At 41.0% G+C, this 116,173-nt stretch overlaps 2 protein-coding genes across 3 annotated transcripts; both read left to right on the forward strand.

Moving 5' to 3' along the window:
* Positions 1-4,680: 4,680 nt before the first annotated feature.
* SRSF4 (serine and arginine rich splicing factor 4) lies at positions 4,681-16,381 on the forward strand. Its single transcript, XM_070949261.1, has 6 exons — positions 4,681-4,986; positions 10,412-10,554; positions 11,403-11,515; positions 12,899-13,113; positions 14,502-14,591; positions 14,947-16,381. The coding sequence occupies exons 1-6, from the start codon at positions 4,880-4,882 to the stop codon at positions 15,761-15,763; spliced, it is 1,485 nt and encodes a 494-aa protein (XP_070805362.1). The 5' UTR covers positions 4,681-4,879; the 3' UTR covers positions 15,764-16,381.
* An 11,912-nt stretch (positions 16,382-28,293) lies between these two features.
* LOC139321471 (lethal(3)malignant brain tumor-like protein 4) lies at positions 28,294-84,566 on the forward strand. 2 transcript variants are annotated; one of them, XM_070950199.1, is made up of 20 exons: positions 28,294-28,349; positions 43,170-43,267; positions 45,403-45,550; positions 46,210-46,264; positions 47,702-47,790; positions 50,935-51,039; positions 51,966-52,107; positions 53,647-53,738; positions 54,501-54,652; positions 55,460-55,536; positions 59,615-59,700; positions 60,249-60,359; positions 62,191-62,305; positions 62,428-62,530; positions 64,488-64,652; positions 65,780-65,914; positions 66,716-66,780; positions 68,718-68,884; positions 72,685-72,747; positions 82,215-84,566. In XM_070950199.1, exons 2-20 carry the CDS (start codon positions 43,227-43,229, stop codon positions 82,341-82,343), a joined length of 2,040 nt encoding a protein of 679 aa, XP_070806300.1. In that variant the 5' UTR covers positions 28,294-28,349; positions 43,170-43,226; the 3' UTR covers positions 82,344-84,566. The 2 variants fall into 2 exon arrangements, with proteins under 2 accessions (XP_070806300.1, XP_070806301.1); XM_070950200.1 differs by having other exon boundaries at positions 51,966-52,101.
* Positions 84,567-116,173: the final 31,607 nt, after the last annotated feature.

The following is a 116,173-nucleotide window of genomic DNA, read 5'->3' on the forward strand; positions in this document are numbered from 1 at the left end:
TCTTAATTGGCCTCTTAACTCCTTTGGCCCATTAATCTCAATCTCGGAGCACAGGAGTTTGTCTTCATTTAACCAGAGACTTGGAGAGAGAAAGCAAGCACACACACACAAACACACACACTTTGCTTTTGCAGCCGAAGCAGCTGCCGTTTATCATACATGAGCCAGTGAGCACAAAACATGGCTGAGTTGGGAAACTGATTCCGTGTCCCTAATCAAGGGGGGAAAGCACTGACAACTAGAGCTAGGAAGCCAGTGTGTTCCCTCGTCACAGAATGGCATTGTTTACGAGCAAGCAATTAGGTTTTCTATAAACATTTCCCCCACCCCCCCAGCAATCTGGCAAGAGGAACTCGTAGCCCTTGGGAGGACAACCACCATGGTAGGTCTGTTTCCAGACCATTAGCACCAGCAGGCTGCAGATGGCGATGGCTGTCTTCACTGAAGTTGTATTGCAAGAGAAATGAGTACCGTTTTCCCGTTATCATTGCTGCCATGATGGGCAGAGAAGGAAGAATTGGCTCCACGTGGCAACAGGGATTAATGGGACAGAACAATGCTGTAGCTGAAGTGGGGGTGGGGAGGTGGCCCTCCCCCAAAGCCATTTTAAATCCATTTTAAACAACTTGTCTTAGCAATGTTTACATTTGCCTTAAAACTGTTCTGCCCCAGCTTCGGATTCCCAGAGAATGTGACACACACCAAGCTTCGCAAACACTGTTTAATTCCAAACAAACCCCTTTCAAGAATGCAGGCTTCCCGTGCAAAGGGTCCTTATCAAAGTTATTAAGAACAAAGTTCGACAAAGGTTGGCAACCAGCCCAGAAAACCAGATATGAGAAGTCGCTCGCTCTCCAAGATGCTCTGTAGTAATGAGACGTTGTTTCTAGCAAGAACGCACTAGCTGCGTGCCACTTAAATAGGCTAAGGGAGTGACCAATTATCCTCAAGCCCTACTCTCGAGTAGACCTCCTCCTGAGTTGCCACTCCTACCTTTTGGCAGCCCTGCGTGCCCGAGCATTGAGGAGAGGCTCCTCCACTTCGCTCTCTCCACCGGAAGGAGCCTCTGGAGGTTCTGAAGGCCCTGGCTGAGTCTCTGCCTCTGGCACCACATCCTCTTCGGCCTCCTCGCTGTCCAACACGAGCGCCGGCTGCGCAGGCTGCTGGCGCGACACCACACCAGCCTCCTCGTCATCGGGATCAGCCACGATCCACGCAGGCCGCTGGTGGGCCACAACAAAAACAGTTCCCACTTTCGATTTTCCTGAACCAAGGGAAAGATCGATGAAGACTGAGGGAAAATTAAAACATATAAGGTTGGAAAGGGCCAACCCCCTGCTCAGGCAGGAGACTCTATGCTGGCTGGGAAGTTCTGGGAGTTAGAAGTCCACAGGTCTTAAAATTGCCAACGTTGGACAATCCCTGCCCTATACCTGTGATGGCGAACCTATGGCACGTGTGCCAGAGGTGGCACACAGCGCCCTCTCTGATGGCACACGAGCTGTCACCCCACACACACACCTCCCGCCGCCAGCTGGTCTTCGGGCCTCTGCCGCACATGCGCAGGGGGTGGGGCGCACGGGGCCCATTTGCACATGCACGGGGCAGGACACATGTGCGGGAACCGTGCGTGCATTGCATTTTGGGGGTTCGGGCGCACACATGCGCATGGGGCACTCAGTCTGGAAAAGGTTAGCCATCACTGCTCTATATCATTCCAGGCAAATGGCTATCCAAACTCTTCTGGTAAACCTCCGGTGATGAAGCACCCACAATTTCCTGAGGTTGGCTGTCATCATTTGATAAAATGCATTAAAATGCACCAAGAGAGAAAGACCTGCTCTCTCACCAAGACAGCAGGGGACAAGGAGCTGATCCTATCATACAAACAGCCACTGTAAAATAACATAGGGCACCCTCTTATTAACCGAGCATGTGCTTAATTAATTTATTCTTTCTAAATGTTGTGTAGATATCAAGGATTTGATGAAAAATTTACTGTTGCAGAATAGAATAGAATAGAATAGAATAGAATAGAATAGAATAGAATAGAATAGAATAGAATAGAATAGAATAGAATAGAATAGAATAGAATTCTTTATTGGCCAAGAGTGATTGGACACGCAAGGAATTTGTCTTTGGTGTATATGCTCTCAGTGTACATAAGGAGAATACATTCATCAAAAATAAAAAGATACAACACTTAGTCAAGGTTACTAATAAGCTTATCAAATTGTACTAGGAAACAAAAACAATATAAATTGAAAGATAAAAGCAAATTAGTGGGAAGAGATAGATACTAGTAAGGAAGAATAATACAGCCTTTGTAAATTATTTGACAGCGTTGTGGGAATTAGTTGTTAAGCAGAGTGATGGCATTCAGGAAAAAACTGTCCTTGTGTCTAGTTGTTCTGGTGTGCAGTGCTCTATAGCATCATTTTGAGGGTAGAAGTTGAAACCATTTATGTCCAGGATGTGAGAGGTCTGTAAATATTCTGTAGATAAAAGACAGCCCTCTTTTTGACTCGTGCAGTATACAGATCCACAATGGAAGGCAGGTTGGTGGTCCTCAACTTACAACCATTCTTACAACCATTCATTTAGCAACTGTTCAAAGATACAGTGGCACTGAAAAGATTGGTATATAACCAGTACTTGCCCTTTGGATCGTTGCAGCATCCTCACCGACACACGAGCAAAATTTGGGTGCTTGGCATGTATTTACAAAAATTGTAGCATCCCGGAGTCATGTGATTACCATCTGTGACCTTCCCAGCCAGCTTCTGACAAGCAAAGTCAATGGGGGAAGATGGATTTGCTTAACAACCACATGAGTTGCTTAACCGTGGTGTATCTTGTAGTAGCATAAAACAACAGATAAACGGCCTATGATATAATTCCTATTGTGCCACCACCAAAGCGTACCTTAGAATGGGAATAAGATGCTCAACTGCCCTGGGCAATTGGAGAAAAACTACTTTTGAGAGGTGCAGGCAGCGGAGTCTGAATAACAACCATAATTCTTCTCAAAAAAATTATCTTAAATATTCTGTACTAAATGGTTCCCACCATGTACTCAGGATGCTCATGAAGAACTGAGGACAGCAACATTTGACAAATGATCACATGGAAATTAAAGCGGAAGGAAAACATCCCCAAAGTTTTAATGCATATTTTTTAAAATTTATATACAGATTAATGCCCAGCCCTGCAGACACATGTGCATTGCTCAGTGCACCTTATTTCTGTTTTTTATTTTTTGCCTAACAATAAAAGTAAGGCACGAAGGTCAAACTCGCCATATCACATTGCCATCACATGACGTTTCAGGACATCTCCATTCGCGGAGCTGGGGTGGGCGTGGCCTGTATGTGACCAATCCGGCCCTGCGGGCCAGCAGTTTAACACCCATGAAAGGGAAGAATGTGGGTTCTGACTGCCATTACTAAGGCAGAGAATTAAGCCACCTTGAGCAGGTTTTTTTTAGTTGTTTGAGAGGTTGAGTAGTCTCAGTCTTGTAATAGGAAACACATTATTGCCTGTTGGAATCAGCCTTGTTAATTTGTGATTAGAATCCCCTAGGGCAGGGGTCTCCAACCTTAGTAACTTTAAGGCTTGTGGACTTCAACTCTGGGAGTTGAAGTCAACTCTGGGAGTTGAACTCTGGGAGACTCCTGCTCTAGGGGAGATGAGATGGTTCAAAAATACATATGCAACCATCTCAATTTCAATATCCGAACTTAATATATATGTGTGTGATCTGGACAGAGCCTTGGTGGGACAGTGGTTAGAGTGCAGTACTGCAGGCTATTTCTGCTGACTGCCAGCTGCCTGCAATTTGGCAGTTCACATCCCACCAGACTCAAGGCTGACTCAGCTTTCCATCCTTTCCAGATGGGTAAAATGAGGACCCAAATTGTTAGGGGTACTATGCCAACTCTGTAACCGCTTAGAGAGGGCTGTAGAGCACTACAAAGCAATATATAACTCTGAGTGCTATTGCTATCAAAGGGCAACATACATATGACCCTTTTTCAGTTATGACCGATGTAACAACCCCATGGTCATGTGATCAAAATTCAGACGCTGGGCAACTGACTCATATCTATGACAGTCACAGTATCCCAGGGTCACATCATCCCCTTTTCCGACCTTCTGACAAGCAAAGTCAAGAGGGAAGCCAGATTCACCTGTTACTAACTTAACAACTGCAGTGATCCTTTTAACCACTCTGGCACAAAACGTCGTAAAATGAAGCAAAGTTCATTTTTGCTAAGTGAAATATTTACTAAGCGAAACGTTTCACTTAGCAACAGAAATGTTGGGCTCCAGTCTGGTCGTAAGTCGAGGAATACCAGTATAATGATGATACAGGAGTGGTGGGGACAATTCTGAATTATTAAATTACAAGGTCAATAAGTTATCATGCCCGTTGGAGTCCATTCCACCTACAAAGTACCATGACGGGAGGCTCGAAACGCCACACACACACACACACACACATCTCCTGATTAAATCCAACACTGGGCCGTGGTTAAAGGAGCGCGTCCCCTTTAAGAGCCGCCGCCGCGTGCTGGAAAAAAACAGCCCAGCTTCGAAAGCGCCGCCGCAAAAGCTGCCTGGGAAGCTACGGCGACTCGCGGCGTCACGTGACGTGCCTACGTCAGCGCGCACGCCTTTGCGTGCGTGTCCTACGCCAGCGAGAGGCAGCGAGAGGGAGGGGGGCGAAAAAAAAAAATCGCCGCCGCCGACGCCGCTTCCCCCCCCCTCACCCGGCCGCCCCCGCGTGGAGCCCAGCGCGTGCAACGCCGCCCCTCCGTCGTCGTCGTCGTCGTCCCCGGCGCGGGATCCCCGCGCTGGTTCTTCTTTGGCGAGGGAAATGCCTCGGGTCTATATCGGGCGCCTTAGCTACCAGGCCCGAGAGCGGGACGTGGAGCGCTTCTTTAAAGGCTACGGGAAAATCCTCGAAGTGGATCTCAAGAACGGGTGAGGCGGGTTTTAAATCTTCTCACTCCGCCTGCCCGTTTGCCGGGAGATCCTCTCTGGGCCTAAACACGGCCCGGGTTTTCATCCCGCGGTTTCTTCCTGTCAGAGCGGCCTTTTTTTTTTTTTCTTCCCTAAAGCGCATGCGCGCCCTTTCTCTGTCCTTTCCCGCGCGCGCCTCTCTCTCCCTTTCTTCCCCCCCCTCCGCCCCCCCCCAGCGATCCTCCTGCCTTTCTCCGAGATCCTCCTGGGGGGGGGTGCGTGGTGGGGAGGGGGAAGCCTTGAAGTCGCTCCTGGGCCAAGTTCCGTGTTTGACCCGTCTTGTGGTCCGTGCGGTGCTGTTGGGAGGAAGATTTGGGCGCTCGTCTCCGGGTCAAGGCAGGCTTGGAAACCTCTTTACGAAGGGGGGGGGGTGTTGTGTTGGGGTTACCCCACATCCAATCGATCTTCCCTGGATTTCTTAGCCCGCCTTTTTTATATGCAGGAGCATAAAAAGCTTTCATTCCCCCGAACTCTCTGGGCTGAGAAGTGGGCTTGACCGGCCCAAAGTCACCCTCTCTCTCGGAGTTTTCAGTGGCCGAGGATGGACTTTGAACCTGCATTTCTTCCCTCCTCCAGCACCTTCGCTACAGGTAGTCCTCGACTTACGGCCACAGCGGAGGCCCAACATTTCTGGGTGCTAAGCGAAACGTGCGTTAAGTGAGTTTTGGCCCCTCCCGTTGGATGACTTTCCTTTGTCATCGTTGTGAAGGCAGTTTCACGGGGCAGTTTGTTAAAGTTAGTAACACAGTTGTTTAATGAAATCTGGCTCTCCCTCTCCCCCCCTCCCCCAAATTGACTTTGCTGGTCAAAAGGGGGATGGTATGACTTCTGGGACACTACAACCGTCATAAATATGAGTCCGTTGCCAAGCCTCTGAATTTTGATCGAGCCACCATGTAAGTCGCTTTTTCAGTGCCGTTGTAAACTTCGGAACGGTCACTAAACGAATTGCTGTAAACTGAGGACTACCTGTATTTGGGGTTGTTGTGTTTTGGGGGAGGGGGTGCTTTCAAGTAAGCCTTTGACTCCTGGAGACTGACTGGACTTGTTCGGTCAGTTTTCCTGGTGAGGTTTTTCAGAAGTAGTTTGCCATCTAGGGCTGAGACAGAGGGACCCAGCCCATAATCATGCAGCTGGCTTCTTGCTAAAGGCTGGACTTAAAACAAATGATCTCCAAAGTTTCTAGCCTGATGCCTTAACCACTGCATCAGACTGGCTCTGCTTTCACTGTTACACCTGCCGAAAGCTTGGATGTTGCTATTATAATTTTTTATCCCACCTTTTAAAAAGATATATGTGTAACTGGCAGAGGCAAGCATAATAACTCTGCCTTCTGTTTTCCCCACAAAAGCCTTGTGAGGTGGGCTGGGCTGTGAGAGTGTGACTGGCCCAAAGTCACTCAGCCAACTTTCATGCCAAAGGGAGGCCTAGAACTCACAGGCTGTAGGTCAGCACCTTCACCAATACACCAAACTGGCTCTCTTGCTTTCATCTCGTGTTTAAAGTCTTACTGTAGGACAAAATGAAATGTCTTCTTTCCTGAAGGAAGACGAGAAGCTGGAAATGGGTCCTGGATGAAGCCCTTTTCTTAATGAACGAGCAGTACTGGAAGCTGCCGTGTACTGTCTGGGTTCATGCATTGTGTTGTGCTATGATTGACCATGGCTTATTGAATATCTAACAGCCAGATCCACAACAATATGGTAAGCCACAAACTATGGTTTACAAACCAGAGTGGTTCAATTCAGGCAACATGCCAAACCAAGACTAGGCAAACCAATTTTGATGTGGCATTTTGTACAATGGGTAAACAGCATCTTGCATGGACCATTAATCTAATTTCAGTGTTAAGTCTTTTTTGGTTTAACTGGAGATGTTAGATGTTAAAACTGGGATTTTTTAATAACGGATCCTCTATGTCTAATCAGCGGCCATTCTAATAAATAATTATATAGTGCTTGACATTTTGGACTTGGATCAGGAAAATAATGGTTGCTTAGAAAATATATGCTATGCTGTTTTTACTTATTGTTGAATTTAAACAAATCTCATGTAAAATCCATTTTTAGCACTTGTAAAACAGTACGGTGAAATATGTATGTGTTTAAAACCAATCCCATTGCATTTTGGGATATGTTTACAGAACATATTCTCTCATGAGAGGGCTTAAGTTTAAAGGGAGTAGGCTTCATTCCTTTCATCAAGAATTATTTCATGACAGAATTGTAACAGAGCAGCGCTAGGTGTGTTTATTTGAAATACTATTTAATTTACTCTAGGTATTCTCATGTAAATATGCATACACATTTTAAAGTATTTCTTTAAAAAATGACAAGTTTATAAAAATAATTATATAGTTGAAATATTTCTTCTGTAAAGGAGCACTGTGAAATAGATACAGTAGTAGTGGTGCAACAGTAGGCAGGCGTCCATAATCCTCTATAGTAGCTGATTGACCAGGAAATCATTGCCACATTAGGATAAATTTTCCAGGATATGTGAATTATACATGACTAAATCTTGCATGGGTTTCTTTAGTTGAGCAGGTTCTTTTTAGCACAAACACTTGTAACAGCTATCAGAAGATGAAAAAATGTTAGTTATTCCTTATAGTATATAAGATAAAACTTTAATTGTAAAGCCCCCTATTTAATAGTCTTTACTTGCAAGAATTAATATTTATATCTCATTATATTTGTGATATCATTTTTCAAATGATACAAATTATGTATTTTCCTTCAAATTCATGTCATGCATACTGTCATTATAGACATAATTATAGACATAATGCAGGCTGATGCAGACATTTGGTAATAGCATGCTAAAATGATGTTTTACTATACTGTATGAACAATTAGCAAACAAAAGTTCTTGCACTTAATAATAAACTAATGGTGATGCCATCTAGATTTATAAATGTCATAAACTAATAAAAAGAACCAAACAGGATCAGTTCTTGGTATTCAAGCAATGTTCAAGTTGACCTTAGTTTGAACATAGATTTCTGAAGGTGATTTCTATTCTTTGCCCATCTTCAGATATCCCACGATGCTTTGAAGAATAAGAAACTTCCTCTTTTACTTTTGATTAACTGAGGTCTTTGCTGTCTATTGCAACAAATTGAGTAAAGGTAACTGGCAAATTTTCAGAAAGCCAGGTTCAAAACTGATAGAAAATATATATATCGTATTTTTTGCTCCATAAGTTGCATCTGACAATAAGACGCACCTGGGTTTAGAGGAGGAAAACAAGAAAAAAAAATCAGGGGGCGCCTGAGAGGACCACAGATAGATGTCTTCTCATGTGTCAGCTCTGCCTATTGACTCCTGCACTGCAGAAAAGGGACAGAAGAGGTGGGCAATGACAAAGACAGAAGAGGGGGGATTCAGCACTGTAAAAGGACCCCGTTTTCGCGGCACGGCTGCTATTCACCAAAGGACCGGCACTGATGCACAGACATTGGTGCCGGTTCTTGGGGGAGAAAAGTGTTGTCTTATGGAGCGAAAAATACGGTAGTTTATTGAACTTCTAGACCTGGGGTCCCCAAGCCCTGGTCCAGGGTCCGGCATCAGGACACAGCATGCCAGAAACAGGGCTGCGCAAACAAGTGAATCCCCATCCGCAGGATGAAGGCAGCATGCGAAATCACTCCCCCTCCGGTCCACAGAAAAATCTCCATGGAACCGGTCCCTGTTGCACAAAAAGTTGGAGTTGCTACTTTAGACAGCATAGTAAAGTAAATAATTACTTAAAAATAGAAGTATAATTTTTCAAATTATTAACAGTAAAAGTTCATGGGGTATTCAAGAGATTTTGCATATTACACTAAATTATTTTGTTGTAATTTGAGCACACTCTTCTATTTTCAGTAAGTAGCCAAATTTAATTTTTCAGCTTAATTTTTCTAACTACTCAAATTTGAGGAGATGAATGCCATCAGAATCTTTCTCTAGTACAAGGAGTGGATTGCAACTAGAGAAATATAATTTCTGATAATTTGAAAGTTTGAAAAAGCACTTTTCTCCATTTGGTAGAAAAGTATTTTATTTTTTTGTTATCAACCCAAATATTTAATTCTTTAACTACATTAATTATTTCAGATAGCATGTACATTTTATACTATCTGGCTTTTTTTAGAAGCCTTTATGAATGAACCATCTCAAGATAATTTATAAAAAAAGAATCCTGCCTAGATATTTACTTGGATGTTATATTTATATGTACGTGTGTTAGTGAAGCTAACTCCCAGTAAAACATGCATAGGATTACAAACTCAACAGAATAAATGTTTTAACTTTTTGCAACCAAAATTACAGATTTTGGTAATCTGAATCATCTAATTCTAGAGAATGCTACAATCTGTTTCACCATATGCTACTCAAGCATATGTCTCTAGTAAACAGGAACATTATGGCATAACATTAAAGACTAAAAGCATATTTGGATATTATAAAATGTTCTAGAGTTAAAAAATAGTAATGAAATATTAATGCAAAAGGTTTCCTTCCATTAAACATTCTAATACTTTTTTAATGGGTGACTTACACAGTTGGAAAATATATCACTCATTTAAAAAGAGATTATGTTTCATAATAAGGCCCTTTTTAAGAATTCCTCTAATTTTTTGCTTCTGCTTTCGGGAAATAGAAGAAAGTAATTAGCAAAATGTGGAAGGCATAACGTTTTTTTCTGAAATTGCCTCAGTTTGCTTCTTTTGTTCTTCCCTTCCTTTCCTCATATTTGAAAACAGCAGCTCACTCTAGTCAGCCCTGTAAGAATTTCTTACTTATCAGATGGTCAGGTAAGTATTTCTATTCAGAAGCTGTTCACAACAGCCCAAAGGACATCCTTTGTTTCTTTGGTGACCACTAGCCTTTAAGCAATGCCAATTGCCCAGGGTCTCGTAAACGCAGGAAGATCCTGTACAGAATTTCCATATGGTCCATCTATATCAGAAATTTTCAAAAGAGCCAAATTGGCTTCTGTAAAGTTACCAGCCTCCTAACTGTGTTTTTATGTTGTGTGGTCTACTTCCTGTCTATAATGTGCTTTAAATAACTGATTTTTTTGTCTTTTTAAAAGAAAAAGTTATAAAAGCCTTAATGCCAGAGAGCTGTTTGTCTCTGTAATTTCTTAAGCTATTAGTACCTGCTGCCATAACCCACTTTATGCTTTGTACCTTTTTTAATAGTTACATCATGCTCTTCCTGTTAATGGCAACAAAGGAAAAGCCTTTGTTGCCATCATCAGGCTTAGTTTTTGTTTGGAGGAAGATGTTTTCTGAAATACGTATCTCCTACATTCCCTAAGTTTCAAAATAGTTCCTACTGCCAGCGGACTTGCTGGTGACATATTTGATTCTGGAGTAGTCTCTTCTCTTCTCCAGGTATGGCTTTGTTGAGTTTGATGATGTGCGTGATGCAGACGATGCTGTTTATGAACTAAATGGCAAAGATCTTTGTGGGGAGCGTGTAATTGTTGAGCATGCTCGAGGCCCTCGTCGTGACAGCAGTTATGGTTCTGGACGCAGTAAGCACTACATACCATTGTACCAGTGACTCTTCTTTCTATTAAAATAGAATATTTTTTTAAACGTAAACTTTGACTACTGTGGTTTCTATTAAAGTAATATCTGGATGTTAATTTGTATTAAACTTTTAAATTAAATAAATGAGATTTAATTTTTGTTATTTTACTTTTGTAAATATTTAAATGGTTTACTTGTAATGTAAATATTTGTTTAACATAGACTTAACTAAGACCTCAATGTTTCAATTAAGAGTCCTTTGAGGCTAAGATGACTGCCTGTTCCATTTGCTGACCCTGGGTTGCCTTTCCATGAGTGGCTCTTTGACCTTTGTGGCCCTTGGCTGACCAAAAGGAAGCCATGTGACGACCGCAACTTTTTCCCATTAGACCTGGGTGGTGAGGACCCCAAGGGTTAGAGAGAGATGTGATTAATCTGAAATAGGTGCCTGAAAACCATTATTCATGTCAGATATTCAGAAAACTTTAAATCAATGTAAGTAACATTAGTAACTGACTATAGTGATTTGGTTGTTTTGTTTTCAAAAAATGTTATTTTTTAAAAAAACGTAACTGTAGATGCATGTTCGATATTGGTAGTTAATGTAAAATATACAGTCTTATTGTAATATTCTAGACATACATACATAGATTTCTGGCTGGCTCTATTAATATAACATTTAAAGCAAGGAGATTGTAGTTTAGGCTGGGGTGGGGGTGGGAAATTGTTAACATAATTTTTGGCTAGACTAGTTCTTACATTGTTTGGAGGGGGGGCGGGGGGGATGTAGGCTTAATTCCTAACTCCACTATATTAGCTAAAGTACTGCATCTGCTTATCACATCTCAAGGTGGATATGGTTATAGAAGAAGTGGAAGAGATAAGTATGGGCCTCCGACCCGTACTGAATACAGATTGATCGTTGAAAATCTGTCAAGCCGTTGCAGTTGGCAGGATTTGAAGGTAAGTGGTGTCTGGGCTTCTGCCAGTTCTGATTTAGTGATAGATAGTGCAAACATAAATTGAAGTCTTAATTCTTGCTATATGATCCATACCAAAGGAAATAGATACTTGTTTCCCAAAGAAAGTCTTTACAGTTTTTATTTGAAATCTTAATGCAGTATACTAAGCACAATTGTGAGCTTGAGCATGAAGTGCTCACTGTCTATGCTCTTTTTATTACCTATATTACATTACCTATTAAGTACAGAGAAATGCTTCCAAATGAACAGAAGTCTCTCTATCAAATCTCACACATGGCCTCGATCTTTTAGAAACTATTCAGAAAAACTAAGAGCAACTGCTTCTTTGGGGCATTTGAATTGGCTAACCTACTTGTCATGGCTACATACAGGTCACTGGAAAAGTTCTTTATCTCTAGGGATTCAAACTGTTCTCAAGTAGTCCTTAACTTACAGCCACAATGGAGCCCAAATTTTCTGTTGCTGAGGCAGTTGTTAAGTTAATGTCTCATTTTACAACCATTTTTGCCACGGTTGTTAAATGAATCACTAGTTAAGTTAGTGACACGGTTGTTAAGTGGATTTAGCTTCCCTGAGTTCGCTTGTTAGAAGGTCAAAAAGGATGATCACATGGACCCAGAACATTGCAACCATCATAAATATGAGTCAGTTGTCAAGCATCTGAATTTCATGCAGCAATTCAGATGCTGCAACAGTCATAAGTATGAAAAATAGTCATATATCATTTTTTTCAGTGCCATTGTAACTTTGAACATCACTAAACAAACTTGTAAGTCAAGGATTATCTGTACTTTTCCTGGAGGAGATAAATATGTTTATTGCGGATGCAGAGTAGCCCTCAGACAAAGAAACACTAAAAAAAACTATGTGTATGCATGTGTGTACTTTTCTGCCTCTTCAAGTTATAAATCATGAGCTTTTTTGGATTGCTTACAATGCATTTCTCTTGCAGGGCTGTTGATTACACCTTTATTGTAAGGGTGTACCCAATGGTATTGTCTAGTCCTTGGGGTCTTGTTTCCACCTTGCAAACTCCAGCCTTTATAAGTACCTCCATTTTTGCCCTCCCCCAATTGATTTCTTATCCTGTTCCATCTCCTTTTAAAATTCTACAAAAATGATGCCCTGAAAAGCAAGGTATTTTAGGTAAAATTAGCAATTATTTATGATACCTAGAAGTTGAGAGGTAGATATATAGAAATGAGATCTTGATCAATAAATCAGTAATTAATTTTAGACATATAGATACTACATGTGCATATCAGGACATGACCAGGGGTGTATGTATATATGTGTTTCATTTTTTCATTTGTAGCAGTATCAGAGTTGGACAAAGATATTGAAACCCTGTATCTGTTTTTAGGATTATATGCGTCAGGCAGGTGAAGTGACATATGCTGACGCACACAAGGGGAAAAAAAACGAAGGTGTGATTGAATTCAAATCTTATTCAGACATGAAAAGAGCCCTTGAAAAACTGGATGGGACAGAAGTAAATGGTAGAAAGATAAGACTAGTGGAAGACAGACCTGGGTCCAGGCGCCGCCGTTCTTACTCCAGAAGTCGTACTCATTCAAGGTAAGTTTGTTCATAATATCATGCTTACTACGGCAATAGTTCAGAATAGTTAATGAAAAATAACAGGATATTCACTTGCAGGAAAAGCAGTGAAGTGTTAGAAGAACTGAAATTGTCATAATGAGTTGTGCTGGTGATAAAGAAAAAGAGGTGTGGTTCAAGTTATGACTTGGCATTATACTGTTGAGCAACCAGGACAGTTAACTTTACAGATACAGAATCTATATCTCCAGCCTCCATTTGCCATTGAGGCAAGCCATAGCCTTTTCATTTGAGGGAGCAGATAAATTACCTGTCTGAGGGAAGGGATGTATGATCCTTTCCCAGAGGCATTGCTGTAAAGCTGTTCTACAGAGAAGCAGATAATGGAATTTATATGGGAAAATTATATGAATTGAGGATCTCTGTATGAAAGCTGGAACCTGGTGAAACTGAACAACTTATGTTTTGAAGCCATCTTTTACTGTATTTAAAATGTTGTTACATTTTACTTTTTATTTACAAATACATAAATATAGTACAATCTTGCAAGCTAGAATCAGAAGCCAGATCCAACATAAGAATGGCAGTATCTCATTGGCAGAACATATATTTAGGTTGTAAAATGTCACAAAATCATTGCCTGGCATGTTTAGATAAAATTTTGAAAAATAGCCTGGAAAGTTATTATCAATTATTGCAGAGAATAATAGCTAAGGCTGATCAATGACTTGAGTTTTATTCAAGAGTTTCCTTCACATGTTCAGGTCAACACTTAAGTAGTACTGAACAGCTTTTAACTCTATAGAATATCAGTTGGAACCCTTATAGTGAAGGGTTCCGGGTCATGCAGAAATATTTGAATGTACAAAAAATGGTTTTCACTAAAAGCATGGAAACTGTCTATTAAATAATGCACAACTTTTCTTGAAGATAAAACAAATAAAATAACAAATTGGATCTTTCTCTGCAATGTAAAGCTATTGGAAAAGTCTTGTGTCTTTGTAGTTTGTTGTAACAAAATTATTATCTAAACAACTTACTTCCTCCTGCTTTCTTTTCTTATTCCAGTGAGCCCTCTGACCACAATTGCATTCTCTTTTATTTCATCTATTTACATCTTTGTCAAAGCTGCCTTTTGTTTTCCTCCATCACTTAATGAAACTAATCTTATCTCTGACATTAGAAGGCTTTATGGAGCCCCATTTGCAAAAAAAAACTTAGATTTCTACTTAGAAAACTTAGATATATAGACAGAACTATGCTGTCTCAGAAATGCTCTAGAGAGATAGTGCCTTCTGTTGTACTGTGCTATGCAGCTTGAAAGGGGATTTCTGTGCCCTGCTCAGCTGATTCTCTTGAACGCCCATGGTGACTTAACAACTGTGACACGATTGTATTACCTCCAGGTCTCGCTCTCGAAGCAGACATTCCCGTAAAAGCAGGAGTCGTAGTGGCAGTAGTAAAAGCAGCCATTCAAAGAGCAGATCACGATCCAGGTATAGTGACGTTTAATTAATAGTGGACATAATTTAAGCTTATGCTCCAGTAACATGCACTCTAAAAAAAGTTGTGGTGGTGTAATAATTGCTCTTCAGGAACAGTTTATATATTGTTATAATCAACAATTATATGCCTTACCCAGTGGGATGCAGGGGGTTATTAAGCATTTAGAATATCATTGAAATCCTAATTGTGAAAATTTAAACAGTGTTATTATTTAAGTAGTCGGCATATTTACAGTCTGAAATTTGAACTGTCTGAGACATCTGCTGTATTATAAGATAAAGATTTGGCACTACCAAATCATTGAATACCTGCAAAACTTTCTACTTTTTTCCTTTTGACTACCAGGTCTAGATCTCATTCCAGAAGCAAAAGCCGCAGTCGGAGCAAAAGTCATAGCAGAGGCCAAAAGGAAAAAAGCAGGAGTCCAAGTAAAGATGATAAAAGCAGGAGCCGCAGTAGAAGCGCCGAGAAATCTCGAAGTAAAAGTAAAGACAAATCACAGGATATAGTTGAAAATGATGGTGACCACCAAGCAAAAAGCAGAAGTCCCAGCAAGGAAAAGAGTAAGAGTAAAAGCCGCAGTAGGAGTGGCAGTAAAGAGAGGGTAGAAAGAGAGGAAAGGAGAAGCGTAAGGGGCAGTCGGAGTAAAGAGAGAGAGAAGAGTGTCAGCAAGGGAAGGAGCAGGAGTAAAGAAAGGAGCAGGAGTAGAAGCCGTAGCAAGAGCAAGGACAAAAGGAAAGGTAGGAAGAGGAGCAGGGAGGCCAGTAGGAGCAGGAGCAGGAGTCACAGCAGAAATGAGAGAAACAAGAGAAGGAATAAACATGACAGCAAGTCTAGTAGCAAGAAGAAAAAGAGAGAAGATCAAGAGCGGTCCAGGTCCAGGTCCAGGTCCAGGTCTCAGTCTCAGTCTCGGTCTCAATCCAAGGAAAAAGAGCGTATAAAAACAGAACCTGACCCGAAAGACGCCAAAGGTGAGGGTGAGGAAATGGACACCAGTTGTAGATCAAGATCAAGATCAAATTCCAAGTCTAAAAATGTCAAATCAGAATCTCGCTCCAGATCCAAATCAGTTTCAAAAACGAGATCCCAGTCGAAGTCTAGATCGAGATCTGCTTCTAGGTCACATTCTCGATCTAGGTCGCGATCTCGTTCCAGATCCTAAACTTGCTGCAACCCACATTTAGAGCTCTATGAGAAGTCTTTTGTACATGTTTGGTAGTTGTAGCACAAGTGATTGGAGTAGAACACATGTCACTGCTGTACATTTTTAATAACCCCCCCCTCCCCAATGGTGTGTTGTAAGTGTAAGTCCAGTGCTCCCTCTCTGTTGCACATTCTGGTACTAGAGACCAAGGGTTTTCTTCAGGTATGGTTCATCATCCTAGATTTCCAGAACAGCCATAGAGAAGGAGCATTGCATTGATGGGCTTCTAAGATTGGAATGATGACTTCTAGGTAGGTATGGTAATTTCAACAATTTGCCCTTAAATTGATGCCCCTTGATGTATGCCATTTAGTGAAAAGTGCAAAGTCTTAAATTTCATAATACTTTTTTTTTTTTTGTTTCATTTCATATTTTGGACTTGCAGAATATGTGAATAGCACAGTCAGGAAAATAGATACCTACAGTAAACTATAGGAAGGGAAGAAACAAAAGTAGAGCTCCACATTCTGGTATTGTGACAATATCCTTGTTTTATATTTTTTATTTTTCCCCATCTTGCAAAAGTACAGTGACCCCTGTTTCCATTAAATTTGAATAAAGACTATTTTTGCTTGACCGGTTGTTGTAATGCTTTTAAGTTACGCTGCTTTTTCCCCTAAAAAAAATGTACAAGAGTTTCAAGTCAATCATGCAGCCCATTATAGGCAGAATTTGCAGCAAAGACTTCTGACATTTAATGATTTAACCAAAAAACAATGATTGTCCTTTTCCTTCCCAAATTCCTCCGCCACTTGGAGGGAGAGAAAAATATAAACTTGTGGGGAAACAATCTGTGTAATAATTGTAGTTCTAATAAAGTTTCCCTCATATCCTCAATTTACGGATCTATCCATCTAGTCTTCTTAGCCATGGTATGGAAGTGATTTTTACACATTTTTCCCCTAATTGCAATCCTGACATTCCAACTACTAATTAAATTCATTTCGGTATAGCTTTTGCTGCCAGTTGTGACACTGAAAACAAACTCCTGGTCTGAGAGTGTTCTCAGAGGCATCTCATTTTTTTTAATTCAGTACAGGTAGTCTTCATTTAACTATCACAATTCTGTTAAGCAAAGTGATTGTTAAGTAAAACCACAACTATGTTTACAACCTTATTGCAGTTTTCCTTCATTTTACAAATCTGCAAAGTTTGTAAACTTTGGCTACAAAAGTTACTTTTTCATCATTGTCCTTCCTGGACAGTTGTCGTGCAAAGCAATTGGTAAACGAAAACTGTCACTTTCCTAAACCATTTGCACATGGTGAAAAGGGAAACAGTTCCAATTAAGTCTGAAATTGCCTATTCCTGTGACAATCAAATGATGAACTTCAAGATTAGATTTCTCCATAAGCGGAATACACTTATTTGGGCAAATGGTTATTGTGACATATATCTGGGAAGGAACTGCTTCTACATACAGACTTCTGCAGATGTTCAAAGCTGCAAACGGAATATTCAGAAGAACAGAGTTCCAACTGATACATCATGGGAGGATGGATGGGAATTCATCCTTCGCCAAGGATTGGCTACAGGTTCAGTGGTCATCAATACTTGCAGGCTTTATCAATTGTTAAAATATTATCTTCATCACCCAAAAGAGCAACAGTGTAAACATTTCTCTGTGTGCCAAGCCTGTGTATGAAATGAATCCCTCTTATTTTTTGCATTCACTTCGCTATCTTTGTAAAGAAACCAATAATGGCATTCTTGCAATTGTTGGGCTCAAACTCAGTTTCTCACACCTTAAGATTGCATAGCAAAGTCATCACATAAGTAAATCATACCCATATTTTAACATTTTTCTAGTTACATCATTACTTACATGCAGCCTTACCATTTTCAACATTCCTATAATCTGATAGGCCCCTAAATATTAACTTCCAATAACCAGGTTTTTCACATAATGATTTTAATAGAACAATAGATGTATACTAGATCCGTGATGGCGAACCTATGGCATGCATGCCGGAAATGGCATGCAAAACTGTCGCCCGTTGCACTTCCAGCAGCTCCTCCAGCATCCTGGGTGGAAGTGGCAGCACGAGAACTGCTGCTGCCCTCTCGCCGCCCAGCTGGAGCAGCAGGCAGGGCAGCCGGCCGGGTGGGGCAAGGGGGCAGCAGTGGTTCTTGCACTGCCGCTTCCAGCCGGGATGCTGGAGGAGGAGGTGCTGCCATTGGGGAGGCAAGCTGCACTAATAGGGCCGGAGGAGAGCCCAGCTCCTCTTGCATGGAGATGCCACCAAGGGCCTGGGTCACCAGTGGGGGAGCAGCTGCGGAGGTTGGCCTTGCCCCTCACCCTGTGGCTGCTGCTGCTGCTCTTCTGGGATGATGGGGTTGCACAGGAGCTGAGTCCGCGGTGGGAGGAACATCTGTCTGGCACCAGGGATAGAGGCACAGGCCAGGAAGTGGTTGCATTCCCTTAGCAGAAGTGGCGGGAGGGGCAGCTGCACTAGTTTGTTCTCGGGCTGTGGGGGGGGGCTTCATTGACACTTCCAGTTTCCGGTATGCGCACTGGGCAGATGGTCTTTCTGTGCGCATGTGCACCAGAAACCGGAAGACAGTGCGCCAGAAACTGGAAAATCGCAGCTGCTCTTCTGGTTTCCAGCACGCAGTATAACAATATAGTACTAATCAGTTTAGGTGTACTGTACTTTGGGCAGTGTGGCACAAGTATAATCACCTCCCAATTTTATCCTCAGCATGTTCATGTTATTCTATGCAAGCTAGAATCTTTAGAGGGTACTTTGCAATCCAAAACACATTTGCCTGCATCCCACCAACCAAGGAGAGAATACATTGTGCAGACACAGTTGTATTTTACCTGGATCAGGATGTTGTTTTGGAAACATTGGGATTTCATGGCTCAACCAAGAATATTACATACTGTAGAATGGCCTTCCTCAATCTGATTAGGAAACGCTGGCATACGTGAAGCAAAAATGCAGATCAAATAACCTAGCACAGCAAAGCAAAGGAAGAATTTGTGAATCGTTGCAAGAAAGATTGCATATCTTTCTTGCAACGAGAAACATCCAAAGATAAAATTAATGGTAGAAAATGTGAATTGAAAATGGATGTTAAATGTTAAGTACATCACAGTACTGTGTGAGAGGCTACGTTTGTTAAGATTAACTTTTTTAAAAAATAGTCGAGTTTTAATAGAAGCATCACAAAATGGATGCTTTGATAGAATAGAATAGAATAGAATAGAATAGAATAGAATAGAATAGAATAGAATAGAATAGAATAGAATAGAATAGAATAGAATAGTTGGAAGGGACCTTGGAGGTCTTCTAGTCCAACCCCCTGCTTAGGCAGAAAACCCTACACCACTTCAGACAAATGGTTATCCTACATCTTCTTAAAAACTTCCAGTGTTGAAGCATTCACAACTTCTGTAGGCAAGTTGTCCCACCGATTAATTGTTCTAACTGATGTTTCTGTGCTTATCCCCATGCTTTGTGCCCTTCACTTCCGTAAAAAAATAGAGTATAAAGAGGGTAAAAAGCATGGAACAAGGTCACACATCTGAAAAATCTCTTTCATTTCGTAGTAAAATTTATTTAATGGGTCCCAAGATTCCTAGCATTCAGGCTGTTGCTTTCTGTTTAAAAAGTCCACCTAGATTTTTTTTTTTTATTTTAAAGGAACAAACAAATCCCAAATCTATTTTCCTTTTCTTTGGTAATTTTTTTGTTGCATGTAGCAAAGCCATTTAAACTATACAAACACCTAACTGCTCTGCAGCAGCCTTGAGTCTCTAGCAGCTGTTATCTTCAATTCCATAGGTAACTTCATTCTGTTCTGGCAGCGCATTGAAATTATTTCGGAAGGCAAATAATCCTTTTGTTACATAAAAGCTTCCATTAGCAAGCTTAACTCCAACCATGTAAATTCATGCTCCATTATTCTATCGACTCGAGAGATTTCCCCCAAATGGTTCATTTATTCTCCAAGATTTTGCACTACCTTGGTGCCTGAATTCATATGATGTTTCTCTCCTTAGTTATACATTTTAATATATGACCTTGGGATATATAGTATAGCTGTCAAAAAAAAAAACCACACCTCTGCATTTCTCCCAAGACAAGTCTATTGGGCTCTTTTCAAAGACTACTTCCAAGAGATTTGGGGAAAAGCGAGTACCCAGATTATATTAAAAACTTCAAGCTACATCTTTACTAATTGGCAATTGGTCATGGTGGGTAAGGATTGTGGGAGTTGAAGTCAATGACATCTGAAGGACAAGTCTGGGGAAAACATTTCTTACATTTCTATCTCATCTTTTCTCTGAGAATTAAAGATGGCTTACATGGGATCTCCCTAATTTGCTCTCCAATACCACCCTGTGACATATTTTGGGCTAAGAAAAGAGTGGGGGGAGATACTGAGTTTCAGGACTAAACGTGAATCAGAGTTACTGTACTGAGTTTTCCTCTTATCTGTTTTCAGCAGACCTCAGTGGGATAACAAAAAAGACTTAGATTTAAGGGAAATTTGGTCTCTCCGATGTGTTCAAGAGAGGGGAAAAAATGGAAGACATTTACATTTGCCTATTTATATATGCCGAATATTGAGACTATAAACAATCTGTGATAAGAATTTAATGGTTTTTGTGAAGATAGATGTGAAATATAAAACCTTATCTCTCTTAGCTTCAAAAAACTCTCTTTGAAAAAATATTCTTTGAGAAAATATTTTTATAATTCAGGAAAGGACAGCAATGAAGCTATGGTTAAGTATTGAAAGATTTATTTTTCCCTCCTTGTGGCTAAGAAAATATGAAGAAGAGAAAGAGAAAATAATACTTTGGTCATATTTCCACCTAGTGGTGGAAATCAACATTTTAAAAACTACATGCCTATCTACTTTGTGCATCTTGAATATTCAAAAGCACCGGGTAAGATTGCTTTTAATGGTCTAAAAATTAAAGGATAATTTGATGTAATAGAGTTAAGATTCTGTCTGTGCTACTATTTTCAGTCAGGAGCAAGGCAATTTATCTGAGAAAATATCTTCAATAACTCAACACAACATTTGGATCTGGAGTTGTTTTGTACACTTGGTTAGTAGAAGATAAAAGTGCAGAAATTCAACTTGTTCAGCTTTAAAGCTCTAGTAGCAATACATAAGTTCAGAACTCTATAATCCAATTGTTCAGAAGTAGTTGAAGTCCAATAAACCTCAGCAGGCTGTTGACAAACCTGGTATGTTTCTCAGTATATCTCCAAGATAAGCAAATGCAAATAATATAAGCAAATAGAAACATGTACAAAATGCAAAAATTTCTTTCAGAGCATTTTGAGTCTCCTGAATGCCAGTGAAAGAACAGAAATGTCCCACTCACTTTGTGGTGTTTTTTTTCTTCTTTCTCTCACCACTAATGAAGGCCTGAGAGCAAACAAAGTCTTCCATACCAACTCCCAATTCGATAAGGCAAGGTTATAATATTTGGGAACATAAGGATCTAATCAAGGGACCCAGTGTCTCAATGGCTAAGATGCTGAGCTTGTCTATCAAAAGATTGGCAGTTCAGCGGTTCGAATCCCTAGTGCTGTGTAAGGGGGCGAGCTCCCGTTACTTCTCCCAGCTTCTGCCAAGCTAGCAGTTCGAAACCACGTAAAAAATGCAAGTAGAAAAATAGGGACCACCTTTGGTGGGAAGGTAACAGTGCTCCGTGTGCCTTTGGCATTTAGTCATGCCGGCCACATGACCACGGAGACGCCTTCGGACAACGCTGGCTCTTCGGCTTTGAAATGGAGATGAGCACCGCCCCCTAGAGTTGGGAACGACTAGCACATATGTGCGAGGGGAACCTTTACCTTTAAGGATCTCATCAATAAACAAATGCATATATGATAAAATGGAATGCCAGTAGCACAATAGATTGTCATTCACTAGAGCTTTATCCTCTACCAACGGTCCACCTACAATTTTCCGTCCAAATATTTAATGGTTCTTTTATGGTGCAGACTACAGGGTACTTGCAATATTAGGACAAAAATAATATTTTTCTGCATCGAAGCAGATATTCTGTATAGGCCAGTTAAAACCCAATTTTTTGGGCACCAGGGACTAGGTACATAGAGAGAGGTTTTTCAGCAGACCGGAGGTAGCATTGTTTCACATGCTCCTGCTTCCCGCTGATGGGGCTTCACTTGTTTGCAAGGCGAAGTTTCTGGCACACCACAGCCCTGTACCAGTCCATGGACCAGGGATTTAGGGACTTCAGGTATAAGATAACACACCCAGTCTTCTTGTAGTTGAGTTCGACCTTGTAGGACTTTGTGTGGTTTTCCTGGCCATTGTACAAAAGCAATTCAACATTGCTTTCTTCCAAATGTTTTTTTTTTTATTCCCCAATACAGCCCAAGAATTTCCTGATTGTTTTCCATCCACATGATAAGCAAGTCCAACTGTCCTTAGCTTTTTGACAGCAGCCAAGGTCAACCAGCTGCTGGTAGTTTCCAGTGAATTCAGTGGGACTTTTCTGTATATGGTCAAATCTAGATCCAACTAGTTCGGAATATATTTAAAAGGACAAATGTGTAATATATTTATTTATTTAAATGTGTGTACATGGGGAGAAATTTACCGGTATAAATATGTATCTAACAATTTGCAGAATCAGGATCTTATGTTCAAATCAGACTTGGAAATTAGGCAAAAAATGTTTTCTGTGAATGTTAATAGCAGTTTCAAAACTATCTGGCAATCAAGGATATTTTTTATTTATATCAATTGAACCTTTAACTTCTCACTAACTCCTCTGTAAATTCCATTTTCTTGAAATTGCCCCAGCTTCCTATCTCCCCAGGATTTTATTTTTCTCTGTTAAAATAGAGAAAAATAAAATAAAATAACTTTTTAAGGTTTAGAGATAGAGTAGGACAGCATTTAAGTGAGGGAGGGGAATTATATTGTTTTAACTGGGGAATAGAAGATTTCCAATATTGAAGGTAAACGTTTTGAACTAGTAGAAAAAGAGCAAAAATATGATGCTTCAAAAGTACAGGTAGTCCTAAATTTACGACCACAAACTGAGCCCAAAACTTATGTTGTTAAGTGAGAAATTTGTTAAGTGACTTTGCTCCATTTTATGACTTTTCTTGCCACATTTGTTAAGTGAATCACTGCAGTTCTTAAATTAATAACGTTTGTTAAGTGAATCTGGCTTCCCCATTGACTTTGCTTGTCAGAAGTTTGCAAAAGGGGATCCCATGACTCCGGGACACTGCAACCGCCATAAATGTGAGTCAGCTGACATGCATCCGAATGTATCTCACGTGACCATAGGGATGCTGCAATAGTCATAAGTGTGAAAAATGGTCCTAAGTCACTATTTTTCAGTGCCATTGTAACTTTGGTCACTAAATAAACTGTTCTAATTCAAGGACTACCTGTGGTAAGGTCTTGGTAAAATTAGATTTCCCAAGTTAGGTTTCCCAAGCAAAAACTATACACAAAAAAAGAATACAAGTAATCTTCAATTTATGACCACAATTGGGGCCAGAACATCTGTGACTAAGAGATGTTTTTATAAAGTGAGTTGCACCTGATGTTATGATCTTTTCTGCCACAGTCGTTAAGCGAATCGTGTAGTTGTTAAGTGAATCCAGCTTCCCCCATTGGCTTTGCTTGTTGGAAGCCATCTGGGAAAGTTACAAATGACAATTACATGACTCTGGAATGCTACAACTGTTGTAAATACATATTTGGTTGCCAATGCCTGAAGGTTAATCACGAGACTGTGGGGATTCTGTGATGGTTGTAATAGCAAGAACTGGACATAAATTCCTTTTTTTAGTGCCACTGAAATTTCAAATGGTCAGAACTCAAGGATAACAGCGAAACATTGTACTATAAAATCTGGACAACATTCTACGAATGGTTAGATAAAAGGAGGATAGCTGAGACAAATGTGTAGTGTTAGACTAGAAATATATACGTTATTATAGATAAATATGTATGTGAATTGTATGGATAGGTACATGTATATATAGATATGTATAATTATATAGAAATAAGGTATAAATTATTGTTATTATATTATGTTTAAATAACATATGAGGTTTAAGGAATATATTAATATATTATCATTAGTATATTACGTATTAGTTTAAAGTGTTGGAAGATGTTTGGGACCAGTGACGCCATATCTTTGTCCAATGTTTTTAATTTTGAATTATTAATAAAAAACTTTAAAAAAAAAAAATCAAATGGTCATTAAAACAAATGGTTGTAAGTCGAAGACACCCTATGTATAAATTGAATCAATCAATAAAAAAATTAAAATGTTTTGAAAGTTGCCCTTCTTTCAAAAATGGCTGTGAAAGATGAGAAGTGTAGACAAAGCAATCAAATGGAATACCAGCATATGAATTACAAGCATAGCCAGTTTGGTCTATTAGTTAAGATAGCAGGGTAGAAAGCAGAAGAGTTCATGTCCCACCATTGTGGCCTGTCGGCCACCGGCCCTCCAGCCGCAGAATCAGAGGAGGTGGCGGTATGGGAGTCAGGGTCAGCAGCAAGGCAACCTGAGAGCTCCGAGGGGGGAGCCTGCGACATCCGTCAGCCCTCAGATGGAGAGTCAACAGCCCCCAGGTCTGGAGGTGTCTGACGAGGAATAGGAGGAACAGCTGAGACCAGTGCCAGTGCCTGACACGCGGATGCGCAGAAGGTAGAGGAGAGGAGAGCAGTGGAAATCCGTGGGCCGATCCTTGGGAAGGAAGAACCACCACTGCTAGCGAAGCCCCACCCTAGCTCTGGGGATAAAAGGCAGAGGGTGGAGATGAATAGATGTAGCAACTATTCATCTTCCGGCTGGACACACTTGTTAGCCTGTGGTGAGAGAGAAACTTTTTGCCAGAGCTGCTGGCACTTTGAGTTCATTTCAGAGAGTTTGTCGTGTTTGGGGAGCTGGGACAAAATACCCACCTTAGCTGTGAAAGCCAGCTGAGTGACCTTGGGCCAGTCATTCTCACTCTCTAAGCCCAATTCAGCTCCCAGAATTATTGTTGTGGGGAAGATAGGAGGAGGAAAGTATGTTGGATATATGTTTTGTTGCCTTGAATTATTTGCAAAACTAGTAAAGGTGGGATATAAATAAATAAGTAAAGCATTTTTTCATACCTAAGGTAAAGGTAAAGGTTCCCCTCGCACATATGTGCTAGTCGTTCCTGACTCTAGGGGGCGATGCTCATCTCCGTTTCAAAGCTGAAGAGCCAGCGCTGTCCGAAGACGTCTCCGTGGTCATGTGGCTGGCATGACTAAACGCCAAAGGTGCATGGAATGCTGTTACCTTCCCACCAAAGGTGGTTCCTATTTTTCTACTTGCATTTTTTTACGTGCTTTCGAACTGCTAGGTTGGCAGAAACTGGGACAAATACTACTCAAAACATGTCACAGAACATTTTGACTTGTAACAAATATGATTAAGTGAGATTAAGGCTATGAAACCATCAGCCATGCATTCTAAATAGTCCCTTAGACCAGCGGTCCACAACCCCCAGGCCACAGGCCACTACTGGCCACAGCCTATTCGGAACCAGATTGCACGAGAGGCGGGCCGGTGCACACATACACACATGCAGCTCCACTCATGCAAACGGCAGGCCAGCGCACGTGCAGCTCCATTTGCACAAGAGCTGGATAGGTGTGCACATGCATGCATGCTGGCCCACCACAAGAGTGGTCCGGTTCCCTTCTCCCCCTTTGCCAGCTGGGCAGTCAAGCTGCAAAGATTCTGGACTGCTGCTTTACACATGAAGATCTTCTTTCTAGAATGTCTAAATGCAGAGGTGAATATTTAGCTTCATACAATATGCTAAGTAGGGCTATCAGATCTGGATTTAGGAATCCAGACACCACTGAGATGGCAGCAAAATTATGTAGGAAATGTTTGTTACTGCTTTTCTGGTGGTCGCCCCAAGTTTTACAAGCCAGTTCTGGTATGCCTAGCTAAGCCATACATCATGTCAACTACTGCCAAGTGTGATTTTTTTCAATACTAAATTAAGATTAACTATTTTCAAACCCACTCAAAAACTAATTTAGCCTAATAAATGTATTGAATCCCCACAATGATTCTTGCCTTTTTTTTCCTTTTCTTTTCAAAAGGGAGAGCAGAAAACAAAGCAAAACGAAGAGGAGACATCTGTGCCATTATAAAAGCTAGCAAAATTATGACATATAATTTTTTAAAAGTTCACTTGTAACCCAGGTTATTTAATATCTACATTAAACTGTTGAGATATATCATCGGGGAATTGTGGGGGGGAGGTCTTGTCACAGTATGAAATACAGCAATATTTCTTGTCCATCTGTTTCCAAAGCAATAATAATGATCTGAAACAGTAATAAGTTGGATAAGGAATATAGTGCTAGTCATTCTATCAAGGGAATATGGGTTAGTAAGGTTGATAGACTCAGGTGATTTTTATTGGTTCTGGATTTAGTTCTTAAACTAGACATGTTTCTGGATTAAATTTTATACCCAGTTTAATATCAGCTCAGGTAGATGCAAATTGTTTTATTCATACTGATGCACTGTTGGAAGAAATTTCCCGTTTTTCCGCAGCTGGGACACACCACAGACACTGAGAAGAAATGGATGCAGAAGCCAGCTTTCAGAAAGTGGAATTCTTTTAATGTAGGAAGGCAAGAAGCAAGAAGTGACACAGCTGGAGCATTCCAGGTTTGCAAGCAGCTTGGGAGTGTGAATCTGAGCCTTTTATGCTTAATTCCCCTTTGAAAGTCCTGCAGCTTGATGGGTTTTGATGTGTTTCTGATTGCCCTGGGTTTTGTTTTCCTGGGTAAATCTTGGTCCCTAGTCTTTTGTTTATCCTGTCCTTGGAGTTTAATCCTGTCAGGGGCAAAAAAAAGGGAGTTTGGTTTACATTTTTAGCCCAATTCCCCTTATCTTAATGGCTCTACTTAAGTGTTTCTGTTACTTTTGTAACAGCCATTAGAAGGCTGCTCTGAGTTTTCCTTTCAGCTGGTGCTTCTTGGTTTTCTTAAAGGGGAAGGGCTGGCTTGAGTCTCTTGGCACTGTTTTCTGAGGTTTCTGGTGCTGTGAGGTTTCTGGCACTATCCTGTTGGGGTGTACTTCCCACAGCACCACTCACCTTTTATAATGATGCACTGTTGAAGTCATTTTTGGCTATAGTGACAAGTCCCTTTGTTATACATAGATTGAGAGATAAAAGGCTACTTTTGAAGTGTCTTCAAAAACTATGTCCAGGATGCCGGAGCAATATATATATATTGATTTAGTATTAATATAGTAGTAATATAGTAGTAATATATATATTGGAATCCTTGTTACGGGCAGTCTTTTCAGAATTCAGATCTTATATTCATATAAAATGTAATTACATTTTATATAAATATAAGATCTGAATTCTGAAAAGACTGCCCGTAACAAGGATTCTAGGCATAATTAAATATCTTGAGGATAGCTTTTAAAGATCTGAAAGGCTTTGATCAAAGGTACCTTCAGACAATATGAAGTTTTTTTTTTGTAACTGTATTTTAGACTTGTTTCTGTTCTCTTTGTTGTCTTGGCTTCAGATGTTATATTGGTAGTGCTTGTTCCTAGTCATCTGTGGTATACCATATAATCATGGAGTCAAGAGTAGGATATTCTTTCTGATTTTTAAATATACCTAAGATAGTATAAATAGGGGCATCTTTAGCTGCCACATGACAAAGTTTCTGAACAGCAAATCAACTTGTGTTTAGCACTTAGAACCATTTTCACAGATCCAATCTGTTTATACAGTATTTTATACCACCAACTCCATAGTCTCAGGACAGTTGTCTATTATTTTGACTTTTTTTTTTTAGAAGCACTTTTAAAATTTTCTGTTACATTGCAAGTGTGGTTGATTTGTCAGTTTTATATGAAGACTTTTTCACTGTTCTCCCACAAACTGCTGTGGGGTCCTTTGTGAGAGAGAAAGAGAGGGCAGGCGATGTAGGCCTAGAAGGATGATGGTAATGATGAGGGGGAGGAATAATTTGTGAAAACAGCCCTGGTGATAGGGATTTTTGCCGCAAGCAACAGACGAGCGCAGTTCCTTTCCTGCAAGCCCGGAATCGATCAGCCTTTTATGTAATCTGTTTTTAGTCCGCTGGCAGGCTTCCCTGGACGGATTACATCGAAGCCCGAGGGCCCGCTCTGTGCCTAATTCCCGTGTCGAAGTGCAGCGTTTTTCCCCACCCGCGGCGCATCCCCACGACCGGCGCTCCAGGTGAGTCTTCTCCATCCCGAGCCGCGCCCGCCAAAAAAAAAAAACACAGAACTCCAGCCACGACGCGCATGCGCCGAGGCTCAGCTGGCGCGTGCGCCCCCCCCCCCCTTCCCTCCCTCCTCAGGCCTCTTCATCTTTTCGGTTCTTCTACAAGCCGGCCGGAACGGCCCGCGCCCCAGTTATTCCGCGCATGCGTCTTGGCTGTTCTGAGCTGCGCTCGTTTAAAAAAAAAAAAATTGTTGTGGGAGTTTAAAGGCGAAGAATCGAGCCGAGGGGAGGCGGAGGAGGTGAGTCAAAAGAAAGTGGGGACTGGCAGGGGAAAGTTAGAGCGTACCAAGTGGGGGAAGCAGAGGGGGGGCGCTCTTCTCCTTTCCCCCCCTTTTTGTCCCAGAACTTTTTGGAGTTTGAACTTCGGTATGGGATGGAGAAGGGAGTCCGGGCGAGGCGGGCGTCAAAGGACTTGCTTGGCCTTCTCTCCCCTTAAAAACCATTTTTGCCGTCTTCCACCCCACCCGCTGAGCGCCCCCCTCTCACCGTTAGGCTGCGCTTCCTCCCGCCATTTTGTGCCTGAAGGGGAGAAGCCCGCGGGGGGTGAGGGGGGGGCGACGGTGTCGTGTCCCCCCCCCCCCACCGCCTCAGGGCAAAGACAAGCCCGGTGGGGAAGGAGAAGAGGGAGGTTTTCCCTTCTGACGGCTCGGCGGGGGCTCTTTTGACGCTTCCCCAGTGGCCGGTTCGCGACCCTTTTGGGGGCTAAAATCGGCTGGGGAGTTTAGTTGGAGGAGCGTGGCAATTTCTCTCAGGACGAGCTGCTCTCCCGCCGTCCCGTCCCCGTCCCCCCCCAATGGCTATTATGACACAAACCAAACAAAGGTCAAGTAGAGGAAGCAGCCTCGCTCAACTGATGCTCTTTTTTTCCCCCTCAGCCTGGTTTGGGGTGGGGTAGGTGGTGTTAGGTGACAGCCCCGTCCGTCCCCAGCCTGAGGCCTTCCTGAACTGGATGGGCCCTCTGGGTTGGACGGGATTGGGCTACCAACCTCCCATCTTCATCGGAACGACTTGCTCCCCCCCACCCACCCCCCCACGAAGTTGTGGATGCTCTTCTTAAAAACACTGGGAGGTTTTTTAAAGAAGAGATTTTGTCTGAAATGGCCTAGGGCAGTGGTTCTCAACTTTGGTAGCTTGAAGATGGGTGGATTTCAACTCCCAGAATCCCCCAGCCAGCAGGGAGTTGAAGTCCACCCATCTTCAAGCTTCCAAGGTTGAGAAACTGGCCTAGGGGGTTTCCTGCTCGAAAGCTAAGGGGGTTGGACTAGAAGACCTCCAAGGTCCCTTCCAACTCTGTAAGCCTGTAGAGATTCTCAGTCATCCAGGAGAGCGCATTTTTTTTATTTTGCACTAAATACAATCTTTTTTTTTTTTTAAATCATATTAGTGGTTCCGGGATTTAAAATTATGAATGTAGTGGTCTCTGAGGTCCGAAAGGTTGGTGACCCCTGATCCAGGACATGGTTGTCCCAAAGGTGCTTTTTCAGGAGGCAACTGGACTTTTTTGTTTTTTCTTTACTTTTCTTTCTTTTTTTGAAGAAGTTGTGCTTCTCATCCAAGAAGCTTCTTTAGCGCTGACACTGCCCCCCCCATCCTGTCAGATCTGAAGAAGAAAATAGTGTAGGGTCTGCTTGGGGAGGATGGGGGAATTGGACTAGATGACCTACAAGGTTCCTTCCAGGTCTGTTAATCTGTATCTATCTAAACTTCTTGGATGAGAAACAAAACGTCTTCAAAAAAAAAAAAAAAAGAAAAAAACAAAGTCCAGTTGTCTCCTGAAAAAGCACCTTTGGGATTCCAACTCTGTTGTTATGTTATTTCCCCAACCATTGCACGGTTATTTGGAAAGGGTGAAAGTTGAGGGGGGGGGGCATCATGAATTTTGTGAGGATGGTTTTGCTCTTTTTGGTTGATAGGTGTTGGGCTTTACCCTGTATCTGGTCATTGAGCAAAACTAACTTTTTTAAAAAATCTGAGATAAGGTATCAGGAGCTGGGCTATAAAAATGTCAACCAACAGGGGGCAGAAAAATGGGGAAATCGTATCTCTTGGCTGCCATCCAGTGATTGCTTGGAGTTCTGCAGCCCAGGATCCCTGGTTTGAGGTCCTTGGAGACATGTCCCTGGATTTTAATTCTGAATAGAGAGGCATAACATTTTCTTGTTCCGTTCATAGAAAAGATGGCATGGATTAGCGCTTGCTTCTTCAAGCATTCCACTCACATTTGATCTGTCTCCTTGTTGGCATGCTAAAAAATTCACAGAAAGGGACAGATGGGTTATGAAATGTTTTATGGATATCTGTGTCTCTGTAATAAAGAACTCTCATAAACTATATTTCATGGCCTAATGACTTCACCATTTATAATTTTGTGTCTATATAATTGTTTTATAATCATCTATTCCGACAGGCATCAGCTATTCAGAGTTTCATCAAAATACTTTTTTTAAAACTTTTAGTAGGATGCCTGGAATTAAATTTTTGCATTTTTTTTATTGTCCCCTTCCTTGATGATAATTCAGAACTAACTGAACTCATTCCCATTTGCTGTAGCCAGGATTACTGATGTGAAATATACAAACTAATAGTACCTGGAAGGTAGATTGTGTATTTCTGTATCATAAACCACAAAAATAAACAGCAGAATTTTGTGTCCAAAATTAAAATGAGTATAAATTAAGTTTTACCTCTTGCATCTGCAGAATGTTCTTTACATGTGAGTGTGTACTTGAACGTCAAAAATATATGCAACTGATTCTGAAAAGTGACACCATTGTGATTTTTTGTGGGGTTCCTCTTGCCTCCCTCCCGCCTTTGAAAGGAAAGGAATTCTAGTAATAATATTCAGTAAATTGTTTGGGGCTTCCTATGTGCTTTTGTACACATAGAGCAATATTTGATACATTTAATGAAGTGAGGTATGTAAAAGTTTAAATCTTAATAAACTTTTTACCTTTAAAGTGTGTCAAGACTCACATTAACATCTGTATACACACATACATGTGCCTATACATATATATGTATGCATTAATCTTATATAAATGAGATATTTGAGATGTATATATTCTTTATTTAATTGCTTAACAAAACTATTATTTTAATTGAAATTGCTCTTTCAATGAAACTGTTCTAGCCTGGTATTAACTAACAAAGATCCAGATGAAAAACATCTTTAAATGTAGTTTTATTACTGTGTTCTTTGAGTAGTAAATAAGGGGAATTGTTAATGCTGGCCACAGTAATTGTCTGTGTGACATTTTCAGCAGAAATAATTGTATGTCTTTAAAGACATTTTTCTTTGCTGGAATTTCTGCCTTGAAATTATTCCCAGCCTTTAGTGTAGAGTAATAGTAATAATGCATAGAAAAAGCCATGTCTTCAGGCCTTTCCGTGCTGGCCTGAGACATGGCTTTTTCACAAATTCCCTGACCAACTATGAGGCTTTTAACTTTGGGGATTTTAAATTCAGATTGGTTTTTAGTATTTTGTTGTGGTTTTTATTGTGTGAGCCGCCCCGAGTCCTACAGGAGAAGGGCGGCATATACATTTTAATAATAAATAAATAAAATGGAAGTTATGGCTTGCATTTCTAACATAAGATTTGTCTAACCTTGTGTCAGGATCTCCAGGTTGCTAATACTGTAAGTAAAAGCTGTAGGAATATACAGTAAAATGATAGAAATTGGTACTGAATACAGTACTGGATATCTTTACAGAGGGAAGAGGTAGTTCACTTGTCATATTTTTCCCTTTCACAATCTTTTTCAAACTTGTTTATTAAGACTTTAAATACCAAAAATTGTTTCTAATTATACAACTAGGTAATTAATTCAATGTAAGGCTTGCAGGTCAGTGATACTCATCAATATGGGGGAGTTAGTTTACTCATGGAAATCAGAGTGTTTATCTCTTGATTGTAAAAGGCCTGTGTCAGATTTTGACATAACTAAACTGAGTAGTACTTCACTATGCAAATGTTCCACACTAAAATTAGTTTCTTGGGAAATGTGTTTAATGGTGCCAAAACAGATTCCTGAATTTGAAGGTATATGGAATTTCAGTGTAAAATAGGTGATGAAGATTTCTTCTCATTTGCTCTGATTAGCATAAACCTCTATCACTTTATGAATGAAATTATAGTTCATTGCAACAACAATCAGTAGCATTAATTTTAATGAAATGAATAGCAGAGCATTATAGTATGTAAATATCTTTCTCCCTTAAATGTGTTGCTTTTAGCATATTACATTACATTACCATTACTCTAATTTTTGGATATCTTACTGATTTCTTGATGTGGAAATAATTTAAACTCCACAGTTGGAAATTAGGCTGATAGCTTAATAGTTTCAATTAGGGTTTTTTTTAAAAAAGGGCTCACCATATACTGTAGCGAGCAACCTTAGATTAAAAATGATATTGAGTAAGGTAGAATCATGAGCTACTCTAGTAAAGGCTCAGATAGCATACCTGAGACCAAATCTGATTCAGTTTGCAAGCTGTTCCCAATGTCTGCTTTGAAACTTCGGATACTTTTCCAAATAGAGCTATGAAATCCCTGAATTTAAAATACAGGAACGTATTCAGACCCCCTTCACTTTTGTCAATTTTGTTATGCTACAGCCAGATTCTACAGTTGTTGAAATTCATTTTTTCTGATTAATCTATACTCAATACCCCATAATAACAAAGTGAAAACAGAATTTTAGAAATGTCTGTAAATTTATTAAGAAAACTGAATATGCGGTATCGTATTAGTATTACCCAGTCACAGTAATTACTTAAAGGTAGACTTTTCAGAAGTAAGCCAATTTTTATTCACTACTGTCACTTAAGCCCTATTCCATATGCTAAATGAGTAATAACTTAAGCCATATGAGGAAATTATTTTAAATGCAGTCATCCCCATCAATTGGTCTAACATTTTACATACTATTGTAAATTTTTGTAAATTTAAATGTTCATATATTGTGTGATATAATGAAGTAATGTATGATATCTTAATGATGAGTATGTCTGTTAGCAATTCTTCATAGCTGCTTCCTAACTGCACATAGTTTGTGTTTCTTACTCTGCACTGAGTCTCACATTGGGTGGGGGGGTCTTGATCTCTGAGCTTGGTTGTTTTCTTGCAGATGTTTAGAAATGTCTGCAGGAAAACAACCAAGTTCAGAGAGGACCAAGGACCCTCATGTCAACCTGAGCTACAAATATTTTCCTTCATTGGTCTCACATTGGCTTCTGACATAGTGCTACATAGTGACATGTGGTTGTGGGCACTCTATTGCATATATTAGCATTGGTTCTCTGTATTTGTGAGAACTTCAAAAAGTCTTAAATTTCACCTTGAACTAAAGGAGCCATTATTAGATCCTTCGAATCTAAACAGCTGCATCGTTAAACAGCTCTGTGACTTTGGAGGAAATTGATGCTTAAACAGGATCTAATAACCAGTTTGGGTTTGGCATATGCTGGAAAGTATTGGATGCTTTACTCCTGGTTGACCGCCTGAGGACTATATGGAAAGAATGCGAGTTATTTGATTCTTCTGGATTTTTCAATGCTAATTGAAACCACAGGATGTCTGTGGATATTCTCAATCATCCAGATCACCATTGTCCCAACAGTGCTTTTCCAAAAGGCAAGTGGACCTCCTTGTTTTTTTTTTCCTTGAAAACATTTCACTTCTTATCAAAGAAGCTTCTTCAGAACTAAAAAAGCTTCTTGGATAAAAAGCTAAATGTTGTCAAAAAAAACCCCCAAAACCCCTAGAATGTCCAGTTGCCTTTTGGAAAAGCACTTTTGGGACACAGGACTTAATATTGTATCACATCTGTCTGGATTTAGTCTTTGATAGTTGTTACTAAAAAGTAGTGCTAAATAATTTACGTTACAGTGTAATGACTGCAACAACCATTACATAGGACAAACAGGCAGAAAACTGGCAGACCACATCCATGAACACCAACTAGCAATCAGAAGACATGATGAAAACTCCTTAATTTCACAACATATGCACAGACTTAACCATAGCTTCAGTTGGGAAACTGACCATCCTAGACCGAGCCAAATCCAAAAATGCTAGGGAATTTCTAGGAGCTTGGCACTCTGACAAATTAGCCATCAATACACATTTTATTTTATTTATTTATTTAGTCAAGCATATATAAGATAACAGGTAAAAGTATAAACATAATTTGAATACATGAAAAAAGAGTAAAAAGGAATATTAGGGCAGGGACGGTAGGCATGCTGGTGCACTTATGCACGCCCCTTACAGACCTCTTAGGAATGGGGTGAGGTCAACAGTAGACAGTTTAAGGTTAAAGTTTTGGGGGTTTGGGGAAAAAACCATAGAGTCAGGTAATGCATTCCAGGCATTGACCACTCTTACTGAAGTCGTATTTTCTGCAGTCGAGTTTGGAGTGGTTTACCTTGAGTTGTATATTATTTGCTCGTGTATTGTGGTTGAAGCTGAAGTGGTCATTGTGGCAGATAATTTTATGTACTATGCTTAGGTCAGACTGAAGTCGGCGTAGTTCTAAATTGTCTAAGCCCAAAATTTGGAGTCTGATGGCATAAGGTCTTTTATTGCAGTTAGTGTAATGGAGGACTTTTCTTGTAAAATATCTCTGGACTCTCTCAATTGTATTTATGTCCGATATGCTGTGCGGGTTCCAGACAGATGAGCTGTATTCAAGAATTGGTCTAGCAAATGTTTTGTATGCTCTAGTTAGTAGTACAATATTACCAGAGAAGAAGCTATGCAAGATTAGGTTAACAACTCTTAGAGCCTTTTTGGCAATGTTTTTACAGTGGGTTCTGACACTTAGATTATTAGAGATGAGTGCTCCAAGGTCCTTGACAGAGTGAGGGTCATCTACAAGGTCATGTCCATCTAATTTGTATTTTATGTTTTGATTTTTTTTGCCAATGTGCAAGACAGAGCATTTGTTGGTTGAGATTTGAAGTTGCCACTTGTTAGACCAATCTGACACATAGTCAAGGTCTTTTTGAAGGGTAGTTGCATTGTCAGTGGTGTTGAATAGTTTAACATCATCAGCGAAGAGAACACAGTTGATTTTAATATGATTGCAAAGGTCATTTATGTAAAGTATGAAGAGTGTTGGACCTAAAACACTGCCTTGGTGTTATAATTATAATTATAATTATTATTATATTGGTAGATATAAGCAATATCTACAGACTGCAAAAGAGATAAAAAGGGAACCAAAAACACCTCCTCACCAGCAGTCAGCACCTAGAGGAGCATAGATTAACTCCAAGATTAACATCAGACCAACCATCAAGTAAACAATACTTCAATCAAGAAATTGCCAAAGAAGCCAAGATTATAAACAGCCCAATCAAAGAACATCTACCCCCACCAACATTGACAGGGCAAGCCACTAGAATATAAACAGCAAAACCCACTCCTTACTAGCACTTACCTAGTTTGTGTAATAAAATTAGAGTTTATGGATCTACTGTGTTAACCTTAAATTGTGCTTTGCTATCATTAAAGACAATAGTTCTTAAACGTTATTCACAAGCTAATTGGAGCAACTGTTTGATGTTAACTGCACAAAGTTGTTAAACAGATTGAGCCTCACTAATCACGTATGGTTCTTCAGACCAGAAGACCTTTACGTTTCAAAGGATGTCTTTTTAATTAAAGTGAGTGACATGATGTTCTTCAGACAATAACAGACATGGAACCCATACAAATGAAATGATAGTCTGATTTCCCTAAGATTTTTTTCTACCTAGCAGATGAAATGAATTGGCTAGTCATACCTCCACTCTTGATTAAGTGTAATACAGTTTGCAACCAAAAGATGATTAAGAATTTGTGCAAAGGCAGTCATTTTTTCATCAGTGTTATTTAAGATAAGACATGTTTTCCAATTCAGTTATTTTCTAGAAAATAGTTGTATAATTATTTGCACAATAATCTAATAATAGTCCCCATACTATGAGCATAAAACAGCTATTATACCATTAGCAAAGCTGAATAGAGAGAAAACTAGCTCCACACATTTAAGTCCATGAACTCTAAAATGAGTATTTTTGCAAGCTGGCTCAAGTTTTTATATTCATGCAGTAATGAAATAAAGGAAGGTGAGTTTGGAATTCTTTAGAACGGTATCTTATATTAATCATGCCCGTTCATGCTTGATCACATTCAGTTGGTTCCCCTTATGGGAATTGCTACAGAAATTAGAAAGTCTCCCATGGCTGGTTTAGCACGGCAACCATGATTTACTTACACTTATAGATTAACATAGGAAGATGTTTGGAGTAACCATAACAAATGACAAAGAAGCCCTTATGTGCACACCTTCCGAAGGAGAGACCACACAGGAGAAATTTAAACAAGCATGCTTGTCCATTATTGAAAAGTCAGAAATAATAATAATAATAATAAAAAACGACGCCTGAATTGTACCAGAAGAAAGTAGTGGGAAACATATACAACACTGGGAAGCACACTGCATGACAACAGCATTTGAAATAAAAGATGATGATGCCAAAATGACAACTCAAATACAGTGTCATTACACACCTGTTATCATTTACTCTTCCGCCCTCCCCTTGATTTCCCCTGCAGTCAAAGCTGCATGGAATTCCGCTCAAATTGAGTACATCTTCACCTTTAATCAAACTACAGATGGTTCTCAACTTATGACCTTGATTGAGACCATAATTACAATCATACGTTTTTTGTGGTCAGAAGTCGAGGCATTGTGTGAACAGATTCAAAGTTATGACCAGTTTTTACTATGGTTGTAAAGTGAAAGCCTCAGTCATTAAGATAATTCATATTCCCCAATGACCATTTTTTGCTGGAAGCTGGAAGAAATTGACAATGTTGCAAATTGCAGTCCTATGACTGTGGGATTCTGCAAATGAGCCGTAAAGGTGGGCCAGCTGCCAAGCACCCAAAATATGATCACATGATTGTGGGGCCATCAAAACTATGAAAATAGTAATTAGCTTTGGGAAGGTCCATCGTAAGGTTGAATGGTCATAAATCAAGGACTACCTGTAAGTCACTTGAATGTGCCTCTGCACTTCAAAGTAATATTTTCAGAGCCAAACTGATAAAGAAATTTTGTATTTTTCAAGTGGAAGAATTTGAGTGATTAATGTGTTGCCAGGAATGTGAAGTGACATCTTTCCAAAAACGCTGGAACAGAGATTATTCATAGTAGAGAGTATAGTGTCTGAGTTAGTGCTTTGAGTACAGATGAGCTTTCAAAGTATATCTTTAGAATTTCTGAAATGAATTTAACAACCGTTCTTAGCCAACTATCTATTTTATTTATCCTGTTTGATAGCAGTTCTCCAATAGTGTCAAGTCGTAGTATAGAAACAAGTTCCCTAATATTTTTTTGTCTAGATAGAGAAAATGCATTGCCCTCCTTCACAATTTGCAGACAAAAGGAAACAGATACCAGAGCTGGAATTTATGGATGTCTAGTGTTGGCTCACTGTGCAACAAATATGAAGTTTCTGGAGACAAGTTTTCTCTTAAGAAATGCATTCTGGTGTTTTTACCCTGAGATAAGTTGTTTCATACTATGTTTCCCCCGAAAATAAGACCCTGTCTTATTTTTTTGAACCCCGAAATAAGCGCTTGGCCTTATTTTCGGGGAGGTCTTATTATTTTGGGGCGTGTGAAGCAAGACGGGGCTCCTTTTGCCTTCTTACCTGATTTCCAGCTCTGTCTCCCTAACCCTAACCAGAGGAAATGGAGGGGACTGGCTGCGCATGCGGTTAAATATTTTTGGGGAGGGCTTATTTTCAGGGGACAGCTTATTTTAGCGCATGCACTCAAAAGCCCAATCGGGCTTATTATCAGGGGATGTCTCATTTTCGGGGAAACAGGGTACATTTCCAGTTCTTAAAGAATACTTAACTGAGAAGAAAAAAAATGTGTCCTAAAAACAATTTGTCAGGCCAAAAAACATCTCTGACCAATTGTCATTGGTCCTTCCATTGTGCCCATCTATGTAGTAAATGGGTTATAGCAGTGGTCCCCAACCTTTTTATCGCCGCGGCCTGCTGAGCGCGCGCAGGGGTGGGGGCACGGCCCAGGAGCTTTTGCGCACGGCCCATTGCGCACGGCCCAGGAGCCTTTGCGCTGCAGCGTTCATGTCCCCCGGCCGCTGCGTGGCCCGGTGCCAGGTACTCCACGGCCCGGCACCGGTCCGCGGACCGGGGGTTGGGGACCACTGGGTTATAGCATCCTTTGAACTTGCTGGCATACACGACCTTCCCCCACTGTGCTTTCTTCTGTATTGATATAGATCTGTGGAAACTTGAAACACAGTTTTTGGTTTTATGACATTCGTGGATATATGATATTGGGAATCATTGTGGAATAATCTGTAGCTCTGAGTAAATCAGAATCTGGTTTGAGAACTTCTTCCATATGTGTTACCTGTTGAGGAATGCACTCTTAACCCCACCTTTTGGGACTGTTGAAAGATGGTTTTCAAAAGACAACTGGACTGTTTTTTTCCTTGAGGAAGAACAAAATGTTTTTTTTTCTCACCCAAGAAACTTGGTTAGTTGTGATTTGGGGTGGGTGGGGGCAGGGTGGATTTGATTTAAATCGAGTTGATTTAAATCACGATTTAAATCATGATTTAAATCACTAGTAAAAAGGCTTGATTTTAACCAACTCGATTTAAATCATAATTTTTAAAGAGCAACTGTCATCTCTGCTACTCCTTTGACCCACTGTTGACTCACTGATAGTCCCAGTGTTGCAGAATATACAGCCTCATGCTACATAACTAAGCTCCATTTCATGCTGAATAAACTAAATTATTTATGTATCTTAAATAGAAAACTATATTACGATAGATTATTACCCCAAAAGTTTTTTTATTAAAATAAATTTGATAAAAATAAAAAAAATCCGATTTAAATTTAAAAAATCTGATTTTTTTGATTTTTAAAAAAAAATCATTGATTTTTATCCACCCTGGGTGGGGGTGGGAATGGAACGGGTGAAATCCAGCAGGTTCTGACAGGTTCTGGAGAACTGGTAATGGAAATTTTGAGTAGTTCGGAGAACCAGCAAATACCATCTCTGGCTGGCCCCAGAGTGGGGTGGGAATGGAGATTTTGCAATATTCTTCCCCAAGGAGTGGGGAGGGAATGGGGATTTTGCAACATCCTTCCCCTGGAGTGGGGTGGAAATGGAGATTTTGCAGTATCCTTCCCCTGCCATGCCCACCAAGCCACGCCCACAGAACCGGTAGTAAAAAAAATTGGATTTCACCACTGGAATGGAAGAATAGGTTCTGACCAGATGGTGGGGGTGGGGGGAGATGGAAGGATTGTGTTTCTTTCCCGTCACCTACTGCGGAGTTGTGCCTTCGTACAGGCAGATTTTATTAGACCCATAATAGTTTTTCATGTACTGCAACTTGCATTATATAATTTATTTAGTTTACTCTGATAAAGGCTTTTTTTCTTTATCAGCCTTTCTTAGTATCGTTAATTGCTAAGTAGCATTACAGGATTTTATCTGATGCAGAATTCATTTAGCTATTATGAAATACAAGTATCCAATAGAACAGAATACGTGTAGTTCAGAGTTGAACCGTGCAAGGTCCTTGCAAAGTACTCTGAGCTTTTTTGTTTGCTTACCGACCTTCCATTAACTCACTGTGTAACATTGTCAGTGAGACTGAGTGTGGTGTTTGCTCCCCTTTTTTCAACCCAGTAGCTTGTTCTGCCAGTGTTGGTGGAGATGGGATTTTCCTGGTAGTTCCTTGATTAGGTTATTGTTTTCTGCTTGATTGTTTGTTTGGGTCTTTTTTAATCCCTGCTTATCTAGGTGTTGATTGCTGGAGAAGATATGTTCTGGTCTTTTTGTTTCCTTCTTAGCTTTTTTATTCTCTTTTTGAATGGGATGTAAATGTGGTTTATCTCTTTGTTATCTATTGATGGCTGATTTCTGCAAGCAAAAGCAACCAAGCTCAGAGAGCACCAAGAATTCAACAATAGAAGTATCTAGAAAGTATTTTTTCTGACCTCATACTCAGAACTGAGGCTTGTAAACCACAGAGAATGATGTTTAAAGTTAGTTTAGGCACATTTTCTTAATCAATAACAGGGATATTTAATCAGTTGGTTAATTTAAAGAGTGGTTTTGTGATTAGCATAATCATAAAATAAACAAAATAATTTTGTAAGATTGTTCAATAATATGATCATCTCCTCCATGTAATTTTATTTTAACTTTATATATAATTGTGCTGAGGTCATGATTTTAACACCCCCTCCCCCGTGTGCATTCTCTTGTTGTTCCATTAATGAAAATCATTGGGTCAGTGTATATCTATTGACCAATAATTTCTCTGAGCTGCATTTTTTAGTAGGGCGCTGTTATATCGACCTGGGATAAATCAATTTAATTGTGGAACAAATTATATAATATTTAGTTGCTATCATCTAGTTAAAACAAGGTCTTCCCTTATTTTTCAGGGGTTTGCATACTTAGATTTCTATAATTTATTTTTGTATTTTAAAATATGATATTGTCCTTTAAACTTGCTAACATGTCTATTGCCAAAGTGGGGTAATGTCCAATCAAAACAGATCAACTTGGATTTAATGCACCTTCTTAAATCTCTCATACTGAAATCATTAGACCTTAATGTTTAACATTGATTAAAAATGACTTAGTAGACAATAGCAGATACTAATTAAGTATTAAAAGGAGCCTATGTAGAGATATAAATTATGCAGTAGAAATGTTATCTACACTCTTTAGGGATAGCTAAATAATGATAAATTATCTGATTAGTAGAAAAAACATTGTTTTTTTCTCTTTGGATTATTACTGTATATACTGAAACAGCTTCCCCCAACCTGGAAGATTTCCAAAGGTATGGATTTCTACTTTTAGAATTTCTCAGCTTCTATGTCTTTTCTTAAAATTTTGAGAGCTAAATCCCAGACATTTGGAAAGTCCAAGATGGTATTTTGAACAGTATGAATAAATATCAACATGATCTTGGAGCCCACTTCAATCTACCAGGTACTGGCAATCATTTTTCTCTTTCCAGATTTGGATTTCATACACATGGCCCTATAAATATAAATTAAATATAAATATATATTTGTAGGGCCATGTGTATGGAATTCTCTGTCATACCCGGGTTTTTGTAGTTTGCTTCATGTTATGGCAATATATATTTGCACCATGAACACTGAAGTAAATTAATACATAATATGTGTCTGTGACATAGTGGTAATACTTTAGAAATTGTTATCAAAATAACATTTGCCCTACATTTCTTTGATAGAAATGTCTTCTGTACTTCCTTCCAAAATTGTTGGGGATGAGCACAATGGAGGTATAACAAATAGAATAGAATAGAATAGAATAGAATAGAATAGAATAGAATAGAATAGAATAGAATAGAATAGAATAGAATAGAATAGAATAGAATAGAATAGAATAGAATAGAATAGAATAACAGAGTTGGAAGGGACCTTGGAGGTCTTCTAGTCCAACCCCCTGCTTAGGCAGGAAACCCTACACCACTTCAGACAAATGGTTATCCAACATCTTCTTAAACACTTCCAGTGTTGGAGCATTCGCAACTTCTGGGGGCAAGTTGTTCCACTGATAAATTGTTCTCACTGTCAGGAAATTTCTCCTTAGTTCTAAGTTGCTTCTCTCCTTGATTAGTTTCCACCCATTGCTTCTTGTCCTGCCCTCAGGTGCTTTGGAGAAGAGCTTGACTCCCTCTTCTTTGTGGCAGCCCCTGAGATATTGGAAGGTGGTTGATTGAGCAATAACAGATCCCATCTACCCCTCTCCCACTCCACCTCCACCCTCCTCCATGTGTTTTTGGTTTTAATATTTGTTTTTAACTTTTTATGTTTTAGATTTTATGTAACTGTGAGCTGCCCTGAGTTACCCTATGGTAACATGGGTGCCAATACATTTTATAAATAATAATACTAATAGAGGATCACCTTATCAGTGTCTGCAGCAAAATCTCACAGACTGATTATATACAACATTATATAACCGAGTTGCCAAAATCATATATTGGAAGGTTTACAACTTATTGACTATGACTGGGATTAACGTGGTTCTTTTTGGATACAGAAGATCATTCCTGACTTAATTTTTTCTTAGGGTATCTAGTTTTGGCTTCATCTTTGCCTTTGATTAATGAGACATCTCCCAGGGATGCTTTTACTGCTTAGTAATGAAATCTGATCTCAACTCTCATTTTTTTCCTGTATCCCCAAGTCTATGCATTCAATTTATATTCTTTTTCAACCTGGGTCTATACATTTACATAAATGAATGGTTCACTACACTCAAGTTGGAAACCTCTGTTTGGTTGAATGTAATTTACTCTTCTGTTCAGATATTATTATTATTGCATAAAAGACTAAAACCAACTTCTGTACATGTAAAAACAAAATCCCATATACAACTATAATACATTATTTGCAGGGTTACAATACATAGTTACAATATACTGTATCTCTCAATGTTAATAAACATTACTGGAGTTTAAAGGATTCATCTTGGTTAGAAAGAAGCTTTGAAATTCAATTAAGTCATCATACTTGGTTCAACCAGTCATTTCTTGACTGTGTCCTTAAAGGGCTTTTTTTTAATGAAATGTCTATAACAACTGTTAAAGTCGTTTGTTATTCTTTAAAGTACTACAACATTCTCCTGTTGTTGCAAAGAATACACATACGGTAGCTTTCTCCTCTGAAATTTTTCAATGTAAATGAGTGTCCAGAGGCATTTACACAAATTTCCAGACTTCTCATCTCAGAGGTTTCTTCCACAATTAAAATATCACCGGATATGTCAGCTGTTTGTGATTTGGGGCTTAGGTATGAGTGGCATAGTATTTTCATTAAAGTCCATGGTGATTAATTCAATTGCAGGAGATTGTGAGATTCAATTAATGAAAGGCTGAAAAAGCAAGAGAGAGGGAATTTGTTACGTAATAAATATTTGAAGTATTTTTTTCATTGCCGACTCTTGGATTTTGCAGAACCCAAAGACAGGAATCGTTCTAGACCAGAACTCAAGACTCATCTGTTCTGGACAAATGGAGACCTTTGAGAATTCTCATCAGGAGAGTAAAGAGAGGTGATACCGTTTGCTTGCTTTCTTCGTTTCATTAAAATACATCTTAACATGGATGTAGTCTTGGGGTACAATCTGCATTTACAGGTAGTCCTCAACTTATAACAGTTCATTTGCTGATCACTCAAAGTTACAATGGCACTGGAAAAAAGTGACTTATGATTGGGTTTTTTTTCAAACCTACGACCAAACCTTTTGTGACCTTCCGACAAGCCAGGTCAATGGGGAAGCCAGATTCACAACAACCTGGTTACTAACTTAACACCTGCAGTGATTCACTTAATAACTCTGGCAAGAAAAGTCATAAAACGGGGCGAAACTCACTTAACAAATGTCATAGCAATAGAAATGTTGGGCTCAGTTGTGGTCATAAGTCAAGGACTGGTTATATCTTTACGTATTAAAGATACAATATAGGTGCACATCTAGGTTGGAAAGGTCACTTTAGAACAGGAGTGTTTTTGGCAGCGACAGCCACCTGCAGCCCTCTGCCAGCGAAAATGGAGCTCGAGGAGGCTGTGCACAGCCTCCCCCCCCAGCTCCATTTTTGCGGGTAGAGGACTGCAGGAGGCTGTCGTGACTGAAAACGGAGCCTGGGAAGGCTGCGTGTGGCCCTCTCAAGCTCCACTTTTGCTAGCAGAGGCACCACGTACCTGTCCTTCACTATTTCCAGGGCGGTCCCACGGGCCAGATCTAAGCATCCCTGCTTTAAAAGAAATAAGAGGATAAAAGCTTCACATCCATAGTTTTTGAATTGTGTAAAATCATTTCTAAAAGGCTTCTGGAACCTCACGCCCAGGTTTTGGAAAGGATATTGAGAACCAACAGGAGGGCAAGAAATGGGACTGTGTAAATGACCCAATCATATCAGAATATCAATATCAGAATATCATTTGCAGAGGAATCTCAGTTTGCTTTAATTCGGTTTAATTTTTTTTAATTAAAAATTGAAGATGGGTATTGGTGATCATAGTTTCAGAGGGAAACAAAAAAAAAGGAATCCTAACTCTTATGGTGTTAATACAAAATGCAATTCTTTTTTTTTAACTTTGCAGTGCCCCTCCTGGATTTACTCCGTTGTAGGCTATTATATCATACATTCTGTGTGCAGTTACACAGTGTATGTATATGTTTATTTATTCCCATTTATATGATCACCCATCTCATCCATGCAACTCTGGGCCAATGCTTCAAGTGACATCGTCTTTGTCTGTGGTTTTCGTGTCCATAAAATCCATACATTCCTGGTTAGGGGGAATTAATATTGAACAAATTAACCACATTCATATATCATGTTAAGTCAGACTGATATGTCAATTCAGTGTTGGTTTGTTTAAGTTTCCTAGTTAGGTTAGGGTAAATGTAGCATGTGATTTCCAAATGGAGAATACCCACTCTTTCCTGAACAGACAACACAGCCTTAAAATATCAAATTGAAATGTAGAACTAAGAATGACAACTGTTTGCTAAGCAGTTCAATAAATGCTCTATATTAAACCATTCTTGTGGCTTACTATCCACATGCCTTAGTGTCTGTGCTGAATCAATTCAGAAGACTTTAATAAGTTGGCTTGTCAATAATATGAAAACAAAGAATTAAAGAGCAGTAATACAGCAGAATCAGCAGGAGTGGTGCGGTGGCCTAGCGGTGGAGCTTTCGCCTCACAATCAGGAGTCTGTGAGTTCGATCCTAGGTAAAAGCAGATATTTCTCTCTCTTTGCACACATTTGCTGAACAAAACTCCGCATTGGCGACAGGAAGGGCATCCGACCATTAAAACGCTTTGCTTGGTCCATTCAGTTGCCCAGATTCCACCCTGCAAGGGATTATGGGGTCGTTAAGTGAAGATGAATGCAGAAGAATCAGCAATGATAAATGGAGCACAACCCTAAATGCATGCCGAAGTACCAATGCTGATTATCTAACTTATGAATGAGAGTTTAACACAGGCAATACCAGATATAGACACAGATACACACCTCCATGCACATTACCTCTGATGAATGTAGAGCCCCACAATGTTATTTAAATTGTAGGTTTGTAGGGAAGAAAATGGTGCAGATTTAAAATATGTTAACCATTGGTGCCATCTTGGAGACAATGTTTTCTAAGTGCATGTAATTGCATTTTTTGGTAGACTGTCTAAGGACAATACCACCAACTGTGGGAAACAGACAAATAACAGTCAGATTCGTGAAACCGATAGACCCTCCAAGCGGCTTCGAAGGAAAAGGAAGCTGCTTTTAGATTCTGAAGAGGAAGAAGAAAATGGAGACGAGGAGGAGGTAATTAAATGTGATTTCTTTAATTGAAACAGTAGCCAGAAGGCTATAATGAAACTTGTAGTGATAAGAATTTACCACGTAAATTTAATTAACCCTTTTACATTTAAGTAATATTTTTAGAAATATTACTTATTGTGTCAAACAAACCAAACCAAACCATACACATTGTATACCTATAAGTCTGATAACATTGTGGTTTTACCTTAAAACAAAAGGGGGAAAAAAGAAGATTATTGGACACATTGTATCTATATAAATCTGATAACATTGTGATTTTACATTAAAACAAAAGGGGAAAAAAGATTATTGGAAATCTTGATGCTTTACCCTTTTATCAGGAAAAAAAAATTATTGCAGAATCAGATTTTGAAAAGCAACACATACCACCATTTCACTACTGGAAATTAGAAATTAGTTGACGTGTTGAAATTTAGCCAGCAGAGAACACTACTGCATTAGAAAGTTTAAAATTGTTATTTTGCTCTAAATGGCAGATAATGTATTTCAATGTATTTAGTTTATTTGTTTCATTTATATTCGATATTTCTGCTGGCAGTTTAAAATACTAAGCAAAAAATAAACATTGCAAAAGAGTGAAAATGACGTTCGATGATAAATGAAAAATGTCAGTGTTTTTTCATCTGGTTTGTATTATCTAGGAAAAGAATAAATTGAATCCGAAAAACCGCAAGAATGCAAAATCAATGAAGCAAGGTAAGGGTGCGAAACTGATCTTTAACTATTCCATGGCAAAATGCTGCTATAAATTGAGTACTTTGGCAACCTCTGTAATAATACCCAGAGTACTAATGTTACAAAGAGCATTCCATCAATTTTACACTTATCTTTATAGTCTGTGAAATGTATTACTTGTAATCCTTGACTTACAACCATTCATTTAGTGACCATTTGAAGTTACGACATTGAAAAAAGTGACTTATGACCATTTTTCACATTTATGACCGTTGCATGTTGCAGCATCCCCATGGTTATGTAATCAAAATTCAGACACTTGGCAACTGGCACATATTTACGACTGTTGCTGTGCCCCAAGATCATGTGATCCCCTTTTGTGACCTTCTGACAAGCAAAGTCAATGGGGAAGCCATACTCACTTAACAACCATGTTAATAACTGCAGTGATTCACTTAACAACTGTGGCCCGAAAGGTCCTAAATTGGGGCAAAACGCACTTAGCAACTATCTTGCTTAACAATGGAAATGTTGGACTCAATTGTGGTCATAAGTCGAGGACTGCCCATATTAGAAGGGCTACAATATTAAAACATTTCCCTTCATTCATCTGGCCGCAGTCTCTTCTGTGAACAGTAAACTATATATGCAGTCTTACGCTCTCTCCCCTCCAAATTTCCAAAATTGTTTATTTATGGTCTCAGACCAATAAAACACAAGTGCAAAATTTGAAATACAGAAAAAAACCCCCAAACCTGAGAGAAGAGGCTATCAGCTGGTTTCTGCAAGCCATAGCTATTGCTAGAAACTTGACAGATTTTACAATATTTGTCCAAGTTAAATCTTGTAAAGAAGGAAGGTTGTGAATTTGTTGACAGAAAAAGACAACTAAAATTTCCGATAATTGGGTTTTTGAGTGAGGTGTTACAAATGGGCAGTATAACAATATATATATATAAATTGTAGATATAGTATTATATTCCTACTTACTTGTAAATTCCATTCCAAAGAATTGAATCCTGAGTAAATATATAATACGAGTTTGTGTTGTAAATGTTATAAATGAGAAGATTCACGAATCCCCTAAAAAGAAGGGATCATCATGGCATTGGACTGTGATTTTTGAAATCTCCTATCCAGCTATTGTGATGAGAAGATTAAGTCTATCCAAACAAATATTCACATGATGAGTAGAATGAAATATATATATAATCCTCTGTTCAATACATAAGTGTTCACTTTTAAATGTGATAATGCCAAAATGGTAAAATACATTGTTGTATCACAATGCAAGCATTAACTATTCTGTACATTTTCATTGCACACAATTGCACAAGTATATTATGACAAGTGTGCTGTTGCTTGTCCCACGTTACTCTTTCCACAGATCTTTGTAGTTTCATACTCTTGTCTCCCAGAAGCAATTTCTTTTTTTTCATTCTATGTTTGATTTCTCAGCTATTCCTGCAAAGAAGAATGTTTGGAACTGGATGACATACTTAGAAGAAGAACGAATGCCAGCTGCTCCCTTGAAACTTTTCAAAGAGGTTTGCAATCTCCTAGGTGTTTTCTTGTGGATGAATATTGAACACAGGGAGTCCTCGACTTACAACCATTCGTTTAGTGACTGTTCAAAGTTACAACGGCACTGATAAAAGTTGATGTATGGCTGTTTTCACCCTTAAAACCGTTGCAGCATCCCCACAATCATGTGATTGAAATTGAGATGCTTGGCAATTGGCTCATATTGATGACAGTTGCAGTGTCCCAGGGTCATGTGATCACCTTTTGTGACCCTCTGACAAGCAAAGTCAGGGGAAGCCAGATTCAATTAACCGTATTACTAACATTAGAACTACAGTGCTTCACTTAACAGCTGCGACTAGAAAGGTTGTAAAATGGAGCAAAGGTTACTTAGCAACGGTCTTGCTTTGCAACAGAAATGTTGGACTCAATTGTGGTTGTAAGTCAAGGACTACCTGCATATGAATGTCTCCGCATTTGCCTTTGAACCAGAATTTTTTGTGGGTGGGAAAACTAAAGAACCAGATCCTGTAATGAGATGGAATGTGTTAAGGATATTGAAATCTTACACATCTACTCCCTTAAAGAGCTCTTTTCTTGGAAGCAATAAGACCAAGGTGACTTCTTCAGTGCTGCAGAGAAAGAAGCCTGAGTCCATCATAGTTCTAAGAAATCTACAGAAGCCCAAAACACCCTCGTCATTATTATTATTATTATTATTATTATTATTATTATTATTATTATATTATTATTATTATTATATGGGAGTTTCACACTGGTTTTGCATCTTTCCAAATAAGGTTTGTTGCAGTGGTGAAATTCATTTTTTTTTACTACCTGTTCTGTGGGTGTGTCTTGGTGGGCGTGGTGTGTCTTGGTGGGCATGGCATGTCTTGGTGGGCGTGGTAGGGGAAGGATACTGCAAAATCCCCATTCCTTCTCCACTCCTGGGGGAAGGAGATTGCAAAATCCCCATTTCCAGACGGAGATGGTATTTGCCGGTTCTCCGAACTACTCAAAATTTCCACTACCGGTTCTCCAGAACCTGCTGGACTTCACCCCTGGTCTGTTGATGTGGAGATGAGTATTCCTTTACCTCCTTCTTCATTCTCTCTCCTTCTCTTGCATAATTGCCTGTAGAAGAGAGATAGAATAGAATAAAAAATTTTATTGGCCAAGTGTGATTGGACACACAAGGAATTTGTCTTGATGCATATGCTCTCAGTGTACATAAAAGAAAAGATACGTTCATCAAGATACTAGTTTTCTCATGGCATCCAAGCAGGGAACACACATCTCTGCACTCCTTACGAGTGCTTGAACCATAAAGATTTATTAAATCTTCGCCCTGCATTTACTTTGAGTTCAGTAGAGAGAAGTTGCAACTAGGGTCAAGGTTTCTTGTTGGGAGGAAATGGTGGGCATCAGAAGGAAGGAACAAGACAAACCTCTTATCAGTTTTTGCCTGGAAAGGGATTGAGTGCAAGCTGGGGTGTGTGTGTGTGCTTTATTGTGCATCTTGCTTGTTAAAAGGATAGTATGTGAATTCACCATTGTAATCTTCACGTTTAATTTTTACCCACAACCCCTGTTTTAATTTGTGTCTATGAAATTGCTCAACACCAGGATCATATCTCAGCCAGCAACTGTGTAAAGCTAGTTTTCAGCTTTGCTAATTAGCATAGTGCTGACATTAATTGGTCCTTGACTTTTAGCATGTTGTAGATTATCTTATTAAAAAGTAATCATTACAAGTGAGGGTACAAGTAGCAGCCAATTGCCATATCTAACAATATGCGCAAAACCAAATCATAGAAAATGTGAACATAGCATCCTTCCCGTCCATGCTAAGTTATTTCAATTTCTTCAAATAAAATGGAAATAATAGAAAATGCAGCATTGGGAAGAATCTTGATTTGAACCATATTTCACTGCCAGTTTTTGTATGTAAAGCTCAGCTTCTTAGAGGAATTTTCAAAAACATTTTTTTATCTTTCTTATATTGCTATTTTATGACATCATAAGCCATCCAGAGTCACTTGATAGTGAGATGGGCAGCACATAAATTGAATGAATGAATGAATGAATGAACGAACGAACAAACAAACAAACAAACAAACAAACAAACAAACAAATGAGCAAGATTTTAAAAAGTCTTTCAGCTGTCAGCATTTTATTTAACGTTTGCCTGAGTCCAAATTTCAGAATAATACTGTCTCTTGCTCTGATGCTTCTCCAGGTCAGATTCAGTAATTTAGTTCAGATACTATATTATATCATGGTGTGAGCTAACTAAAATTTAGGATATGAAGCCATTGTTAGGGTATCCAAGTGTATAAGTGTCAAATTAAACATCACAGCAATTTGCCTCCATTTCCCTTTTTCTATTTAACTTCTTAGATTTATTTCCATCTCTAGAGTGTAGCAGTCTCAGAGTATAAGGTAGTCCTCGACTTACAACCATTCATTTAGCGACCATTTGAAGTTAACAACAGTACTGAAAAAAGGACTTATGAGCCTTTTTCGCACTTACTACCATTGCAGCATCCTTGTGGTCACATGATCAAAATTCAGACGATTGTGAACTGGTTCACATTTACGACCGTTGCTGTGTCCCAAAATCACGTGATCCCTTTTGCGGCCTTCTGACAAGCAAAGTCAATGAGGGAGCCAGATTCACTTAACAGCCGTGTTACTAACTTGACAGCTGCAGTGATTCACTTAAGAACTGTGGCAAGAAAGGTCATGAAATGGGGCAAAATTCATTTAACAACTGTCTTGCTCTGCAACAGAAAAGTTGGGCTCAGTTGTGGTTGTACGTCATAATTGTATCATAACAGCACTCTGTGTTTTTACCAGTTAAGAAATGAACATTCCATGGATTGTCATTAAGGCATCATTTTAGACTAGAAGCACAAGTCTGTCAATTCAAACACTGCACTAACTGATAATTAAACTTTAATAGTTCTTCATTTCTATAAACAGCTTACTCTCACATAAAAAAAACAAGAAAACATTTTTTAAAATGTCAGTTAAACCTTAATTATAGAAAAGGAATACTGTACACTTTTGATATTCCTGCTTCATTTTTTTTATTTTCCGCACATTTACCTGGCAACAAGAAGTTTGTTAAGTCTACAATAATATTTTATTTCTTTCTACCGTAGTCTCAATCCTTTCCACAAAACAAAAATGGATTTAAAGTTGGAATGAAGCTTGAAGGACTGGACCCTGAACATCCATCTTTATTTTGTGTTCTTTCTGTTGCTGAGGTACTGGTCTGACTTTTTAAAATAACAAAGAAAATCACTGGAAGACAGATGAAAAGCATGTCGGTGATCAGTTAATTAATTCTGGCTGAAGTTAATGCAATGCCTACTGGCTTAAGGAATGCTTTTTTAAAAAAATTAATATACTCTATTGGCAATGTTGCTATACATTGATAAATGAACTGAATATTTTTCATCCTCAAAAAAAAAGGTATTGGTAGCCTGAAAAGATATTGACAGATAAGACTAACAATCTGAACATCTTTAATTGGCTTTTTATACAGTTCTTGTGTATGTGTTTTAATATCAGCTTGTGCCAAGCAGAAACTTCTGTCAGCGTTCCAGAAAACCCCCTACAGAAAGTAAAACTCTGAAGCAAACATTTTTCAAAGTTCTATTTACTAGAATAGGTAAACTGGCACATCTGGGAAAACCCGAATCTGAGAGGTCCGGGTTTTCCCTCAGTAATTCAAAACCCCCAAAACCGTCCCCTCACTCCTCAGTCGATCACATGCTCCAATCACCATCCGTCCCATCTCGAGACATCACTCCGACCACTCCTTCTCCAGATGCAGGATCGGCCTGACCTTGACCGACAGGAAGAATGCTATTCTTCCCCTCTACTAAATCCCCCCTCCTACTTTCCCACACACGAGAAGGTGGCAGTATGGAAGCTTCCGGCCTAATATGGCTTCCAAAGCTGACAACTCCACTGCTACTTTCATTGTATATGCTTGAGTTCTACTAAGTAAAGGGTGTAAAAACGGTGTCTGTGAACTGTAGCACCACCAATAAATTAATACAATTAATGCATCCACTGTTAAAAGTTAATCGTGTTGAAAATGAAATAGGAGCATAATTTTTAAAAGCAGGCTTTTTTGTGTGTTTTGCAAAAGTGGTAACAATCTTACCTTTGTGGTCGGTTGTAGGTGCAGGGGTACCGAATGCGATTACATTTTGATGGTTATTCAGAGTTTTATGATTTCTGGGTTAATGCTGATTCAACAGATATCCATCCTGTTGGCTGGTGTGAAAAAACAGGTCACAAGCTGCTCCCTCCTAAAGGTAGAGGTGTGTGTATGTATATGCGTATATGTATGTATGTGTGTATGTATATGTATATATGTATATGTTTTCTGAGGTTTTCGCGGGTGTTTGTATGTAGATCTTTGGTTATTCAGGTTTTCTCCCGCGTGAAATTGGAAGTGTCTTGGCGACGTTTCGACGAAGTCTCATTCGTCATCTTCAGGCTGGTGTTTTCGGCTTCATGCTTCTTCGTGCTTCGTGATTCTGTGATCAGACATTGCTCCTAGAAGCACAAAGCCAAAAACACCAGCCTGAAGATGACGAATGAGACTTTGTCGAAACATCGCCAAGACACTTCCAATTTCACGCGGGAGAAAACCCAAATAACCAAAGACCTACATATATGTATATCTATCTACCTATCGGTATATCCGCCTGTCTGTCTGTCTGTCTGTCTGTCTGTCTGTCTGTCTGTCTGTCTGTCTACTTACCTACCTACCTACCTTTATAAGCATTCTAATCAGAGATGGGACTTTGGACTGTAGTATTTGGACTACAGAGCCTCTTGTAAGTGAAATCTTTCAGGAGAAACAGTTATTTCTAGGTTGATCATCTTGAGGTGCAACTTTATTTAGAGACCTTAAATTCTTCTCCTTCCCCCTCTTCTCCAAGTTGTGATGAAGGGAGTGGGCACGTCTGCTCCTTTTTCCCAAAGAACAGTGTATTCCCATTTTCTACAAACTGGGAGCTCTGCTCTTTTTGAACTACAATCTGATCAAGGCTTGTTTCTGAGAAACTTAGTTTAGACTAATAATGCTTGAACCAAGTCCTAGCTTTAATCAAAAGACTAATATCATCTTAAATCACTGACTTAGTTAAAAAGGAAAGAAGTGAGATTGATCCTGACACCCACTTTGCATAATAGCCACAAAGTATAGATTTTTCATGAAAAATTAACTACATTTTTCTACTACTATGTGTGTCTTTGAATCAGTGTTGACTGCTGGTGATTGCCTGAACTAGTCCCTACAGTTTTCTTGGCAGGATTTTGGGGAATGATTTGCCATTGCCTGCTCCTAGGGTTGAGAGAGAGGGACTGGCCCAAGGTCACTCAGCTGGATTTGTGCTATCATGAAAATAAACAATTAGGATCTTTTGTTTTGTTCTGAGGACTATATAATGGAGAATCTAATAGGGAAAAGCTTGCATGTATTCACATTGTTACTTAAGAAGTAATGCATGTTTTTCCATTAAAGTTGAGCATTAGAAATGTTAAATAATTGGAAATTCTTTCAGTGATACATAATTTAACAAATTAATTCAGTACCTATTTTGTTTCATACGGAGTTCCGAATTTTCAGATTAATGACTCACAACTGCACTATTGTATTTAAAACACAAGAAAAGAGAAAGGAGAAATATTTATAAAAGCCTAGAGACCTTAATTGTTCCACAAAAACAGCTATCACACAAATTTCAAATGCTTCCCATACTGTTTCTAATTCTGAGAACTCAGGCTGTGGTACGCCACAGGCTGTTTTTTTTAATCAAAAAATCATTTTTCTTTTTTCTTTCTTTGCCTAGGTTACAAAGATGGGGAATTTAACTGGGCTTCATATTTGAAGACTTGCAAATCTCAGGCTGCCCCCAAAAATCTTTTCAAGATCCTAAACACAGTGAGTAACAACACCAGTTTCTTAGTTGTCTCTTTCGAGTCCTTTCTACAGAAGGTATCAAGGTTCCTTTGGCTAATACTTAGAATTGGAACAAAACCGCTGAGAAAGAAGGAAGCAAAATAAAATAGGAACTATTATTTCTCATATATTTAGAATTCAGAGTTTATTGCCTGTATTTGTTTGTTTAGAATTCTGAGTTTATTGATTTGTATTTATCTGAGCAGAGGAATAAATTAGCTAAGCACAGCTGGCACAGAGTAGCTGGCTTTTTATCTCCTGTGTTAACCCTGTTCGCAGAACCTCCGGCATTTGTTCAGTGTTTGAGCTGAAAACATTTATTGATTCATGTTCCTGCTGCTCACCTGAGTATCTTTTTCTAGTTGCACATCCAGTGTTTTTCCAGGTATTTTGGTTCCTTTGGATTCTACTCTTGTCAAGTAAGCCACATTTGTTCACTCATATACCACCTGAGCCAATCCTTTAGATTTCAGTGAATAAAAAAGAGGTTTTTAAATTTTGCACTCAGAGTTTTACAGCTTTAGGGAAGACTTGCGATCAAGGTCGCACATCTCATGAAACCAATAGTTCAAATTATGATTTCTTAAAGAAAGCACAAGTCTCACAGCCTATTAAGCCAAAATCAAGCATGTCCTTTTTTGATTTAGAATCCCGCAGTAAGACCAGATTTTCTTCAACTCAATGCAGACTTAAATGCTTCTAATAGCAATGGTTTTTTTTCTCTCTCTCTGTTTTCTCCTATAGCCAGTCACACCTTCTGGTTTTCGGGTGGGCATGAAGTTAGAGGCAGTAGACAAAAAGAATCCTTCCCTCATGTGTGTGGCAACCATTGCAGACATGTTGGATAATCGACTGCTAGTTCATTTTGACAACTGGGGTGAAAGCTATGATTACTGGTAAGAACAAGAATTTGTTATGTTGTTGAGAGCAATCGGGTATTGTCCAGGAACTGCAGAATGTAAAATCATTTTGAGATAGGGAAACCTCTGGAGCCAGTTCTCTATTCAGTTGCATCCAGCATTATTCACCATTCGGTTTGTTGAAGTTCTGATTGTAAACCCATGTTGAAATATGTACAGCATTCTATCCAGATAACTATATTTTGGATCACGTAGCTTGTCTACAAATTGTAATGAATAAAGAATTAAAATCTAAATTTAGTTTGGTATAATGTAGAATTATAAATTCAAACCATATAGCTTACCATGTATGAGATAATATAGGAATATGCAATTAGAAGAGAATATTTGTAGCTCAAAGTTGAACTGTGAGGTCCTTGGTGCTCTCTGAGCTTGATGCTTTTCTTGCAGACATTTTATTACCAAACTAGGTTACATCATCAGTGCCCTGATGCATTGTAAGAAAACTACCAAGCTCAGAGAGCACCAAGAACCCCATATACAACTTAAATTGACTCAAGAGTCTGTTTGACAGATGTTTTGGACAATAAAGGGTAAAATGGGTGTTTTAACTTTCTGGAAGTCAAATTTTCAGTTAGAGCTTGTTGAAGCTCCCTTTATTTCATAAATACAAAAAAAAAAATCATTCTCATTCTGGATTACCTTTTACGGGTCTTGAAGGCTTACAAAAGAGATGCCATTGGCCTATCCTATTGCATCCTTGATATTAATGTTCAACATAGAAACATTAGGCAAGGTTTGCATAGATGTATTTCATCATGTATATATATACCTTTGGTGCAGGTGTGATGCAAGCAGTCCATATATTCGACCTGTTGGTTACTGCCAAGAAACTGGAACTCTCTTAACCACACCAGCCGGTAGGTTAAAAGCACATCATTTTCAGCTACTGGGATAGTATCTGCAAGGAATTTATCAGCTGCAACGGAATTACGTTATATTTCAGTCACTCTGCTTACACTGAGGAAGTCCTACTTACTTGTTGCACATGTTCTACAGATATTTTTAGAAACCATGTGTCCCAACCAAATTCTGAATCCTTGGAGTGCTAGACAAAATTTGGCTGAAAAAATTGTCTGGGAGTTTCAGCAGAAATTGATTAACAAAAGTATCATACAAGGAGAATGCAGGACCTGAATATTTTCTTCAAAAGAGCAGGACATTAATAAAAGAGAAAGATTGACTTCTTCCGTTGTTCTTCAGATTTACTGGCACAGTTTGGTTAGAACCTCAATTGATTCTTACTTTGTTGCTTGCCATATTTCTGTAGATATTCCATCAATTCCTGTAGTCATCTGGCTTGGTAATGACTGGAGTGCTAACCTCACTTCATCTTCTAGTAAGACTAGAATACTAGAATGATGCTAGGAATGGTTAGTGGATCTAGAAGAAAGGGTGAGCATAGAGCACGCTGGCTTGATACCATCAAAGCTGACACAATGATGAACGTCCAATAACTGAAAGAAGCTATGCTTGACAGGATAGGACGGAGAACACTTCCTATAAATTATAGGGTATAAATTAAATAAAGTCATCAAGAATCAGACATGTCTGAAGAATTAGTTTAAACAACTAATACAGGCTCTTGTAAATAGGGAATACCTTCCAAGATATCTTAGATGCTGCTATTTGATTGTATAGAATTTTGGTATGCTTCTTCCATCTTTGATCTTCTTTCAGTCAGTTACTATCAGTCCATTGGCAGCTTTGAACTTCACGCTTGCAACGTCTTCTTGAGTTCAGAAATCTTTTGGAACATTTTCCTTGATTTTCCATGTCTGTTTCCATCTTTCATATCTTTACAAATGTCATTATATTCTTCTAGTCTCTTCTAACAGCTCTTTGAAATTCTTTCAGTTCCTTCCTAAGATATTTCTCTTTCTTCTCTTTGGTTCTGAGTCTGCTTTTTTTTTTCTGTTTCTTGATCTCTTACTGTTTGATTTCATGCCACATTTGTTCTGGTTTCCACTCACTGAGTTCCTGTGGTTTTCTATAAAAGTAATTCCTGATGTTTTCCTTGAAAATGTTAATTCCAGATCATATTGTGGAAGCTAGCTTTCTTCTTCCACTTTAACTTGACTTAGAATTTGCAAATGAGCAGAGTGTGATCTGTTCCACAGTCAGCTCCTTTGTTAATTTTTTCCACCTGCTTGTATCTATATTGTAGTCAATTTTATTCTCTGTATTCTTTTGGTTGTTTGAAAGCTATTAGCAATGAATAAATCATTGGCTTGGCAGAAACGGGTAGATTCTCCTGTTTCATTTCCATTTCCCAGGCACATTCTCTAAATATATTTTTCTCCTTACTTTTTCTCAGTTTAGCATTCCAGCCTCCAACCACAAGTGATGCATCATAACAGGGCTGTTGTTATAAGGAAAATAGGAGGAGGGAGAAGTATTATATATGTTCAGCTCAAAGGTGGTATTCAGCAGGTTCTGACCAGTTCTGGAGAACCAGTAGTGGAAAAAGAGCTTTGGTAGTACAGTGGTTTAAGGCACCCTGTTATTAAGCTGGTTATTAAGACCAGCTGCCTGCAATTACTGCAAGTTTGAATCTCGCCAAGGCTCAAGGTTGACTCAGCCTTCCATCCTTTCTAAAGTAGGTAAACTGAGGACCCAGTTTGTGGGGGCAATAAGCTGACTTTGTATAAATATACAAAAAGTATGAAGGTTATTGCTTAGCGCATTGTAAGCCGCCCTGAGTCTCCGGAGAAGGGCGGCATATAAATCAAATTTAATATATATATATATATATATATATATATATATATATATATATATATATATATATATATATATATATATATATATATCTTTTTTCTTTTTTCATAGGCTTTTATGTGCATATTCTTTCTAGGTAAAACCTGGCTAGAAAGAATATGCATATATATATATATATATATATATATATATATATATATATATATATATATATATATATATTTGAGTAGTTTGGAGAACCGGTAGATACCACCTCTGACTGGCCCCGCCCCATCTATTCTCTGCCTCCCGAGTCCCAGCTGATCGGGAGGAAATGGAGATTTTAGTATATGGTACTGTATACCAAGAGTTACTAAAGTCTGTTTGCTTTGGTAAGGGAAGATACTTACTTTGGTAAGGGAGGATACTTACTGGACTGATATTACTGTTTATGACCTTGGACTGTTTTACCTACACCGAGACTGCTTCTTATCTTGTATATAAAGTATTTTTCTCACACGAGCTACACGTTTATCTCCTTCCCTGTGTGTTTCTGCTCTGCTCGTTGCACAAGCAACAAATACTTTTTACACACACCCTAACAATCTTTCCCCTGCCACGCCCACCAAGCCACGCCCACAGAACCGGTACTAAAAAATTTTGAATCCCACCACTGGTTTCAGCTCCTTGAGTTACCTATAAAGTAATAAACGCAGGATAAAATCAAATAAATATCTTGCATGTTCTGTCAATTTCAGATTGAACTTGATTATAAAACCTATCAACAAACTCTTCTGCTTCAGTGGGTGAAGCATAAACTTGGAAAATAATTGGATCAAAGATTCACTACCGTGAAGTCAGTGAGATATTATAGAAGCACTGAGGACACTGTACCCAAATAGTGTCCTTGAGATACCCTTCCTCTTTTGTTTTTCATGCCCTGAGTAGTAAATGATCTTTTTAATGGAGAGTGTCTGATTCCAGTCCATTTCAATTTGCTGATGTCTAAGAGTCAATATCCCATTGATTCATTTCATCTTTCACCGTATTGAACGTTGCTATGTTGATGCTGATTTATTGGTTGCTTGGTTGATTGATTGGTTGATGCAATTTAAAGGCCATCCGACTCCCATCGAATCTTACGTTTCTTACTACTTAAGAATCTTACGTTCCTACTACTAAAAAAAAAAAAAAGATTTTCCTGATTTTACTTCACTAGTCGTTGCCGACTCTAAGGCGTGGTGCTCATCTCCTTTTCAAGGCCATACTGAGTCAGCACTATCTGAAGACATTTCCATGATCATGTGGCCAGCATGTCATCGCGGAGTGCTGTTACTTTCCCACTGAAGTGGTACCTATTTATCAACTCGCATTCCCGTGCTTTCGAACTGCTAGGTTGGCAGGAGCTGGAGCGAGGACGGGAGCTCACTCTGACATGTGGCACTCGGGTGTCAAACCTGGACTGCCAGCTTTCAGCTGACAAGCCCAGCATCTTAACCGCTGAGCCCCCATGCCACCCCTGCCCCCATGCCACCCTATTGTTACTATAATTTGTTGTTTGTTTATTTACAAAATATATCAGCTGGGAGTCTCTGGGTGCATCTCAGGGGCAGGCCCATGTAGAGGGAATTGCAGTAATCCAAGCGGGAAGTAACCAGGGCATGAGTGACAGTGCGAAGGTCATCTCAGTCCAGGAAAGGGCGCAACTGGCACACCAGGCAAACCTGTGCGATGGCCTCTCCACATCAGAATTGGAATTGATTTGTGTTCTTATTTTCCCCTCTTACTCTCTTTTTTACCTCACACTCTATTTCTCTCCCGACAAATCATAATTTATAGCTTTGGTTGTAATTCCGATTTAGGAGGAAATATGAACGATCAGTCTCCGTTGCAGATGCAGTGACAAGCGAATGGTTTGCCAGAAAAAGAGAGGCATGGGAAAGCTTAGTGGGGGGGAGAGTATATTTGAACGCAAGGTTCATTTGGGTAGTTGCAAAGTGGAAGCTTACCATAATTACAGACAAGTGAACAATCGCATTATGAATGTGTTTTTATGACGTTATTTTTCTGCTTAAGTTGTTCTGCTCTACGGCCGCAATTCAATTAAGCTAACCCAAGCCACTCATAACCTAGGCATGTGATCTCAGAAGCTCAGTTCTTATCACAGCCATTCAATAATTAATTGGTCTTGCAAGGGTAGGTGTAAACTGAGGATCACCGTCTGAAATGTCTTTACAGAATACAAAGATTTCAAAAGCTTCTCATGGGAGAAATACCTGGAAGAAACTGGTTCTCAGGCAGCACCAGCAAGAGCATTTAAACTGGTTGGTCAAGAGCTTTTCTGTTTTTGTTTTGTTTTTACATTGAATGAACCATATCACCGAATGATGTAATTGCGTTTTTGTACTATCTCCTAACCCATGGTCGGGGCACATTTATTTTGATTAGGATTGTCATCATTGTTATCAATTTCCCCTATCGCATTCGAAAATATCTAGATAAATTAGGTGGCAATCTTGGCCTTAAGTGCCTGTTACTAATGTAACACACTTGCCAGAAGAGAAAGTTGGAAGCGCCGGTTTCCGCAATTGAACAAGCTAATTTGTTGTGACATACAAAAAAAATGAGAATTGAATCGCCGTATTCACAAATCGGTCCAGTTGCATGTAACCGCAAATTACAGTTAAATTAAAGCAAAAAAATAGACATTTTCAATCTTTTCTTAAGACGTGTGATGGGGAGGTGGGGCACTGCTCCCGTCTTGTCCCATTAATGCCAGGATATGATGTAATGGAGTCTTCAAATATGCCCTTTAAATGATATAGGTATCGTCCTTAGTTGCCTCTGACTTCATATATAATTTATTTTATAGCGTCCAGCTCATGGATTTCAGAGTAACATGAAACTAGAAGCGGTAGATCGAAGAAACCCCATGCTAATTAGAGTGGCAACCATAACTGAAAAGGATGACCATCGTGTCAAGGTATGTAAACAAATAGCAGCAGTGAATCTCATAAAAATCTCCTAATAATTGGAAAGTGAAACCTGGTTTTACTTTCATTCTTCAGGTGAAGGTGAGCTGCAAAGCCAAAGCCAGTCAGCCTCCTTTATTTGGGGAGTGGGGGGGGGGGCAGTGGTGAAATCCAAATTTTTTTACTACCAGTTCTGTGGGCGTGGCTTGGTGGGTGTGGCAGGGGAAGGATACTGCAAAATCTCCATTCCTACCCCATTCCAGGGGAAGGATACTGCAAAATCCCCATTCCCTCCCCACTCCTGGGGGAAGGATATTGCAAAATCTCCATTCCCACCCACTCTGGGGCCAGCCAGAGGTGGTATTTGCTGGTTCTCCGAACTACTCAAAATTTCCGCTACCGGTTCTCCAGAACCTGCTGGATTTCACCCCTGGTGGGGGGGCTGAGAACTGGAAAAGAAAGTAGAATTTGCTTTGGCTTTGTTCTCCAAGGAACTTAAAGTTGGGTTTATTTCTGTTGCTGAGCCAGAGTGGGGGCAGTAATCAAGCAGGGAATTAGTCTGGAATCATTACGTAGGCACATAAAGGCAAATCCAGTCCCCCTTGAATGCCATTGAACCTTATCTAGTCTGCCCCAGGTGCAAATTGCCAGTCTGGGAAGATTTCTGTGAAATAGGCATTGAGCAATAAAGTAGTTAATTGAACTCTTCACGTGAGCATCTTGTTTTTCATGCCTGACAATTTCTATGCCATGAGATTCAGTGCCAGGAAAAAAAAAACTTTCTACCATAGAATCTGGAGGCATGGAACTGTAGTGATCTAAAGGCTAAATCTCGTAATCTAAAGAGCTACTTCTGTTCTTTGATTGATTGTCAAAGTCATATATGGATCTTCCAGGTAGATTAGTCTGGAGCCAGCAGAGACAATACTGAGTTAGATGGACCTACAGTATAATAGGAATATCAGTCCTGGAAGCCATCTTTTACTTTGGATCTTCAGTGTTGCCACATTTAGTGCTGTGGGAAACTGGGAGGGGGGAAATTGTATAGAGTTAGGAGATATCTAGCCATAATAACATTATTTTCTCTGGGAGTCAAGGATATCCTGCCCTGCACCTGGAGTGGTGTGACTGGGAGGCATCTCCAATTGGGATGGTGCTTGATTGGACTATGTGATGGACTTGTGGGTGTTGGGCATGGACTTGGACTTTCTTTTGGGTGGGGAAAACCTGGAAGCTTTCAGATTCAGGTTTTCCCAGATGTGCCAATATGACATCTCTAATAAAATGGAACTTTGAGGAACTTCTAGCCTCGGAGTCTTCTTTCATTGGGGTTGTTGCTTAGAACCCTGACAAGGAATCTTCCTGTGTTACATAGTAGTTGGACTCTTTATTCAGCTGCCAGAAAACTGGATTAGGTTCAATTCCAAAAAAATCATGAGTATAAATGCGAGTTATAGGTAGTCCTCGGCTTACGACCGCAATTGAGCCCCAAATTTCTGTTGCTAAGTGAGACAGTTGTTAAATGAGCTTTGCCCCGTTTTACGACTTTTCTCGCCACAGTTAAGTCAGTAACACGGTTCTTAAATGAATCTGACTTCCCCATTGACTTTGCCAATCAGGAGTTCGCAAAAGGTCACTGCAACCGTCATAAATATGAGTTGGTGGCCAAGTGTCTGAATTTTGATCACGGGACCATAGGGATGCTGCAACGGCCCTAAGTGTGAAAATTTCTTCATAAATTTCTTTTTTTTTTTTTTTGGTGCCATTGTAACTTCAAACTGTCACTAAACAAATGGTTGTACTACCTGTAGTAGTGATCCCTTTTTAATCTTCTTTATTAAGGTGCACTTCGATGGTTGGGATCACGCCTTTGATTTCTGGGTTGATGCTGACAGTCCAGATATTCATCCCATGGGCTGGTGTGCCAAAACTGGACATGCCTTGCAACTCCCACCAGGTAAGAGGAAAAATAACATTATGGGGGGGGGTTTCCTTCCCTCCCACCCCACATCTCCAGATCTTGTAATTTGGAAAAAGATGGAAACAAGGTTTACTCCTGAACTGGCTTTGTTTTTCTAGGGACTTCCAATGCAGCATCAATGCCAGCAGGACAAGTATGCCCTACTCCTGGTTGTCAGGGATTGGGTCATGTCAGGGGACCCAGATACGGAACTCATTACACGTATGTATTTCCTGAGAGTTATGCAGCAGCTTTTTCCTGTATTTAAAAACCACACACCGCTTCAGTCAACTGTAAATACAAATGTGGATCTTAGTTCTAAAGTGTTGTGTTGTAGCTCCCTCTTGTGCTTTGTATTTGGCGTCCCTCGACTGCCAGGCAAATAACTAGCATGATAGAAAAGCAGTATCAACATCTGTTAGGGAGATTCACGTGATTATTTGTGAGCTCTAAACATTTAAAGTCCCAAAGTTGATCTTCTCATATTTATTCCAGGAGGTGGGGAAAAGCTGGAATGGCTCAAAACAATATCCTATGTTTTCCCTTGCTTTCCACATCTAGCCAAATTTAATAGAGAATTTGCTCCTTGCTTTAGAGAAGAAGTTGTGTGTCATGGATTCTTCTCTGATGATGATACATCAGAATAATAGGGGCAGAATCTATGTTCCAGATCTTGAAGTCTGTAGAGATTCTCAGTCATCCAAAGTCATGGTTGTCCCAAAGGTGCTTTTTCAGGAGGCAACTGGACTTTCTTGTTATTTTTTTCTTTGAAGACCTTTCGCTTCTCATCCAAGAATCTTCTATATTATATTCCTTCTGCAAGGAATATAAATCCTTCCATTCCCCACTATCCTGTCAGAGCTGAAGAAGCTTCTTGGATGAGAAGCGAAACGTCTTCAAAAACAACAACAACAAGAAAATCCAGTTGCCTCCTGAAAAAGCATCTTTGGGATTCCAGATCTTGTCTGTGTATGTAGTGTGTGTATGTGTGTGTGTAGAGAGAGAGAGAGAGAGAGCACACCAAGATCTGTGAAGCAATTTTTAAAAAAGGTCCAGTAGAAATCTGGTCGCATGGATGAGTATATAAATTGAGTGTTGGCAACCCGCAGCTCCGGAGCCACATGCGGCTCTTTGGGCCCTCTGCTGCGGCTCCCATCACTGGTTGGCCCCGCCCCTCAACCCTTTTATTTCTTTTTTGGATATTTTTGGAAATAAGGAACGATCGCCAGCCGCAGCGGAGACTTCCCTTTGGGCGACCCTCCTCTCGTGACCCTCTGGCTGGCTATGGCTGAGCCGGGAGCATGCACACGCTCGGGAAGACCCTCCTCAAGCGAGTGCCAAAGTGCAGGAAAGGCGTGAATGGGGCAGGCGGCCGCTCACTTGAGAAGGATAGGGGAGAGGGGGAGAGAGATAGAGGGTGAGAGAGAGGGGAATACAGGGAGAGGGGGAGAGGGAGGCATAGAGAGAATGGTTTTGTGGCTGGGTAGGTATGGCTGGGGGGTCATGTGACTGGGTGGGAGTGAGTGACATCGAGTTGGCCACACTCACCCAGGTTTTGTGACTCCTGGGGTGTGTGTGTGTGTGTGTGTGTGTTTCCTGCGGGAAAAGGGTCCAAATGGCTCTTTGAGTGTTTAAGGTTGCAGACCTCTGATATAAATGATAGAGATCTGCCTAGAGAAACTTGAATTATGTTAATTATGTTATTTTCAGCATGGAAAACTTTGCTGATGGCTATGAAGAAGAGAAAGCCAGAGTCTACTGTTTTATTCTCCTGCCCCTTCCTTCCTACATTTATTCAAAGCCTTTGGTTAAATCATTCTTCTCTTAACTCTTCCTGCATGCTGCCTCTAGCTAGACCTTTTGATGCTCTATTTCCGTGCAAGGTTTTGCTTTTATTTAACGTTGCTCTCAGCTCAGCCAGATTCTCAGCTTTCCTAAGGAGCATTTGTTTTGTTTTCTGCTCACTAGGTCTGAAATATCCTTCTCTCTATAGAATTTCTCATTTAGTAAACAATTCGATTTCCTTCCCAAGCTCCATTTGCTTACCAATCCCTACCATTATTTTACTCTTGCAGGGCTGATGTGTTATATCCTAGCTTGTTTATTTAAGGTAGCCTTCTGTTAAAAAAAAATGAATCATATTTTTTGCAATGGAAACATTGTTTTGCTTTTGATGTAGGTTAATTGGCTGCCCTTATTCCGAAACCAGTCGCACCCGAGAGGGCTTGTTACAGGATCGCCTTGGTGGAGAAAAACCATCACTTGGCAGCGGTGCTCTCAAACCCAAGAAATCTGACATTTCAGCACAACTTACAGATTTGCAAGAAGATTCTCCACAGTCCAGGTGAAGCTGTAGATTGCATCCTAAAACCTATTTTACCATTGGTCATGTTTTATTAAGGTTTTATTTGGTCTGACTACTGCAAAAGATTTTTTTTGCCATTTTGCTGGCTTTTATTCTCTCGTGTCTGTAAATTTGGTTCGTAAAGTTTGGCAAAACTTTGCATGCCTTTGAGCTAGATTTTTTGTTTGTTTGTTTGCAGCACTGTGCTTCTCTGGCATTTGGTAGGAAGTGTACAATACAAGTCTAGCTGGGTAAATTGAAATGGTGCAAAGCAATGGTTCTCAACCCCGCAGACCACTGGGGGGGGTGGGGCGTGTTGTCATCACAGAGGGTTCTTGAAGGCTTGAAGAAATGTTATGATTTAAATCTTGAGTTAAGCCTTGTGGATCCGTGGCCAAGGTCTGTGGCCATATTTAAAAGGGGTCCGGGGTGAGGAAAGGGTTAAGAACCATTGGTGTAAAGTCTGTAGAGTTCAGACTTTGTTGTATGGTGGAATGTTTATTCCAGTATAGTTACCGTATTTTTCGGAGTATAAGACGCTCCGGACTATAAGACACACCTACCTTTTTTGGTGAGGAAAACCAAAGAAAAAGAAATCTGCCTCTGCCTCCCAGCAATTTTGCCTCGTTGCAGCAAACAGCCTGCTTTACTTTCATTTTCGTTTTCAGCATAGCTTGATTTGCACAAGAAAAAAAAAATCTGCTCCAGCAATTTACCTCCTTGCAGCAAGCAGAAAAACAGCTGAGAGTCAGGTGGCTGATCCAATCAACTTGTGCTAATTCGGCTGTGCTGAAGCAAACTGTTTCTTCTTGCTGCTTGCTGCAAGGAGGTAAACTGCTGGGAGGCAGAGGCCAAAGGGTAGGGGCCAATGGGTGGGCGGGGCTACATTCGGTGTATAAGATGCACCTAAATTCCCCCCCCTTTAAAAAGGTATGTCTTATACTCCCAAATACAAGAGAACTGAATGAGGCAAAGAACTTAATGAGATGAGACTGACATCTGAGCCAGACCTTATCAATCTAGCCGTGTGCATGAAACTCTCCTGGGTCCAGTTCCCTAGATAGATAGATGGTTTGGAAGTGACAGATATGGATGGATCTATATAGAATGCATATTTTTCTTATCAGAAAGTCATCCACGCAAGAAGGAGAGAGGTCAGGGAGAAGCAGCGTTCATAGTTTTTCTGAACAGTCTGAGACCAGCCAAGAGAAAGACTGGGCCGAAGGGGAAACACCTACTATTACTAAAATCAAAGCAAAAGGGTAAGCAAAATGTTTCAGTTAGCCCAACCTGTCAAGCAGTTAAGTTTGAAGACGGTTTGGAAATAGGTGGGCTACAGATTGGAAGGGGACTTTATTTTTCAAATACATGGACTCATTCATTCAATGACACAAATGCATTCAATGGGTTTATAGCCAAACAATCTCGAAATAAATTCAGGTTGCTTCCATCAGTCCTGAAGCCTGTCAAAATGTCTATGCCTTTGTGTACTTGTTTTGATTTCAAATGCTGGTTAAAATAAGCCTTAATGCAGCTGCAGGCCACAATATCCCTGATAAGTCTTTTAAGTGCCATCTTCAGGAAATATTTTAATGGTTATACAGGTAGTCCTTTGATTTACGACCACAAATGAGCCCAACATTTCCATGGTTTTATTACAATTTTACAAACTTTCTTAAATGAACCACTTTTTAAGTTGTTAAGTGAATCTGCTTCCCTATTGATTTTGCTGGTCAGAAGCAAAACTGGGGCCTTCTGGGACCTAACCTGTTTCCCCCAAAATAAGACACTCCCTGATAATAAGACCAATCCGGCTTTTGAGCGCATGGCAATAAGGCCAAGCGCTTATTTCAGGGTTCAAAAAAATATAAGACAGGGTCTTATTTTCGGGGAAACACGGTACCCCGCAACCGTCATAAACACATGCCAATTGCCAAGCATCCAAATTGTAAGTCGAGGACGACCAGTACTACCTCCCTGGCTAAAAACTCACTCTCTCTCTTTTTTTTTTTTTTACAATCTGTAATACTTTCTTGTGTTAACACCAAAATTGGATTTTGTAGGATTGGCTGTTCGCATAGCTATATAAAGCTCCAGCTAGTGAAGCAAGAGACTGATGGGGAAAAAGGTTGGTGTTAATGCCTATTTGAAGCTATTGTGAATTCTTGTGCTGATGGATTCTAAATATTGAATAATGTCCATGATAACTAGAACCCCGTTATTTTGCTCCTTAGTTCACGTTTGCCTTGATGCTTCTTCCTTTCTTGAATTGTAAGGGCCACTGTTGTCTTGAAGATCTGTCCGAGAGGAAGTGCTCTGTTTCTGCCAGCAATCAGTAAAAACAAATTCTGTCCCCAGAGAATTTTGTCTTCCTTACAAAGGAATTGGAAATTTTTAAAAACTTGGTCTCGGGTAGGGAAGCAAAAAAGTGGGATCCATAATAAAATGTTGCTGGGTATTCGTAGCTCTTAACGCTGGGAGGTTCTTTTAGAGATTCCAATCGACTTCAAGCATCTTCCCAAAAAATTCCCAATTCTGGACTTGAGTGAAACACATCCCCTTTTTCCTTTTTTAAACCTCCACATCACGTCGCCCTTTGTAATCTCTTCACCTGATCTTTAAATTGTCCCAAATGTGCTTCTGATTGAGATAAGTTACCCAGGCCTAATTGTCAACCAGCATACAGGTAGTCCTCAACTTACAACTGGTTGCTTAATGAACATTCAAAATTATGAACATTTTATGAGCCAGGCCAGGTGTGAATCGCTTAAAAACAGCCCCCCCCCCTGTTTTAAAACACCTGAATTATTTTAAAACTATTGGTAGGAGTGAAGCTAAGAGGAGCGAAGGGGACGCGGTGGCTCAGTGGCTAAGGTGCTGAGCTTGTCGGTCGAAAGGTCGGCAGTTCAGCGGTTGAAATCCCTAGTGTCGCGTAACAGGGTGAGCTCCCATTACTTGTCTCAGCTTCTGCCAACCTAGAAGTTCGAAAGCACGTAAAAAAATGCAAGTAGAAAAATAGGGGACCACCCTTGGTGGGAAGGTAGCAGCATTCCGTGCGCCTTTGGCGTTTAGTCATGCCGGCCACATGACCATGGAGACGCCTTCAGACAGCGCTGGCTCTTCGGCTTTGAAATGGAGATGAGCACCGCCCCCTAGAGTCGGGAACGACTAGCACATATGTGCGAGGGGAACCTTTACCTTTACCGTTAAGAGGAGCGAAAGGGCAAGCAACAATCCTTTCCTGTTGCCAGTAGATGTCACCAGAGCTGTTTCCAATCAGCGCATCCTGGAAAAGAAAAAAAAAAGTCCCAGTGTTCAGTTATATTGGCTCCTTTTCATCTGTAAGCGGAGGAGGAGAAGCCAAAACCCTAATTAGCCAATATTGTCAATCAAGGAAGGGTTGCTATGCTGTGTTCATCAACACTTCCTCCTCTTCTTCTTTCTACCCAGAGTCAGGCCCCCTGGTTCTTACCGCAGTATGAGACAGCAAAAACCAAATGATCTCACGTACGTCACATCGGAGGGAAGGGGCAAGGAGGGGCAGAGGGAGAAAAGATCGAACTGCTTTCCATTCCTTAGCATCTCCGGTCCTTTCACCTATGGGGAGCGATGCTAACATCCGGATGAAGCTGCCAGGCTCCCTGACCATGGAGTCTTGTCTCCTGGGAGTCGGCCAGTGCCTTGTCATTATCTGGCATGCCGAGTGCTCTTAGCCGGCTGGGAACAGACCATAAACTGGAATGGTGCCATTAATTTCCAGCTGAAGATGCAGTCACCCAGCCGCCTCCTCTCTGGTAATAGATTGCTGGCAACTCCTCCGGTGTTAGCATCAGGACATCTCTAACAGCCGCCAGAACAGCACTGGGGTTCTGGTCTTCCCCCCTTTTTTTTGTGGGGTGGGTGGGGTGGGGAGAGGGATGTTCTGAAGAAAAGTGATTTCTTGATTTCCAAAGTGCACCTGAACCAGGATTAACAGATTTATTTTTCTTTCTTTCTTTCCTTCCTTCCTTCTCTTTCTCTCTCTCTCCCTTCCTCCCCCCCCCTTCATCCCTGATCTCCTACCAGACACCGCCTTTGCTCTGCAGCAGACCCTACACCAGTCTGTCTTCATGCCTTCCCTGTCTGCCAATCCGACCCACCGTCTCCATCTCTGCTGGGAGCAGCACTGCAAACTGCTGCCGGAGGTCTCGGGCCTCACCGCTAAGAATGTGGCCAAATGGAGCGTGGAAGAGGTAAGTTCTGCTTTTCTTTTCTCCCTTCTTCCCTCCCTCTCTCTCTCTCTCTCTCTCATCCTTAACCTCCTACAGCCAGCAATTTTGTTCCTTGCTCTGCTGTGCAGCTGTAGTTAAATTTGGGAGTGAGGGTTAACCCAGCCAGAACTTTTAACCAGCCAGGATCTGGAATCTATGGGTAGATATTGATCCTGGATGTTGCCGTGAACCCTCCTTGTTAAGCAGCTGCCCCTTTGGGGGCCTCTACTGACAATAGCTTTTTCTGTGCTTCTCTGGGCTGCTGACTCACTATCCCTTGCCATTGGCCCTGCGCATGCTTGCGTGGCTGCGTCACAAACCATCCCCACAGTGTAACAAGGATTGCTGACACACAGGCTTGTTCTGCCAAGGCTGTCATTTTATAGTGAAAGCTTAATTTGGGGGCCAGGCTACACATTGTGGTATTTTCCCTTCCAGCTGACTGGCTTTAGCTGTGCATTCTTACCTATGTCGCACAGTCCATTTCTTTTTCATTTTGGTGGGGATTAGAAATGGCTGAGTGAGGGATTAAACATGGTACTGAATGGTTCTGTTGGGGGAGCTATGCATAGCCACGTGGGTGGATGGAAATCCAACTTCAGCTGGGTATTAAATTGTGGGTAGTACCAAACTAGTACCCATTTGGGAGCTCTTTGCAATTGTGCTGGGGAAAGGAAGGTGAAGTTCAGGAACCCAAAGATCACTTTTTGACTTTATAGAAGCATAATGCAAACTTCTTGAAGGGAGGACCTGAGTCCAGCTGGCCCAACTTCATACCATGCAGATGTGCAGCACCCATCATCCCCAACCGGCACCACCAACGTTGCTGCTGATAGGGATTAGTGAGGGTGAACAGGCTCTGTTTACATAGAGACCATAAGGTTTTATTTTGAGAGGGTTTTTGGCAGTGTCTCCCAGCTTTGCTAACAGAGCTGCTTGGCCACTGTTAATAGAATAGATAATAGAATAGAATTCTATAATTCTTTATTGGCCAAGTATGATTGGACACACAAGGAATTTGTCTTTGGTGTATATGCTCTCAGTGTACATAAGGAGAATAAAATACATTCATTGAGAATAAAAAGATACAACACTTAGTGATAGTCAAGGTTACTAATAAGCTATCAAATCGTACTAGGAAACAAAAATAATATAAATTGAAAGATACAAGCAACATGACTATAGTAATAAGTGAGAAGAGATAGATACTAGTAAGGAAGAGAAGAATAATAGTAATACAGTCTTAGTAAATTATTTGACAGTGTTGTGGGAATTAGTTGTTAAGCAGAGTGAGGGCATTTGGGAAAAAACTGTCCTTTTGTCTAGTGTCTAATGTCAGCCTCTTCTGAGTATAGACAAAACCTGTTGCAAGTTTGGAATAGTTGCTTTGAGTTTTAAAGTAGATGTTCGCGGAGATCTAGGAGAGATAACTATAAGTGAAATTCGATTTATATCTTGAAACCCTTCTACATTTTACTCATCCTATTCACGTTTATTTATTCCCGTTGAGTTCAACAGATCTTACACGTACGTGAACAACAAAGCTGCATTTCTGGGCATACTTTTATTTAGATAAATGCAGGGATGAAATGCTACCGGTTCGGGCCGGTTCACCTGAACCGGTAGTAAAAAAATGTTTTGAAAAAGTTTCGACAATCAGCTGAGCGAGGCATAATCGTCGGAACTTTTTTTTTTTTACTTTTTAAGCATTTTTTTACTACTGGTTCAGGCAAATAGGTATTTTAAAAATGCTTTAAAAAAGTTTTAAAAAAGGTTCGGACAATCATCCGGCATAGCTGTAATCATCCGAGCCTTTTTTTTTTTTACTTTTTTAAAGCATTTTTTATTACCTATTCGCCCAAACCGATAGTAAAAAATGTTTTTAAAAAGTTTTTAAAAAGGTTACCAAGATTGTGCGCCACATCTGATCCCCCCACCCCCCCACTGTTCTACTTACCTTCCCAATCCTCCTTTTGGTGTGTACTGCGCATGCTTGGTGCGCATGTGCGGCCAGCAAACCGGTAGCAAACTGGTTCAGATTTCACCACTGGATAAATGCATCATAATGTTACTGTCTTGTCTTACCTATTAGGACTAAGCTAATCTCTTTATTTTCACAATGATAAATGTTCAGCCTGTTTCTTGTCCCCTGGGCAATCAACTTGTAAACCTACGTACAAATTCCCCTCTACTTCAAAGGAGATGGAAACATAGAGCATTGGCAGTGAAGAACATTTATTACATAAAAAGCTTTCTAAGACTTCTGTGCGGTCCTCCCAAGCTCCGTTTTCACCGGCAGAGGCACTGCAGGCCAGTCCTTCACTGTTTCCAGAGCAGCCCTGCGGGCCAGATCTAAACACCCCGCGGGCCGGATCCAGCCCCTGGGCCTTGAGTTGGGTCATACGTTTAAGCATCACTATTATCATCATGAATAAATCAGTGTTAAATTGCAGATCTTCCCCACTTCTTAGAATTAGATCTGCTTTCGGAGTGCCAAAAGAAATTTGAAATAACTTTTTAAAAAATGAGAAGAATCTTTTGCAAGGAAATTGAAAAGAACACTGCAAGTGGACATAATTAAGAATCTGTAATAGATAGATTTCTCAGAAGCCAGAAAATAGATAACCACCAAGAGCAGTGATAATGTTATCTAGTTTGGCAATGAAATGTCTGCAAGATAACCACCAAGTTCACAACCCCACAACCAAGAATTTGAAAGGAAAGAAATGTGGTGTGGTGTGGTGTTTTGACAATTAATGGCTCGCCTCATCCTATTTGTGGTAGGAATGTTGTGCCTGTCATAACTCAGGAGAATTTGGTTTAGGTCAGAATGATTCCTATAGGGCAAGGGTCAGTGGTGGGATTCAAACTTTTTACTACCGGTTCTGTGGGCGTGGCTTGGTGGGCATGACATGACTTGGTGGGCGTGGCAGGGGAAGGATACTGTAAAATCTCCGTTCCCACTCCACTCCAGGGGAAGGATACTGTAAAATCCCCATTTCCTCCCAATCAGCTGGGACTCGGGAGGCAGAGAATAGATGGGGGTGGGGCCAGTCAGAGGTGGCATTTACCCATTCTCCGAACTACTCAAAATTTCCGCTACCAGTTCTCCAGAACTGGTCAGAACCTGCTGAATACAACCTCTGGCAGGGGTGTCAAACTCAAGGGCCACGACCCAGATGTGGCCCGCGAGATGTTTAAATCTGACCCACGGGGCCAGCCTGGAAATAGCAAAGGACCTGTCTGTGGTGCCTCTGGCAGCCAAAACAGGGGGAGGGGGACCCCCACGTCCTATTTTGGCCAGCAGGGTACTGCAGGAGGCTGTCCATCCCGCCCCCCACCTCCAACTAGCCTGCAGAGGAGAACTACAATGCTAATCTGGCCCCCGAAGAAATCCAGTTTGACACCCCTGCTATAAGGGATAACATACCAAACCTGCTGGGGCCAATAGAATACTAGCTCCATTGCTGCTATCCGAAGTGTGTGGTCAGAATAGCTAAGCTATGCAGGCTGAGCCAGAAATACTGTACTTGGCTCACTGTCTAGGCTCTGTCTTTGGGCCCGTCTGCCTACCTGCCAGGGTTCTTGTGTCCCATGTAGCTAACCTTTACAAATTTCTGCCAACTTCATAGTAAGTATAATAACATTTTTTATTTATCAGCTACAGGATTCTCTCGACCAAGAAAACCCCTTACAATATTTTGCTCAAGCTAACGAAATGGACAAGTCGCTGGTTGTCCTTGTAACATTTTTTGTTTTTTATTTCTAACATTCTTTTCTAGGTGGCTGGCTTTGTTCAGCGTCTGCCCGGTTGCAAAGAACAGGCCGCACTTTTTCGACAAGAGGTAAGTTATCTTGCTTTAGGCTTCTGGAGAGTCGTAAAATCTTCGTGCCGAAGGAATGATCTCAAGAAGGGTATTGGAGACTAAAAATTGTACCAAATTACAGGATGGGCACAGTTCGAATTCTAGAGGCCATGCCAAAAGAACTAGAAAATGTTTTTGGGGGTTTCATTAGATCAGGTTCTATAAAAAGGAAAACCAGATGATCAAAATAAGAGGTGCAGGTAGCAATAGCAATAGCACTTAGACTTATATACCGCTTCACAGTGCTTTACAGCCCTCTCTAAGTGATTTACAGAGTCAGCCTATTGCCCCCCCAACAATCTGGGCCCTCATTTTACCCACCTCAGAAGGATGGAAGGCTAAGTCAACTTTGAGCCTGGTGAGATTCAAACTGCCAGATTGCAGGCAGTCAGCAGAAGTAGCCTGCAGTACTGCACTCTAACCACTGCGCCCCCGCGACTCATATCCACAGCTCATATCCACGGTAGGAGTTTATGTTTCAGAAAGGAGTCGTTTACTCAGACGTGGCTGTTGATGAAGAACAAGTTGCTTATCTTTGGAATTGGTTCTGAAGCCAAGACTTTACAAAGCCTAGTAAATAAAATCTGGCATCTGGGACAATAGGATTGGAATAAACAAAAGCACACAACTCCCTCTGATAGGCCTGTGGCTGACAAACAGCAGTAGAAGTGTAATAGCAGTGTAATCACTTAAGCATCCTTTGCTTTGTTGTATAGGCTTGTAGTAGAGCAGGGCTGTCAAACTGGATTTCTCCGAGGGCCAGATCAGCATTGGTCGGGCCGGCGGGGGGGGGGATGAGGAGTGGGAGAGAGAGACAGGACGGATGCCTCCTGCAGCACCCTGCCCCCCCCCCCCCGCCATGCCCTGTTTTGGCTGGCAAAGTGCTGCAAGAGGCCGTCCAGGCTGAAAACGGGGGGCAGGGGGCCGTGCACAGCCCTCCCCTTTGGCTGCCAGAGGTACCGCGAGCCGGTCCTTTGCTACTTCCAGCCCAGATTTAAGAACCTTGCGAGCCAGATCCAGCCTACTGGATTTGAGTTTGATACCCCTGTGGTAGAGCATTGCCGAAAACGTAACATTTCTAGCCAAGCAGGGCTGTTATCCATGATTATCACTCAGTAGTATAGAAAAATTGAGAAGACAGGCATTTACGGGATAAACAGCTATAATAACAAATCAAATGCTATTAGTACAAAGCTGGACTTAATCTGCAAACTATTTTGCTATTTGGAATTGAACCCATAGGGGGACTCAAACATAAATTAATAAAAGCAGGGAAGAATTTATAAGAAGGAAACAAGTGTTTGTATGTAAAAACCAGATCCTGAACATCAGGCTTCAGAAAGCAAAAATAGGGTTTGTAGTACACCTCATTGTACACCTTGTATGAAGTAGATGCCGTTCTCATCAGCCTATTAAAAATGTTGAACTGGAATGAAATCTATTTTAAGAAAGAGACTTGGCTTGGATTAAGATGTAAATGACAGAACTGCTGAACTCTGCTATAATAGCCCATTAGAAGCAATTGAGCTGCCCAAGCATATTACGTTTAAATAAATAACTTTAGGCACCGCAGGTAGGGGTGCTTTCAGTTTAATTTTAATTTTTATTTCCTAAATGACAACAGCGGAAGGAAAAAAAACAATTCGTGAAAATGATAAAAAGAATCCAAAGGGATTGGGCAAAATTGCTAGTGAGGCCTAGCCAGAGAATAAGTTTGGTTTTTTTTATATGAAGTCGTATTTTGAAGCAGTGTCTCTAAAATAGCAGGGCTTGATAGTCCATAGGTTGAAAAGAAATTGAAAGGTGGACTTTCTACAACATTAGCTCTGCATGATTAGAATTTGGGGGCCTATGTAGTACAAAAGGAGTGTACATAAAAGGAGAGGTCTGTTATGTCCTTTGGGCATGGCAGTGGGACAAAGAGAGCCTTAGTGAAGAGGTCACAGTCCCCACATTGCTTTCAACTTTTAAAAAAACCCTGCAGACCTTCTAGAACAGGGCTGTCAAACTCAAAACCCCTGGGCCGGATCTGGCCCGAGGGGTGCTTAGATCTGGCCCGCGGGTTCGGTCTGGAAATAGCAAAGGACCGGCTGCTAGCAAAAATGGGGTGGGGGGGGCGCACGTGCCCTCAGCGGCCTGTTTTGGTCACCAGAGTGCTGCAGAAGCCATCCGCGCCCAAAAGGGGGCCTCCGGAGTGCTGGGATCAAGGGGACGCGGTGGCTCAGTGGCTAAGATGCTGAGCTTGTCGATCGAAAGGTTGGGAGTTCGACTCCCTAGTGTTGCGTAACAGGGTGAGCTCCCATTACTTGTCCCACCTTCTGCCAACCTAGCAGTTCGAAAGCATGTAATAAATGCAAGTAGAAAAATAGGGACCACCTTTGGTGTGAAGGTGACAGCGTTCCGTGCGCCTTTCGCGTTGAGTCATGCCGGCCACATGACTACGGAGATGTCTTCAGACAGCGCTGGCTCTTCAGCTTTGAAATGGAGATGAGTACTGCCCTCTAGAGACAGGAATGACTAGCACATATATGTGAGGGGAACCTTTACCTAGGAGTTAGTGGGGCAGGTTAGTGCTTTTTCATGCATGTAGTAAGAGGAATCAGTTAGGAAAATACAGGAATATATGGAAGTTGTAAATTGCCTGTATAATAAAGACTGAGAATAGAAGAATTTTCTTAGCAGAGTAGGAAAGCTGATTGTTTGTATTACAGTATTTGCATTAAAAGGACCAGATTTGGGGAGAGGGGTGGGCAGGAGAGGAGCTGAAGTGAGCCAGGAGAAATAATGGAGGATTTAAGCTCAAGATGTCCAGACTTTTTCAGTTTACTCATGGGAACAATAAACTCTACATAAATTGAGACTGTAAATTGTTGATTTGACAGATTGGTGTCTGGACCATGTTTGCTGCATAGTCCTTTTATAAGAAATCATACTCAGGAGCCCGATACGCTCTTTGTGCACCTGGTTTTTTCCACTCCTCTCCAGTTCTATTATACAAGTGGTCCTCGGCTTACAACAGTTCATTTAGTGACCATTCAAAGTTACAACGTCACCGAAAAAGCAACTTAGGATGGTTTTTCACACTGATGACCATTGTGGCATCTTCTGATCATTTGGCAACTGACTCCTCATTTATGACAGCTGCAATGTCCTGGGATCATACAATCACCTTTTGTCACCAGATTAACCTTAACAACCGTGTGACTAACTTAACAACTGCAGTGATTCGCTTAACAATTGTGGCAAGAAAGGTCGTAAAATGGAGCAAAAGTTAGGTAACAAATATCTCACTTGGAAAAAAGAAACTTTGGATTCAATTGTGGGCGTGTGTCAAAGATTACCTGTAAATTACAAGTGGGTGGGTATTGTGTGGATATATGTGACCGGTTTTTTGGTGGGTTTTTTTGCACTCATGGTGACTGATGCATACCATTTAAATATACTGGTTTTCCACATTATTGCCCTCAAAGCAGAGGTGGTATTCAGCAGGTTCTGACCAGTTCTGGAGAATCGGTTGCAGAAATTTTGAGTAGTTTAGAGAACCGGTCAATACCACCTCTGACTGGCCCTGCCCCCATCTATTCTCTGCCTCCCGAGTCCCAGCTGATCGGGAGGAAATGGGGATTTTGCAGTAACCTTCCCCTGGAGTGGGGAGGGAATGGAGATTTTACAGTATCCTTCCCCTGCCACGCCCACCAAGCCACACCCACAGAACCGGTAGTAAAAAAATTTGAATCCCACTACTGCCTCAAAGCCCCAAAAATCACATCTTGCTGTGCAATTCCATCCGAAAAATGTTCTGGGGAATTGCACCCTTTACACTTTTAGAACCAAGAAGCAAGAACATGAAGTAGTTTTTGAAAAGATATAAATGCAGACATTCCAATGCGGATAAGGAAATTTGATATTTAACTACAGGTAGTCTCCCACTTACAACCACAATTGAACCCAAAATGTCTGTTGCTAAGGGAGACAGTTTTTAGGTGTGTTTTGCCCCATTTTACGACCTTCCTTGCCATAGTTGTTAAGTGAATCATGGCAGCTGTTAAGTTAGTAGCACAGTTGTAAAGTGAATCTGGCTTCCCCCATTGACTTTGCTTGTCAGAAGGTCGCAAAAGGGGATCACATGACCCTGGGACACTGCAACCGTCCTAAGTACATGCCAGTTGCAAAGCATCTGAATTTTGATCATGTGACCATGGGAATGCTACAACAGTGATAATGTGAAAAGCGGACATCAGTCGCTTTTTTCAGAGGTTTTGTAACTTCGAACATTTACTAAATGAATGGTTGTAAGTCAAGGAACACCTGTGTACCGTTTTATGGAATCTGTTTTATTTGTCTGGTTTTCCTTTTTTTTTTTTTTTTTTTTTTATTGAAAAAGTTTTCAAATACAATTTTTCCCCCCTTTTCCCCCCCCCTCTCCCTCCCCCTCCCTAACCCCCCCTCCCCACCCATCCCCCCCTGTGACTTCTTCGTAACAAAAAAAACCCCCTAATTCATAACAGATTACTTACTCCCTCCTCAAAATACTGACCTTTACTTACTAAAAATATTATAAATATCATAACATCCCCCTTTATCCATACATTTCAGAAAAGAAGAGAACAAAAAAAAAAAAAAAAAAAAACATTATACTATAATGGTTTTCCTTTTTTAACATACATTAGAACCAGAGCTTTGCAAAGGTTTGATCTTCTTTACATACATTTGCAGGATCTATTATTTTGGGTGTTTTAAATTTGCAGTCTTAAGCATATCCTGTAGCTTTATGAAACATTGTTCTTTTCTCTAATGAAAAGTGATTGTAATGCTGAGTGTTATTTATATATATATATATATATATATATTTAAAAATGACTACTCACATTTATTTGAAATTCCGTATCTAAGCTGAAAAGCATATTGCAATATACAGATGGGAGTCTTGAGTCAGATACTTAAAATATGTTTTTAGTTGAACCTGCTTTAAAAATTCAGTCACATATCATCAGTTTTAAATTTCCCGGTTTTGCTGCTATAATTACCAAAAAGTATGATAAGCAAAGAATGGGAAGGCAGTTTCTTCCTTCTCGTTCCCCTGTTTTGTCTGTATGGATACCAGATTTGCACACTGGTCTATATACATAATATTACAAAGTTTAGATTTTTAGTTGGAAGACCTGCCCATTTTGTACCAAGCATTGCAATAAGCCAAGATACCCATATATTCCCCCTCCCCTTCATATCCAAAAAAGGGAATAAAAAGACCAAAACTCTCCCCTCCAGCAATCACTACCCAGATGAGCATAGATTAACTCCAAGATTAACATCAGACCAACAGTCAAGGTTTTTTTTTTTAAATTTGATTTATAAGCTGCCCTTCTCCGGAGACTCAGGGCGGCTTACAATGCGTTAAGCAATAGCCTTCATACTTTTGTATATTTATACAAAGTCAGCTTATTGCCCCCACAAACTGGGTCCTCAATTTACCTACCTTAGAAAGGATGGAAGGCTGAGTCAACCTTGAGCCTGGTGAGATTCGAATTTACAGTAATTGCAGACAGCTGGTGTTAATCACAATGCTATCAGTCTGCTGAGCCACCAGGCCCCCTGGGGTAAGTAAACAATACCCCAATCAAGGACCCTCCAATCAAGTGAACAGTAAACAGCCCAAGAACCTCTAAGACCATCTCCACCAACACTGACAATGCAAGCCATTAGAATATAAACTGAGAACAAACCACTCCTTACTAGCACTGATGATGTTCCTACTTAGGGTAATGAAACGTCTGCAAGAAAACAAGCAAGCTCAGAGAACACCAAGGACCCCTCAGTTCAACCCTGAGCTACAAATATTCTCCTTTATGGATATATTTTTTCCAGTTTTCATCTAAATACCCCAGAAGTAGCTTCTTGTTCTTTCCCTCTAACGTGGTTGTAATTTGGTTTTCTGGAACGCCAGGTTCCAAATGAAATGTATTTCATTTATAACCAAGATCACCAGGTTTTCAGAGTACCAACAATTTACTTTTCCTATACTTTTTCAAAAGCCAGTCATCCTCTGGAGAGCTTTCTCCTCCACGCTCTTGATGTTTGAAGGGTTATGGCTTTCTATCTCCATTCTGCCGGTTCCTTTAATAAGAATCGGTGCTTATTCTGTTACTATTTGGGTCAAGGCAAATTACATAATTTCTCCTTAATATTTTGCTAAATGGGTCACAGCCCTTACTAGGTAGGCTATGTTATAACCTAATTAGGCAGTCATGCCTTGTGGGTAATCAGAGTCATTTGATAAAGACCATGACCTCTTCGTGGCCACGTTGAAAAATCTGTTGTCCTCAAGTCAACTGACTTTTCATCTGGCTGATCTCTCTGCTGCTCTTTCGTTTCAAATAAACAAACCTACACTGTGCCACAATGAAGATGTTGATATATCACAGTTCTTTCGGCCAGCCAACCATCCTCTGCTCTCCTTAAGCTCAATGATAATTTATCATGATTAGGATCTGCAGGACTGAGAGAAGTTTACATTTCAGCATTAAACAGTAGATCACGTGTGTTATGGATTGGAAGGGCTCTCACAAAAAAAATAATAATCGTAGTAAAATCTGGGGACATCCAAATAGCCTATTGCACTAGCACAGACCCCTTCTATATAAATTTCATGGCTAATCTAGTCCCTAGGGGACAATCATTTAAATATGAGCCAGCAGCTGCCCAAAAAGCCAACACAGTTCTAGGCTGCATAAACAGAGGGATAGAACCAAGATCACGTGAAGTGTTAATACCACTTTACAATTCCTTGGTAAGGCCACACTTGGAATCCTGCATCCAGTTTTGGTCGCCACAATGTAAAAAAGATGCGGAGACTCTAGAAAGAGTGCAGAGAAGAGCAACAAAGGTGATTAGGGGACTGGAGGCTATAACATATGAAGAACGGTTGCAGGAACTGGGTATGTCTAGTTTAATGAAAAGAAGGACCAGGGGATGATATGATAGCAGTGTTCCAACATCTCAGGGGCTGCCACAAAGAAGAGGGAGTCAAGCTATTCTCCAAAGCACCTGAAGGCAGGACAAGAAGCAACGGGTGGAAACTAATCAAGGAGAGAAGCAACCTAGAACTAAAGAGAAATTTTCTGACAGTTAGAACAATTAATAAGTGGAACAACTTGTTTCCAGAAGTTGTGAATGCTCCAACACTGGAAGTTTTAAGAAGATGTTGGATAACCATTTGTCTGAAGTGGTGTAGGGTTTCCTGCCTAAGTAGGAAGTTGGACTAGAAGACCTCCAAGGTCCCTTCCAATTCTGTTATTCTAAATTCTATTGAACCTGTTACAGCTAAAGAACCAGCTATTTCTCTACCGTCCTATTATTGCTAATTGCCTGCGTTAATTCAGCTCATTGCCACCAATATGGGTCATAATGTAACAGTTAGGATCATATTTAAAAAGATAAACATTTCCCTGTCGGTCATGTCCAACTCTAAGGCACGGTGCTCATGTCTAATTCTTGAACAAGGCAACCAGCATTATCTGAAGACATTTTCCACTGTTACTTCCCACTGAAGTGGTACCTATTAATCTACTTGCTCAGGTCTCAAACTGGGCTGCCAGCTCTCAAGCTGACAAACTCAGTGTCTTTAACCGCTGGATCAAATTATCCTTCATCAAAGTTATAATGTAATCTTGGGAACGTAAAAAAGCAAACTATAGAAAGGTATTCTGTAATCATTTCTGTGAGCAGCAGCCTTATCCTAACCAAGATAGTTCTAGAATTGACATTAATCTGCATAAATGGTACAATACAGTAGTAAGCCTATGGCTGAGTGGTTAGATGTTGGTGGTTAGGAAGTGAATTGTGAAGTTTTACATGGGAATATAAAGTAATGATAAAGAGTTCAGAGAGATATGGACGATGTTGAGGGTTTGAGGCACATGCAGGAAAAGGAAATGGGAAAGAAATGTAAATGTTGGTGAAATAGATTTGAAACTAACCAGAGGAGCCATAGTCATGGTGATTAAGAGCTTTCAGTACTTGGACTTCCTGGAGAAAGTGGCAGAGATCCAAGGCTCCCAATTGGTCAATCTAGAGCTACTTGGGGGTCTGCAGTTTTATTTTCTGATTATTGCCTTCACATTTTAGTGCTCTGTGTTTAATGTGTTTTATAGATTTATATTTTAAAGCTATAAACTGCAGGAAGTTCACGTAGTTTATAATGTACTTCATAATTATGGACTGTATTGTATTATTTATAATATAATTATAAGTACAACCAACCTTCCATAAACCAGTGGATTATGATAAATATTGAGCCTTCCCAAAATAGAACACACAGGCTGGCCGGACATATTCTGCCAAGCAAACAAATCAAATAACCATGAGGTGGCAGCAAAAAGCTAGCTTTCTGTGTCTCTTTGCTGCCCTTTAGTGGTCATTTTGATTTTGCAGCCTCGGATAGGAAGCTCCAGTAAAGCCATTAGCACAATGGTCATTATTTAATCAAGAATCAAAGCTTCATAAAACTTTGCTTCAAAGCCATGGCTCAACACCGATATGTGTACAACTACGAAGTATGAATAAGATTACTGTGTCTGATATTTTTTTAAAGGGCAGGAACTGAAGAAGAGAGATGAGATAGTTTATTGTGGTATGTTCCTATCCAGTCTTTTCCGAGACTAGTTTCCAAAACAGCAAAAAAACCTGATGAATTTGTCCATATAATTTAAGTAGAAGTTAGTCTAGCAGTTTTAGCCCCCCAAAAAGATCAGAGTAAAATTTTGCCCTTAAAGAAGGCATTACTTTTCTCCTACAGTAATGCTATATATCAGAACAAGAGAGACAAAATTAGTTAACATCACAGGAAGGAGATATAATCCAAGCAAGGTGTTCTGGAATTTTTAGAGACTGTACAAACATTGTCTGTTGTGATGACCTTAACCTAAAGCTTCTTGGCAATTATGCATAGATAATGCTAATCAACTTTGTAAGTGCTAATTGCGGTCCTTTGGGCAGCATGTGTAATATTATCAGAATGGTTTCTAAGTCCTTCGTCATGTGGATTGTTTCTTCCTAGAATTACTTTCCTACTTACTTAGAGAAAACAAATCAAATCAAAAGACTTCTATATTTTCTACCAAGAATCCTGCAATCCATTTATGCAAAGGGTTTATCATCAAAAGGGTTGAAGTACATTTGAGGATATTAATGTGGAAAAGGGAGATATTAAGGATGCAAGCAGCTTCGTGTGTCACTCCAAACATAGGATGTTTATGGTCCCCAGTGATTCAATTCATCTTTTAAAACATCTTCCCAAATTAGGGCTTATTGTAATATATGAACCAGTCAGTCATAACTACCAATTGTCGTTCTTGGTGCCCTTCGCTTGCTGTTAACTTTAAGGTTACAAGAGCTGGGTTCCCTCAGTCAACACACTAACTCCATTGTTCTTTTTTTCTGTTCTGCAGCAAATTGACGGCGAAGCTTTTCTTCTCCTCAATCAGTCAGACATCGTTAAAATCCTTAGCATCAAACTGGGGCCTGCACTGAAAATATATAATGCAATCCTCATGTTTAAGACAGCAGAAGAAGACTGATGGAGAGATTTTCCTCTGGGCCAGGGGCACAGAGCTGTGAAGGACCTCCAAGTGCAGCTCGACAGCAAAGCGCCCAATCTCCTGTTTGTTCCTAAAGACTGAGTTGATTGGAAGCTCGGAAAGAAAGCGGCCAGATCATATTTCACATGGTTGTGGATAGAGAATTCTGAAAGCATTCTGAAATTCAGTCCCGTCGGCAGCTTGGAACGGATGCGATGGCTTCCCTTCTAGGAAGAGATGTTTATTATTATTATTTTTCCTAATTGAATTTGGATATGGTTATATTGATCTTTTGTAAAGATCTTGATGATGCCTCTAGTTATAAGAGGAATCCTGAGTATTTCTATTGATGGGAAGCTAAGTTCAAGCAAACTCACTTACCTATTGTAGTGCCTAACAGAGAATCTGGCTCACCATTGGTGTGCTTCTAAACTTACAACTGGGTTTAAGAGAGAGTAAGGGAAAGAGTGAGATACTTTAAAGCAGTGCAGATGAATTACTCATCAAAGTCCTTTGTTGGTAGCCGGTTAGTTTTAAACCTTGTCCTTGTATCTTGTTTAGCTATTTAAATATTGGCAATTAATATTTGATGAATTGGAGAAATGAGGTCCATCTCCAAGTAGATTAATTTTTCGGGTTATTATGCCTGTTTTGCACACTGCACAATTTCAGAGTTCAAAATATTAAATTAAAACTGTTAAATAAAGACCACTGGATATGGTTCCACTGGAAGGTAGACCAACTATTTAAGTATAGGATCAGAGTAACAAAACTATGAGACTATGTGTTTTGTTTAGTTTTTTTTTTTTTTAAAGTTCCTATCTTCCTGCAGGTCAGTGCAAGGTAGAATGAGATATATAAAGAGGCACATCCAGTTTTGTCATGATATGTGTTTCTGGCAAGGTTTACGGGAGGTTTTGTAAAACAAGTACTGACAGTCCCTATTTCTTTGTTTTTGAAAGTACTGTTGTTTTATGAACAGGTATATTAGCTGGAGCATATTCTCATTTTAAGTCAGAAAAAGCTAAGCATACCGGCCACAGAGCATTGCCTGTCATTTCAGTTGGGCTTTTGTCAAGGGTTTCTCAGGTCTTGCTGAAATATAAAATATATTCCATCTGCATAGCAGTAGTGCCAGTTGTCAGAAGTCTCCAAATTTGTCCTTCCGATGACCTATGGATCTAAGGAAGCCTTTTTGTGCCACAGTACAAGGTGGGGGGGGGAGTGGAAATGTTTTATCCCAACATTGCTATCGCTTTCTCAGTCTTGAGAACAAAATCCAAATATTTTATATTCTGCAAGAGCAGGGTCTCCAAACTTGGCCAACTGGAAGACTTGTAGACTTCAACTCCCAGAATTCCCCAGCCATCCATGCTGGATGGAATACATTTTACATTTCATGCTGGCTTGAGGAATTCTGGGAATTGAAGTCCGTAAATTGCCAAGTTTGGAGATCCCTGTGCTAGAGGATACTCTGTGGGAGATTTTGATAGAGCAGAGCCATTTGGTTGGATGAGAAAATGAAAACTGTAATGTAAGGCAGCAACAGAACATGGAAATGGACCAATCTGTCAGAAGTCTTCTATGGTCTTCTAAAAGGACAGCACAATTTTGAAAAAAAAAAAAATGATTTGTTTGTCATGATATTACTCTTGTGCAAGTGATGACTGAGTAAGTATCCTTTACATCTAATACTATTCAGATTTTTTTTTTCACTAACCACCTATGCATAACTTGGAACAAGGCATTCTTTCTTAATGGCACATAACCTGCTCTTCCTAGGACACGTACATTGATTGACCTGATGTTTTTCAAGCAGGAATTCTTGAACTAATCAAATGAGGGCTTGTATTTATTTTGTGTGATGCCACTTGTTGGCTGGGTGAACATCAGTCTCAAAAAAGCTTTTGGGTACCATAGAAATGATGGCGTCCTACTGTGTCATTCATCCCTTTCTAAAGCATGAGCTAACAAGGGATGTATGTTTTCCGGTGTGTTGGCGGCAGTGCACTTTTGGTAATTTGTCGTTGGCTTTACAAGTGAATATGAAACCAGCCTTATAAATGAATTTAAAGAGAAAACAGGGATGATGTTGGCATTTGAGTTACTGCCTCTTCACAGCTATCTCTGCTTCTGATTTCCCAAATTTGTAAGACTCCCTTCCTAAAATCAAGGTGACACAAAAAAATATGTGGAAATATTGCACAATCCAGGCTGCTGAATCTGAACAATATTGAATAAATCTGCAGTGGCAATATGTCTCGTATCTTTCTATTTGTATATAAATCATTAAAAGAATATAAGCCCGGTCACTTAAGGAGAAGGATTGAGAGACTGAACAAGAAGATGCTGATATGCCATACTATATAGCTTCTCTTCTACTAGGAGAACATTCTTAAAAAGCAATTTTAAAGTGATGTGAGAGAAGAATTGTATAAGGTCTTCCTCTTTAATATTCTCTAGCTGTATTTGTTTAAAGAAAACCACTGGGGCAGAATGTTTAAGAATGTTACATCTTTCAGAATCCTTTTACAAAGCAGTATTTTTTGAACAGAACCCTCATAAGTGAGTTTCTTTTCTCTAAAGTGACTTCTAGGATAGTTTTGCTAATTAGGATTTTAAACGTAGGAATAGTCTAGTCTAGTGGTTGTGTATGGCCCTGTGAGATGAAAATGATGGTTACTAACAAAACAGGTTATCACGTTTCTCCTATCCCTCCTGTAGCACTTGGTCAGTGAAAGGGTTAGTAGTTGAGGAAACACACACACACACACACACACAAGGTCGATTGACTTGAACAATTGATATCCCCAGGGGGTTACATTTAAATCAGCATATACCCAGCCATGTGCAGTATTACTTCAGCTCTACTCAGAGCTAATTCTGCCTTGAGGACATCTAAGCCTGATTACCTACTTAGTCCACTAAGGAAAAAAAAAAAACTAGAAAAAGAGCATCTGCAAAAGCAGTAGTGAACTTGCTTCCGAGACATGGAACTCCCAGAATCCATGCTTCATTTATTATTATTATTATTATTATTATTATTATTATTATTATTATTATTATTATTATTATTATTATTATTATTATTATTTTGCAGTAGTCAAGCCAAGTTCCAAAGGTGCTTTTTCAGGAGGCAACTGGACTTTCTTGCTTTTTGTTTGTTTTTTTTGTTTTGCTTTTTTCTTTTCTTCCTTGAAGACGTTTTGCTTCTCATCCAAGAAGCTTCTTCAGCTCTGACTGGATGGTGGGGAATGGAAGGATTTATACTCCTTGCAGACAGCTGGTCATTTGCATCCTTTTAGAGGGTCCTCGAAGCACTTGGAGATTTATCTGTGTCCTCAGGGTCACCTGAGTAGTGCAAATGGTTCCTGTAGTCTGCAATTTTTCCTCTGGAAAAAACAAAGTCCATTTGCCTCCTGAAAAAGCACTTTTGGGACAACCATGACCTGGATGACTGAGAATCTCCACAGACTTTTAGTCAAGCCATGGTTCCTTGGAGGTAGTGATGGTACAATGAAGCCTGGTTGGTCTCTCCTGGCACAAGAACTCCTGGAGAAGGAGTCATTTCCTAGAGAGGGATCTCAAGCATGCAACACCAGCCTTCCAAATGACATCCGGTGGTGAGAACATATCCAATACACCTTCCTCTTATTTTCCTCACAACATCAATCGTCTAAGGTGAGTTAGGCTGAGAAAAAGTGGCCTGAGGTCACCCAACTTTCATGGCTAAGGCAGGACTTGAACTCACAGTCTCCTGCTTTCTAGCCTGGTGCCTTAAACCACTAGAGACCAAACTAGTATTATATATACTATATAATAATACTATACAGGGCAAGAATGAGATTTCACAAATGGGGGGGAAAAAGCAGAAAGGAAGAATAATTGCTGTGCGCTGCAACACAAAAAGGAAAAGCAAAATATTTGGGCAGCCTTTGGCGGGATGAGTTTCCTAGGTTATCTCATTTTAGAGAATATATTACTCCTCAACCCGGTAATAAAACTAAATATTGTGTTCTGCTTAATGTAAAACATTGTCCTACAAGATTACAACCTCTCCATCTCTTGGTGTTCCCGTCTACGCCTACTGCACAAACATATTGTCTCAGTGGTGGGATTCAAATAATTTAACAACCGGTTCTCTGCCTTAATGACCGACTGGGTGAGTGTGGCCATGGTGAGCGTGGCCAGCGGGTGTGACAGGCAGCACTCGACCTCCTGCACCCCCCTGGGAGCAAAAATGGGCCATGGGGGTGGGAAGTGTTGCCTCCCCCCCCGTGCCCCATTTTGGGCCTAGTAGGCCTCCCTGCAGCCTCCTTGGAGTGAAAACAGGTCACAGGAGGCACACCGCACCCCCTCACGCCCCGTTTTGGGCATAGTAGCCCTCCCTGCATTTACCCAGGAGTCAAAATGGGGCGTGTGGGGACTCCTGGAAGGGGCGGGGTAGGGAGGGGCGGGGCCAGTTAGCAATTTAACTACTGGTTCACCCGAACCAGCTCAAACCGGCTGAATCCCACCACATCACTGTACTGTCGAAAATGAAAGGAGTCGTCTGGTTCCATCTTAGAAGTAGCCATTTCTCAGTGCAGCGTTTTGTTTTAGTTTGATATATTTATGTTTAAAAGCACACCAGGATTGACTTGAGTTTCTACTCAATAGAGTTTTTATCAATTAAGGAAGATTGCAATTGCAATCACAGCCTTTGGACTAATGAATTAATCCTTGTGAAGATGCTTGTCCTAGAGAAAATGGAGACTTTTATTTTCCCCCAAATGATTTTGGGGCGGGGTGGTTTTTTTTTGCATGTTGGAGAGTTCTGGAGAACTTGAAAGCCTTTGGGTGATATTTTGGCCAGTTGTAATAAAATTATTCCTACCTAGAGTAGAGTGTGGGTGGAAAGGAGCTCTTGACGTATCCTGCATTCTCCCACAATTTTTGTTTTGCATGCATATATAGCAAAGCTTTATTCCCCCTGCATTTACACAACATTAATCTTCTGCAAAGGCTTAGATGTTTCTGCTTGTCTAGGCATTTCTATCAGTATGGAGACTGCAAGTGAAGGACATAGAAAAGGGGATAAGAAAGTGATTTTTTTAAAAGGTTGACTGCTGGAGTTTGGGTTGCTTGCTTTTTTAAAGTACAAGTAATCCTCGACATACGACCACAACAGAGCCCAAAATTTCATTTGCTAAGCAAGACAATTGCTAAGTGAGTTTTGCCCCATTTTACGACTTTCCTTGTCACAATGGTTAAGTGAATCACTGCTGTTAAGTTAATAACATGTTGTTAAGTGAATCTGGCTTCCTCATTAACTTTGCTCGTCAGAAGGCCACAAAAGGGGATCACGTGACCCCCCTCCCAGGTCGAGGACCTGAACTTTATCATGTAACCATGGGGATATTGCAACGGTCGTAAGTTTGAAAAATGGTCATACGTCGCTTTTATCAGTGTTGTCATAATTTTGAATTGTCACTAAATGAATCGTAAATCGAGGACTACCGGTAGCTACGTTAGTGTCTTACATACGGGTAGTCCTCGACCCACGACCACAATTGAACCCAAAATGTATGTTGCTAAGTGGAACATCTGTTAAGTGAGTTTGCCCCATTTCACAACTTTTCTTGCCACAGTTGTTAAGCGAATCATTGCAGTTGTTAAGTTAGTCACATGGTTGTGAAGTGAATCTGGATTCTCCACTGTTGTTGCTTGTCGGAAGGTCGCAAAAGGGGGATCACGTTGACCCCAAGGCACTGCAACCGTCGTAAATAGGAACCACTTGCCAAGCATCTGAATTTTGATCACGTGACTGCAGTAACGCTACATCGGTCGTCAGGGTGAAAAACTGTCATAGGTCAATTTTTTTAGTGCCGTTGTAACTTTGAATCAGAGGTGGGTTTCACAAATTTTTACCACCGGTTCACCACGTGCATGCTCGCTTTGCACACGCGCCTTCCACGTATGCGCCCAGCCTCAAAAACATGGCTAAATACGACAGCATAGTGCCAGGGTGAGTGGGCGGGCCGCTACCGGTTCACACGAACTGGTACAAACCGGCTGAATACCAGCACTGCTTTGAATGGTTGTAAGTCAAGGACTACCTGTATTAGCTCTGATACTTTGGACTCTGTTAAGTCTTCCTGTTCTCGAACGAGAGAAACCAGACGAAATCTCCATTCCGAATGCATGATGTTCTAAATTTAGATTCCCTCCCCTTCAATTTCCTCTCAGCAAGGAGCCCTGATTAAAATTTTCTGTTCTATCAGAAACGATCATTGACATCATCTGACATTAGTAAATTTCAGCTCTGGGAGATGCTTTGCTATCAGGATGTGCACGGAATGACAGCAGTCGCCGGAAACATTACAGGGAAAGTTTTTGAAAGGGGGGAAAAAGAAAAAAAAAAAGTTAGCCTAAAGGAGAAGCGAGTTGGCCATGAGACTTCAGTCATGCTCTTTTCCGTGCCCGGAGGAAGAGATTCCATCTAGAAAAAGCTTTAAGTGTTTGACAGTCTCTTCAGCTATGTGGTGATGAGGGAGCCCAGTTCTGAAATGTCCTATTACTTCAATTTGAGATACATGCAGAACAAGAAGCAGCTGTCAGAGGGAGTTTGGGTTTCAGTGCTGGACATCAGTTTGCTCTTTTTCCTGCCCTGAAAAGTGGACCTTGAAAACGTATCCTGTTCTATCTCCTCAGGTTCTGCTAAAAGAGGCAAATGAAGAGGTTCCTTCGAAAGGGCCAGCTATGGAAGAGGGAGAGGGAGAATGGGATAGGGATAGGGATAGGGATAGGGATAGGGATAGGGATGGGATGGGATGGGATGGGATGGGATGGGATGGGATGGGATGGGATGGGACGGGACGGGACGGGACGGGACGGGACGGGACGGGATGGGATGGGATGGGATAGAATGGAATCAGGTGAAATCCAGAAGTTCTGACAGGTTCTGGAGAACCGGTAGCGAAAATTTTGAGTAGTTTGGAGAACCAGCAAATACCACCTCTGGCTGGCCCTAGAGTGGGGTGGGAATGGAGTTTTTGCAATATCCTTCCCCCAGGAGTGGGGAGGAAATGGGGATTTTGCAGTATCCTTCCCCTGCCATGCCCACCAAGCCATGCCCACCAAGAGCCTTGGTAGTACAGTGGTCTAAGGCACCCTGTTATTAAGCTGGTTATTAAGACCAGCTGCCTGCAATTACTGCAGGTTCGAATCTCGCCAAGGCTCAAGGTTGACTCAGCCTTCCATCCTTTCTAAGGTAGGTAAATTGAGGACCCAGTTGTGGGGGCAATAAGCTGACTTTGTATAAATATATAAAAGGATGAAGGCTATTGCTGAGCACATTGTAAACCGCCCTGAGTCTCTGGAGAAGGGCGGCATATAAATCAAAAAAATTTTTTTTAAAAAAAAAACACACCACGCCCACCAAGCCACGCCCAAAAAATTGAATTTCACCACTGGTCCCAAGTCACTTTTTTCAGTGCCATTATTACTTGGAACAGTCATTAAATGAATAGTTTGTAAGTCAAGGGTTACCTGAAATTCAGGATTACCTGATTTTTTGCAGAGTTCTATTTGATTTGCTGGGATCTACAATCTCAATGGTGGGAAGGTCCACCATTGTCCAAGAAGAACAAACCCCCACATTCAATCTTAGATTTCTCTAAAATTAATTATAGTTAAAGATATAATTCAACAGTTCTGTGGCGACCAATTTGGAGGCGGGGTTGTTCAGAAAGCTACCGTTAAAGAGATTAGTTTCAATTAATTGTATTGTCTCTTGTGATTTTGCCAATATCCTGATTGTGGTAATTATTCTTAATTTCACCCTCTGTGCAGAATGCTTGCAAACATTTCATAACAACGCAATAATTTAGACTGGGAAATGAATAAGAAAGGTGTAGGATTTGTCAATCGGTAGCCAAACAGCCAGTTTGGAAGAAATAGTACATTTTTTCCCCCTTTTTAATTATAGGTCTGTTTAAAGCAGTAGTATAGGACTGTAAATTCCCAAGGAACTGATGTTTAGATAAAAGGATAATTTACATTTCCAATAAGAGAAGAAGCTTGGCTTTGGATCAAAACATTGCAAAGTTCAATATTATCAATTTGATGGTGAAGCTTTTTTTTTTTTTTAAAGTGCACCGGCAATTTTATATTTCCCTTATAAAATTTAGATGAGAGCATTATGTAAGTAGCACAGGAAAAAGAAAGCAAACTCGGGTCGTTGTTTCTCTCCCCATCCTTATAATTTCTTTTACTACTGCAGCAATATTATTATCTTGAAATAAATCAGGGAAGTTTTCCATCCACCTACTGCTTCTTCGATCGCTAAATTCTAGTTATGGAACAGAATGCTAATTATAAATCTTTAAATGTTTTGTTTTTCCTAAGTAAGTACATTGAGCAACTCTGAGCAATTTTGTCTACTGACTCTTTTTTTTTTTGTCCAAATTATAAAGAGCTGAGTGCCCTATTCAGATCATTCTTCATAGGCTGAATCCTACCATTCTCATCGTTTGATAAGAGAGTATTTGTAGCTCAGGGTTGAAATGAGGGATACTTGGTGCTCTCTGAGCTTGGTGGTATCCTTGCAGACCTTTCATTACCCAACTAGGTAACATCATCAGTGCTTGTACTGGTGATGTTACCTAATTTGGGTAATGAAACATCTCCAGGAACACAACCAAGTTCAGGAAGCACCAAAGACCTGTCAATTCTCACCATCTCCAGAAGATTTGAAAACAGATCACACAAGAAAGTGATTGGGATTTTGAGATGTTTGCAATTTTCTTTTTACAAATATACAACTGTTTTTATTTTGGCTGTTCACCGCCCTGAGTCCGAAAGGAGAAGGGCGGTATACAAATTTAATTAATTAATAAATAATAATAATAATAATAATAATAATAATAATAATAATAATAATAATAATATATAAATTAAGTGTTAAGAGAGGCACAGGCGGCCAAAGTCCATCATGTCGCCACAGTTAGATTTTAGACTGTGAGTTTTAGTCCCACTTTAGGAAAGAAACCCTGCTAGGTGACTTTGGACCAATGACTAGGAGTCTGTGAGTTCTAATCCTGCCTCAGCCATGAAAGCCAACCGGGTGACTTTGGGCCGACTCTCTCAGCCCAATTTACCTCACAGGATTGTTGTGGTGGAGAGAATAGGAGGAGCTATTAGGAATGTTTGCTGCCTTGAGTTACTTAAAACTAATAAAGGCAGAATAAAAATCTAATAAATAAATAAAAGTGTATTAGATTATAGAAAGGATGCAGCACCTGTGGCTTTCGAGATGCTTTGACTGTTAATTGGCATAATTCTTGGCTATAATCACATTGAATATGCTGTAGTTGATTGAATTTGCATTCAGTGGTCAGCCTCCGGTAGATCAACCTAATCCATAGAATCTGAGATTCAGAAAAAAAAATACAATTATGGATATAAATTGGATCCAAAACCAAATGCTCTCATATAATTACAGGTTTCTAGCCATTTTTCATTGCATTCAAGAGAAGGGAGATTGACATACTGTACAGTAGTGGCTAAAATTGTGGAAACCTTTTGGGAAAAGTGTATTTTCTAAAACTAGCTAATAACACCACCTTTTTTTAGTAGTACCATAAAATTATATATCAATGGAAAGATAATTTAATCAAGAATGTAATGCAATAACTTTTATGAAGGATTTGCTATTAGAGTAGCAGTTACAGTATAAAGAAGAAAAGTGAAACAGGTAGAAAAAACGAGATCTTCCCATGGAGTGAACCAAGTCTTTTAGTTCTGCAGCTGTTATCATGTGAAACCAAGATTGAATGATGGCTTCTATTAACTGGGTTTTATTGCTGGGTGGCTTCTGACTAACAAGTTTCTTTAGTCAGCTCCATAGATTTTCAATTGAGTTAAGGTCTGGGCTATTCCCAGGCCATTCCAGCAGTGGAATAGGATTATCTTGAAACTCAAAAAAAAAAAAAGTCATATTATTAGTCATCAAACCTCAAAAATACATTTTTCCCAATAGGTTTCCACAATTTTGGCCATTACTGTATGTACAAGAAAGGCAAGCTTATGCACCCCATGGATTTATGCACATAATTTTGCATACAGCAAACACAGCAAGGCACAAATTCGCCTCCATTTGTAGATATTTGGCAAAGAAAGGGCTTTGTCCTTTCATGCTCAAAGTCATATTCCTAGCCAGAATCACCACTATAAATTTAAAACACTATTTAGTAAAACCCTGAAATCAAAACAGGTAAAAATATAGCCTGGAGCCTAGACAAGTTGTTTGCATTTGTTGTAAAATATTCTCCTTAAGAATGCAAAGCACACATAATCACATTACCGTTTTTTTCCACAACACTACAATGCTGACATAATTATATCCCTTTTTTTTTTATTCCTTTAAAAAAAAACCTATTATATAATTGAAACCATGTCAGGGAAAGCAGGATCCTATTCCATTTTGCAAGTAGCCAAAGAGATCTGGTTCCCACAGGAAGCCGCTTTCGTGTTCTACAATAGTAAAAAAAAATGTTCTTTCACCTACCTGCCTTTGGGAAAAGGAAGGTACGTGAAGCATCGGATGCACGTAAGAGGGTCCTTGATGCTCTCCTTATGGGGTCCTTGATGCTCTCTAAGCTTGGTTGATTTTCTTGCAGACATTTCATTACCCAACTAACATTGATGATGTTATCTAGCTAGATAATGAAAGGTCTGCCAGGAACCCACCAAGCTTAGAGAGCACCAAGGACCACACAGTTCAATCTTGAGCTACAAACATTCTCTTCGATCAATATCATTCTTGTGCCATCCAAGCCCATGTTTGCCTTTTGCCAGGGAGCATAATACTTTGTCCCAATCTTGTCCCATGTCTTGGTCTAGTCTTCCCTTCTCACAGGGAAGCTGTTTAAGCATTGCAGATAAGCATAGGGAGGGATTGCCCCAAAGGAAAATAATGTATAGTTTAAGAAGACAGGAGGCTAAAACATACGATGAACGGTTGCAGGAACTGGGCACGGCTAGTCTAGTGAAGAGAAGGACCAGGGGAGACATCATAGCAGTGTTCCAATATTTGGGGGGGATGCCACAGAAAGGAGGGGGTCAAGCTATTTTCCAAGGCAGCCAAAGGCCAGACAAGGAATGATGGATGGAAACTGAATGAGAGATTCAACCTAGAAATAAGGAGAAATTTTCTGAAAATGAGAGCAATCAACCAATGGAACAGAAGTTGCCTTTGGAAGTTGTGGGACCTTCATCACTGGAAGCTTTCAAGAAGAGACTGGAGTGCCATCTGTCAGAAATGGTGTAGGGTCCACGGTTGGGCGGGGGATTGGACTGGATGATCTACAAGGTCCCTTCTAACTCTGGTATTCTGTTAAATCTGTTAAATAGAGTTTTCTGGTGCAACATGTAGCTCAATCTGTCATCTTCTTATTCTGTGCTATGCTTATTCAACTGCTATTGAAAGCCTTACATTTCCAATCCTCTCCAACATTTGCATGAAAGCAGGTGCAAATATTGGACAGGGGAGATGGGAAGCTCTCCGAAGCTGTGGGCTGCCTTTACCAACTCCACATATCTTGGCAAAGATCAACAGCCCCTATAGTGAAGGTATATTAAAATCCCCTCTTCCCTAGGAATTATACATCTTCTATGACGAGCTGCAGTTCCCTGCTAGGGATTTTGGTTGCAGTTTTCCCTAGCAGTAGATCCCTCTTTTTTAGCTAGGAATCCCAAGGCTTAAAAGAAGAACATTTTGTACGCGTGGTATTGATCTGCCATAAAAGACGGATGAGTAATGAAAAGTACGCTGCAAAAAAAGGCTAGACTTATGACTTAGTTTGGATCTCTCTTCCCACCCCGCCCCGAAACACTCCCCCCCTCACACACTGTATCCTCATTTGATATTCTTCCCGCATAATGCTTACCTGTAAATCTTGCCTTGACCTACTTTTGCTCCAGCCTAATCAGTTTTCCCTTTTCCTTTGGCTTGGCAATTGGCAGCATGCTGCTTTTTTATGCCCCAGTTTCCATTGGATTCTGTACGGTTCATTTAAGCAGGGATTGTGGTTTTCATCCCATCACTTGCTCTCTGATCCATCTGCAGCTGGAGAGCCTTCCATCCAGGGATGAAATGGCAGAGTATGGAGTTGCTATCTTGATGGATTATGTACTATCAGGTCGTTTTCGGCTCCTAGAGAACACACAGATAGATTTTCTTCTACAACTGGTACTCCTCTGAATCTGTTCTTTCAAGTCTCCCAATGGTGTACTCATCACCACCACAACTGGTTTCATCCACCTCGTTTCTGGTGATCATCGTGTTTTCTGCCACCGACAGCTTTTTCTCCAAAGATCTGAGTCTTCACATAATAGGTCTAAGCTGGGATACTTAGTTTGAGCCTGATCATTTGTGCTTCGAGTGAGAACTGTGGATTAGTTTGTTCAGTGATCCATCCATTGTTTTCTTAGCAGTCCTATGCATGGTGTTCACAGGAATGAAAATGATTAGGAGGCTGGAGGCTAAAATGTACCAAGAATGGTTAAAGGAATTGGGTATGTCCAGTCGAGTGCAAAGAAGGACTGGGCTGGGGGGAACATGATAGCCATGTTCCAATATTTGAGGGGCTCCTACAAAGATGAAAGGAGTCAGTCAAACTGTTTTCCAAAGCGCCAAAAAGCAAGACAAGAAACAATGGTTGGAAACTAACCAAGGAGAGAAGCAGCCTAGAACTAAGGAGAAATTTCCTAATGGTGAGAGGAGTTAACCAATGGAATAGCTTGCCGTCAGAAGATGTGGGTGCTCCATCATTGAAGGCTTTCAAAAAGAGACTGGACAATCATTTGTCTGAAATGGTGTAGGGTCTCCTGCTCAAGCAGGGAGTTGGACTAGAAGACCTCTGAGGTCCCTTCCAACTCTTTTAATCTATGTTCTATGAATCTTCTCCAACTCCATAAATTCAAAGGCATCAATCCTCGTTCTATTCTGCTTCTTTAAAGTCCAACTTTCACTTCCATTGAGTGTCTCAGGGAGTACCACAGCTTGCCTGATTGTGATCTGTGTAGGTGCAGACACATGATGGCACTTTGCTATCTACTGCCTGGAAAACAAAATAACCATCCTTGGAAGAAGGCATCGGTAAACCATTTGTGTGTTTTTACCGAGAAAGTTAGAAGACTGGGTCCATGAATTCATCAGGGACCAAAGTTGATTCAGAGTAGACTTTATTTATTTTTTATTTTTTGTATTTATTAGAAAATTAATATTGCCACCTATTCACACAAGGTGACTCAAGGAGACTTACAGGGATATAAAAACATCATATATAAAACAATAAAATAATAAAATAGCCCCCTACCCCTCACCCCCGGCAGCAACACATCACACAAGCCCTTTAATAGGCTCCATCCCACTCTGGGTTCCCCAGGCCCGCTGGCAGAACCAGATCTTCAGCAGGTATATATTACCAGAAATACTTTACCAGAAATTATACATCACATTAGTCCATTACTGTATGTGGCTGAGTCAGTTTTGGTTTAATATGTTGCACAAACTGTCAGGTCTGAAAAGCTAGGGCCATGCACGAAGTTCTAATTAAAGTGATTTACTTATCAGAGGTGGGCTGCTGCCAGTTCGAACCGGTTCGGGCGAATCAGTAGTTGCGACCCACTGATGGGCCCGCCCACCTGCCCCTGGCGCTATTCCGTCCTATATGGTCGCATTTTTGAAGCCGCGTGCACTCACATTTTCAGTGCTGGATGAACCAGTTGTTACAACCGGCAGCAGCCCAATACTGTACTTATGCCTATGCACATGAATCTACTCAACTGTTAGCACTATTTTACTGCTAGATAAGGATCAAGGAGACGCGGTGGCTCAGTGGCTAAGATGCTGAGCTTGTCGATTGAAAGGTTGGCAATTCAGCGGTTCGAATCCTTAGTGCTGCATAATAGGGTGAGCTGCCGTTACTTGTCCCAGCTTCTGCCAACCTAGCAGTTCGAAAGCACATAAAAAATGCAAGAAGAAAAATAGGGACCACCTTTGGTGGGAAGGGAACAGCATTCCATGCGCCTTTGGCATTTAGTCATGCCGGCCACATGACCACAGAGACGTTTTCGGATAGCATTGGCTCTTCGGCTTTGAAACGGAGATGAATACCGCCCCCTAGAGTTGGGAACGACTAGCACATATGTGCAAGGGGAACCTTTACCTTTACCTAAGGATCAATGGAATTCAAGAGGGCCTGGGCTTGGTCCATTTGTGGCTACGTAGAGATTCTAGGCTGATTCCTCTTTTGACTCCACCGCCAGGTTTTGCCACTCCTACCCGAACCATTGCAGTTTAGGAACCATGATTACCATTGAGTGGAACTTCATGGAACTCAGCTTATTCCACAGCCCACAACAAAGCAAACCTTTTGCTCAATGTGATGTGCAATGCAATCATTGTCTGTAACAATAATTGTCAAAGACCTTCTGGAAGGTTTTAGTCATGAATCTTTACGCAACCTGGAGAGTTGAGAGATTGTGCACAAAACGGCTCCTACCCGTCATGCCTAATTGCTCACCGTGGAGCTGATGAACCCTTTCAAATAGTTCCAGGGGGAAAAAAAAAAATCTGGATTGTTTTATTTCTACCTCCCTTCCAGATGGCAAATCTGCCTCAATCCATCTGGAAACCTCCGAGATGCCCTCAGTGTGTTTCTATGACCCTATTCAAAATGAATGCCAAGACTGTCAGTCTTCCACCACCTACCTGCGTTTGCAAAGAGAATCCATAGATCCTGCCAAGGAATCAGGCAGCGAGTAACACGAATTAATAAAGCCATTTATTAAGACCACACATATGCAGCTCATTAGCCAACTCAAGGTGCTGCACAGGGCAATGGGGGAATTCCAAACTGTACAAGCAACTCAAAACTGCTGCCATGTGAGTCCACGTTTCCTTGGGAGGTTGCCTTGCCTGAAGGATTTGGGCACATCTCCAAAGGGATGGCTAGAGGTGAGGCTGGAACTGAAAGAAAGAACCAGGATAACAAGGACATTTACAGCAGGGGTGGGTTCTAAATTTTTTTACTACCGGTTCTGTGGGCGTGGCTTATTTTGTGGGCATGGCTTGATAGTCATGTGACAAACAATTCTTTAGGATTTAGCAGAGGTACTGGTCTACCAGGCTTTTAACTGCTTGCAGAGCTGTACCGGTCTACCCATTTGTTTTTGGAGCGCACTGGTCTACCACCACACTGCCTTTTACTGCTGATCAGCTATAGGGCGGCCCTTTGAAGCGCTGCGGCAAGAGTTTAAACAGTTTTTTGCTGCTCTGCCACCACCAAGAGCATCGAAAACCACTTTCAGGCAGCTTGGCCTCAATTGCCAATCTACCACCACCAAGTGGTTTACAAGGAGCGGATCGGTTCAGGCCGATCAGTTGGGAGGCTTCTTGGCTTCTCAATTTAATTTATTTATTTATTAGTCGCATTTCTATGCCGCCCAACTCCCTAGGGACTCTAAGGTGTCTTGTTTTTTCCCCCTCTTCTTTGTCAAGTGAGCCCTGATTTTTTCCTTCCAGCCGATCAGCTGGGACTCGGGAGGCAGCAAATAGATTGGGGCGGGGACAGGCAGAGGTGGTATTTACCAGTTCGCCGAACTACTCAAAATTTCCACTACTGGTTCGCAAGAACCGGGGAGAACCGGTAGCAACCCACCACTAGTTTGGAGTGAGGTGAAGACCTTCTTTGCTTATTGTCTGGCTGGTGGGATTTTTTTTTCCTTGTTACACAGCCTTTGCTCAGGAAAAAAAAAGTTCCATTTGAATTGCCTATGGAGACTCTCAGTCATCCAGGTCATAGTTGTCTCAAAGGTGCTTTTTACAAAAAGCGACTGGACTGTTCCCCGCCCCCCCCGCCGCCGAGGAGCTGGGGGAGGAGGAGGAGGGGAAGAAGAAGGAGAAGGAGAAGGAGAAGGAGAAGGAGAAGGAGAAGGAGAAGGAGAAGGAGAAGGAGAAGGAGAAAAAGTAGTAGTTTTGTTTCTCCTCCAAGAAGCTTCATCAGTTTGGCTGAACTGATCCAACTTAATTGAGCTGAACTCATGAAGCTTCTTGAATGAGAAGCAAAACCTCTTCCTCTTTCTCCTCAAGGGGAAAAAAAACCACAGCCCAGTTCAATTTTGATCACAATCATTTCCTCCCATTTGAAAAGAAAAAGCGCGTGATGGGATTCAGATCACATGCTAAACATGGAATCCAGATAACAAACCAACATTGCTGTGAATGACATAGCATGGCTTACTGCAATGGCCTGATTCACACAACACCCCTGCTTGTTTCTTAAAACTGGCGGCTGTATCCATAGCAGAGGAAGCCCATCCATCTGCATTAAAGTTAATTGGCTGACCAGCATGACTGAATCAGCCATAAATTGGACAGACTTTTCAGCACAATTGTATTCAATAACGCTTGAAAGCTAAATGAAATAGCTCAATTAATAAAAGACGGTCAAGCTTTTGCTACTATAGGAGCTCTGCAGTTGTATCGTGGTGCCCAATTAAGACAGCGTAGCTGGCTCTGGAGAGGAGAAATCACTCAATTTAAGACGGTCGCCAGGTAGAGCTGGTCCAGCCAAGCAGGATCAGATTTTGTCAACTGGCCATCAAAGGGAGAAAGCGATGGGTTTCTTGCAGAGATGGAATGAAAAACAGTCCAAATGTAAGTTGTTTTCAATGGGTGGAGTTGTGCCACAATTCTGAAAAACATCAGAAATGCTATGATAGCAGGGTTCCAATATTTGAAGGGCTGCCACAGAGAGGAAGGGGTCAACCTATTTTCCAAAGCACCTGAAGGCCAGACAAGGGACCATGGATGGAAACCAATCAGGGAGAGATTCAACCTAGAAATAAGGAGAAATATTCTAATAGGGAGAATAATCAACCAATGGAACAGCTTCCCTTCAGAATGTCTGTGGAGGTTCTCGGTCATTCAGGTCATGGTTGTCCCAAAGTTGCTTTTTCAAGAGGCAACTGGACTTTCCGGTTTTTCTTTGAAGACATTTCGCTTCTCATCCAAGAAGCTTCTTCAGCTTCTTGCCTTCAGAAGTTGTGGGAGCTTCATCACTGGCAGCTTTCAAGAAGAGATTGGGCAGCCATTTGTTAGAAAAGGGTCTCCTGGTTGAGCAGGGGGTTGGACTAGATGACCTACAAGGTCACTTCCAACTCTGTTACCCTGAATCATACCTTTACAGGAAGCCCTCAATTTACAATCATTTGTTTAGTGACCATTCAGTTACAACAGCACTGAAAAAAGTGTCTTATGACCATTTCTCCCACTTACAACTGTTGCAGCATCTCCACGAAAATTCGGACACTTGTCAACTGACTCACATTTATGACGGTTGCAGTGTCCTGGAGTCATGGAATCCCCTTTTGCAGTCCTTCTGACAAGCAAAGTCAGCGGGGAAGGTTTACTTAACAGCCATGTTACCAATTTAACAACTGCAGTGACTCATTTAACAACAGCCATAACATGGGGTAAAACTCACCGAATAACTGTCTTGCTTAGCAATGGAAATGTTAGGCTCGATTGTGGTTGTAGATCGAGGCCTACTTGTACCAATATGTGCCGGTAGTACCCATTCTGCTTCCTGTTTCCCTCAGAGACCTCTGTGTAGTCATTGACATTTCTACCTTCATCAGTTCCCAGGGCTGTTTTAAGGCCACAGGTGGGAGGGTGACATCTTCAGTGCTCCTTGGAGAAAGGTGGATGCAGGTTAATAATAACTCTGTCATTACCATCCATCCAACTGTTGAGCATTTCAACCCAAGGAAGCTACCCAACATAGAGAGAGGCAGGATTTAATTCTACGCAAAGAGATTGGGTTTAAACTCTCAACCAGTTTAAGAAAACACAGTTGCTGTGTTCTCATAACAAGCCACCTCCAGGGATAATTAAATCCCTATCGTGGATCAGTGTGAAAACCTAGTTCGCACAATGTGGTAAAATAACAGCTGTGTTTCCCGCAATACACTCAATCACAAACAACACAATCCCAGTTGATTCTAGTCTAATCCATGAACTCAAGCAATGAGAATGCAATGAAACAGAATGTCAGAATGATCTAATCGTAGGCAGGGGAGCAGGTTTATTTATTTATATGTGTGTTTATTATTTATATTTAAATTGTATGCTGCAGTGGTGAGTTTCAAATTTTTTTATTGCCGGTTCTGTGGGTGTGGCTTGGTGGGTGTGGCTTGGTGGGCGTGGCAGAGGAAGGTTACTGCAAAAATCCCCATTTCCTCCCAATCAGCTGGGACTTGGGAGGCAGAGAATAGATTGGGGTGGGGCCAGTCAGAATTTTTACTACCGGTTCTCCGAATTACTCAAAATTTCCACTACCGGTTCTCTGGAACTGATCAGAACCCGTTGAAATCCACCTCTGATATGCTGCCTGTCTCACTGTCCCGAGTGGGCAGTTTATAATAGCACAGAAATATGAATAGAAAGACATTAATAGTATTAACATTAAGATACTTAATAAAAGGTTAAAACCAAGAGCATGGGTGGTAAAGGGGCAGATTTTGTCTTCAATCTTCATTCATTCAATCAACCACCTCCAGCATAGCAGGTCCACATTGAGGCCCCAAGCCAATTGGTAGAGCTAGGTTTTAAGGTCCTTCTGAAAGACCCGAAGGGTGGAGGAGGATCTCAGAAACAAGATGTTCCAGAGGACAGGGGCCATAACAGAGAAGGGTCTTCTCCTAGACCTAGACCTTCCTAGCTGAAATTCCTATGTTATGGCAAACATGAGATGGATTCTTTATGGGGCCATAGAGAAACCTGCATTATATGGGTGTTCCATCACTGGATGTTTTAAAGAAGAGATTGGACAACCACTTCTCCAAAATAGTATATAGGGTCTCCTACTTGGGTAGGGGGATGTGGTGGCTCTGTAGCTAAGACACTGAGCTTGTCAATCGAAAGGTGAGCAGTTCAGTGGTTCGAATCCCTAGTGCCACGTAACAGGGTGAGCTCCCGTTCCTTGTCCCAGCTGCTGCCAACCTAGCAGTTTGAAAGTACGTAAAAAATGCAAGTAGAAAAATAGGGACCACCTTTGGTGGGAAGGTAACAGTGTTCTGTGCATCTTTGGCGTTTAGTCATGCCGGCCACATGACCACGGAGACATCTTTGGACAGCGCTGGCTCTTCGGCTTTGAAACGGAGATGCGCACTGGCCCCTAGAATTGGGAATGACTAGCACATATGTGTGAGGGGAATCTTTACCTTTACTTTGGCAGGAGGTTGGATGAGTAGACCTCCAAAGTCCCTTCCAACTCTGTGTTCTGTATTAGGCCTGTCATGTTCTAAGCAGAGCTGCAAGGTCCTGCGTTGAGGTCCCATCAGGGGTGAAATGGTTCCGGTTCGGACCGGATCGCCCGATCCAGTAGCGATGGAGGCGGGTGGTTCGGAAAACCGGTAGCAAAAATCCCTGCCCCCCCCATTGCTCAGCTGAGCCGTGCGATCATCAGAGGCTTTTTTTCTTTTAAATGGCTCTGACGATCCCAGCTGAGTTGCCTTGATCGGCAGAGGGTTAAAAACCCTCTGATGATCAGGCAACTCAGCTGGGATCGTCAGAGCCTTTTGAAAGCATTTTTTTTTACAACCTCTTTGCCGAAGAGGTTGTAGAAAAAATGGTTTTAAAAGTAAAAATAAATAAATAAATAAATAATTGGCCACGCCCACCCAGCCACATTACCCCCACCACCACCAAGCCACACCCACAGAACTGGTAGTAACAAATTTTAGATTTCACCACTGGGTCCCATCCATGCAAATCTGTGACCTAGTATCCCTGTAAGGTTTCCCCCCTCTCCTAACACGTGTGGCTTTTCCATAAGTAATCTGTATTTGGTTAATCTGCACAAGTATGAAAGAAGGGTAGGCTCAGGGTATGTCCTTGCTCTGACATTTTTGGAGGCATTGTCAGTTCTCCTCATGTCTGACTCTGAGGCAACATCAGAGAGGGAAGATGATGAAGCTTCTGGACAGTTGATGGATTAGCCATATATCTTGCATAATGTATCTTCAGTGTTTAGGGCATCATGCGCAGTGTCTAAAAATAGGCATCTAGGGTGTCTCTTCATGAGATTCTCAAGATATTTTTCCTAAAGTGGTTTTGGGTGCTTTGGTGCCTCTAATTAGCATAATAACCATGGGTTCTTCCCTGACATCCACCCCATAGGCCTTTTATTACTAATGGGCCTGGGGAAAATATCCTAAAAGTACTTCAGCGATGGGACGCGGTGGATCAGTGGCTAAGACGCTAAGCTTGTCAATCAGTAGGTTGGCAGTTCAGCGGTTTGAATCCCTAGTGCTGCATAATGGGGTGAGCTCCCATTCCTTGTCCCAGCTTCTGCCAACCCAGCAGTTCGAAAGCACGTAAAAAATGCAAGTAAAAAAATAGGAACCACCTTTGGTGGGAAGGTAACAGCTTTCTGTGCATCTTTGGCATTTAGTTATGCTGGCCACATGACCACAGAGACGTCTTCGGACAACGCTGGCTCTTCGGCTTTGAAACGGAGATGAGCACCGCCCCCTAGAGTCGGGAACGACTAGCATGTATGTGCGAGGGGAACCTTTACCTTTACCTTTTATACGTCACACCGTCTGTGCTGTAAAGTGTAATATAATTAATCACTCAGAGTCAGAATTCTTTGCAGCCTTAGAAATGGCATTGAAAACCACAGGATTTGCCAAGAAACCGAAGAAAACATGTGGCAGACAATCGTGGACAGACCAGAAGGATCCAGCATCGGAACCAACTCAGAGCACAGGACACAGCAGCCCTCAAAAACTTAAAAAGAAGGAGAAAACCATCCCCATCTTCCCACAGACAAAGGCCAAACCACAGCTGGACAGAATTCAACACGTTCAAGAGCCAAAGAATTATTGGAGGACCAAAACTTGTATTCAAGTTGACACTAATTCACTACAGAAACTCAACAACTTGGGGAACTGGTTTTCTTCCATATATCCTAACTGGGACGTTGGCACCCTGATGATTAACTGCTTCAATATGCCTCATTTGGAAGGGCTAACCCAGTCAATTACCATTGGAACTGGTTGTTCCCTGACTTGGTTATTACCTGGATGAGTGACCACTCGGAAGTCTCAAGGTTGTAGACAGTGGTGGGTTTCTACCGGTTCACCCCGGTTTGGGCAAACCGGTAGTAGTGGCAGCGGGAGGCTCCGCCCACCCACCCACCTGGACGGCATCACGAACGCTCTGCGCATGTGCAGAAGGTTCTGCACATGAGCAGAGGCGCTGTCGGTGAGCAAAGCAAGCATGCGCGCCCATGTGCTCACAGTTCCAAACCGGTAGAGAAGGTAAGTGGAACCCACTACTGGTTGTAGACCAGTCTGAGAAGTTGGAAAAAGAAAACGCCAAACTACTTCCGAGTTATTGCCAAACAAAACGACATTGGCCGGACTTCGATTACAGCTGCATTCCTGCTTTATTCGTGACATTTTCTAACATTCAGCTGACATTAGGAATCCTTTCATGTTTTCCCATAACTATTTCTGACGTTTTTAAAAAGAGAAAACCAAAGGCCAATCCGTTCGAAAGAGGGACAAGGAATAACCCTGCTACTCCTTTCAAGAGGAACGGCCGAGGAGGCATCTTGCTGAAAGCCTCCCCTTCAAGGAATTCCTGAAGTTTCCGAAGCCTGGGGGTGGGAGATGAGAAGGGGAGCAGTGGGGGGCCTTTGTGCCAGATGAGCTCACAGAGAAGGAGATGGCAGAAAGAACACACTGTGCGGTTGTCAGCCAGCCTCTGGCAAGAGCATCAGTGAATCTGCGGTGGGATGGAGGCTGGCCAGTGGACACTGCTGGCGGCTGGAAGCATTTTCCATGATGTAGGCGGTCATGGAAGGAGGGGGGAGGAGGGGATGTTTGTATCCAAGCAAAGAACAAAAAGGAGGAGGAGGAAGAGGAGGAAGAAGGGGAGGAGGAGGAAGAAGGGGAGGAGGAGGAAGAAGGGGAGGAGGAGGAGAAGGAGAAGGAGAAGGAGAAGGAGAAGGAGAAGGAGAAGGAGAAGGAGAAGGAGAAGGAGAAGGAGATTCTCTCCTATTGTGATCCCCCTTGAACATTTGAGAAGGGTGGACTTTTGGCCACAAAAGAGAAGGAAGCTGAAATGTCCTTAAACCTTCAAGATCCAGATGTTCTGATTTAAGGCCACCTTATTCCACAACCACCACCAAGTTTTAACTTTGCCAGATGCCAGCCTGGTCTTAGGGCAGAGAGAGACATTTTGCACTATTGGATGGTTTTCTCCGAAGTCATTTCAACTCTAGTGGTTTGGGGCTGAGTTGCTCTTCCCTCCCCCCACCTTTTTTTCCCTCCTTTTTTTCAAATCCATTCCCATTGTAAACATCTGACCGTTTCCAAAGTGCATCTGTTGAAATGAATTGATGCACTCTGGAAATCAGCTTCAGCTTTTCCCCCCCTGTTCTGCAAGGCAGAATAACTCTATGGTCGGTTGCTTCCTACCAGTCCTAGAGGAGGATAAACTGGAAATGAATATTTTGTGCTTTATCACGGGCGGAGAAACCCAGCCTGAGTCTTGGCATCTTGCATGAACCAAGCCACGATTAAGGCTTAAGATTCTACAGTATATTTGGGCATCGTGTGCTCTGCGAATACAGCAGTTCTACGGTCTCAGCCCTAGTATGGATTTGAACCAGAGGTGGGTTTCAGCAGGTTCTGACCAGTTCTGGAGAACCGGTAGCAGAAATTTTGAGAAGTTTGGAGAACCGGTAGTAAAAATTCTGACTGGCCCCGACCCCATTTATTCTCTGCCTCCCGAGTCTCAACTGATCGGGAGGAAATGGGGATTTTGTAGTATCCTTCCTCTGGAGTGGGGTGGGAATGGAGATTTTACAGTATCCTTCCCCTGCCATGCCCACCAAGCCACGCCCACCAAGCCATGCCACGCCCACCAAGCCACACCCACAGAACCGGTAGTAAAAAAAATTTGAAACCCACCACTGATTTGTACATGTTGCATGAATCCATCCTGTAGTTTTTACACCGTGGTGTCTTTTCAGATTGTTCATCCTGAAAAAAATACTTTCATTTAGTAACCGGAGGGATAGCGGCTGGAAAAAAAAAAAAATCCTCAGCAATAATAATAATAAAAGAATTTGAGGCACAAAGATCCAATTTGTCCTGAAACTCCCATGGGATGCAACCTTTCCAGAAAAGTGACCTGTGTGAAAATAAACGCTACACCAGCACTTTTATTAAAGCACTGAACTTCAAAGGATGTTTATTCTTCAATTCACAGGTGCTGACAGTCTGTAGAGATTCTCAGTCATCCAGGTCATGGTTGTCCCAAAGGTGCTTTTTTCAAGAGGCAACTGAACTTTCTTGGTTTTTCTTTGAAGACTTTTCGCTTCTCATCCAAGAAGCTTCTTCAGTTCTGACTGAATGGTGGGGAATGGAAGGATTTATATTCCTTGCAGACAGCTGATTATTTGCATCTTTTTAGAGGGTCCTTGAAGCCCTTGGAGGTTAATCTGTGTCCCCAGGGTCACCTGAGTAGTATTTAATGGTTCCTGTAGTCTGCATTTTTTTTTTCTTTTTCTCTCTCGAAATCCATTCCTACTCCCATACCATTCAAAGGGTGTTCATCCCAAATTGCATAACTAAAAGCCTGTAGAGATTCTCAGTCATCCAGGTCGTGAATGCCCCAAAGATGCCTTTTCAAGAGGCAACTGGACTTTCTTGTTTTTTTCTTTTGAAGACGTTTCGCTTCTCATCCAAGAAGCTTCTTCAGCTTCTTTCAGTGCCCTCATAACTTTGAACAGTAACTAAATGAACGGTTGTACGTCGAGGACTACCTGTACTGGGTTTCTCAACCTTAGCAACTTTAAAATATACGGGCTTCAACTCCCAGAATTTTCAAGTAGCTCAATATGCAGTTGACTTCCGGGACCTGGATGACTGAGAATCTCTACAGACTTTTAGCTATACAATTTGGGATGAACATCCTTGGAAGGGTGTGGGAGTAGAAAGGGATTTCCAGAGAGAAAAATTGCAGACTACAGGAACCAGGAACACCACTCAGGTGACCCTGAGGATACAGATAAATCTCCAAGTGCTTCAAGGACCCTCTCAAAGGATGCAAATGACCAGCTGTCTGCAAGGAGTATAAATCCTTCCATTCCCCACTATCCAGTCAGAGCTGAAGAAGCTTCTTGGATGAGAAGCAAAACATCTTCAAAGAAAAAACAAGGAAGTCCAGTTGCCTCTTGAAAAATGCACCTTTGAGGTGTTCAGGAGTGCTGCCATTTATTTCAATATTAAATCTCTGTCCCCACCACCAATACAACCGAGCTGCTTTAGCATATCCGGAGATCTTTCCATCTAAAAAGGGGACCTCCGTAAGGCCATTACAGTATGATCTTATACCAGGGCTGGGCAATTATGACAACTTTATGACCTGTGGGACTTCAACCGTGCTGACTCAGGAATTCTGGGAATTGAAGTCCATTTATTTATTGTTTATTTATTTATTGGTTCAGTTTATAGGCTGCCCTTCTCTGGAGACTCAGGGAGGCTTACAATGTGTTAAGCAATAGCCTTCATACTTTTGTATATACCTGCTTAGTAGGGCTTTTGGCCCCCCCTAAGCGGTGTTTTTTTTTATACAAAGTCAGCTTATTGCCTCCACAATCAGGGTCCTCATTTTACCTACCTCGAAAGGATGGAAGGCTGAGTCAACCTTGAGCCTGATGAGATTTGAACTCGCAGTAATTGCAGGCAGCTGGTGCTATTTAACAGCACTTTAGTCTGCTGCGCCACCAAGGCTCTTATGGTTCAAAAAGTTGCCATAATTGCCCCCCCCCGGTCATATGTTGTTTGTGCACAGAAATTGGCTTGCTTTGCAAATATAATCATAATATATAGTCCATTGATGAATTATTGGGAGCTGTATCCAATCACTACTCTGGCTAGATCCAGATAATTTAAATAATACGTTTTAATTATAATTTGCTGAGGAAGTCACCATTGGCTGGCTAGCTCCCCCCATCACATTATGCTAAAAGCTTCATGCTATGCCCAAACTGTGTCTTGTCTCGGACAAGTGGCAGCTTGTCATAATGAGAGTAAAATATCAAGTAAAATGTAACAGCCAAGGGGGAAGAAGAGGCAAAACAGTCAGCATGGCTGACATAGAAATGTAATAGAAGCCCCATCTGCTTTTAATAACGCATGTAAAAAAAGGGGGGAAATGTGGGGTGCTTGGTGCTCTCTGAGTCTGGTAGTTTTCTTGCAGACGTTTCATGACCAAACTAGGTAGCATCATCAATGCTACCGTAGAAGGGAGTTGGGTTTGTTATTGTTATATGCTAGTTGCTTGCCCTCTTTGAAAGTTAAGAGAAATTGCATTCTTTTTTTTGTGGGGCTTTTGCAGTTCACGTTGTATTAAGGCATTGTCTGAAAATCTTAATAACATCCATTATTAAGAGGATTAAACAATAACCATTCTAATTATCAAGGACCGTAACTGCTGCATTTGGTCAGATGCTAGAATGACAGCTCTGTCCTTTCCCTCGAGAACTAATCCATGCGTTTTCAGCAATCAGAGCGTCTGTATTATACCAGCTCTTTCCACTAATTAATCAAATGACAGAAGCAGTTTCTGAAGCTTTTCTGCATTTGCCAATAAGAAGTGACAGCTGAAACCATCGCAAATCCATCCCAAAGGAACTAATGGGAGAAGAAGGGATCTGCTGAAAAACTGAACTGAAGAACTGAGGAAGCTTCTTGGATGAGAAGCAAAACATCTTCAAGAAAAAAAACATAGGAAGCCCAGTTGCCTTTTTAAAAAAACGACCTTTGGGATAACCATGATCTGGATGACTTGAGAATCTCCATAGACAGCTGGATAGAAAATAAGAGCTCACTTGAAATCTTGGCTTAAAAGTCGTAATTTATGGTTTCCACCTAAGAAAATTGATTGGAGCCTTTCCTGGCAATTCTGACATCCCAGTTCTGCCAATGCATTTAAAAAGCTTCCAACCCACAGGAATTCAGTCTCTGCTATTGAGATTTATCCTGCGGGCAAAACATTTGGGAAGATACAGCTACCCTGCCCAGGAGAATATAGCAGCCTGGGTAGAAAACCTACATTATTAATAAAAGGTGTAATTGAACTGTATGTTTTTCTCCCCAAATCTGGGCAGCCTAAGATCAGTCAGGCATGTTTGGCTAAAGTCCATCCTGTTATTTATTCTGAGACAAATTCTCCAGTCAGTGAGGAGGGTGGGGGGGGGAAAGCAGGAGGATTCGTTTGTCATGCAAATATTGATGGATTCTAAGAGAAAGATTAATCATTTCTTTTCAGAGATTTTTATGGGTCAAAAAGCTGGTGATTTTCTACTCCTGTCACTTTGCCAAAACAAGGTGCAGTGGTGCAGTGGTGGAATTCAATTTTTTTTTTTACTACCAGTTCTGTGGGCGTGGCTCGGTGGGCGTGGCAGGGGAAGGATACTGCAAAATCCCCATTCCCTCCCCACTCCTGGGGGAAGGATATTGCAAAATCTCCATTCCCACCCCCCTCTGGGACCAGCCAGAGGTGGTATTTGCCGGTTCTCTGAACTACTCAAAATTTCCGCTACCGGTTCTCTAGAACCTGTCAGAACCTGCTGAATAGCCTTGTGGCTTTCCTTCCTCACCCACCCCAATATTTTCCAGTACTGTTAAAACCAGGGGTAGGTTCTACTTACCTTTACTACCGGTTCACAATGGGGCTGCATGTGCTTGCTTGCTTTGCTCATGTCCTTGTGCTCCTGCGCAGAAGCTTCCTGATGATGTCAGGGTCAGTGGACGGAGCCTCCCGCCAGTTTTACTACTGGTTCTATAAAACCGGTCCGAATTGGGGGCAACCCACCACTGGTTAAAACGTGGAATAAAACAGCAATTAAAACCAGCTTCGTTTGACACTAGAAGAGACCAGTTGCCTGCACATCAGATTTGGGAGAGTAAATTCCAAAGAGCAGAATTGTCCCTTTTCTTGTTATTTGAGGGAAGGATGGAGGCAGGGATGGAGAGCCCAGAAATGCATCGGACGGATGCGATTAGAATGCATGGAAAGGACACTTGAATACTGCCACTGCTTTGCACATCCCGTTCCCAGGTGGCCTTCTGTTTTGCTGACTCCAAACTCTCCAAACACAATATCAACCTCACAGTCCTGCCCCAAATTTCTTCATTCTGGCAGGAACAAACATTCACCTCAGTTCCACTCCACACAAAATAAATGGTTCGACTTACCCCTTTAACTTTCTCCTTGAGGCAGATGGCATGCGAAAGAAAGAAAGAAAGAAAGAAAGAAAGAAAGAAAGAAAGAAAGAAAGAAAGAAAGAAAGAAAGAAAGAAAGAAAGAAAGAAGAAAGAAAGAAAGAAAGAAAACCCCAATGGATCATGAGAGGAAGCTAAACTGTTTCAAGATATTTTTCCTCTTGAAGGACCAAACGTTCCAGAGTTGAAAGGGATTGTGGAACAAAGACCCTGAATATAGAGAGAGGACAACTCCTTTTTTTAAAAAAATATATATATTTTCTATTAAATACAATTCTTAGTGCTTTATAAACATTGTGTTGGCTGGGTATTTAATTTGCTTAACAATTTTTTTTTTTTAATTTGATTTATATGCCGCCCTTCTCCGGAGACTCAGGGCGGCTTACAATGCGTTAAGCAATAGCCTTCATTCTTTTGTATATTTTATACAAAGTCAGCTTATTGCCCCCACAAACTGGGTCCTCATTTCACCTACCTTAGAAAGGATGGAAGGCTGAGTCAACCTTGAGCCTTGGAGAGATTTGAACCAGCAGAAATTGCAGGCAGCTGTGTTAATAACAGGGTGCACTAAACCCCTGTACTATCAAGGCCAATTACATTCTTAATCTCCACCCCTTTTTTCGAACCATTGGTAAAATAAATTCCATGTTTGATAATATTCTACATTCTCTTTCTGCTTAATTTTCTTTTTTTCCCCTGTATATATTTTTTTTATTTGAAAGCATTTTTGAATACAGTGTATGAATGCAGGGTATGTCAGTTACACAAATACTTGTCTACTTGTTTCGCTTTTATACTGTAACTGCTGTTCTAATAGCAAATCCTTCATAAAAGTTATTGCATTGCATTCTTGATTAAATTCTCTTTCCATTGATATATAATTTTATGGTACCACTCCCAAAAAAAAGTTTTAGAAAATACATTACAAAAAAAGTCTAGTTTTAGAAAATAACACTTTTCCCAAAAGGTTTCCACAATTCTGGCCACTACTGTAATGTGAATAAGATTGCTTTCTTCTCTTTTATGCCTGCAGTGAGCTGATTTACAGGGCAAACTGTAGTGACTTGGGGATCTACAAAGGCCAGATATTCCACCATGTATGCTAAGGTCCACTCTGCTCTCCAAAACTAATTGGGGTTTTAAAAGGCAGGATCTGAAGAACATTACAATCTAATCAAAGGAGGGAAAAAACCCACCATTTCCAAGTTTGGGGTTTAGATTAAAAGCAGATGTGATGTTTGCGCTTTTAGGGAAATCTAGTTAAGCTGGGAAATATGTAATAGCTCTCCCTCGGCTTTAATATCTTGGGAATTCAGGTTCCTGAGTCAATCCCCAGGACGTATTAAAATATTTAGAGATAATTATTCTCTCAGTGACATGGAAGGATAACAGTTTTAATGAATAGAAATATGCATGAAAAATAGTTCAAGGATTTGGGCTGAAGCACACCTGCACTGTGAAGTCCGCAGATTTATTCCTTACAGCTATGATGGCGAACCTATGGCATGTGTGCCACAGATGGCACGCGTAGCCATATCAGTGGGCACACGAGCTCAGCTCCAACTGGCCAGCTGATTTTCGGGTCTTCTGGGCCCACCAGAAGTAGGGAAACAGGCTGTTTCCTGACTCTGGAGGACCTCTGGGAGTGGTGGCGAAGGCCTGTTTTTCTCTCTTCCCAGGCTCCAGAGCCTTTCTAGGAGGGCTAAAACGGCCTTTCCCACCCCCGTGGAGGCCCTCTGGAGGCCAAAAATGGCCCATTTGCCAACTTCCGGTCCAGAAGGGGCCCACCGGGCCATTGCGTTCCAGGAGCGGGGGGAGTGGGAGGGGGGTCATGCATTCATGTGCAAGAGCAGGGCACATAGAATTATGGGTGTGGGCATGCATGCGCACGACCCCCCCTCCTGCGCTTCCCCCGCTCCTGGCACGCGATGGCAAAAAGGTTAGCCATCACTGCCTTACAGTGTATTCACACAAGACTTGATGAGAATCCTAGTGGATCTGACAGTCTACAGAGGATGTTGAGGATGATATACACAGCAGGGTTTCCTCTAGTGGTGGGTTGCTCCCGGTTCGGTCCGGTTCTATAGAATTGGTAGTAAAACCGGCGGGAGGCTCCGCCCACCCACCACGCCGTCATCATGGGTGATCTGCGCATGTGCGCGCGTGGTCCCATTGCGAACCGGTAGTAAAAGTAGGTAGAACCCACCCCTGGTTTCCTCCTCTTTTTCCCCCCCATTGGCAACAACTCTATCAAGTAGGATGGATTGGCAGAGAGTGGCCCCAAGTCATACAATGTGACTCCATGGCTGAAAGTGGACTTAAATCTAGATCAGGAATGAAGGTAAAGATACATGTCCCAGGATAATGTTGGAGTTGGTCAATCTGGGTTGGTCAACGAGAACCAGAGGTTTAGTCTTCTGAGCTTTTGGACTCATGTTGTAAGTCATCCACAGAGAACTTCTCTCTCACCACATTCTGGTGAGAGAGAAGTTCCCTAAGGATGGGCTCCAGCACAAGTCCAAAAGCTTGGAAGACTCAACCTCTGGTCCTGGTGACCAACCCAGATTGGATCCTTTTAAATCTAGATCTCCCTACTTGGGACAGTTCCGCACCTACAGATTACAGTTTAACAGAGTTGGAAGGAATCTTGTAGGTCATCTAGTCCAACCCCCTGCCCAAGCAGGAAACCCTACATCATTTCTGACAAATGGCAGTCCAATCTCTTCTTGAAAGCCTCCAGTGATGAAGCTCCCACAACTTCCGAAGGCAAGTTCCATTGGTTGATTGTTCTCACTGTCAGAAAATTTCTCCTTATTTCTAGGTTGAATCTCTCCTTGATCAGTTTCCATCCATTATTCCTTGTCTGGCCTTCAGGTGCCTTGGAAAACAGCTTGACCCCTTCCTCTCTGTGGCAGCCCCTCAAGTATTGGAAGACAGATATCATGTCTCCCCTGGTCCTTCTCTTCACTAGACTAGCCATGCCCAGTTCCTGTAACCATTCTTCATATGTTTTATCCTCCAGTCCCCTAATCATCCTGGTTGCTCTTCTCTTCACTCTTTCTAGAGTCTTAACGTCTTTTTTATAGTGTGGTGACCAAAACTGGATGCAGTCTCCTAGGTGTGGTCTTACTAACGCTTTATAGAGTTATATTAGTACCTTGCTTGATCTTGATTGTATCCCTCTGTTAATGCAATTTAGGATTGCATTGGCTGCACCACTACACCACGCTGTCCTTTCTATTTCAGCATAGAGCCAGATTTGAGTTGTTGGATTTCATGGCCAAATATGGGTGCTTCCACCACCTGCCATATCATGACATGTATGTACGATCTCCAGCCATCAAAGATATTGCTCATGTTTGACTATCAACTATATGCCTTCTCTTAAGCTTAGATACTTAACATCACTACTTGAAAGAACAGCTCGAATCTTCCTATTGTCTTATTTCCTCTTGGATTCTAATCTATAAGCATGAGCAGAGCAGCTAAGATTATAATGAAGGCAGTTGATCTAAGAACCTGTTAAAGTGACAGAATGGGGGTATCCTGTAAATGCAATGAATTTACCTGGATGATGATTCTTTGTACCACATATGCATTTGTATAAAGTATATTTGTAGCTCAGGGTTGAGCTGTGGGGTCCTTGGTGCTCTCTGAACTTGACGGTTTTCTTGCAGATGTTTCATTGCCAAATGTCTGCAAGAATAGGTAACAATCATCAATGCTGTTATCATTATCTAATACTGATGATGTTACCTAGTTTGGTAATCAGACGTCTGCAAGAAAACTACCCAGCTCAGAGAGCACCAAGCACCCCACATATCTATTTTATCGCTGTATTTTCCCTTTATCTATTTTACCCTGGACATATGCCCTGTATTTTATTTTTGTTCTGTGTTTTTCATATCGGTAAGACTGAACAATCAATAAATTATCTATTTCAGCACAGAATAACATGGTTACTTAAGGTGAGAACAGAACAAGGGTTCTGATAAGAAAGATCTCTGTTGCCTTCCAGAAATTTGGCCACAACATGCCAGGAGTTGGTTGGTCTGCCTACTCTGAACTGGGCAGTTTGTCTAGGAACACATTCCTTCTCCATGATACAAAATCCTGGCTCCATCAAAGGGTTGTTTTGTTCCTGTAAATCCCATCATTTTTCAGCCTAGTGGCTTTTAAAAGCTTCCAAAACGAAGTGTTAAACACAAGCCTTCATTTCCCCTCAGGAGAATCCAACCTGATGCAGATTTTCCAACCGATCAACCTTTCTCCACATCTTCCTTGAAGTTTGGAAAATTTGCCCACTTTTCATCACAGTGAACACCAAATTTCAGAAAGATCTGAAATATCACTGAATACAGTCCTTGATGGATTCTTTCGGTTGTAGAATTGCAGGGGTGGGAAGGAGAGGGCAGTGGACGGGCTCCATTTGGGGAAGGAATCCAACCAGTGATGGGATTCAGCCGGTTCGGGCGAACCAATGGTTAAATTGCTGGCTGGGCCCACCCCTTCCCACCCTGCTTCTTCCAGGAGTCTTCACACGCCCCATTTTGGCTCCCAGGTAAGTGCAAGGAAGCCTCCTAGTCCCAAAACGGGGCGCGGGGGGGCAGAGCGCCCCCCCCTTGCGGCCCGTTTTCATTTCCCAGGAAGCTTCAGGAAGACTTCCTAGGCCTGTTTTTGCTTCCCAGGAGGTTCAGGGAGGGTGCAGGGGGGTGCGGTGCTGTCCCCCTGTGGCCCATTTTTGCTCCCAGGGGGTGCAGGGAGGCCTACTGGGCCCAAAATAGGACACAGGGGGGTGATGCACCCTCCCTACGGCCCGTTTTTGCTCCCGGGGGGTGCAGGAGGCTGAGTGCTTCCTGCCACGCCTACCGTGGCCACGCCTACCCAGCCAGTCATTAGGGCAGAGAACCGGTTGTTAAATTATTTGAATTCCACCACTGAATCCGACCTAAAAAAAAAGGCTGGCCTGAAACTCAACTCCATATCTAAAACTTCTGTTGCCTTGAGACTAATTTATTTGAGATTTCTAACATGGATCTTCCCCTTGCATTCTGAAAGAGAACAATCCAGGAAGAGCCGTGGGACATGCTCTGTCTGTTCTTGCAGACACTGTGTTGTTGCGCTCTAACCAATTAATATTCTACGCAAATATTTTTTATTTCGTTTCTTCCTGCAGAATACAAAGCTCATCGCATCACACTCATTTCTGCCAAGGCCAAGGATCCAATATATTTAATCACGGCCAAAGCTTCAAGTCACCTTGACTGCTCATTTCGCTTCTCTGGGTTCATCGTAGTCTGTTAAAAGTTACCCTATTTTTTTCCCCTGAGTTCTCCTTATACATCCCTCCTGCATTGGCTCGATCAGAACCCCCCCATTCTCCTTGGCTCTCCAATTGTTCAGTCATAGCCAACATTCCAGCACACTGGGAGACAAACTAAACAATCAAACACATCATGAAGGACTTTGTGGTGTGTTAGTCATCTCTGAAAATTCCAGCTCCAGAGGTTAGGGATGCATTACCCTTCGAAGAAGCATGTTTATAATCCAAAAATAGAATGCACTGAATTACATGGAATTGGTCTGTGGTGATGTATAGATATTGTTAACGTTCCAAGTAATGCACGCATAAAAAACAGAACTCTAAGACAGGGATTTCCTCAAAGAACGGTTTATTGGATACTTCATATTGGCACAACTGGTGAAAGCCGACTCTGAAATTTTTCACGGAAGTTTCACCTCATTAAAAGTAAAAGTTTCCCCTTTCTGCCCCCCAAGGCATTGGTGACGCTGTCCAATCCAGGCTTGGTTACTTGCTCCTCCTCTGGCCAATCGCTGTCCAATCCGGTTGCTTGGTTACTTGCTCCTCCTCTGGCCAGCCACCTGTGAGAATGTCCTTGGTTCCCACAGGAAAACATTATTGTTTTGTCTACAAAACCCCATCTAACTATTTCCCCCCTCCCACCATTGTGTGGCAAACCTGAAGCCTCCAGGATGGCTTCAGCCAGGTTCACTTCAGGGTTGACAGATATTGGAACACTGCTATCATGACACCCCTAGTCCTTATTTTCATTAAGAAGAACTAGGGGTGACGTGATAGCAGTGTTCCAATATCTATACATACTCAGATACATATCTAGACATACTCAATCCCTGCAACCAGTCGTCATATTTTTTTAGCCTCTAGTCTCTTAAGCATCTTTGTGCAAAATAAATGCAAAGTTTTCCACATAGGGCCAAAACTGTGACTTGGTAACCCAGCCTGATTTCCAGAGCTAAATGTGGATACGAAACTCTTTTATCTTTAAAGAGATAAAGTCTCCCTCAAGTAGCTCTTGACTCCTGGTGAGAACATGACAAGGACATGCTGTTTTCTTGGCAACAGTATGGATGCCATCCACTCCTGCTGTTTTCTACTATGTTTTTTGAGATCCTCAAGTCCTAGAATTTTTGGATCGTCTCCTGTCCAAAAA

This window comes from Pituophis catenifer, unplaced genomic scaffold (genome assembly GCF_029215685.1).
Source record: "Pituophis catenifer annectens isolate HBS135680 unplaced genomic scaffold, rPitCat1.0.hap2 SCAF_9, whole genome shotgun sequence".
Classification (NCBI taxonomy): Eukaryota; Metazoa; Chordata; class Lepidosauria; order Squamata; family Colubridae; genus Pituophis; species Pituophis catenifer.

Bases quoted from the DNA above. Each gene is read 5' to 3' on its own strand.
- SRSF4 (XM_070949261.1), top strand. From the start codon at position 4,880: ATGCCTCGGGTCTATATCGGGCGCCTTAGCTACCAGGCCCGAGAGCGG. The intron at 11,516-12,898 runs GTAAGTGGTGTC...ATCTGTTTTTAG, and splicing joins GCAGTTGGCAGGATTTGAAG to GATTATATGCGTCAGGCAGG. The intron at 14,592-14,946 runs GTATAGTGACGT...TTTGACTACCAG, and splicing joins AAGAGCAGATCACGATCCAG to GTCTAGATCTCATTCCAGAA.
- LOC139321471 (XM_070950199.1), top strand. From the start codon at position 43,227: ATGGAGACCTTTGAGAATTCTCATCAGGAGAGTAAAGAGAG. The intron at 46,265-47,701 runs GTAAGGGTGCGA...TTGATTTCTCAG, and splicing joins TGCAAAATCAATGAAGCAAG to CTATTCCTGCAAAGAAGAAT. The intron at 66,781-68,717 runs GTTGGTGTTAAT...ATCTCCTACCAG, and splicing joins AGAGACTGATGGGGAAAAAG to ACACCGCCTTTGCTCTGCAG.